Genomic DNA, 106877 nt, shown 5'->3' with positions numbered 1-106877 from the left:
AGAGATTATTTTTCTTTTGAAACAATCTTTGACTTACAAAATTATTAAGTATACCATTGATTCTGCAGTTTCCCCTTCATTTAACATCTTTCAAAAACATGACACAAGTTTCTAAACCAGGAAATTAATATTAATGTACTGCTGTTAATTCACATACCTTATTGACATTTCCAGTATTAATGTCTTTTCTTTGGGCCCAGTAGTCATTTGAGGATATCACATTGCATATAGCTGTCATGTTGTCCTTAGTCTCCTTTTTTGGGAAAGTTATCAGGTCTTTTCTTCATTTCACGATTTTGACAAATATTGACGAGCCTATAGAATACCCTTCAGTGTTGGTTTTTCTGTTTATTTTGTTGTTGTTCTTATTAGATTGAGGGTTTAAACATTTAGAAAGCATACTATAGGGTGGGCCACAGTGGCTCAGCAGGTAAGAGTGCTTGCCTGCCATGCCCGAGGATCTGGGTTCATTTCCCAGTGCCTGCCCATGTAAAAAAAAAAAAAAAAAAATCATACTATAGATATGATGCTGTATCCTCATTTAATTATCAGGGAGCACATTGATAGATCAAATTACTAATACCTTGAGACTACATGTTTCAGTGTCATTGTTTCTTACCTGCAGTAATTGTCCATTCTCCCTTATTAATAGAAGTAAGACTTAGGGATATTTACTTGGGTTATGGGTTAAAATTCATTCCTGTATCCTTTTGTTTTTGCTCAGGTTGTCCCACATTTGGCCTTGCAGTATTCCTTTATTCCTTTATCTGCATCCTTTAAACAATTTGATAAGCATAAGTGCATTCAGGCTGTGATTATTCAGTTTTATTTAGGTCATTTTTATCTTTTAATCTAGGAGATATTTCCCCACATTTGTATTTGGATAATTTTTTTCTTTTTAATTTTATCATTGTATTAGTTAGGGTTCTCTAGAGAAACAGAATCAACAGGGAACACTTGCAAATACAAAATTTATAAAAGTGTCTCACGTGACCACAGGAACGCAGAGTCCAAAATCCACAGGGCAGGCTGTGAAGTTGATGACTCTGATGGATGGTCTGGTTGAACTCCACAGGAGAGGCTCACCAGCCGAAGCAGGAATGGGACCTTTCTCCTCTGAGTCCTCCTTAAAAGGCTCCCCGTGGGCAGGCCACGGTGGCTCAGCAGGTAAGAGTGCTTGCCTGCCATGCCCGAGGACCCGGGTTCAATTCCCGGTGCCTGCCCATGTAAAAAAAAAAAAAGGCTTCCCGCGATTAGATTTAGCACCACTAATTGTAGAAGACACTCCCCTTTGGCTGATTACAAATGGAATCAGCTGTGGATGCAGCTGACGTGATTATGACCTAATCCTATGAAATCTCCTCATTGTAACAGACAGGCCAGCGCTTGCCCAATCAGATAAGCAGGTTCCACGACTTGGCCAAGTTGACATATGTCCCTAGCCATGACAATCATTATAATTATTTCGTATTAGTGAGACCATATAGTATTTGTCTTGTGTCTGGTTTATTTCACTCAACATCATGCCATCAAGATTGATCCACATTGTTGCATGCCTCAGGACTTCAATCCTTCTTACAGCTCATAATATTTCACTGTATGTGTGTACCACAGTTGATCTGTTCTTCAGTTGATGGACACTTTGGGTGTTTCCATCTGTTGGCAGTTGTGGATAGAAATCTTTTTTGTATTCCAGAAAAGAAATACAAGTGAAAAAGAAAGCCCAAGACATTCCATACTCTTTATGCCCCTTTCTTATTGACTTAGCATTGGGGTGCTGCATTTGTTGCGGTTGATGAAAAAATGCTAACATGTTACTGTTAACTTCTAGTCCTTTCTTTGCATAGGTCTTTTTTTTCCCCCCATGTACCACTCTATTATTAACTCCTTGTAATAGTGTCATTTGTTCTAGTTCATGAAATAGCTTTTATGTATTCATACAGGGGTTGGTTTGTTATTCTGCTGATAAGGTATAGAAGTTCTTTATATATTCTAGAGCCCATTCTATAGCACTCTGTTCACTTTCTTGCTAATGTCCTTTGATGCACAAAAGTTTTTAATTTTGATGAAGTCCCATTTATCTATTTTTTCTCTTGTTGTTTGTGCTTTCAGTGTAAAATCTAAAAATCCATTGCCAACTACAAGGTTCTGAAGATATTTCCATGTGTTTTCTCATACAAGTTTTATAGTATTAGCTCTTAAGTCATTGACCCATTTTTTTAAAATTAATTTTTGTATATGGTGAGAAGTAGGAGTTCACATTCAATCTTTAGCATGTGGATTTCCAGTTGTCCCAGCACCATTTGTTGATGAGACTGTTCTTTCCCCTTGTATGGACTTGGCACCATTATTGAAAACCCACTGGCTGTAGATGTATGGATTTATCTCCAGTCTCTCAATTCTATTCCATTGGTCTGTATGTCTGCCGTTATGCCAGGACCACACTATTTTCATTACTGTAGCTTTGTAGTAAATTTGATATCAGGAAGCGTGAGTCCTCCAACTTTATTCTTTTTCAAGATTGTTTCAGTCATTAAGGGCCCCTTGAAATTCCATATGAATTTGAGGATGAACCTTTCCATTTCTGCAAAAAAGGCTGCTGTATTTTGATAGGGATTGCACTGAACTTGTATATCCCTTTAGGCAGAATTGACATCTGAACAATAGTAAGTCTTCCAGTCCTTGAACACAGGATGTCTTTCCATTTATTTTTGTCTTCTTTAATTTTTTTTCAGCAGTGTTTTGTAGTTTTCAGTGTGAAAGTCTTTTACCTCCTTGGTTAAGTTTATTCTTGGTTATTTTATTCTTTTTGATGCTATTGTTAAAGGAGCTGTGTTCTTAATTTCCTTTTCGGATTGTTCATAAATGTTCATGTTGAGAAAGTTCCCTTCTATTACTGGTTTTCTGACCGTTTTTACCGTGAAGGGTGTTAGATTTTGCCAAACACCTTTTCTGCATCAATTGGGATGATCGTGTGTGTTGTTTTTTCACTCATTCTATTAGTATGGTGAACCACCCTTGTATCCCTGGAATAAATCCCCCTTGGCTAAGGTGTATAATCCTTTCACCATCCTGTTGGACCTGATTTTCCAGTATCATGTGGAGGATTTTTGCATATATATTCATAAGGGATCTTGGCCTGACATTTTCTTTTCTTGTGCTTTATCTGCCTTTAGGGTCAGGGTAATGCTGGCCTCACAGAACGAGTTAAAAATGAACCCCTCTTCTTCTATTTTTTGGAAGAGTTTGAAAAGGATGAGAAGGATGGAGTTAGTTCTTCTTTAAATGTTTGGTAGAATTTACCAATGAAATCAGCTGTGATGGTTAGGTTCTAGTGTCAACTTGGCAAAGTGGTGATGCAAGGATATTTCGTGGCTGGTTGCAAACTGGAAGGCTGGTGTATTAAATCAGTCAATTGATTGCATCTGTGGTTGATCACACCTGCAATTGATTAAGGCATGTTTCCCATGGATGAGATAATCCAATCACTTGAAGACTTTTTAAGGAAGGAGAGAGGTTCACTGCTTCATCAGCCTGCAAGCCTCTCCTGTAGAGTTCCTCCAGACACTTCATTGGAGCTGCCAGCTTCATAACCTACCCTGCTGATTTTGGACTCTTCCATTCCCACAGCTGCATGAGACACCTTTAAAATCTCGTATTTACAGATCTCTCCTGTTGGTTCTATTTCTCTAGAGAACACTAATACACCATGTGACCCTGGAATTTTTTTGTTGAGATGCTTTTCATCACTGATTCAATTTCTTTACTTGTTATAAGTCTGTTGAGATTTTCTATTTTTTTTCTTGCATCGTATTGGGTAATTTGTTTGTTACTAAGAACGAATCTAGGTTTTCTAATTTATTGGCATGTAATTTTTTTCACAATACTGTCAAAGGACAAATGGGAGTCAAGTTGGAGACTACAGCATTTTATTCAGGACACCAAAGGTTTGTTGCAGCAGTGGAAGCCAGATCACTTACAAGAACAGAAGTAACTTTGGGGGTCTATGGAGGGCAAATGTTTTTTATAGTCATAAAAAGGACGTTAGCTTGATTCCTACTGATCGCATAAAGGTTTGTCTATCTTTTAGGGGCAGGTTTAGGACAGGTCGGCTTGTTTTGTATTGGGTCAAGTGTAATGAACTAGGGGTTTGATTGGTTGTCTGGGTCAGCCGCCTTGGTAGGGATTTCAAATTTCAAAAGATATCAAAAGGAAACGCAAGAGAAAGCTCAAAGAAGAAGTAGGGTACAGGTTTTATTGTTTGTTTGTTTTCATTTTTTGTCTCTGAGGGGTTCCCAGGGCTTTCTCTATATAAATTTATCAGTGTCCTCTTATTAATCCTTCCCTATCATAAAAGCCCTCACTTCATGGGTCAAGGAAGCAAGTGGGGAACCTCCCATTTTCCAAATGTCCGTCCCAATTATGTATTCCAGAACTGAGGGGGATATGCAGAAGCCGGGCGCTGGGGTCCACTGGGCTGCACGTGAGATGAGCCTGAACCAAATCGGCTATCTGACCTCCATTAGCCGCTCTTCTCCCTGGTGGACCATGGTGGTGTTTGGGTCTCCAGGGGAGAATGTGCATTCAGAGGCAGGATCTGGGAGTCCCTGGAAAGTCTAGTTATCTCACCTTCCCACTGCACAGATTCCCTGACAAGTGGCTGAAGGTCATTAGGGAAAGGCTGGTAGGAAGATTAACAGCATCAATTTTTGGGAGCATAACAAGGTCCCTTCTTTCAAGGGGCTCTGGGTCTGTGAAGTGATCCAGGACTGACACTTGAGCCCATAACTCTGCTTTGGTGATTGCAGTCAGACTTCTCTTTACTAGACCTAGAGCTTTTCCGCTTACATGGATCAACTAGGGTTTCAGTCGGCTGCCCATGTGTTTCAGTTCTAGGGATACCATGATTAAATAGCCAAGGCCAGAGATGGCTGCAGGTCAGTCTTCAGATTGCATCTTTGGTTTTGCTGTCCATCATGGGAACCACAAGCACCTTGTCTTTTGTGATTAGGGACCACTCCTTGGCTCCTATTTCCCCAGAGGCCTATCAGCCCCAGTGAATTTAGGAATCCCTGTTCAATAGCAGCAGTTCCCACTGTCATTCCTGGCCTACAGGAAAAAGCAACACAGAGCTCTTCAAGGATGCTGGGATGCCCCGCATTAATTTATTTCTTGCAATCTTGATGCAGTGATCCTCTGACCTCCCAGTGTATGTGAGCAGTTCTTATGTGATAAATCCACTCCCAGTCTCACTAAGGCTTTGGATCCCTTGCTCTACAGGATACCAAGAAAGTTCTGGGTTTAACCTCAGTTGGTGCAGGTTACCTATGAATCCATAGTGCAGTCAACCCACCAAGAAAACTGTCAGATCCATTCCCAGCCACTCAAGCAAACCCACTGACCCTGCATCTTTTACTGAGCCCCCTAGCTTAGTGATTCAATATTATATTCCTTCCACCCTGGTCCTACATTAATTTAATATAATTTAATATAAGTAAATAACTGAGGGATATAGCCTCACACAATGCTGGGAACTGAAGAAAACCTCTCTGTGCAAGACAGTTGTCTTCATGTCTGGTGCTGAGGCTGGAGCCCATGAGGAGGAAAGTTCGTAGGGATCTAAAGCATGACCTGAACCCATGGTGGTTCTCACTGCTTCCAACTTGATGATGTGGTGGGGGCCCTGCAGGAGAAGCTGGCGCCCTTCCTCTTGGAGCTAAAAAAGAAGTAACTGGCTCAGTCTCAGAGAAGATGAAGGCAGATCAGGTGTGAGGTGGGGCAGCTGCAGGCTGGTTGCTGCCCCAGCCAACAAGGTGAGTCAGCAGATAAGTGACTGTTTTGGTTTACTAAAGCTGCTGGAAGGCAATACGCCAGAAATGGAATGGCTTTAGAAAGGGGAATTTATTATGTTACAAATTTACAGTTTTAAGGCCATAACAATATCCAAAATAAGGCATCCAGGAAAAGATACCTTGACTCAAAATAGGGCTGATGACATCAGGGTTTCTCTGTCAGCTGGGAAGGCACATGGCAACATCTTCTGGCTTTCTCTCCCCACTTCTCAGTTCAAAAGGCTTCCCCAGGGGCTTTTTCTTTCTGCACCTCCAAAGGTCTCTTGTCTGTGTCTGAAGGATTTTTCCAAAATGGTTCCCTCTTAAAGGACTCCACTAAGCAGATTAAGACACATCTTGAATGGGCAGAGATGGATCTCCATGGAAACCACCTGTTCTAGTTTGCTAGCTGTCAGAATGCAATATACCAGAAATGGAATGGCTTTTAAAAAGGGGGAATTTAATGAGTTGCTAGTTTACAGTTCTAAGTTTGAGAAAATGTCCCAATTAGAAATGTCAAATCAAAGGCATCCAGGGAAAGATACCTTGGTTCAAGAAGGCTGATGGAGTTCAGGGTTTCTCTCTCAAGTGAGAAGGCACATGGCGAACACAGTCAGGGCTTCTCTCTCTCGGCTGGAAGGGCACATGGTGAATACGGCGTCATCTGCTAGCTTACTCTCCTGGCTCTGGTTTCATGAAGCTCCCCGGGAGGCGTTTTCCTTCTTCATGTTGCAGCATTCTCTGCCTTTGGGGCAAACTCACCCTCTCCACGTGCTTGGGTGGGTCCACTCTCCTGGCCCGAGGCTTCCTGACTTCAGAGCTCAGTCTCCATGGCTTTGCCTCTGAAGTTATTTTTCCTCCAATGTGTCCCTTCTCTGAACCCCTCAGTCCAGACTGGCAGTGGCTCTGTTTATACAGGTCCCATAGCACTCTCGTTGGCTTTCTATGCAGTAGCGTTGGATCATGCCCATCAGACATAAGGAGTTTCCACAAATCCTTCCTGGATAACTCCATGTCCAATCCTGGCTTTCTCTGAGATGGCTGACTGGTTCCACATCTGGTCAGATCCTCACGTGGAGCACTATTCTCTGGGGTTTCCATTTCTGGAGGCCCAGAATTTTCCAGAACTTCAATTTCTGGTTTCTTTGTACCCAAGAGTTCAGTTTTCAGCTTATCTCTTTCCTGTCGCATTTCACTATAAGCTGTGAGGAGAAACCAGGCTGCACTTTCCACATTTAACTTGGAGATCTCTTCTGCTAAGTATCCAAGTTCATGGCTTTTAAAATCAGCCTTCCAGCCAAAGCCACTAGTCAATTTTGCCAGATTATCTGCCATTTTAAAACAAGGATCGCCTTCCTTCCAGTTTGCAATAACACGTGCTCATTTCTGTCTAGGGCCTCATCAGAGGTATCTTTAGAGTCCACATTCCTACCAACAGTCTCTCCAAAGCAGTCTAGGCCTTCTCTATCAAGCTTTTCACAACTCTTCCAGAATCTTCCCCTTATCCATTTAAAAAGCCATTCCAATATGTTTGGTATCTGCAAACCACAGCAGCAGCACCCCACTCTCCTGTACCAAAATCTGTTCTAGTCTGCTAGCTGCCAGAATGCAATATACCAGAAATGGAATGGCTTTTAAAAGGAAGAATTTAATGAGTTGCTAGTTTACAGTTCTAAGGCCGAGAAAATGTCCCAATTAAAACAAGTCTAAAGAAATGTCCAATCAAAGGCATCTAGGGAAAGACACCTTGGTTCAAGAAGGCCGATGAAGTTCAGGGTTTCTCTCTCAAGTGAGAAGGCACATGGCGAACACAGTCAGGGCTTCTCTCTCAGCTGGAAGGGCACATGGCGAACACGGCCTCATCTGCTAGCTTTCTCTCCTGGCTTCCTATTTCATGAAGCTCCCCGGGAGGTGTCTTCCTTCTTCATCTCCAAAGGTCGCTGGCTGGTGGACTCTCTGCTTTGTAGTGTTGCTCTCTCTGAATCTCTCCTTCTCCAAAATATTTCCTTTTTTATAGGACTTCAGAAACTAATCAAGACCCACTCAAATAGGTGGAGACATGTCATCCCCGAATCCAGTTTAATAACCATTCTTGACTAAATCACATCAACCAGGGAGATGATCCAATCACAGTTTCAAACATACGGTGTTGAAAAGAGATTATTCTACCTTATGAAATGGGACTTATATTAAAACATGGCTTTTCTTAGGGGGCACACTTCCTTTCAAACCAGCACACCACCTAATCAAAAGGTCCCACCACAACTGGGTGAGACACACAAGTGTCTCATGCAACTGTGGGAATAGAAGAGTCCAAAAGCAGCAGGGTAGGTTATGAAGCTGGCAGCTCCAATGAAGTGTCTGGAGGAACTCCACAGGAGAGGCTTGCTGGCTGATGAAGCAGTGAAAACGTCTCTCTCCTTCCTTAAAAATAATTGGATTAAAAAAATAATAATTGGATTATCTCATTGGTGGGAAAAATGCCATCTCCATGGAAACAATAAAAAAAATCCCACCCAACAATATTGAATTAGGGTTAAAGAACATGGCTTTTCTGGGGTATATAACAGTTTCAAACCAGCACAGTGACCATATGTATAATCTACAAAACTACCTTATCGTGACCTTCCAAACATTAAAAAAAAAAAAAAAACGCTTGCTGGGATTTTATTGGGATTGCATTGAATCTATGGGGAAGAAGTGACATCACTTTTGAGCCTTCAAACCAGGAGCTCAGCATATCTCTACACTTACAACTTCCTAGCTTCTCTGAACAGTATTTCATTGTTTTCAGCATAAATGTCTGTTCTAGTTTGCTAGCTGCCAGAATGCAGTACACCAGAGATGGACTGGCTTTTAATAAAAGAGGACTTATTTCATTTAAAATATGTAGTTCTTCAGAGGAAAGGCAGCTAACTTTCAACTGAGGTTCTTTCTTATATGGGAAGGCAAAGGGTGATCTCTGCTGGCCTTCTCCCCAGGCCTCTGGGTTCCAAAAACTTTCCCCAGGATGATTCCTTTCTGCATCTCCAAAGGCCTGGGCTGAGCTGTGAGTGCTGAGATGAGGTATGCTGAGCTTCTAGGGCTGTACTACGTTGACCTCTCTCATTTAAGCACCAGCCAAAAAAATCAAACATCATTCATTGCAGCAGGCACACCTCCTAGCCAACTGCAGATGCAATCAGCAACAGATGAGGTTCTCATGCCTTTGGCTCATGTTAATAGAACTAGGCACCTTCACCTGGCCAAGTTGATACCTGAATCTAACTACCACAAGGTCTTTCACACCTTTTGTCAAATTTATCCCTAAGCAGGTCATATGTTTGTACTATTGTAAATAGTATTCTTTTTTATTTTAATTTCTGATTGTTCACTGCTTATATACAGAAATACAACTCATTTTTTAATTACTAATTTTGACATAATTATATATTCATAAGAATTTGCAAAAATAGCACAGTCCCATGTATCCTTCACCCAATTTTCCCAAGTAGCTACATTTTTAAAAAAATTTATTTTGTATTATCAAACCAAAACAACATACGTTCATACAACATGAACATTCTTAATATACAAACATTCCGTGTATGGTGTACAATCAGTAGCTCACAACACCATCACAGAGTAGTATATTCATCACCATGAACATATGTATTACTCCAGAAAAAGAAATGAAAAGAAAAAAGAAAAAACTCTCACATACCATACCCCTTACCCCTTCTTCTCATTGACCACTAGTATTTTCATCTACTCAATAGATTTTAACCTTTGTTTCCCCTATTTTTTTACTATATCCCTTACCACTCCCTTTCATTGTTCACTAGTATTTCAATCTACTCAATTTATTTTAACATTTGTTCCCCCTACTATTTATTTATTTATAATTAATATTCTTTATTCATCTGTCAATATCATAGATAAAAGGAGCATCAAACACAAGGTTTTCACAATCACGTAGTCACATGGCGAACGCTATATCATTATACATTCATCTTCAAGAAACATGGCTAATAGAACACAGCTCTACAGTTTCCGGCTCTTTCCTCTAAACTCTCTAAGTAGCTACATTTTATATAACTATAGCACTAAGGTGAAACCAGGAGATTGTCCCTGGTTCTGACCATCTCACCACTTGGGTCAATTCCTGTGGCCACCACTGCAGCAAAGTCCAGGAAATTGCCTCCCCCCACCCAAGATTGAGTTCCCTCTGACTCACAGCACACCACCCTCTATGCCCCTTCCATTGCCAACCCTAGAAACCATCTCTACGAGTCTGTCATTTCAAGTAATAGAATCACACAGTTTGTGACATTTTGAGACTGACTTATTTCAGTCAGTATAACTCCCTTGAGATCCATCCAAGTTCTCGCAGATATCAAAAGTTGACTTCTTTTTATTGCTAAGTAGTACTCCGTGGTACGGATGGACCACAGTTTGTTGAACCATTCCTCTGGATGCGGGTATTTGGATTGTTTCAAATTTCTGACTATTACAGATAAAGTAAGGTGTAAGTATATTTGTGTATAGGTTTTATGTGAATGTAAATGTTCATTTCTCCAGCATGTGCAATTTCTGGGTCATATGCTAAGTGTATGTTTAGGTGTAGTGTTTGTTTATTTAACTAAAACCTCCATTTTGTTCATATTTTCTTAACTTTTATCTAATGTCCTTTTTTGACCCAGGACCCTATCCTGGAACATGACATTTAGCTGTTATGTCTCCTTTGGCTCCTCTTGGTTGGGGCAGTGTCATGGTTAGGGACAGGTGTCAACTTGGCTAAGTTGTGGTACCTCTTTATCTGATTGGGCAAGCGCTGGCCTGTCTGTTGCAATGAGGACACTTCATAGGATTAGGTCATGATCACGTCAGCTACATCCACAGCTGATTCCATTTGTAATCAGCCAAAGGGGAGTGTCTTCTGCAATTAGTGATGCTAAATGCAATCATGGGAAGCCTTTTAAGGAAGACTCAGAGGAGATAGGTTCCATTCTTGCTTTGGCTGGTGAGCCTCTCCTGTGGAGTTCATCCAGGCCATCCATCGGAGTCATCGGCTTCACAGCCTGCCCTGTGGATTTTGGACTCTGCGTTCCTGTGGTAACGTGAGACACTTTTATAAATTTTATATTTGCAAGTGTTCCCTCTTGATTCTGTTTCTCTAGAGAACCCTAACTAATACATCTTGGTACCAGGAGTGGTTCTTAAGAAACAGGATCTTAAAAATGGGTTTTTATGAATGGTTTTCTACTCTGACTGGACTCAGAGACACTAAGGACTCTGATTCCCATAATCAGAATGACACTCCCAATCCATGGAGTGACTTGGCAAAGGAGATAGTCAAAATATCATCATTCGATTCTCCTAATGCTTCGCTTGTACGAAGCCAGACTCTGGGGGATAATGTTTTTGACACCTTTACAGAGTTTTGTAGAAATAAGAGTTATAGAGATGTTGGTTGGTTGTTGTTAGATACACTGTCTACATTAAGGGGTGAAAGGGATGGGCTTAAGGCTTCAAACGAGAAGCTTAAGTGCCGTCTGAAAGATGTAGACATTTCTATGAGAATCCTGAAGGAAAATCTTATTTCCTGTAGCCGTAGACTTGAGATCTCTGAAAATCAGACTCAGAATCTTATTGTAAGAGTAGCAACTTTACAAGTAAACTGAAATCTCAGTCTTGCATGGTGTCTGCCGTTAAAGTGAGGGCATTGATTGGAAAGGAGTGGGACCCTGAAAAATGGGATGGTGACATATGGATTGATAATGATGTTTGGGGTGAGGTTGAAACCCTAGGCCATGCTGAGCCTTCTCTAGATAACCCTGTAATAGTCTGCCCTGAGGACATAGCTGCCCCACCTCCAGCCTGCCTTGAGGAATTGGCCACCCAACCTCCTCCTGAAGGGATTAGCCCTAGAGTTATTAATCCTGTTTCACCAGATGAAACTGCAAATGAAGGCCCTGAAGTAAATGGCTTGGAAGATATTTCTAATTCTTTTCATGACCCACCCCCACCACCCCTCATTTCTTCTAGACCTATAACTAGACTAAAGTCCCAACAGGCCCCTAAAGGTGAGGTATAAAGTATCACACATGAGGAGGTACGTTATACTCCAAAAGAACTGTGTGAATTTTCCAATTTATATAGACAGAAATCAGGGGAATATGTGTGGCAATGGATTTTAAGAGTGTGGGATAATGGTGGGAGGAATATAAAGCTGGATCAGGCAGAATTTATTGATATGGGCCCACTAAGCAGAGATTCTGCATTCAATGTTATAGCTCAAGTGGGTAGAAAAGGTGTTAACAGCTTGTTTGGGTGGTTGGTTGAAACATGGATCAAAAGGTGGCCAACATTACCTGAGGTTGAAATGCCAGAACTGCCCTGATATAATGCAGATGAGGGGATCCAGAGGCTTAGAGAGATTGGAATGTTAGAGTGGATTTATTATGCAAAGCCTGCTCCTACACCCCAGGAATGTCCAGAGGATGCACCTTTTACCAGAACAGTGAGAAATAAGTTTGTGAGACTAGCACCATCATCCCTCAAGAGCTCTGTGGTTGCACTTCTCTGTAGGTCAGATATTACTGTAGGAACTGCTGTCACTGAGATGGAATCCTTAAACACAATGGGGATGACAGGATCCAGAGTTGGCAGAAGCCAGGTGGCAGCACTTAATCACCAAAGACAGGGTAGACGTGGGTATTATAATAGACAACAAACTCAAAGGAGGCATCAAAATTATATGACACGCAGAGATTTGTGGCATTGGCTAGTAAATCATGGGGTGCCTAGAAATACAATAGAAGGGCAGCCTACTAAATTCTTGTTGGAGCTGTATAAACAAAAGAGTTCTAGGTCAAGGGAACAGAAGTCTAACCTGAATTACAAAAACACAGAGTCACGGCCCCTTAACCAATTTCCAGACTTGAAACAGTTTACAGACCCTGAGCCCCTTGGATGAAGGGGAGGCCAGGTCCCTATGGGGGAGAAACCTGTTACACTGCCACAAATTTATACTGTTAATCTTCATCTTAGTCTTCCCCAAGGAGACAAACAGCCTTTTACCAGGGTAACTGTGCACTGGGGAAAAGGAAATGATCAGATATTTTGCGGATTATTAGACAGTGGTTCAGAAGTGACATTAATTTCAGGGGACCCAAAACGTCACTCTGGACCACCAGTCAGAGTAGAGGCTTATGGAGGCCAGGTGATCAATGGAGTTTTAGCTCAGGTCCGTCTGACAGTGGATCCAGTGGGCCCCCGGACCCATCCTGTAGTTATTTCCCCAGTTCCGGAATGTATAATTGGCATAGACATACTGAGCAACTGGCAGAATCCCTACGTTGGTTCTCTAACTCGTGCAGTGTGGGCTATTATGGTGGGAAAGGCCAAGTGGAAGCCAGTAGAACTGCCCCTACCAAGAAAAATAGTAAATCAGAAGCAATATTGTGTTCCTGGAGGGATTGCAGAGATAACTGCCACTCTTAAGGACTTGAAAGATGCAGGGGTGGTGATTCCCACCACATCCCCATTCAACTCTCCTATTTGGCCTGTGCAGAAAACAGTTGAGTCTTGGAGAATGACAGCGGATTATCGTAAACTCAACCAGGTGGTAACTCCAATTGCAGCTGCTGTTCCAGATGTAGTATCATTGCTTGAGCAAATCAATACATCCCCTGGTACCTGGTATGCAGCTATTGATCTGGCAAATGCTTTTTTCTCAATAGCTATTAGTAAGGACCACCAGAAACAGTTTGCTTTCAGCTGGGAAGGTCAGCAATATACTTTCACTGTCCTACCTCAGGGGTATATCAACTCTCCAGCCCTATGTCATAATCTTGTTCACAGAGAACTTGATCGTTTCTGCCTCCCACAAGACATCACACTGGTCCGTTATATTGATGATATCATGTTGATTGGACCTAGTGAGCAAGAAGTAGCAACTACTCTAGATTTACTGGTAAGGCATTTGCGTGTCAGAGGATGGGAGATAAATCCAACAAAAATACAGGGGCTTTCCACCTCAGTAAAATTTCTAGGTGTCCAGTGGTGTGGGGCATGTCGAGATATACCTTCTAAGATGAAGGATAAATTGCTGCATCTGGCCACTCCCACAACCAAAAAAGAGGCACAACGCCTAGTTGGTCTTTTTGGATTTTGGCGACAACATATTCCTCATTTGGGTGTGCTACTCCAGCCCATTTATCGAGTGACCAGAAAAGCTGCTAATTTTGAGTGGAGACCTGAACAAGAGGAGGCTCTGCGACAGGTCCAGGCTGCTGTGCAAGCTGCTCTGCCACTTGGACCGTATGATCCAGCAGATCCAATGGTGCTGGAAGTGTCAGTGGCAAATAGAGATGCTGTCTGGAGCCTTTGGCAGACATATATATGCGTATAGGAGAATCCCAACGCAGACCCTTAGGATTTTGGAGCAAAGCCTTACCATCTGCTGCAGATAACTACTCTCCTTTTGAGAAACAGCTTTTGGCCTGCTACTGGGCCTTAGTAGAGACTGAACGCTTAACCATGGGCCACCAAGTTACCATGAGACCTGAGTTGCCTATCATGAGTTGGGTGTTGTCTAACCCACCAAGCCATAAAGTTGGGCGTGCACAGCAGCACTCTATTGTAAAATGGAAATGGTATATACGAGATAGAGCCAGAGCAGGTCCTGAAGGCACAAGTAAGTTACATGAAGAAGTGGCCCAAATGCCCATGGTTTCCACTCCTGCTGCCACATTACCTTCTCTTTCCCAGACCAGAGCTATGGCCTCTTGGGGAGTTCCTTACAGTGAATTGACTGAGGAAGGGAAAACTCGGGCCTGGTTTACAGATGGTTCAGCACAATATGCAGGTACCACCTGAAAGTGGACAGCTGCAGCATTACAACCCCTTTCTGGGGTGTCCTTGAAGGACAGTGGTGAGGGGAAATCCTCTCAGTGGGCAGAACTTCGAGCAGTGCACCTGGTTGTTCATTTTGCTTGGAAGGAAAACTGGCCAGAGGTGCGTTTGTATACTGACTCATGGGCTGTTGCTAATGGTCTGGCTGGATGGTCAGGGACTTGGAAAGACCATAATTGGAAAATTGGTGACAAAGAGGTCTGGGGAAGAAGTATGTGGATAGACCTTTCTGAGTGGGCTAAAAACATGAAGATATTTGTGTCCCATGTGAATGCACACCAGAGGGTGACTTCAGCAGAGGAAGGTTTTAATAATCAAGTGGATAAGATGACCCGTTCTTTGGATACCAGTCAGCCTCTTTCCCCAGCAACTCCTGTTATTGCCCAATGGGCTCATGAACAAAGTGGTCATGGTTGTAGGGATGGAGGTTATGCATGGGCTCAGCAACATGGACTTCCACTCACCAAGGCTGACCTGGCTACAGCCACTGCTGAGTGCCCAATCTGCCAGCAGCAGATACCCACACTCAGCCCCCGATATGGCACCATTCCCCGAGGTGACCAGCCAGCTACATGGTGGCAGGTTGATTACATTGGACCACTCCCTTCATGGAAGGGGCAGCGATTTGTTGTAACTGGAATAGACACATACTCTGGATATGGGTTTGCTTTCCCTGCATGCAATGCTTCTGCCAAAACTACCATCCGTGGGCTTACAGAATGCCTTATCCATCGTCATGGTATTCCACATAGCATTGCTTCGGATCAAGGAACACACTTCACAGCAAATGAAGTGCGGGAATGGGCACATGCTCATGGAATTCTCTGGTCTTACCATGTTCCCCATCATCCAGAAGCTGCTGGATTGATAGAACAGTGGAATGGCCTTTTGAAAACTCAATTACGGTGCCAACTAGGTGGCAAAAACTTGAAAGGCTGGGGTAATGTTCTCCAGGAAGCTGTGTATGCTCTGAATCAGCGTCCACTGTATGGTGCTGTTTCTCCCATAGCCAGGATCCATGGGTCCAGGAACCAAGGGGTGGAAATGGGTGTGGTGCCACTCACTATTACCCCTAGTGATCCACTAGGAAAATTTTTGCTTCCTGTCCCTGCTACCCTGAGTTCTGCTGGTCTACAGGTTTTAGTTCAAAAATGGGGTGTGCTTCCTCCAGGAGAAACAACAGTGATACCACTGAACTGGAAGTTAAGATTGCCACCTGGTCACTTTGGGCTACTTATGCCTCTGGATCAACAAGCCAAGAAGGGAATTACATTATTGTCTGGTGTAATTGACCCTGACTATCAGAAGGAAGTAGGACTGCAACTACATAATGGAGGTAAAGAAGAGTTTTCTTGGAATATAGGAGATCCCCTGGGGCGTCTATTAGTACTACCATGCCCTCTGATTAAAATCAATGGAAAACTGCAACAACACAATCCAGGCAGGACTACTAATGGCTCTGAAACTTCAGGAATGAAGGTTTGGGTCACCCCACCAGGCAAAGAACCACGGCCAGCTGAAGTGCTTGCTGAGGGGAAAGGGAACATGGAATGGGTAGTGGAAGAAGGTAGTGATAAATACGAACTTCGACCACGTGATCAGTTACAGAAACGAGGATTGTAATGCTGTTTTGTTCATGTTATACTATTTAAGTTGTAAGATATCAAGTTTAAGAATGAATGCTGCCCAAGGATTTGCACCCTATTCTGGAGAGATTTAATGTGTTTCCAGTTACATGCAGGACAGTTGAGTATTGTCAGGTAAAAGAAAAAAATATGTGTGCTTATTTGTTTTCATTTGGAAATTAAGTATGGTCTAAGGTGATATATATATAGGTGCCAAGTTGACAAGGGGTTGACTGTCATGGTTAGGGACAGGTGTCAACTTGGCCAAGTTGTGGTACCTGTTCATCTGATTGGGCAAGCGCTGGCCTGTCTGTTGCAATGAGGACACTTCATAGGAATAGGTCATGATCATGTCAGCTGCATCCACAGCTGATTCCATTTGTAATCAGCCAAAGGGGAGTGTCTTCTGCAATTAGTGATGCTAAATCTAATCATGGGAAGCCTTTTAAGGAGGACTCAGAGGAGACAGGTTCCATTCCTGCTTCAGCTGGCGAGCCTCTCCTATGGAGTTCATCCAGACCCTCCATTGGAGTCATCAGCTTCACAGCCTGCCCTGTGGATTTTGGACTCTGCGTTCCTGTGGTCACGTGAGACACTTTTATAAATGTTGTATTTGCAAGTGTTCCCTCTTGATTCTGTTTCTCTAGAGAACCCTAACTAATACAGGCAGTTTCTCAGACTTTCCTTGTTTTTGATAACTTGACTGTTCGGGAGAGAACTGGTCAGATATTTTGTTTAATGTCTATGGAACTTATATGATGTTTTTCTCATGGTTATGGGTTTGGGAAGGGAGACTGCAGAGCTAACATGCCATTTTTACCACATCATGCCCAAAGTCCTGCTGACACCAGGACCTGTCCCAGGTGTTTATATCTGCAAGGAGTCATAGATATTTATTTTATATTTAGGGCTGTAACCCACACTACTTTGTTCTGTGGTTCAAATTGTCTCCTCCGTGGCCACTGGATGCACGTTCAGTTGGCTCCTGTGTCCCTTCCACAAATGCCATCAATGTGGGGCTTTTGTTTTGCTTTTAGTACTTCCTTACTTTTACGATATTTTCTGGGTTATCTTGTGTATTTCCTTCCCCAGTTCTATAATCTGCCCTGGTTCCTCTTAGAGGAGAATAGTCGTAGAACTGTTCTCCTATAAGAGGAACCTTGTAACTGCAGGGGAGAAGGGGGGTGTTGCTTCTAGGCCCTCTCAGTCAGACAGAGCAAGGAAAATGGGCGTGTTGTAGTGGGGGTGTACACAGACCATAAGTATTTCTATAAGGAGCCATCTGTATCTATGTTAGCTAAACATTGATGTCTCCCACTCTGACCCCTCACCACAGAGATCAGTCTAGCCCTCTCCCCTTGCTTATCTGTAAACCCCACTCCACTCTTTTCTACCTGCCTCCCCACATCCACCAATCACTTACCTACTTGTTCAGTTCCAATGCACACGTACAGCAGGGCCAACATTGTTAGCCTCTGCAGGAAACAACCTTATCAACCAGAATACAGTTCCTTTCGCCTTCAACCATGTGGTCTCCATGCCTTTCCAAGGTTACTTAGGCCAGCACCTTTTGCCATTTTCCATTCAGTGAGGTGGTTTCATGCATTTGTTACAGTGAGATTCTTTTGTCACAGTTTCCATTCCATCTTGGGATTCCACAACTTCCTAAATGAATTTTTCTTTTATTTATTTATTTATTTATTTTTTACATGGGCAGGCACCAGGAATCGAACCCCGGTCCTCTGGCATGGCAGGCAAGCGTTCTTGCCTACTGAGCCACTGTGGCCTGCCCTGAATTTTTCTTTTAGATTTGCTTATTTTAAAGATCACCCATAAAGTTCTGTTGGTTTTGGCAAATGCATAATGTATATTCACCATTAAAGTATCATATAGAATAGTTTCCCCACCCTAAAAAAATTCCCTATGCTTCATCTTGTAAATTGTCCTCCTCCCAAACCCCTGACAATCACTGATTTTTTGGGTGTCTATATAGAATGTCTTCTCCAGAACATCATATAATTGGAACCATACCCATGATAAGAATGAAGCCTTTTTAATCCATCTTCTTTTATTTAGCAATATGCATGTAAGATTCTTCATGTCTGTTAATGCCTCAATAGGTAATTTATCTTTATCACTGAGTAATATTCCATTGTACAGATGTACTCCAGTACACTACACCTATTGAAGGACATCTTGTTTCCTTCCAGTTATTGGCAACCATGAATAAAATTGCTAGAAAAAACTCACATTCAGGTTTCTGTGTGGACTCAACTTCTCAAGTCAGTTGAGTAAATACCTAGGAGTCTGATTGCTGGATTGTATGGTAAAACTAAGTTTAGCTTTGTGAAAACTACTAAATTATTTTCCAAAGTGTCTGTACCATTTGCAGGTCCAATAGCAATTGAATAAGAATTCCTTTTTCTTTGCATTCTTGCCAGCATTTGGCATTTCCACTTTTCTTTTTTTTTTTTTTATGGAACGCTTCATGAATTTGTGTGTCATCCTTGTGCAGGGGCCATGCTAATCTTCTCTGTATCGTCCCATTTTTTTTTTTTTTTTTTTTTTTTAGTATATGTGCTGCCGAAGCGAGCACTGGCATTTCAACTTTTTTAAACCTGTTCTAATAGGGATATCTCATTGAGGTCTTAGTTTTCATTTCCCTAATGCCTAGTGACGTTTAACGTCTTTTCTTAGGCTTGTTAGCCATATAACCTCAGGGAAATGTCTCCACGTCCTTTGCCCATTTTGTAATGTAACTGTTTGTCTTTTTAGTGTTGTGTTTTGAAAGTTATTCATATATTCTAGAAACAAGTCCTTTGTCAGATATGTGGTTTGCAAATATGTTCTCCCAATCTGAGTTTGTCTTCTAAGCTTCTTAACAGGGTTATTCACAGGGAAAAGGTTTTTAATTTTAATGAAGCCCAATTTATCAATTTTTTTTTATGGACCTTGCTTTTGGTGGCTAAGAACTCATCATCAAGCTGTAGATCCTAAATATCTTCTCCTGTTTTCTTATGAATGTTTTATATTCCATATTTAAGTTTACAATCCATTTTGAATAAATTTTTGCATGAGGTTTAGGTTTTTTCGTTTTGTTTTCTTTTGCCTATGGATGCCCAATTGCTTCAGCATCATTTGTTGAAAAGACTATTCTTCTTCCATTAAATTGCTTTTGCCCCTTTACCAAAAATCTGTTGATGTATTTGTCTCAGTCTATTCTCTTGTATTGACCTCTGTGTCAGCCCTTCAACCAATACCGCACCATCTTATTTACTGCAGCTATATAAGAAGTCTTAAAATCAGGTAAAGGGATTCATTCTATTTTATTCTTCTTTTTCAAATTGTTCTAACAACTCTGGTTTTTTTTCCCTTTTCAAATTAATTTTAGAATAAGCTTATCTGTATCCTACAAAATTTTTTGCTAGGCTTCATTAAACCTACATATCATTTTGGGGAGACTTGATGTCTTTACTCTGTTGAAAATTTCAAGTCATGAACATGGGTACAGTATGTCTTTACAGGTCTTCTTTATTCTTGTCAGCATTTTGTAGTTTTCAGCATGTGTGTTCTCAATAATGCTTTGTTAGATGAATACCTAAGTATATTTTTGAATGACTTATTTCTGCATCCATGTGTTCATTGTTAGCATATAAATACATGATTGATATTTGCATGTTGATCTTCTATCCTGCAACCTTGCTGAAATCACTTATTAGTTCTAGAAGCTTTAATATAGATCCCATAGGATTTTGTACAAGGATAATTGTCTTGTTTGCAACTAAAGACAGTTGAACTTACTTCTTTCCAATCTGAATGCCTCTTTCTTTTTCTTGCCTTGTTACACAATATAGCAACACCACAATGTTGAATAGAAATGGTTATAGTGGACATCATTGCTTTGTTCCTGATCTCAGGGAGAAAAATGTAGTTATTTATTATTAACTGTGTGGCCAACTGTAAGTTTTTTGTATATATCCCCTATCAGGTTGAGGAAGTTCCTTTCTATCCCAAAGATACCTTCTATTCCTAGATTGCTGAGAGGTTTTTTTTAAAATCAAGAATGAATGTTGGGCCTTCCAGGCCAAGATGGCGGCTTAGCAATGTGCACGTTTTAGTTCGTCCTCCAGAACAACTACTAAATAACCAGAAACAGTACAGAACAGCTCCTGGGGCCACATCAGTGACCAGAAACACAGCGTACCCCAGTCTGGACTAGTTGGACCAGCTGTAAGCCCCCCCAGAACTGTGAGTTCCCCAAGCCAGGGTGGCTGGCATCCTCTTCCCCACAGACTGCTTCCCAAAGGGGAAAGGAAAGAGACTTTACTAGCAGCAGGGGCTGAGCCCAACCAAATGCCAATTGTGGAATTAATTAACAAATTCTGACTACTATAAATAGGCCGCCAGCTCAGGTGAACCTGGTCAAAGTAGAGGTCATTCATTTTTGCCCCGGCGCCAAGGGGGCAGGACCGACGGAAAAAGAAGAAAAAAAAAGGAAACAGAGGTTTTTGTGGCTGTGTTTCTACAAAGGCTTGACTGCCTTTGGATACAGTGGCAGGGCTTCTCAGGCTGCAACTGCCTCAGGCATAGGCAGAAACAAGCTCATTTGAGGGCCTGTCTGGAACCTGTGCCTTCCCCAGCGGAGGGGTGAAGCCCATTAAAACCAGCCTACAACCTCTCCTCTGTCTCCACCACACCCCCAGCAGGGAGAGTCTGCCAAAGTTAAAGGTACCGCATCATCTTACGCTGGTGGGACCTGCAGGCAGACAAGTGCCACATACTGATCAGGATAAGAAAAACAGAGTCCAGAGACTTCACAGGAAAGTCTTTCAACCTGCTGGGTTTCACCCTCAGGAAAAATTGACGCAGGTGACTCTTTCCTCCTGATAGGAGGCCAGTGTGGTCTGGGAAAATCCGGCTGGGATCTATAATACCTAAGTAGACCCTCCTAAGGGTGGGGGGAAAAAAGGCGCCATACAAACAGGGCAAGAAACAAGAAAGCAAGAACTGAAAAATTCTCCTCTGTTAAACAAAGCCTAAGCTAAATGTCCAGATAAAGCTGAACTGAATGTCAAAGAACAGATAGACAACAAATTCATCCAGCAAGAAAACCCTAGGTGAAAGCAATCTCCAGAATAAACTAATTAAGGTAATTAAATGCCTAGACACCAGCAAAAAATAACAAATCACACTAGGAAAATTGAAGATATGGCCCAGTCAAAGGAACAAACCAACAATTCAAATGAGATACAGGAGCTGAAACAATTAATTCGAATACACGAACAGACATGGAAAACCTCATCAAAAACCAAATCAATGAATTGAGGAAGGATATAAAGGAGGCAAAGAATGAACAAAAAGAAGAAATCAAAAGTCTGAAAAAAAATCACAGAACTTATGGGAATGAAAGGCATGATAGAAGAGAGATGAAAAAAAAAAAACAATGGAAACCTACAATGGTAGATTTTGAGAGGCAGAACATAGGATCAGTGAACCTGAGGATGGAACATCTGAAATCTGACAAGAAAAAGAAAATATAGGGAAAAAATGGAAAAATATGAGCAGGGACTCAGGGAATTGAATGACAATATGAAGCACAGGAATATACATGTTGTGGGTATCCCAGAAGGAGAAGAAAAGGGAAAAGGAGGAGAAAAACTAACGGAGGAAATTATCACTGAAAATTTCCCAACTATTTTGGAAGACTTAAAATTACAGCTCCAAGAAGTGCAGAATACCCCAAAGAGAATAGATCCAAATAGACGTACTTCAAGACATTTACTAATCAGAATGTCAGAGGTCAAAGAGAAAGAGAGAATCTTGAAAGCAGCAAGAGAAAAGCAATCCATCACATACAAGGGAAGCCCAATAAGACTATGCATAGATTTCTCAGCAGAAACCATGGAGGTGAGAAGACAGTGGGATGATATGTTTAAATTATTAAAAGAGAAAAACTGCCAACCAAGAATTCTATATCCAGCAAAATTGTCCTTCAAAAATGAGGGAGAAATTAAAACATTTTCAGACAAAAAATCACTGAGAGAATTTATGACCAAGAGACGAACTCTGCAAGAAATACTAAAGGGAGCACTAGAGACAGATACGAAAAGACAGACAAGAGAGGTGTGGAGAAGAGTGTAGAAAGGAAGACTATGAGTAAAGGTAAAAAGAAGGAAAATTAGATATGACATATAAAGTCCAAAAGGCAAAATGTTAGAAGAAAGTACTACCCATGCAGTAATAACACTAAATATTAATGGATTAAACTCCCAATCAAAAGACATAGACTGGCAAAATGGATTAAAAACAGAACCCATCTATATGCTGTCTCTACTAAAAGGACATGAGGGCAAGGACACAAACGGACATTTGCCCATGAATGTTTATAGCAGCATTATTTATAATTACCAAGAGATGGAAACAGCCAAAATGTCCATCAACAGGAGGCTAAACAAACTGTGGCATATACATATGATGGAATATTATGCAGCCGTAAGACAGAATAAAGTTATGAAGTATGTAACAACATGGATGGACTTAAGGACATTATTCTGAGTGAGATTAGCCAAAAACAAAAGGACAAATACTGTATGGTCTCACTGATACAAACTGACATTAGTGAATAAACTTGGATTATTTCGTTGGTGACAGAGACCATCAGGAGATAGAAATAGGGTAATATATTGGGTAATTGGAGCTGAAGGAATACAGATTGTACAACAGGACTGAATATAAAAACTCAGAAATGGACAGCACAATACTACCTAACTGTAATACAATTATGTTAAAACACTGAATGAAGCTGAATGTGAGAATGATAGAGGGAGGAGGGCTGGGGGCATAAATGAAATCACAAAGAAAGATAGATGATAAAGATTGAGATGGTATAATCTAGGAATGCCTAGAGTGTATAATGACAGTGACTAAATGTACAAATTTTAAAAATGTTTTCGCATGAGGAAGAACAAAGGAATGTCAGTACTGCAGGGTGCTGAAAATAGATGGTAATTAATATTTTAAAATTTCAACTTATTTGTGAGACTAATGCAAAAAATGTTTATTTGGTACAAAATTTATATTCTGACTAGTGCATCTCCCAATATAACTTATGTAGATAGTTGGTTGAACAACATAAATACATGGAACCTTGGGTAGGACATGAGATTTGGTTGGTTTGTCCAGAGTGATGCCCCAATGAATCCCAGAATGATTTGATCAGTGGGTGGAAAAGTATTTGCAAAGTCCCTTTTGGGGAATGGTGAGAATGGGGGAAAATTCAACCTCCCCAAGTTGAATTCTTGATATTCTCACAAGCAGTGTGGACAACCAAGCTACAGGCTGAATCCCCAGTCTTGGGGTTTGTTCATATGAAACTTAACCCTACAAAGGATAGGTCAAGCCTACTTAAAATTAGGCCTAAGAGTCACCCCCAGGAGAACCTCTTTTGTTGCTCAGATGTGGCCTCTGTCTCCAGCCAACACAACAAGCAAACTCACCACTCTCCCCCTGTCTACGTGGGACATGACTCCCAGGGGTGTGGACCTTCCTGACAACGTGGGACAGAAATCCCAGAATGAGCTCAGACTCAGCATCAAGGGATTGAGAAAAACTCTAGAATGAGCTGAGAATTAACATCAAGCGATTGAGAAAACCTTCTCGACCAAAAGGGGGAAGAGTGAAATGAGATAAAGTGTCAATGGCTGAGAGATTCCAAACAGAGTCGAGAGGTTATCCTGGAGGTTATTCTTACGCATTAAATAGATATCATCTTGTTATCCAAGATGTAATGGAGAGGCTGGGGGGATCTGCCTGAAAATGTAGAGCTGTGTTCCAGTAGCCATGTTTCTAGATGATGATTGTATAATGATATAGCTTTCGCAATGTGACTCTGTGAATGTGAAAACCTTGTGTCTGATGCTCCTTTTATCTACCTTGTAACAGATGAATAGAACATATGGAATAAAAATAAATAATAGGGGGAACAAATGTTAAAGTAAATTTAGTTTGAAATGCTAGTGATAAATGAAAGCGAGGGGTTAGGGGTATGGTATGTATAATTTCTTTTTCTGTTGTCTTTTTATTTCTTCTTCTGAATTGATGCAAATGTTCTAAGAAATGATCACGATGATGAATATGCAACTATGTGATGATATTGTGAATTACTGATTATATATGTAGAACGGAATGAGCATATGTTGGGAATGTTTGTGTTTCTTTCTTGTAATATATTTTTAAAAATTAATTAAAAAATTTTAAAAAGAATGAATGTTGGAATTTATCAAATGCCTTTTCCTGTTGTATCTATAGGGACAATCACGTGGTTTTTTTTGGTATGTTAATGTGGTAAGTGACACTGATTGATTCTCAAATGTTAAGCAAAGCTTCAATTACTGTAATAAACTCTACTAGGTCATGGTGTATTATCTTTTTAAAAAATCTTGTTGTAATCAGTTTGCTAGGACTTAGTTAGGAATGTGTGTGTGTGTATCTATGTTACATGTTGGTCTGTAGTATTCTTTTCCTGTGATGCCTTTGCTTTTGGTATCAGAGACATGCTGGTTGCACGGGATGCATTGGCATATCCTTCTCTCCAAGTTCCTGGATGAGCTCGTGCAGGCTTGGTATTATTTATTCCTTAAATGTTTTGGTATCATTTACTAGTGAAGATAACTGGGTCAGGAGTTTTCCCTGTGGGAAGATTTCTAACTATACATTCAATTTTATTAATAGATACATGAAAATATTGAGGTGATCTATTTTTTCATGAATAAGCTTTTGTAATCTTTCATTATGAAATGACCTTCTTTATCAGGAATGTGCCCAGTTGTCTAAGTTGTCAAATGTATTCACATGAAGTTTTTCATAATGTCACCAATACAGGCAGTGGATTCTTAGCCCATGAATTCAAATAACCAATTCCGGAGACCCCCAGATTTCAAAAAGAGAAAAAGTTTATTACAAGGCACATAGCAGAAGATCAGATGTCCTATCAGCCCAAAAATCTGTCTTCTGGAACTGCAGTAATTCTAATAGTTTTATAACATCAAAAGATGGCGGGTTTAGGGTAATGAGCACAGTGGCCCAGCTGACGTGATTAGAGGTGTCTGGTGACCAAGCATGCGCAGACTGATGACATGCTTAGTCACAGGTAAGGAAGCCGTGACCTTCATATGAGGATGGGTGGAATTTTTAATACGATAATGGTATAGGTAACTTGTAGGTTAAGGTCTAAGCTACTGCACGTGTCAGGCCCATTTGGTTAGGTCCAGTCTCGGTTATCAAAGTAACTTTGACTTGGGATGGGTTAGTTTTGGCTGACCCAGGGCCCTTCATGAATAAACTTTAGGGGCTGTCTTTAGTGACCACAGGACTCCAGAGTTGGAAAACTGGATAAATGGGTATAAGGGAGGATCAGTCACCAGGGTTTTGCAATCCCAGGGGCAGAAGATAAAGGCTGTACAATCATTATCAGAGATCAAGGCAGTTGGGTTACAGTTAAAAGATGTCAGGTATTTCCCTCTGTCTACTCTAATATATCAGGAAGTAAAAGGGATCATCTGTACAATAATTCAGTAATCAAAATCATCTCATAAATCCCAATTTCTGGGTTACAATAATATTCACATAAACTTTCACTGTCTATAGAATCTGTAGTGATGTCAACCCATTCATTCCTGATATTGGTAATTTGTATCTTCTCTATTTTTCTGAACAGTTTGACTCGAGGTTTATTCATTTTATTGATTTTTCTCAAAGAACCAGCTTTTGGTTTCACTGATTTTTCTCTATTGTTTTTCTATTTTCTATTTCATTCATTTCTGATCTGATAGTATTGCTTTTCTTCTGCTTCTGTTTACTTTGTTCTTCTTTTTCTAGTTTCATAAGGCAAAAGCTAGTCATTGATTTGACACTTTTCTTCTTTTGCAACAGAGGTGCTTAGTGCTATACATTTCCCCGGAAGTATTTTAATGCAGCATTCCACAATTTTCTAAATGTTTTCATTTTCATTCATTTCAAGAAACTTTTCTCGCGTCCCTTTTGATTTCTTCTTTTACCTATGGGATATATAGAAGTGCTTTATTTAGTTTGCAAATGTTTGGGGATTCTTTCAAAATATCTTCACATTAATGATTTGTAATTTAGCTAAATTGTGGTCAGGAACATACTTTGTAGGACTTGAATCCTGTTAAATTTATTGAGACTTATTTTATGACCCAGATTATGGTTTACCTTGGTGAATGTTGAGTGTGTACTCAAAAAGATTATGCATTCCGATGTTGCTGAGTAGAGTTTTCTACAAATGTCAGTTAGGTCAAACTGATTGATAATGTTGTTGAGATCTTTTTTATCCTGATCTTCTGTCTACTTATTCTACTGATGATTGTGAGAAGAGTGTTGAAATCTCCAACTGTACTTATGGATTTGTCTATTTCTCCTTACAGTTCTATCAGTTTTTGCCCCAATGTATCTTGAAGTTCTCTAATTAGGTGCATTCTAATTAGGTATGTTATGTCCTTTTTTTTAAAATTTTACTTAAAAAAATTATTTATTAATTTAAAAAATTAAGAACAAAAAGATTAACATATCATTCCGTTCTACATATATAATCAGTAATTCTCAATATCATCACATAACTGCATATTCATCATTTTTTAGAACATTTGCATCAGTTCAGAAAAAGAAATAAAAAGACAACAGAAAAAGAAGTAAAACGATAACAGAGAAAAAAAAAGATTATACATACCAACCCCTTACCCCTCGCTTTCATTTATCACTAGCATTTCAAACTAAATTTATTTTAACATTTGTTCCCCCTATTATTTATTTTTATTCCATATGTTCCTCTCATCTGTTGATAAGGTAGATAAAAGGAGCATCAGACACAAGGTTTTCACAATCACACAGTCACATTGTGAAAGCTATATCATTATAAAATCATCATCAAGAAACATGGCTACTGGAACACAGCTCTACACTTTCAGGCAGTTCCCTCCAGCCCCTCCATTACATCTTGGATAACAAGGTGATATCTACTTAATGCATAAGAATAACCTCCAGGATAACCTCTCGACTCTGTTTGGAATCTCTCAGCCATTGACACTTTGTCTCATTTCACTCTTCCCCTTTTTGGTCGAGAAGGTTTTCTCAATCCCTTGTCTCATTTCACTCTTCCCCTTTTTGGTCGAGAAGGTTTTCTCAATCCCTTGATGCTAGGTCTCAGCTCATTCTGGGATTTCTGTCCCACACTGCCAGAAAGATCCACACCCCTGGTAGTCATGTCCCACGTAGACAGGGGGAGGGTGGTGAGTCTGCTTGCTGTGTTGGCTGGAGAGAGAGGCCACATCTGAGCAACAAAAGTGGTTCTCTTGGGGGTGACTCTTAGGCTTAATTTTAAGTAGGCTTGACCTATCCCCTGTGGGGTTAAGTTTCATATGAACAAATCCCAAGACTGGGGGCTCAGCCTATAACTTTGGTTGTCCACAACTGCTTGTGAGAATATCAAGAATTCAACTTGGGGAAGTTGAGTTTTACCCCATTCTCACCATTCCCTGAAGGGGACTTTGCAAATACTTTTTCACTCACTGATCAAATCACTTTGGGATTCATCAGGGCATTACCTGGACAAACTAACAAAATCTCATGTCCTATACAAAGTTCCATATACTTAAGGTGTTCAATCAACTATCTACATAAGTTATATTAGGAGATGCACTAGTCAAAGTATAGATTTGTACCAAATAAACATTTTTTTCCTTTAGTCTCTCACATTAGTTGAAATTTTTAAATATTATGTACCATCTATTTTCAGCACACTGCAGTAATGACATTCTTTTGTTCTTCCTCATGCAAAAACATTTTTAAAATTTGTACATTGTACATTTCACTGTTATTATACACTCTAGGCATTCCTAGATTATACCATCTCGATCTTTACCATCTATCTTTCTTTCTGATTTCATTTATGCCCCAGCCCTCCTCCCTCTATCGTTCTCATATGTAGCTTCATTCAGTGTTTTAACATAACTGTATTACAGTTAGGTAATATTGTGCTGTCCATTTCTGAGTTTTTATGTTCAGTTCTGTTGCACAGTCTGTATCCCTTCAGCTCCAATTACCCAATATCTTACCCTATTTCTATCTCCTGATGGTCTCTGTCACCAACGAAATATTCCAAGTTTATTCACATGTCAGTTCATATCAGTGAGACCATACAGTATTTGTCCTTTTGTTTCTGGCTAATCACACTCAGCATAATGTCCTTAAGGTCCATTCATGTTGTTACATACTTCATAACTTTATTCTGTCTTACAGCTGCATAATATTCCATCTTATGTAAATGTCACAGTTTGTTTAGCCAACTGTCTGTTGATGGACCTTTTGGCTGTTTCCATCTCTTGGTAATTGTGAATAATGCTGCTATAAACATTGGTGTGTAAATGTCCATTTGTGTCCTTGGCTTCGTGTCCTTTGAGTAGAGACAGCATATAGATGGGTCCTGTTTTTTAATCCATTCTGCCAGACTATGCCTTTTGATTGGAGAGTTTAATCCATTAACATTCAGTGTTATTACTGCATGGGTAGTACTTTCTTCTACTGTTTTGCCTTCTGGATTTTATATGTCATATATAATTTTCCTTCTTTTTACCTTTACTCATAGTCTTCCTTTCTACACCCTTCTCCACACCTCTGTCTTCTCTCTTCGTATCTGTCTCTAGTGTTCCCTTTAGTATTTCTTGCAGAGCTGGTCTCTTGGTCACAAATTCTCTCAGTGATTTTTTGTCTGAAAATGTTTTAATTTCTCCCTCATTTTTGAAGGACAGTTTTGTTGGATATAGAATTCTTGGTTGGCAGTTTTTCTCTTTTAATAATTTAAATATATTATCCCACTGTCTTCTCGCTTCCATGGTTTCTGCTGAGAGATCTGCACATAGTCTTATTGGGCTTCCCTTGTATGTGACGGATTGCTTTTCTCTTGCTGCTTTCAAGATCCTCTCTTTCTCTTTGACCTCTGACATTCTGATTATTAAATGTCTTGGAGTATGCCTATTTGGATCTATTCTCTTTGGGGTACGCTGCACTTCTTGGATCTGTAATTTTAAGTCTTTCATAAAAGTTGGGAAATTTTCAGTGATAATTTCCTCCATTAGTTTTTCTCCTCCTTTTCCCTTCTCTTCTCCTTCTGGGACACCCACAATACGTATATTCATGCGCTTCATATTGTCTTTCAATTCCCTGAGTCCCTGCTCATATTTTTCCATTTTTTTCCCTATAGTTTCTGTTTCTTGTCAGATTTCAGATGTTCTGTCCTCCAGTTCAGAAATCCTATGTTCTGCCTCTTGAAATCTACCATTATAGGTTTCCATTGTTTTTTTCATCTCTTCTACTGTGTCTTTCATTTCCATAAGTTCTGTGATTTGTTTTTTCAGACTTTCAGTTTCTTCTTTTTGTTCTTTCCTTGCCTTCTTTATATCCTCCCTCAATTCATTGATTTGGTTTTTGATGAGATTTTCCATGTCTATTCGTACATTCTGAATTAATTGTTTCAGCTCCTGTATCTCATTTGAATTGTTGTTTTGTACCTTTTACTGGGCCATATCTTCATTTTCCTAGTGTGATTTGTTATTTTTTGCTGGTGTCTAGGCATTTAATTACCTTAATTCGTTTATTCTGGAGATTGCTTTCACTTCTTTTATCTAGGGTTTTCTTGCTGGATGAATTTGTTATCTATCTGTTCTTTGACATTCTGTTCAGCTTTGTCTGGACATTTATCTTAAGTTTTGTTTAATAGAGCAGAATTTTTCAGTTCTTGTATTCCTGTTTCTTGCCCTGCTTGTGTGATGCCCTCCCCCCCCACACACACACACACTTAGGAGGGTCTACTTAGATATTATAGACCCCAGCCAGATTTTCCCAGACCAAACTGGCCTCCTATCAGGAGGAAGGAGTCACCAGCATCGGTTTTCCATGAGGGTGAGACCCAGCAGGTTGAAATACTTTCCTGTGAAGTCTCTGGACTCTGTTTTTCTTATCTTGCCCAGTATGTGACGCTTGTCTGACTGCAGGTCCCACCAGCATAAGATGATGCGGTACCTTTAACTTTGGCAGACTCTCCCTGCTGGGGGTGTGGTGGAGACAGAGGAGAGCTTGTAGGCTGGTTTTAATGGCTTCAAATTACCAAGCCCTGGTGTCTGAATTCCTTGATGGAGGGATTCTACCTGGGTAGGGCTTCACCCCTCCCCTGGGGAAGGCATAGTCTCCAGATAAGCCCCCAAAAGAGCTCACTTCTGCCTCTGCCTGGGGCAGCTGCAGCCTGAAAAGTCCTGCCGCTGTATCCAGAGGCAGTCAAGCCTTTGTAATACACAGCCACAAAAACCTCTGTTTCCTTCTTTTTTTTCCCCCCCTTTTTCTGTCAGTCCTGCCCCCTTGGCACCGGGGCAAAAATGAGCAATCTCCACTTTGATCAGGTTCACCTAAGCTGGGGGCCTATTTTTAGTAGTTAGAATTTGTTAATTAATTCCACAATTGGCTTGATTGTGCCCAGTCCCTGCTGCTGGTAAAGTCCTTTCTTTTCCCTTCTGGGAAGCAACCTGTGGGGGAAGGGCGCTGGCCGCTGCAGCTTTGGGAACTCACGGTTCTGGGGGGTGGTCACAGCCCGTCCAGCTGGTTCAGACTGGGATATGTTGTGTGTCTGGTCACTGACGTGGCCCCAGAAGCTGTTCTGTACTGTTTCTGGTTATTTAGTAGTTGTTCTCTAGAAATCATTTTGTGCCTGCCAAAATAATTCTTTGAAAGACCATGTGTCCTATGATTCCATGTACAGGAAAGGTACAGAAGAGACAAACCCACAGGGCCATAGAGTAGACTAGTGGTTGCTGGGAGGGAGGGAATTAGGGTTCCTTTTGGGGGTGCAAAATGTTCTAAAACTAATTGTGCTGACGGTTGTGCAATTCTGTTAAGATCCGATCCCCAATGAATTGTATACTTTGGGTAAACTGCCCGTGTCACCTGGGGAATAGGGGGACCAGAATTTTTAGGATGCGGTTGTTTCATTTGAACCTTCCTCACAGATATGGGCTGGGACAGGTCCGCATATGCAGGGCCTGGGTGAACCAGCGGCGAGGGAAGCAGGAGCACGGGGGTGCACCCCGTTCACCTTTGGGAGACCCTATAGCAGCCCCTGGAGAACCTGCCCTCTCCCCATGGAGGTGGGGCCTGTGGGGCGGGGCCGGAAGGGGGAGGGGCTACCGTTGGAAGGGCGGGGCCGAGCGCGCGGGGGGCGGGACGGCGCAGGCGCGTTACGCGGCGCTCAGCGGTTTCCCACCCCCAACGGCGCGCCCGCGGTGGCCGGCGCGGCGTCCTACTCAGCGGCCGGGGCTCTAGCCTCCAGCCTCCCACTGCGTCCTTGCCGAGTCCCCGCCGCCGCCCCCGCCCCGGCCCGCCCGCCGCCCCCGGCCCGCCGCCCCGCGCGCCCCTGACCCGGCGGGAGCGCGCCCGCCGTCCCCCAGCCGCCGTTTCGGCGCGGGGCGCGCGCCTGACAGGGCCCCCGCGGAGACCGCTGCCGCCGCCGCCGCCGCCGCCGCCGCCGCTGCCGCTCCGGGCCCGGCCGCGCCGCCGTCATGTCGGGCTCGGCCTCCCGGGAGCCGTCGGCGGCCCAGGTGGCCCAGGCGGCTGGGGCTCAGGCGGCGGCGGCGGCGGCGGCGGGGCCCGGCGCAGAGGGCTCGGGGCCCGAGGGCGGTGCGGGCGGCGGGGACTCGGCGCTGGGCGAGCCGGGTCTGAGCTTCACCACCACCGACCTGAACCTGGTGGAGATGACAGAGATCGAGTACACACAGCTGCAGCACATCCTTTACTCGCACATGGAGGCGCAGGCAGCCGACGGCGAACTTGAGACGCGCCTCAACTCGGCCTTCTTCGCGGCGGCGGGCGGCGCGGCACCGGCCCCCGGCGGATCGGGCGCGGCGGGGCTGGCGGCGGCCGGGGGGCCGCCCGTCTACCCGGTGTTGTGCCCGCCAGCGCTGGCCGCGGACGGCGGCTTCGCGGGCTCCAACCCGTGCCTGGGCCACATCGACTTCCAGGAGTTGCGCATGATGTTGCTGAGCGAGGCCAACCTGCCCGTGGCGGTAGCCGGCGCTGCGGAGAAGACGCCAGTAGGCGGAGGCGCGGAGGCGGCGGCGGGCGCGGCCCGGCCCAAGGCGGCCGAAGGCACTAACAAGGAGAACGCTGTGGGCGACGGCGCGCCCGAGGCCCGGGCCAAGTCGGCTGTGCGCGTCCGCCTGGAGGACCGCTTCAACAGCATGCCCGCCGAGCTGCCGCGCGGCCCCGAAACCCCCGAGGCGGGCGTGGCGCTCAACAAGTGCGTGGCGGGGCCCTGCGGGGCGGGGGAGCGTGGCCCGCGGCGCAGGACCCCTAGTAGGGCCCGAGCCCGAGCGGCTTTTGCTCTGTGCGGGCACCTGGGCGCCGCAGGAGGTTGAGCCCTTCGGGTCTGCGCGCGCGACGCCCCGGGTGCCTCGTTTAGGTTGTGCGCTCCCAGGGGCCAAGCAAGGGGGAGCGCCCGCCCTGTAGTTGCCCCATTTCCTCCATCCTCAAGCGATCTTGAAGGATGGTGAAAAGAAGCGCGATATCAGATGTGTGAGGACAGGGCGGTGTCCCAGGGGGCGCGCAGCCCCTTCCGTTCCGGAGGGAGGGATGGACGGACATGTCAGCGGGCGCGGATGGGAATTGCTCTGCAAACCGTGGCGAGGTGGAGCGCCCTTCTAGAGAGATGGCCATTGGCGAGGATAGCTAGGGAGTGAGGTGCTTCTGGTAACTGCCTGCCACGTGTCCCTTATGTGCCTCCGGGTTTTCTTTTCCTCGGCAGTTTGGTGACCCTTATCCGCCATCCATCTGAATTAATGAATGTTCCTCTTCACCAGCAACAAAACAAATGTACAACATTAGTGAAAAATAAAACTGCTGCTGCGACGACTGCTTTGCAGTTTACCTATCCACTATTTACTACAAATGCTTGCTCTACCAGTGGAAATTCTAATCTTTCACATACACAGGTAGGGAAAAAGCCTTGAGAAGCTCCCTCTTCTGTTTGAACTACAGGGTGACTGTCATTTTAGTTAGGTCCTCAGAATTTTATTTCCTCCATTGAGCTTAATGACTTTAAATGTGAGAGTACCTACGTGTTTGTGGATTCCTTTACAGTTGTGGGGCACCCACGGTCCTTAACTTGCCTAGTAATAGCTTTGCTGGTGGTTCTGCAGAAGTGAATTTTATTTGTATACCATGGAGGAGATTATGCCACGCACTGATAGAATTGATGTTGCTTCATGTTTTCCAGAGTTCTAGTAACTCATCTTCTGTTCTTGAAGCCTCCAAGCACCAGGAGATTGGATTACCTAGAGCATTTTCTTTCTGTTATCAGCAAGAAATTGAATCCACCAAACAGACTTTAGGTAGTAGAAACAAAGCCCTACCAGAGCAGGTTTGGATTAAAGTAGGAGGTAAGATATAACCCAGAAGGTTTTTCTTCTCTTGATGGAACACTATATTTGCTGTCTTACAGGCCTATGGGGAGGGGGCGGGGGAAGGAGGCAGCTTGGAAACGTGAGCAGTTTTCTTTGGGTGTGTTTATAGCTCACTGATCCTTCTTCTATCTACTTCCCCCCCGTCATCTCACTTGGTATATTCTCCTGGGTGTTAGTGGGGCCATGTTGAATCGGGGCTGCTTTTTCTTAATCATAAACTCAGTAAGCAGAAGCATGGTAGACTTAGATAAACTTTCTGGGATATATGAGTTAACAGAGCCCTTAATAGTTTTTTGTTTTTGTTTTATTCCCCCTTTTTATATTTCATGAGTGAGGCAGGAATCTGAAGTCTACTAAAAGCTTTAGGAGAGGTGAATAATCAATCATAGACAGTATGCAGCAGGGCAGAGGATTGAGTTGGGAGCAAGAGGCCATAAAGTGATTCAGAAAATTTTAGAAATAAAGAAATTGCTGAACGCAAACTCTGCTGACCTTGAAAGTTGACTCTCTGTTCCTCCCCAGAAACAAAGTTTGTCTTTTAAGTTATCCAACAAAATAGCACTGCTTCCCTCACTCTGCAAGAGCTCATTCAGCACCAAGTGCTGGGTCATCTCCCCTGTCGATCTTTCTTCCTTGTTATTATGGCATTTTATGCACAAGTGTATATTAACATTTATAAAGTGTGAAGAATATTAAAAGAGGCCCTGTTCGATACTCAGTTTAAGGAATAAAACATTAGTAGTGTTTTGATTTCCCTTCTGTGCCCCCCTTGAAAGGTTATTACCATTTTGAAATTTGTTTTGAGTCCTTTCCTTAGATAATTTGGCTTTGCCTGGAGTGTTGAAGTGCACGTGACGACACATACATGTGGTTCTTTGATGGAAATTTGATGTATTTTTGCAGCATGAATAAAAGCTGCGATACCATTACTTTCTTGGTGGCATGAGGGCTTATTTAATCTTTTTTTTAATTAAAAATTTTTTTTAAACATAACAACATACAAGAAAGAGCATCAGCTTATTTAGTCTTAAGCCACTTTGGTTTAATCCCTTTTTGGGGCATTTCAGTTAGAATATCAGGTGTCATATTAGAATAATTATACAGAAAATCTTTTGGAGGAAATATTTCTGGGTTTTGTTTCTTTTCTGGTCATCATAACAGTTGAACAGTGTGGTTTCTATATTCACAGATACCAGGACACCTGTTGATCAAGAAAAATATAAATGGGGGAATTTTGGCAAGATTGTATTGATTATGTGGGGAGGGTTTAAATGTACTTATACAGTCAAGTCTCAACCCATCACACGTGCTGGGCTTGGAGCCTTGTGCTGTCTGCACACAGCCCTTCTGGCTAACTAAGTAGAACAGCTCTTACTAGTTCTGTTCTCTGTGTTACTCACCCAGTAATCTTTGTATCTCGGATTGAAAATGCCAAAAAATATATTCAACATTAATGGGGATAAGTTAAGAAGGATAAAAAATTAAAATACCGCTTTTTTCTTCTTTTGCAAAGAAGAAGCGCTATGTAAACAAGCAATGAATAAGAGGAATCGGAGTAGAATACGTCAGTTGGACACAAGTGTAGAACGAAGAGCCCTTGGAGAAATTCAGAATGTGGGCGAGGGCTCCACAGCTGCCCAGGCTGCATGGCAGTCAGCGGAGCCCTCGCAGTCGAACCTGGGGGAGCAGACCCAGAGCGGGCCACAGGGAGGAAGGTCTCAGCGCAGGGAGAGGCATAACCGCATGGAGAGAGATAGAAGGTAATAAGTGTCATTGATTTAGTCAGGTCAGTTCATGAACAGTTAAATACAAGTTCATTACAGATAAAACAATTGTTAGCAATTTCTGTGCTCACAGTGAGAAAGAGGAGGCAAGAGTTAATATTAACTTAGTTTTTCTAGGGGCTTGGGGACCCGGAGAAGCACCCTATGCTCAGTAACTGGCTTGGAGGACTCACAGGACTCAGCAGATTGTGATACAGACAGCTATGATTTATTGCAGCAAAATGAGCTAAAGAAAAAGGCACAGGGGTGAAAGCCTGGGGCGACTAGGTGCACCTTCTAAGAAGGACGTCCTCTCTCAGGGGAGTCACCTAACTCCTCCAGCCACGCGTTTGCTGTGATGACACGTGATAAATGTGCCAACCAGAGCAACTCGTGAGAGACTCGAGACCAGGGTTTTGATTGGGAACTAATGATTAGGAACCCTGTCTGGTGTCAGCTAAATTCCAGACTCCCTGGAAGAGAGGTGTGTAGCCTAAGCCACATTTTCACACGGACAGCGTGGGCACAATGAGCCCCTCTTAGCAGTTGGTATGAATACTCCGAAAGCTGAGTTTGCACCTCATTCTTGGGCCCTCCCGAGTATGGCAGACAGTCCAGGGAGATTGGCTCTTTTCTACCCACCAGGTAGCTTGCTTTTGCCAAATTTACTTGGCTCTTTTAAGGATGTTGGGGCAAGATTAAAACTGTTATTTGATTTGTTTTATCTGTGGATTTTATTTGTACTGGTATCCCATGTAGGATCAAAAGGTGATTAACCTTTCTCTATCACAATTGGTTTTATTATGTTTCCTTAATGTTTAATTAATATATAATTAATTAATATAGTCGTTTTGGAATGCTTACTGTGTGTCAGTTTTCTGTTTTAAGCTCAGGATATATACTGAGCTGGACAGTCAACATTTAAGCTCCAATGTTGTGCTAAGGCAGTTTTTATTTTTAAATGGATGTGTTAAAGAAGACAGCTATCTTATGTATGTGAACAAATACATACTCTTAACTGAAGGAATTTCTTGTACTCAACTGTGAGTTATAAAGGGCATTTTTCCTCCTCTGAAACTCATTTAATAAACGTTTACTGAATACCTACCATGTGAAAGGCTCTATATTGTTTGTGATAGTAAGTGTTTGAACTCTAACTCTGCCATTTCCCACCTTAGCAACCTCTTAGGCAAATTCTTGACCTCCCTGAGCCTGGTTCCTCCCCTGTGCCACGCGAGGGGGGGTGGTTGCCTCCCAGGCTCAGGATTTGAACTAAATGAGATGATATACAAAAAGCAGTGAGCTCAGTGCTGCAAGTTAGAAGGCGTCTTGGGAGTGCTCGCTGTCAGTGTTTTTGCCTTAGCAAATCTAAAATTCATAGTGTACAGTCGTGAAGAGCGAGGGCCATGGTATATAAACTTGCTCAGTCTGCTTACTTAGGACTTTGCATGTTATTAAGTATAATATGTAAAATTTAAAGTGTCTAATAATAAAGCTCAAGTTATGATCTTAATTGTCTCTAAGAAGATGGGGTTTCAGGATTTTGATGGACTGGTGTCTTTGATGTGCTTTGAATCAGGCCCCTTGGAGAAGCTGCACCCTGAGACTGAGCTTGGTTTCCAGTCTAGGGCTTGACCCAGAGGGGCAGGTGCCTATAGGCTGTCGAATGCAATAACAGTATGCTCAGAAAAGTGACATGCACAGAATTTTGCTTCCAGTATCAGGGGCTTGGTGGACCCATACTTGACGTAAAGACTTAAATTTGGTCCTTACTCCTGCTCCATGAGAAACAAGTAGGGGGGGGGTCCCTTTAGTAGGGCCCGGCCTCGGGGCCTGCGGTGGCCCGCAGCTCTTCCCAGCCTTTGGCCACTCAGGCACCCAGGGCATCAGAAAGGCCTAGGAGAGGAGTACGGCCAGGGCTGATGGGCTCCACTTTAGGGTTAGACCAGAGCACTTAATGCCAGGCTTTGGAAACATCAGTCCTCTGGAGTATAAAATGGAACGTATTCTTCTACCTGTTTTGCTGCAGTTTCTTCTGTTGGTTTTGCTGCAGTTTCTCTCTGTGATTACTTTGGATTTTGACTGTAGGCGCAGAATCCGTATTTGCTGTGATGAGTTGAATCTTTTAGTCCCGTTCTGCAATGCTGAGACGGATAAGGCCACAACTCTCCAGTGGACGACAGCATTCCTGAAATACATTCAGGAGAGACATGGAGATTCTCTTAAAAAGGTTAGTATTTAATTAGGCTGAGCAGATTTTCAGGATTTTATCAGTGTTCTTCATCACTATTTCCCTAAGACATCTGCAACTACCCTTTGTTTCCTGAACTCTAATATCAAATACTTTGAATGAATGCATACTACTCATTAATAATGTGACTTGTCATTTATTGAAGAATCGCAGCCAGAATTGCTTACTGGACTGTGGTATATAAAATGACGCTGAGCTGTCAGTTGATGGATAGCAAATTGAGCCCTCACCATGTGCAGCAGTTGCATCAGGGCGTGAGGGTTTTCAGAGGCACGCAGGCTCTGGTTCTCATCTTCAGAAAATGTGAATTTGTGAAAGGAATAGGAGCAAGAATAGCCAAACAAGGCAGGTCAGCATCACTTAGTTTGATGTGGGGCTGAAATGCGCTAAGGAGGCAGAAGGGGCCGGGTAGGGGCCGGGGCTGCCGGGAGCTGAAGAGCCCTGGGCGCTTGAGGCTCCTTCAGATGCTTGGGCACTGCTGCCTCTGCCCCTCCAGGAGTCACGTTAGAGAACCTGCTTCCTCACTGAGCTGGATACTTGCTTTAAATTAGTGTGTTCATTTGAAGGAACAGTGGTCTTTCCGGGGCTGGCCCCCTGTGTGCTGCCTGGCTCCAGGTACTCTGGATGCTGTGGTCAGGCTGGGCAGTTTAGATTCTGGTGGATTTTCACACAGGATGGCCCCTTTGTCCTGGCTGCTGAGTGCCACTCACAGCTCTTAACTCCAGCAGGGGTCTGAGAGAGGGGGGTGAGCTGAGGTGGGTAGAGTAAAGGTGGGACCTTGTTTTAGGAGCACGGCCTCTGGCCTGAAGCAGTCCTGGCCACCTCTGCCTGGGCCTTACCCTCGAGCTCACCGTGACCATCTCCCTTGCCACTGTTCACCCTGGCATTAGCATTTTGTACATTACATTACTCAGTGCTTGCCTTATTTTCATTATACATTTAATTGCATTTTAAACTGGTACTTATTTTATGCTACATGTACCATTTATGGTTATAACACAGTTACTCCTTAATATTATTTATTAGAGGTAAATATTGGTTTGTTTTAATAAAATGAAGTTTTTATGTTTTAAGAAATGCTTTGATGATTGTATATATGTTAATTGCAGTTAATGTAATTTATTAAAAAATGACTAAGACATTTATAGTTTTTAAAATAAAAAAGCTTTTGTTACCTCTGGAGGCTCAAAGATGAAATAGAATAAAAATATTTACATATATATTATGCTTCTTGGTTATTTCTGAAATTTAATTATGTTGAACTTGCAGATTGTTTCTGATCAGATTATTAGACTCCTCAAGACACAGACTGAAGTGAAGTCAATTAGCAGTTTGTTTCAGGGACTGAGACAGAATCCGAACACATGCATGTTTGGCTATTTCCTTTGTAATCATTGCTGCCTTACTTGCGTAATCATTTTGTTCTTTAGATGAAATGCACGAGGGTTTCTAAGGGGTTTTCCTGAATTATTTTAGCTCCCATATTATTCAACAGATCTTTTCTAGTCTAGGCAGGCACTGTTGGAGACACTGGGAGTATTCTGAATAAGAGAGTCCCTGCCTGCAGGCAGGCAACAGGTGGATAGATGGAAAAGAGCGGGATGTCCTGTGATGAGGTGGGGACACAGAGGGGACTTCTTTAGGTGGTGCTGGGGGAGGGGCATCTGAGCTGAGACCCACATAGGCAGCAGCTGGCCAGCGCTGTGCTGAGGAGGCGTTCTAGCAGGCCTTTGGGTCAGGGTGCACCATCACTTTTGGGGTGCAACAGTGACGCCAGCTTTGCTGGGATCTGGTGCCAAGGGGGAAGGTGACATGAGGTGCAATGGGAGAGTGTGATGGGCCTTGGATGGTGTGCCAGTTTGAAAGGATTTGTATACCCTAGAAAAGCCATGTTTTAAATCCTGATCCATCATGTGGAGTCAGCCGTTTCTTTTAAATTCTATTCAGTACTGTATGGTGGAAACTTGATTAGATTATCTCCAAGGAGATGTAGCTGCCCATTCCATGTGGGTCTTAAGTAGTTTACTGGAATTCTTTAAGAGAGGAAACATTTTGGAGAGAGCACAAGAGAGCCATGAGAACCACAAGAACCCACACAGCCAGAGACCCTTGGAGATGAAGAAGAGCGCCCCCAGGGGAGCACCGTGAAACAAGAAGCCTGGAGTGAAAGCTAGCAGACAGTGCTATGTTCACCTTGTGCCTTTCCAGTTGAGAGAGAAACCCTGAACTTCATCGGCCTTCCTTGAGTGAAAGTAACGTCTTGTTGGTGCCTTAATTTGGATATTAAAAACTTCCTTTAATTTGGATATTTTCACGGCCTTAGAACTGTAAACTAGCAACTTAATAAATTCCCCCTTTTAAAAGCTGTTCCATTTCTGATATATATTGCATTCCAGCAGCTAGCAAACTAGAGCAGGTGGCATCCAAAGGGTGGAGGGGGGGCCAGAAGGCTTTAAACAAGGAGATCCACAAGCTACATGGTGGAAAGGGACTGTAGGAAGCTGAGGCAGGGCAGGCGGCAGGTGTGAACACCAGAGGACTACTTCGAAGGCAGCCACAGCAGCTCAGGTGGGGGTTGGGCACGCAGCTGGCAGCTTTGGGATGCATTTGCTGGTGGTACCAGATGTGGGCTTTGGTGGGAGGTGGGGGGGTGGCTCGAGCTTCTGGTGAATGGTGCTGGTGCTGTTGATTGAAATGGGAAGATGGGGAGAAGCAGATGATGGCAGGTGTGGAATCAGGTCTTCTGCTTCAGGTGCTCAATTTTCAGTGCCTGGGTAACCCCAAGTGTTAGAAAGTGGCCCAGAGCCCGCAGTGGCCAGGGACACGTGGGAGCCCAGTAAATAAGTGGATACTTGTACACCAGTCACGAAATTTCAACATTTACCACATTTACTTCACCAACACATATATCTGCTGTACAGTTTTTGAAAAAAATTAGAGATATGGACCTTTGCCACTTAAGTATTTCTGTAAGCATTTCCGAAAAGCAGGCATTCTCCCGTGTAACTCCATCACAATTGTCGTGCCTCACAAAGCTCCTCTACTATCCAGTCCCTATTCAGATTTCCCCAAATGTTTTAAAATGAGTGTTATGGCTGTTTTTTCACAAAACCTGGATCCAAGTATGGATTATGCATTACCTTTGGTTGCGTTGCTTAAGTCTCTTTAACTTGGGTGAGACACATGCTTTAATCCCACCTCACAGTCCCTCCCAGCTATTTTTTTTCTGATACTAATATTTTGAAGAGATTGGCCAAAAATCTGTTGAATGTCCTGGCAATTAAAAAATATATATGTAATTTCAAACTTATGGAAAAACTGCAACATTTTGTCCCCCTTTGCTCTGTTGGTCTCGGTCTCTAATTTTTTGGAACCATTTGAGAGTAAATTACAGACATCCTGCCCCTTTATGCCTAAGTACTGCAGAGTGTTCTCAAGAATAAGGACATTATCATACATAAGCAGAATGCAGTTCTCAAAATCAGGAAGTTTAACATCGATATAATTTTTCTATCCAATTCATAGTTACTCTTCAGATTTTGCCTATAATCCCAAGAATATCCTGCAGGGCTCTTTTTTCCCAGTCACACTCCAGTCTAGGCTCACCCATTGCATCTGGTTGTCAGGCACTGACCCTTTAGGTTCGTGGCTGGGAACCTCAGAAAGGCTCTTCAAGCTGGAGAGCAGCCACAGCCCATCTGTACCTCCTGTACCCTCACCCATTGGGCGATCACCCGTCCCACCCTGCCTCTTGTCCTCATGCTGTGTTGAGCCAGCCCTGTCACCGACTTGAGCACTGCTGTGTCAACTAGCATGCTGCTTTCTCGCGTCCCTTTATCCCATTGCCCTTGCCAGCAGCCACCCATTTCTTTGTTCTCCTTTGCTGCAAAACCCGAATCGTCTGTCCCCTTGTCTCCTTTCCTTTCTCTACCTTACCTCAGTCCACTCTCAGCAGGCCACAGGGATGGTCCAGGCTGACCACCTTCCACCTTGAGTAGCAGGGGACACACTCCATTGTGATTGCCACCTACTCCTAGGCTGCACCTCCTCAGTCTCCCTCCCTCACTGGCTTACCTCCTCGTCTCCCGACTTCTAAGCAGGGAGAAAGCAGGAGAGTCTCACAAGTTGAGGTGGTGCCTCTCCAGCTGCCTAATGCACAGGAGCCCCAAGTCTAGGTGTGAGCCCCCCTCTGGCAGCTGGGTGTAGGATTGGCTTGGAGTGGGGCAGGGAATCTGCAACAGCTCTTGCCTAGGCCTGTCTCTCCTGCAGGGTCTTCTGGGGTCCACCCTGAGCCAGGGCCTTGGGGGGATCCTGTTGCTGGCCTGGCCACCCCGCTGCTGGTCTGGCCACCCCCTGGTTCTCACGATGCGCACTTGGCTGTGCTGAGTCACCTACCACTCATTGTCACCCTCGGTAGCTTCCAGAATGGGCTTGTCTTCTCTTCGGCCCAGTGAATTGATACTGCGCTACTCAGGTGGTTATTTTAGTGGGGTTTATGGAGGGAGCAGGATTAAAACAGGTTTCTGTTTTTGCTCTTCTGCATCTGTGACTGTGGTCCCTCCTTTCCTCAGCTTTGTGCCATGTTCTTTATTCTGGAGCCTTCCTGCCATACCATAGTCTCTCCAAAGAACCAGCTTTTGCTTTGTTGATCAACTCTATTGGTCTGGGGTGAGGGTGGGGATGTTTTCTATAATATTTTGTTTTTGTTCTTTATTATTTAAAAACTTTTGTATATATATATACACAAATGCATGTATATATATATATTATATGATTATATATGGACTCAAAAGTTTTACATAATATTTGTTCTTCAATATTATAGTCTTGTTTCAGTTTTTTAAAAAATATGACCACAAAGTTGATTTCTCATTAATCCCACTAATAGATGGAAATCCAGTTTGAAAAACATTGCCCTAAATGACCTGACAGCAAGGTGCAAATTATATTTAAAACTATAAAGCTTGAGAGCTCAAAACTATGTGAGGCTGATCTAATTCTTGTAGGAAAATAGGTCAGAAAGTTTCAGACCATCAGTGGAAATATGTGGTGTAAACAATGCTTTTTCTTATTTCTTCATTGGCATTTCCCAAAATAATATCGACTAGAAGTACTACCAGTTCTATATAGAAATTAAAACCAAAGGGGTCTATGGATAGATGAGTATATGCCCTGTCTCCTTTCCTCCTAGGGATACATATCAAATATTCTAACTTTTCCACTAATGACGTCTGTCAACCTAGCGTTTCTCAAAATTTGCACATGAACCTTTTTCTGTGCAATATCTGTTAACATCCTGTGAAACTGAAGGAATACGCTTTGGAAAGTGCCTGGAGAAGCAATACATACCGAGAAGCCTTGTCCACACTCCCCACCTCTGCCCTTCCTTAAGGGTATATGGTGATCATAAACTCTTTAGTCCCACAAGTACCCTTCCTCCCCATTCCCCTTTACAGTTGTCTTTAATTATATCAGTAATATGTGGCATAGTAGAAAAATAAGAAATTACTGATAAAAGTTAAGGAATAAGAACTCTGCAATTACCACCGAGAGTTAAAATTAACATTTGCTATATATTCTTGCCATCTGCACTCCTTCATGTGTGTGTATATATCTACAGGCATACCTTGTTTTAATGTGCTTTGCAGATTAACACTTGTTTTTTACAAATTGAAGGTTTGTGGCAAGCTTCACTAGCGCATGTCTAACAGCATCATTTTTCCAACAGCATGTGCTCACTTCATGTCTCTTTGTCATATTTTGGTAATTCTTACAATATTTCAAGTGTTTTCTTTATTATATCTGTTGTGATTTTTGATGTTACTGTTGTAATTGTTTGAGGGCACCACAAACTGCACCCATATAAAACAGCAAACTTATTTGATAAAAGAAACAAACAAAAAAAACTTCACTTTTATTTCTGTTATTTTCTTCTTTTTTAAAAAGTTTTTATCCTTCTGGCATCTTGAGTTGAAAGTTTATTTCATTTATTTCAAATCTTTTTCATTTTCTAATCAATGCATTTAAACTAGATTTTTGCCTTAATGCTCCTGTTTTGAAAACATCCCACAGATTAGGATGTAATGCTTTCATTGTCTTCTCAGTTTTAAATATCTTGTAATTTTCATTTTGTTTGCTTTTCAAAACAGAAATGATCTGGAAGTAAGTTTTTAAATTTCCAGGTATGTAGGAGTTTCTTTGCCTTTTTAAAAACAGCTTTTTGTATTTTTCTGTTTTATCACATTGGGTCAATGAAGATGGTCTTTATAAAAAAAAGATGATTTTGTAAAAGTTTGTTGGGATTTCCATTGTGACCTCTTATGTGGCTAATTAAAAATGGTTTCATGTTTATTTGGAAGAATGTCCAGTCTCCATTTGGAGACTTATATATGTTTATTAATGAGATTAAGCTGATTAACTGTGATTTACCTGTGTAGGTCTCTCCCACTAGGATTAGATTTGCCAGATATCCTTGGAGTGCCCTTGGCGTTTACTTTATATAGTTCATCGTTTGTTTAGGTACCTACAAATTTGTCTGTTTTGTCTTCTTGCCTGGTTTGTTTTCTCAGTTTGATGTATCCCTCTTTGTTTCTCTCAACTCTTTTGCCATGACTTTTCTCTTACCTGATATATTACTAAACCTGCTTTCCTCCTCTAACTTCCTGGTATATTTTCTTTGCATACTATTGGAACCGGCTCTCTTTTTCCTACTAAGAAATACGTTTTTACTAGTGGCATTATGTTCATATTTACAAATCTAATGTGAATATCAGCTTTGGCCAGATCATATCTCAAGGTGTTTTGGTTGTAAACATCCCTTGAAACCCAGTTATTTCACCTCAGTTTTGTAGAGAATAGATACTGATTGAGACATGTGATGATTTGGAGCTTTATGTACCACAGAAAAGCATGCTCTAAAACATAACCCATTCCGCTGGGTGTCACCACTGTAGGTAGGCCCTTTGAAGAAGCTGCTTCAGTTGAGGTATGGCCCAGCTGAATCAGGATTGGTCCTAATCCTATCAATGGAGTCTTATGGGGAAATTCAGAGTATAAAAAGGCCACAGAGGGAGCAGCCAGAGACTTGGAAGTCAGTGGAACCTGAAAGAGAAGGGAGAGGTGCCATGTACGGTGCCCTGAGACAGGAGCCCGGACCAAGGATGGCTGCAGTCAGCCCCAGAAGGCCAGTCTTCTGGGAGAAAGCATGGCCCATTGTTAAGTTAGCCCCATTGCATGGCATTTGCTTTAGCAACAAGGAAACTAAAATAAGAGAGTGTGACAGCAATTAATAAATAGCTCTACATTTCTCTTATCTCTGGCTTGGCTTAATGGGGAAAAACTTAAGAGGTCTGGTGGCCTCCCTCTCAGCCACCCCCAGCTCCCTGTACATTGTCACATCCCTTGATTTCAAGGGAACCCTGCAAGAATCTAGATAGAACTACAACTTATTGCCACCCTGACAGAATATCCAAAATAGAGATGAATGCCAAGGAGTTAGCCTCATCATCGTGTAAAAATTGTTTAAAAAGTCTAAGTTTTTCTTATGTCTGAGAAGTGATTGTTTCCTTGTTTTTGGCTTGCATGTAATTATCCTAAAAGGTAAATTCTAAAAGACCAAATATAGGCAAATATTTTATATTTGGGCTTTGCGTATCAAGATTTGGTTGGTGTGATTGTGTCCAAACCATTCTGGACCATTCAGAAAGTAGATCAGTGGCAGCAGGTGCTTATACTTCCTCTTCTGGATGTGAATTAAATATAAACCTTCTGCAGCCCAACAATGAAAAGACAACCCAGTTAAAAAATGGGCAAAGGAATTGAATAGACATTTCTCCAAAGAGGATATACAAATGACCAAAAGCACATAAAAAGATGTTCAGCGTCGCTAGTTATTAGGGAAACGCAAATCAAAACTATACCATTTCATGCCCATGTGGATGGCTGTCATCAAAAACAGACAGTGACAAGTATTGACCAGGATGTGGAGAAACTGGAACCACTGTGCACTGCAAGTGGGACTGTCAGATGGTGCAGTTACTGTGGAAAATAGTGTGGTGGGTTCCTCAGCCATAACTGACTGGGCCTGCCCTGCTTTCCGCCTGCATGGCCTTGTTTTAAAGCAGTTCCAGGCACCCCATTGTTTACCCCCTAAACACACCTCTAAAAAGAGGAGGGGCTGCCTAACAACATAACCTCAATATCATTCTCATTCCTTAGTCTTAAAAATGGAACTCTTCCTCAATATCTGTTTTATGTCCAGATTTTTCCATTTGGCTCACAATGTCTCTACAGTTGATTTATTTGAATCAGGATCCAAAACTAGCATTTGGTTGATAAACTCTTACATATCTTTTTATGGGGGGAGGGGTACATGGTTTGGTAATCAAACCCAGGTCTCCTGCATGGAAGGTGAGCATTCTACCACTGAACCACCCATTTTTCCTCTTACCTATCTCTTATTCTGTACAAGTTCTCCCCCTTTTTTTCTGCATTTACTTATTGAGGAAATTAAATTACTTGTCCTGTAGGATTTCCCACATTCTGTGTTCTGGATTTGCGTCTCCATGGTAGTGTTTGGCTTGATCTTCTGTTCCCTAAAGGCTGGTGGCCTGGAGCTGTGATGAGACTGATACTGACTTTTTGGCAAGACCACGGGTTGGGCAGGGCTTTCCGTGTGCACTTGGCCCTTGTTGGGACACAGGATATTAGGGGATCTTACTTCTTGGTCTGGCTCAGGGGTGGCCTGCCTGGCCTGGCTGTGGCATTTGAGGCCTTTTTAAGACACGAACATGGCGACTTTACTTCTTTCTTCTTTTTTATTTTTAATATAAGAAGGCTTTACCATGTTGACGGCAATTTTGAGAATTTACTGGAAAAGGTAAATGAAAATGTATTTGCCAGTTGAGACTACTGGAACCTCTGTTTGTCACATGTGCCCCTCCACAACGTGGCCCATAGTTTTGTGACCTGGCAAGACCCTGGATTTGGGAGCGTTTTCACGGCTCATAATTTCAGACTTTGTCACGTTGCAGAGAGCAGCTTTCTTAGACTTGTCGTGTCTGTGAATTCGGTGTGTTAACAACTGTTTTTTGACTTTAGGAATTTGAGAGTGTATTCTGTGGTAAAACTGGCCGAAGGCTAAAGCTGACCAGACCCGACTCGTTGGTGGCATGTCCTGCCCAGGAAAGCCTCCAGAGTAGCCCAGCCATGGAGATCAAGTGAGTGAACTGGACACTGGCTCCTGTGACGCAAACCGCCTCTGTTGAGACCTGTGGACTCTGTCTGCTGCCTGGGACCCGGGCTGGTGGCTGCCCCTCAGCTGACATGAGTCAAGTGAAGGGGCTCCAGCAGGGACTCTGAGAGCACATTTTGTAAAAGTATCTGTCTAGAGCAGAGTCTGTGTCCATTAGCGTCCTCTTAGAGCAGGGGGATGAACACATCTTGACAACAATTAGTAAGTAACTTTTCAATTATCTGTCTGATTCCATCATGTTTCCTTAACATGATAACTTTAAAAATTAACATCCTGTGTAATTTGTTTAGTCTTAAAAGGTACATAACTTTTTACTTATTTTATTTACATTTAAAATATGCCCACTTAGCAATTGGAACAGGTTAAATTGTTAACTAGAAGTAGTTTGGAAATTTTATTTAATTACAGTTCTGTCACTCCCCCTTGTAACTATTTCCAGTCATATGGTACTGTTTTGCAAAATGCAGTACTATTTTAAACTTTTCTGCTAGAAATTTTCCAAAAACTTCCTTTAAAGCTACTTTTGTCCATAAATGAAATATTGTCACAGTAGATTGCTTAAATGCCCACATTTTCATATTAAGAGTCATTACTTTATGTATAATAAACAGTAGTGTTTGGAACTGAGGTTTTCAAATGAGTGGCTTTATTTATTAAAATAGATGATACTGGTAGACTTTAGTGCAATGCCAAGTCACCCTCAATAAATACTGTCAGGCAGATACAGCGGTGAATTTGTACACAGAAAGGAGAAGGCAAATCAGACTCAACCCTGGGATAGAAGGGGTATCTACAGTCAATTACTTTTGTTTACATTGTTAGCCAATCATTAATCTGAAGATTTATTCTGTTTTATTGGGATTACAGTATAGTCTTGACGCAAATATTATATAAACAAGTCGCTGAATATTTTCTCTCATGGAATTGTATGCTTTTTTTATACACACACCCAGTCTCCCTCTCGAATGCTGGGTTTACAGTTTTATCCAGAGGGCCTGTGTTGAAGTGCACGATTACAGGCAAATGGGCATTACAAATGTGTGGAGCCACACGGGAGACTTCAGGCAAACAGCTTGACCCAGCACCCTCCAGGACCAAGCGTCAGGGGCTCTCCTGGCCCCCCGTGGTGGAAGGGTGGGCTCTCCAGGCTCCTTGCTTAAACAGTCGTCACTTCTCATTTCCTTGAGTTGTATCTTAGGCACTTCTAGGACCCGATTTCTCCCCGCTGCCTCCCAGCACGGCCCCCTGGCAGGCCGAGGTGTCACAGACCCCGGAAGTCCCCTGGGCACCTGGAGCACCGGGCAGGCCGGAGTCACCAGGGAGTCCGGGCTCGCCATGGGCACCATCGTGGCCGTCCTTGCCGATGCCGGGCACACCTTGTGGGCCTGGAAGCAGAGTGGGGAGGTAAGTAGATGCATGGTGAGGGTCTCCTCATCCTCATGCCAGCTCCTCTTCCTTCCTGAGAAGAGGCCCTGGAGAGAGGGGAGAGGGCGAGGCACCCGGGGTCCTGGGCAACTTTGTATGGCTTCAGGGGTTGGGCAGATGGGAGGCTGTGGGAGTGGCTGTAGTGGCCGGGGGACTCAGAGGTGGTTGAGTGTGCGGAAGGATGGAGCAGGTATCTGGAAACTCATCCCAGAGATGGCAGTGCAAGCCAGGCCTGGGGAGATGAGCCCCCAAGGCTGAGCCTAGGGGCTTGGGTGTGGCCACCAGGGCCAGCAGAGGGACACTATGGACGGGGTGGGGTGGGGGGCCGAGGTCTCTGTCCACACTGTGCCAGGGAAGTGGGGGGGGGGGGGGGGGCAGGAACCTGTAGGTCTCCTTGACAAAAGCTTTTATAGTTGGTATTTAAAAACCTTAAATAACCAGGGTATGCATGGGGTTGGTAAACTAAGTGAAAATTCAGTTAGAATTGAACTGAAATGGGTACTAGTAGCTTTAGTTAAATAGAATTTAAAAACTAAACTAATCTGTGTATTGATTCAACTTTTTACCTATTAAAGTGGTTATTGAAACAATTCCTGTTCTTGCCTCTAAGAATGCTTTGCCAGGAGAAAAAATATTACCCCTGTAGGAAATGAGACATATCAGTAGCCAAACACTCTCCTATATATATGAAGTTAAACAATCCTGGAAAAGACGCCAAGAAAATAAAAACTTACGAACCATAGTGGCCACAAACCTTGGAGTCCCTGGTCTCCATCGGGCCCGTCCAGCCCCACACCGGCAGCTCCTTTGTCCCCTCTGTCACCCTGGTTTCCTGCCACGAGGTGAAAACATAGGCTCAGTGCATCCATGACCAGGTTAAGCCACAATTCCACTTTTGACACCAGGAATCCTTTTTAGAAGCCTCTGACTGGAGCCTGGCACAGCTCAGGCAGTTCACACCCAGGTGGCAGTGGCTCCACAGCCAGCACTTATCTGGCCCTGTTCCTCACCGCTGGCTTAGGGCACCCATTGTGATGGGATTTTAGTTGAGGGTTTATTTTGTTTCCTATTTTCAATGTTTTTTGACCCAGCAATTACTGAAGGGTGTTTTAAAATGTCCCTCTAATAGTGTTTTTCAAGCCCTCAATCTCGTTTTCATCTGCCGGATCCTAATTACTGAGAGATGTGTTAAAGTGAGGGCAGATTTGTCATCTCTTGCTTTGTGTGTTCGGAAGCTATGATGTTAGATGCATACAAGTCACTCCAGAATTACAGTCCTGGTCCACTGAAACTTCAGTCGACCTAGTGACACCTGAAGGTGGTCTGTTTTGCCTGATGTTAAAGTGACAAGACCAGATTAAACTATTGCACATGGCTGCTGAGCAGTGGGTGGTCCCATACGACTGGTGATCAGTGAATGGTGAGGTACCCTCTGGCCACCCAGCATGAGGTCACCCGCGTGTGCCCCACATGGGCCTCTGTCTAGTTAATGTGGTCAGGCAGTAGTTTCTGAGGGAAACTTTCAAGGTGATTAATGCTGATTCTGAATATTAGTTTGGAGGAACTCAGGTCCCTCTTTGAAGAAAATCTTATCTTCTGTTGGAAGACAGCAGTCCCTCACGTGACATTGTAGCTTAGTGGGCCTGGGGCAGGCCAGAATGTAAAGAAATTAGAAAATGTCAAGCTTTAATTGAGGCATTCTGTGTATGTAATGAAGATGAATTTGACATGTTTGCCCTCTAGTGTTGAAATTGATATCTTAAAAATAAGTGAAAGGATACTGCTGATTTGGAATATTTTGACCTGCTAAACTATAAATTTAATCTCAGAAATGAAGAAAGGCAATCACAGAATTATGTTTTCCTTAGAAGCTTTCTCTTGTTATTTTTCAAGAGCAGAAAAACTCTTTGGTGGATAACTGCGACTCATCCTGCCTGGAGCAGGCCTGAAATCCTCACGTTGGGGCCCTGAGGTCCCTGGCCAGGTGCAGGTGTATGGCCCCTGCTTCCTGGTGCCAGGCCACATCACGTGGCCTCATAAGGCATAGGTGGAGATTGGGGATGCAGTTTGGAGTCAGTAAGTCAACAGCTAATGGCAGGGATTTCCTACCCTTCTAGGTTGAGGTTTTCCTAGTTCTTTATAGTCCTTAAAATAGAAAGATTTTTGAATGTCGTATTTTTGCCTCTTACAAAAGAAATGATCATATACTGCCAGTTTTCCTTAAGGACTGAGCTATTAAGTGGGGCTCCTATTTGTTTACTCATCCCTTGCATTTCTTTTTACCAGTGCCTCCTCCCCAAAATGTTGTTCTGATGATATTCGAGAAAAATATCGTATTATTTGAAAATGTTCTACTATCTGCCAGTTTACTAGGAGCTGACTGCTCAGCCCTGAGAGCACAAAGGGCCCCCGGGAGTTCCCGTCCAGAACCTCACCTGCATCGAGGCTGCTTCTCCGAGTAGCTCGGGTTTTTCTTTATAGCATTTCTTATAAAAGTGCTAGGTGAGCCAGGTAGGGGTGGGGTGGGGGCCCCTGGCACGATCATGAGTCTGGTCAGAGTCAGGACTCTCACGTTCTGTCTGCTGAGGAGCCTGACTCCCCTTGGCTTTTCTTCCCATTCCCTCCAGAGGACACCAGCCTCCTCACCTCTGGGCCCAGGGTCTCCCAGCTCTCCGGGGGGGCCACGGTACCCAGGGGGCCCTCGTGCACCAGGATGGCCAATAGCGCCAGGGGGGCCCGGGGGGCCGGGGGGCCCGGCTGGACCAGGCCTGCCTGCAGAGCCCGGGGCAAGAGGCTTCCTCAGGTGGGCCGCCAGCTGTGCCATTTGTTCTTTTGGAAAACAAGGATACACATATTTACTTCAAAAAGAAACAGCATAAATATTTTTGTGTAAAGCATAAAAATATACTGCCTTACAGAAGGAGATTTTTGTTGTTTTGACTGAAAATAATTTTAACTGCTTTGAAGTATGTAGTGTTTTTAGATTTCCTCAGGTAGTAAAGAACATATCACATGACCAGAAGGAGGTTCTCATTCTCTGGAAGCTACTTACAATCCTGAGAATCATCTCAGGGAGTGGAACAGCAAAGCCAAACAGGCTCAATTACAGTATCTCTCAGCAAGCATTTGGAATGTCCACTGTGTGCCCAGCACGTGCTAAACCTAAGCTTGAGAGCCTCATCTGGTGTGGGCACGTGGACTGGCCGCAGGGGGCCGAGGAGTGGGTGGTCCTACGTGGGACGCTGGGGCTGTCCAGCAGGGATGTGGGGAGCAGCCGGGATGGAGAAGGCCAGTGGGTGGCCTGGGGACCAGGGAGGCTCCAAGCGCAACACTCACCGCTCACCAGACCCCCACACAGCTCTCTAATGCGCTGCTCGCTGGCTTCCTCGCCCTGAAATTCACCCAACAAAATTCATTAGCAGCCTGGGTATGAGCCGGCCACCTCTGCAAGGCCCATTTTTGCTTGCTGAGACATAACTGATCACTTAGGAACAAAAGTGATCTCAACCCAGCGAAAGCCCAGATGACAGCAAGCATCCAGAAAGGGCAAAAGAAGCACTTTTACCGGAACTCCTGGCTTCCCAGTGATCCCGGGGAGCCCTGGCACTCCTTGGAAGCCGATGGGGCCAGGTGGGCCTGGGACGCCTTGAACACCGCTGGTACCATTGGGGCCCTGGATGCCTTTTGGGCCCAGCTCCCCTCGGCCGCCGGACTAGAGGGCAGGGCAGGGCCAGGCAGGGCAGAGCAGGGCGGTTTAGAGCAGTTCCAGCACACGGCAGCCCCTGGCCAGCTTCCAAACACACTGAGTCTGTCACCACCCAGGGGTGATAGGGACATCCAGGGGGAATTTGACTTTGTAGGTAGAACATGCCATGGCACTCACCTCTCCCTTTGGTCCCACAGGCCCACTCGGACCCTGCAGAAAGAATACCTTGTTGTTAGAGGGGTGGGGATTGGTTACCAGGACACCAAGCTAGCATACTACTAGTTGGGGGCGAATTTAAAATGATGTCGTCCACAAAACTGCATTTAGATGACCCAGCCTAGTGACAGTTGCTCTTCCCGCCCCCCACCCCCCCACCTTTCACTGAGGCTGCATTGTCCATCCAGGCTTGTTTTTACTTCACTTGTTACTTGCCCTAAAGTGTGTTTTTATTTAGTAGCTGCAGCATATTTTCTCTTAAACACATCTGCTTTGTTCCCTTTCCTTTCCAACTGTAAGTGATGCCTAACTGTCTGTGTCTGTCCTCAGGAAACACTGTCACTCTGCCCAACAGCCCAGCACAGGCAAAGCCGGTAACAGCTGGGGAGAATCCAGGGTGACGTGCCCCACACGTGGCTGACTGTGGGTACCAGCAAGAGCAGAGGATAAGGTTTCAGGGCAGACACGGCCTCCTGTGGCCCCATCAGATTAACTGGTGGCAGGGTGGGTTTTTTCTTGAATTTCCAGGGTCCCCTTTGTCCAGGTTGTCTAAAAACTCACCTCTAATTTATTTTCTTTTTAAAATAACAGAGATCATCTTGGCTGGAGATATAAAAAGGAATAATTGGCTGTGACAGTTTGCCAGAGACTTGGGTACTTGGGATTAGATGTTCTGTTTCACCCAGACACAAAGGAAAGGATTAATCATAGGATTAAAAACCTGCCCACTCAGAGGCCCAAAAGACTTTTCCACCAAACCCTGTGCCTCCATTTTAGTCACCTCCAGGCTGCAGGTAAAGTCAAGCCAAAATCAAGGATCCTGGTTCTGCTTTACTCAACCTGATCATTTTCTTTAGTGAAAACTGAACTGAGGAACCCTGGCCGAAAAGCCACTGGCGAGCAACCTGTACGAGTGTTAGCCCTGCAGGGCCCTACAGGGTGGTCCATCCGGATACTCGGTCCCTGGCACTCACCAGCTCTCCTTTCGCCCCTGGAAGGCCATCGGTGCCTGCAGGCCCCTGGAATGACACGGTGCCGTTGTGAGCTGGCTGTTCTCAAGCCTTGGGGCCTCAGACCCTGCCCAGGAGTGGGGAAACTTCATCCCCTGAGGTGAGGGGGCCCGGAGTCTGCCTTTGAACAAGCTCTCGAGACTGGCAGGCTGGGGGGCCCAAGCAGAACCTCCAGGTGGGTTCAGACTGTTCTGGTCCTTCTACCAGTGTAAAAAGGCCCTGTGCCCCCTGAAGTCAGGAGCAGCAGAAGCCGAGGGATTGGCAGGGTGGCAGCTCCCTACACCCCCCACACCCCAACTTTGTCAAGGGAAACCCACATGTTTCTAAGTAAGGAGCCCAGATCCCTGATTATAAAGCTGGTTTCCCAGCTAGTGATAGTTGCTCTTCCCTCCCCGCAGAGGACGCTGAGGGACGCTGATGAAGCCCCCCAGGTGCCCGCACAGAGAACAAGAAGAGGACCGAGGAAGGACAGTGCTGTCAGTGAGTGCTGGAAACAGACCCAAAGCCGAACTCCAGAGCAGGCAGCAGTCCTGGGGGAGGCCAGACTGCTCCACACATGATGGGAACCTTGCCTTTGGGGCCTGCCCACCTACCTGGTCTCCCTTTGGACCTGCAGCTCCGCCTGGGCCCTGTGGGGCAGAGGGACAGCCTGTGAGGAGAGGAGTTGCAAGCCCGCCTGGGCCCCCCACTCCCTACCGCCAGACGTCTGGACAGCACAAGGGGCCGCCCCAAGTCCATCCTCCCGGGTCACACCCGGACGTGGCCCTTCCTGCATCTCAGCTGTTCCTGCAGGATGACCTCGTTCCTGTTCGTGGCCCCTTGTGCCCACCAGCTGGGTTCTCCCCAACTGTTTGGCCAGGCCCCTGGGACTGGACCTGCAGGCCTCCTTAAATGTGCTGTTTGTAGCAGTAGCAAACTTGTGTTCCTTCCATAAGGCCTTTGGATGGGATTCTAGGGTAATCTGAGAATGTGACTCGAGTCAAAGATCCAGCAGCTTGTAAAATCTTCCTGGCAGGTTGAGATTTAAGAACAAGTCTGGGATTACCTCAAAGAAAAACTGTCCATTTGCTCAAATAAACAGCATAAAGGAGAACTCCCAAAGGGAGGAGAACCCCCAAAGGGAAGAACGCCTGCCTGTCTGAGGTGTGAGCCAGGGCCAGCCCAGGGCTGCTGCTCCTCCAGCCCCAGCCCCTGGGATTTCCAGCCTGTAGGCAAAGAAAGGGCCACTGTCTGGCCGCCTGGCTTCCGGAGCCTGGGGCTGCATGAAGGGAGGCTTTGTTCTTGCTCTGCGGTGGCCGGCGGGCGGCCAAGGCACTCACGGGTGCCCCTGAGGACCTGGCTGCCCTTTGGGGTGCTGGGCTGGAGCTGACAGGCAGGACATGTTCTCCAGGTAGCCAGGGGCAGCCTCAGCTGCAGGGCCCTGAAGAAGCCAGTCTGTCTCCCACCCTGGGCACCCCCCTCCCACTGGCTGCAGTGCTCTAGGACGGCGGCCTTCAGAGGTTCCTTAGAGACCCCCCCAACCCCTGACACATGCGGCCTCAGCTGAACCCCTGCCCCCATGCAGGGCAGCTGGGTCAGTGGGACACAGCAGCAAAGGGTATGGCCTCTTTCCAGTTGGGGTGGGCAGCACCTCAGCACCATTCCCTGGGACTCCACTTACCCGATCGCCTGTGTCGCCTCGGAGGCCCTGGGGTCCTGGCAAGCCCGGTTCTCCAATGCCACCCCTCCGGCCCTGTGGACAGAGGCTCGACCCTGAGCCCCGAAGATGAGCCCCCAGGGCCTCCCTTCCCGGGATCACCCAGGCCCAAACCCTTGCCCCTGAACCCCACCCACCTGGAAGCCGCGGATACCAGGGGCCCCAGGAGGGCCTTGTGGGCCAAGAGCACCCTGAAAACAGAAGGGGGCTATGAGGGAGTTGGGGGCACTGTCCGGGCAGCCCAGCGGCACAGTGAGAAGTCGTCATGCCCTCTGCCTCCAGGTTTCGAGCCAGACTCAGTCCCCACCTGTACCTGCTGCCTCCTTGGGGGCTACACCTGGGGTCTGGGAGTAAACCCCTGCAGCTCCGACCTGGGTCTCCACCACTTCCCAAGGCGAGGCTGATGGCATACATATGGCACCTTCAGCTTTGGGGCTTGGCCCTCATTGTTCAAAACTATACCCTTCTCCCACCCATGCAGAAACACTGGCTGGGCCCCCCCCACCTCGGGCTGGGCCCCTACTCACCGCCGAGCCCCTATGGCCAGCCTCACCACGCTCCCCGGGCATGCCAGCATCTCCCTACACATGGAGGGGGGGTTGAGGAGTAGTCAGGGGGGCCTGCCTAATACATGGGTGGAGGTGGGGATATGGGGGAACAGAGGAGGCAGGGGTACATACAGGGACGCCTGGCTCTCCCGAGGGACCAGCCTCACCCAGCTCTCCGACTTTACCCTGTAGGAGGGAGGAAGGAAATAAGGGCTCTGAGTACCCACTGCATCCTTTCCGCACCCACTTCACCCAACCCCCAGCACCAGCACCTGGGCACCTCCCCCCAGAGAAAGAAGCCCCGTACCGGTTCTCCCTTCTCGCCTTTGGATCCTGGTCGTCCAGGTAGTCCCTGCAGGGGCAGAGGGCAGAGGGCAGGGCTGCCACGGGCAGGGGAAAAAGCCATCACCCAGGTGGGATGTGGGCATTGGCGACGTGGGCAGGGGCCAGGGCCAGAACATGGGCGAGAGTGAGGGCAAGAGAGAGGAGGCCCTTCCCCTCCTAACCATACAGCCACGGGTTTGGAGCCCCCTGCAGTGTGCCCTCAGGCTCCCTCAGGGTCCCTCAGGGCGATGACCCTGCCAGGGAGGTAGGAACAGGCATGTCCACCATCACATGTGCCCACATGTGGACACAGGCACACAGCAGCCACGTCCCAGCATACCCAGTGGGTGCCTGTGGCTGGGCCCAGCTCTGCGTGGTCTCAGTGCCTGGAACCACCCTAGGAAGCAGTCTCATCTAGGTACCCCCATGCCACAGTCTGGCTAACTCCAGACTGCAGGACCCCAGGACCTGGCTGGGGAGGCAGCCACTAAGCACCCGGCTTTCTGCCCCAGGCCCTGCTCGTACTCCCACCGCACCCCCACTGCATGGCACTCACTGGCAGCCCGTTGGGACCTTTCTCTCCTGGGGCACCGTGGCGACCAGCGTCTCCCTGCGAGGACAAGTGGTGTTGGGGGGAGATGGGGTTGGTGGGGGAGAGGGCGGTAGAGAAGGGGCTGTAGGGGGGAAGGAGGGGGAAATGGGAGGTGGGATACAGGAGGGGTGAGAGGGAGCAGCCTGAGGCCTCCGGAGCAGGATTCCTCCCAGACCCCCTCCTCCCTGCATCTCTGCAGGACCTGCCCGCCAGACACCTACCTTCTCGCCATCGAGTCCTGGCACACCGTTCCGGCCATCCTTGCCTGGCATGCCCTGGTGACAAGGGAGTATGAGGCCCTGCAGCAGCAGCAACAGCTGGGAGCCCACCCACCTGCCCCTCCTACTGCAGCCATTCTTGAGGCTACCCCCTCCCCAAGACCTTGCCCTGGCTGCCTGCCACACTGACTACCCTCCTCAGCCCACCAGACCTGACTCCCAGGGACTTGTCTGGGGTGTCACCCAGGCAGTAGTGGCATTTCCAGAGACCAGCAGGCATGGGTGTGGCCACGTGGGAGGGGAGGGCAGGTAAGGGGAGGGACACACACTGGTGCTCACGGCGTGCCTGCTGTCCGTCAGCACCCACATGCAGGTATGCCCAAGTGTGCCCTAGCGTTTGCCACATGTGCCCCGAGTGGGCTATACTTACTGGCTCCCCACCAGGCCCGGCTACTCCCAAGATTCCTTTGGGACCTGCCCTGCCCTAGAAGACACAAGCAGCGGAAGCAGCCCATGTCAGCAGGGGCTGTCGTCTTCCCAGGGGGCCGGTGCAGCCAGCTGGGTGGCCAGTCCCCGCCACCCAGGGGAAGAGCTGCCTGCGGACAGTGCAACACCCCTCACTGCTCCACGGACGGCCCTCACAGCCAACAGGGCCTGAAAGAGGGCATGGGGTTTGTGGGAGGCGGCCGCAGGCAGGTGCTATCAGGGCAGACAGCTCAGTGTCTGTCGCTGGCTTCACAAGAGCCTCCTGCTTAACTCGGGTCGTTTCCTTCTTGGATACCCCTTCCCTAGGTGCTGCCCTCGACACAGATGACCAGGCTCTGCCCGGGGCCACATGACAGTGGTGTCAGCAGCCACCCAGGAGTCCCATCCTACAGCCAGGCCTCCGGCCTGCTACGGCAGCTCTGGGGAGGGGCTCATTAGAGTGCCCACTGTGCCAAGGGGCTCCCAGTGGGCCTGGGAAGGGCGTCCTGGGGCAAGGGGAGTTCTGGGGCTTTAGGGCGAGCCCTGTGCTGTCCAGGGGCTTGCCCTACCCCCACTCCCAGGGGAGGGCCGGGTGCAAGACAGTCCACCCCCTCCCTGACCCCTCCCCCAAGGGGAGGAACGAGGCCAGCTCCTCTGTCACGTACCAGGTCTCCCTTGGGGCCACGGACCCCCTCTGGGCCTCTCTCGCCTCGGTCACCCTGGAGGTACCAAGGGGGACAGGACAGAGTTAACGCAGAGAAGCTGAGATGGCAGGTCTAAGGGCAGGGGACAGCAAGACCGAGGGCAGGGAATAGCGCCCATTACAGGCTGGGGCAGGGAGGAAGAGACACCAGCTTTACTCCAGGCTGAGAAGTGATGCTGGTCTCCCAGAGGCTCCTTCAGAATTGCCTGGACTTGTCCAAGCTTCAGGAGCAGCCACCTGCCCACGAGTGCCCACTCAACTTGGGTGAGGGCCTGTCCAGCCTAGTGGGGCTGGGGCAGGCACCCAGAGGACAAGGGAATGGCACGGGGGGAAGGGGAAAGGGTCAGAGAGCTGAGCTAGTCCAGCAGCCAAGGGACCACTGTCCACCCCCAGATACACACAGGATACATACCGCTTTCCCGGGTGCTCCTGGGGTGCCTGGGTGTCCTCGGAACCCAATGGGACCCTGCAGAAGGGAGGGGAGATTCAGGGGGCCTTGGGGAGATTCAAGGGGCCTTGGGGAGATTCAGGGGGCCTTGGGGATCCTGGTCTGCTGTCCAGCCCAGCTGGGGCTCCCATGGCCCTCAGCAGCCCCCGACTCCCCCCAAACAGCTGCTTCTTTCCCCTCCCGAACTGCAGTGGTCCCCAAGCACCTTGCCCCACTGGCATTCTCCAAGGGCCCCATTATAGCCCACCCTTTGACCCTTGTTTCTTCTTGGCCAAAGTTGCAAAAGCCCTTGGAAAACCCTAGCTTTTGGAACCGTGTGTGTGTGTATGTATACGTGTGTGTGTGTGTGTGTGTGTGTGTGTGTGTGTGTGTGTGTGTGTGTTTGGGGGGTGTTCTTGAAGACACTTAGTCCAACCTTCCCCCATTTACACGTGGCAAATGGAGGCCTAGAGGGGCGGGCACTTCCCAGGCCACCCAGCCCCCTGCCCCCTCACCGGCTCAGACCAGCAGTTGGCAGAGCCTGGGCGGGGGGGGGGGGGGGTGGGGGTCACGGCTGAGGCTGGAGGTGGGGAGCCCCAGGCCCCCAGCTGCCAGGCTGACTTGGGGAGCGGCCCCCAAACACTGGGGTTGGATGGCCACATAACTGTCTGTGTGCTGGGCAGTGCCAGCCCTTGGGCTGGCCACAGCCCCTGCGAGGGATGGGGGACAGTTGACAGAGGCAGGGGGTGGGGGGCTGGTAGGACTTACCCGGTCCCCAGGGGAGCCCAATGGCCCTGGCAGTCCTCGTAACCCCCTAGGGCCCTGTGGGGAAAGAGCTGAGATGCAGGGCTGGGACCTGGGGATGCCCAGGACCCCCGCCCCATGGAGCCACATATGGGGCCCACTTGGGGGGTCCACCCAGGGGTCCTCACATTTGAGACCTCAGCTCAGTCATGGGTGGGTTTCCCATCCCCCACCATGCTCACCCCTGCCTGGTCTCACCTGTAGCCCCACAGTGCCCGGGATGCCAGCAGGCCCAGGGGGGCCGGGGTTGCCCTGCCAAACAAGGGGAAAGAGTGGTGTACCAAGATGGAGGCGGCAACCCCTTCACAGTGGAGCCCAAGGTTCATGGCCCCCAGTTGCTATGCAGCCAACACTGTGACTCGGCCGATGGCGGGGGGGTTACGTACACAGGTCCAGAGGCCCTGCCCCAACCCCCAGCTCTGAGCAGCTGAGCCCCCTCGCTGACCTCATGCAGGTTGGACCCACTGCCCAAGTGACCGGTCATGACCCCTTTCCCTGCTGCTGAGGCCAGGCCAGCAGCCCAATCTCAGTGGGCTTTACCTTCTCGCCATCTTTGCCAACTTCTCCTTGCTCCCCTTTGTAGCCAGTGGGTCCCTGAAAGCCAACACAGGTGGGCAATGCATCACCAGCACCCCCACTTAGCTGCCCCCCACCTCAAGCAGTATTGAACTGGGACCGGTATGCCCAACCCACCCAGACCTAGCCCTGAAGCTTCCTGGCCCAGGAGTGAAACTGAGGCCCAAGGGACCTCCAGCTGGCCAGGAGTGGGCAAGGGAGGAGGGGAGGGTAGTCAGGAAGGAAGAGGAGGGCAGGGGGATCAGGGGCTGAGGTGAGCTGGAGGCTGAAGTGGGGCTGGGGTTGGGGACTTGGCAGGACCAGGCTGGTGGGGAGGGTGCTAGCCGCCCCCCATGATACCTTTCTGACCCTCGTGGCCAAGTCCCGGCCCAGCCATACTTGTACCCAGCATATCATGGGGAGAGGGGGAAAAAGCATAGAACACAGACCCCCAAGCGGATTGGGGGAACACTGAGCAGGATGAGAGAGCCCCTTCTTGTGAAAACACTGAGTCTCCCCTCACCTTGAAACCTGGCATGCCTGGGGGGCCCGGGGGGCCTGGTGGGCAGATGGCTGGGCACTGTTGGAAAACAAGAGTGGTTAGACACCCCAGGACACAGGATCCCTCCAAGCCAAGGTCATCACAGTGCCCAGAGGGCACCTGCAGAGGGTGTCTGCAGAGGGCCATTTCACACGTGAGTCCACATCTCTGGGAGCTGCACTGTGCACACCAGACTCAAAGCAGCTCTTGGATGCAGCAGCTTCGCTTAACAAAGGAGCCTCTGTCTCGGGGTGGGGGGATGGGGGGTGGGAGAGCCTCTGTCTCAGGGGTGCAGGGCGGGGGGAAGGGCCTCTGTCTTGGGGGTGCAGATTGGGGGTGAGATGGGGGTGAGAGCCTCTGGTGGGCAGGATGGGGGGAGTCAGGCACCTGCTGAGCGCCAGGACTACGAAACCCACAAACTGGGGCTCATGTGGCCAAGGGGCCAGGGTCTCATGGGGCCAGGCACCCTCAGCCTTGCAGAGCCCCTACCAGCTTCTCCTGGGGCTCAGCTGCACCTGCACGGAGCTGCCTTCCTGGGGGTTCAGAAAAGCCCCATATCCAGGCAGGAGGGTCCCTGAGGCATCAGGCTAGGCTCTCCCGACCCAAGCGGGCTCCTCCCACCCAAGGGGGCTCCCCCTGCAGATGGTTGCAAGTGCCCACCTGCACATCAGTAGCACCTTCAGGAAGGACCCCTGGGTGTCCCTGGAATGCAGAGAGAAAGCTGCCTGACACAGCCATCCCTCCAGACCACCCACTCGCCTACCCCCCAGGGACATCAGGACCCTTCAATCCTGCACTGTTTGCGCTGCACTGTGCCTCCTCCCCTAGCAGCCAGCACTGTCCTGGGGATGGGGTGGCCTCTGTGGCCCAAGTCCTGATGGTCCCTGGTTGCTGCTTCAGCCAAGGGGCTCAGCACCCCTTCTCTGCAGTGGCTGGGCATCCCACACAGGGCACAGGGCCCTGAGGACAGAGCACCCTGCCCAGCACCCCGTTACACATGCTCACTCATGCCCGGCAACCCTGAGAAGCTCTGGAGTCCCTTTACCCGGTACTTACAGGGGGTCCGGGAGGTCCTGGGGGGCCTGGGAGGCCTGGAAGTCCAGAGGGTCCCTGGGCAGGGGGAGTTATGGCTTAGAGCAGGGCCAGCCCCCACCTGAGGTGAGGTGACCACTTAGTCCGGAAGAGAAGCACCCACCCCCCAAACTGGGCTCCTGATGGGGGTCTCCTCCCTCAGCCCCCTGACCTGTCACAGCCCCCTGACCTGTCAGACCTGTCAGTCTGAATCAGTGGGGGGTGGAAGGGGGATGGAGGAAAGGGGAAGGGGGGGACTCCCGTGGTTGCTGTGTGTTGCTTGAGGGTGGATCACCTGGTGGGGGGATCATGGGGCACAGGGCAGCCACTCACCGGGGGGCCCCGGAGTCCAAGGCCACCTGGGGGGCCACTCACTCCTGCTTCTCCCTGGTGGGAGGTAAAGATGTGAGAGATTAGGGGGAGGCATCTGCACCCAAAGAGCTGCTGGGGGCCCCGGGTGGACTTCTGACCCCATTTGTGGATCTACCCCACGGGCCAGGCCGCTGCCCTGCAGAAGTCTACCCCAGCCATGGCTAGAGCAGCCCAGGCCAGCTCTGGGACTAGGGGAGGCTCTGGGTCGCTCTGCAGGCTTGGGTAAGGGGTCACAGGGGTTAAAGTTACTCACGGGGGGTCCAGGGAGCCCCTTGCCCTGCAAAGTCAAGCAAGAGAGGTCAGATCTTGCTGGAAACTTGATGCAGTTTGCCCCACCCCTCCCTTCCCCAATGAGGTAGTTTGGGTGGACCCAAGGGGGAAAGTGCCTCAGGGGCATCTTGTCAGAGGAACCCCCTTCCCCAGGGGAGAGATGAGACCAGCCCAGATGGAGCCCCAGGACCCCCAAGGAGAGCTGCAAAGGGAGCAGAGCGAAGGCACCCCGCCCTGCCAGGCTCTGCAGCTCCCAAACTCGCCTTACTCACCCCAAGCCCCGGCGGCCCTGGGGGTCCCAGACTTCCCTGTAAAAGGAAACCAGGTGTCAGGAGGGGAGGGGGCTCAGCTGGGACCCCTTGCCTCTGTTTGCAAACCCTCTCCCATCCCCCCTGAAGTCCTGTCAGACCCCAGGCTCCTCCAGGAGGGGTGAGGGGCAAGGGGGGGTGGGGGGAGGGGGAGGGGCAAGAGGCTCTGTCTCATATTCAGGGAGGACATGGGCCCATTGAGAAATGAGGAGGGAAGGGGCCTCAGAGGAAGGGCATCCGGCAACCACATCTGCCCTCCCTCCTCAGCACCATGGTCTGTGCCCAGCCAGCCCCGGGGCCCACAGCATACGTGTTCTGAGCCCACCTGCCCCCTCACCCAGACTCAGTCATGGCAGCCACTCACAGGGCTGCCAGCACGGGAGCCTCAGGGTGGGAGGGGACCTCCAGCCAGAGCCCCAGGCTGGTAGGGGGCACTCACCCGTTCTCCAGGGGCACCCTTGGGTCCAGGGGGTCCGTCCCGCCCTGTCAGACCCTGAGAAGGGGGCAGAGGGGGGTTCATGCCATCCATGGGGAAGGCAGTCCAGGGGCTCTCCCTTAGCTACCCCCTGGTCCCTCCCCTTCTTCTAGACCCCACCATATCTCCCTGGGGTACCCAGAGACTGGGGGGCAGGGCCAGGGGAAGGGGGAGCCTGGGGGCCAGGGGGGACCTTGGGGACAGATGGGGGCAGTTGGGAAATAGATGAGAGGGGGGAGCTGGCCATAGGGCTTCTACTGGCCCTGTGGAATGAACCTGCTCCCCAGTCCTAGTATGGTCCTGGGACAGGATAGGGAGCGGGCGGGGAGCTGGGGGGGTACCGGGACTGGTGCAGGGGCAGGAGCTGGGGGCCGATGGCTCCTGGAGAAACAGGAGCCAGTGGGACTCGGACCCCGGCTGTGGAGCTGGCACTGGCGCTGACCCCTGCAGGCCCCCTCAGCTGGGTCGGGGCTCATGGCCAGGGGATGGCTGCCAGGACTGGTTTTCCGCCTGAGCGGGCCCAGCCAGGGGCAGCCAACAGGGCTTGGCTGCTGTGAGCGGGGACTGCCCGGGAGGCCCGAGGGCCGCATACTCACGTCCACCCCAGGCAGGCCTGGCAGCCCGGCCTCTCCCAGCTTCCCCGGCTTCCCCGGGGCCCCTTTCAGCCCCTGGGCACAAGGTGAGGGCAGAGGGCAGAAAGCATGAGCAAGAGGGCCGGCTGTGGACCCTCCAGAGGCCCACCCACCCTTGAAGCTGCCCTCCTCCCTTTCCCGGCTGAGCTCCTACGTGTCCCCCCAGTTCAGGGCATGAGCAGGTCCCTCTGAGGGACTCCCAGGGCCTTCAATTCCTGGGTCTGAACCAGATATGGGGTCCAGGGCTCAGCAGGGGTCATGGCCCCACTCCTGGCAGGGCCCCACTGCCCCTCCCCTTCCCAGGCACTGGTTCAAAGAAAGCTTCAAAGTCAGAGCCATGCTGAATCCCACAGGGCACCCCGCCTATCTCCTTCTTGGTCCTGGGCCGCTTCCAGCCCCAAGGCCCCCCACGGGCACCCAGGGCCAGCGGGACAGGGCGTCAGTGACCCTCCCTGGGCTCTGTGACTAGGGGTCTGGGCCCTCTCTCCTCAGCTGTAGGGGATACTCACTGGGGCTCCAGGCAGGCCCGGCGGCCCAGCTTCTCCCTGCAGAGGGGAAGATACCCCGAGTGCTGAGTGCACCCCAGCCTCTCACTCTTCTAGTACCTGGAGCCCCCGCGGCCTGGGCGCTGGGGCTGGGTGGGGACGCAGCAGTAACCCAGGCATGGCAGGCTCACACAACACTTGGGGACTGCTCTGCTGGACCCCAAGTCAGGCCTGAGTGCGGAGCCCCAGTCCCGCTGGCCTTGAGGGCAGGAGAACGTGGGCTTGGGTGGCTGTCCATCCAGATCCCAGGGACAGGAAGGCCCCTCAGTGTTCTCCACCCCCATGTCGCTGAAACCCTGCAGGGGAGGCTCCGAGGCCAGGGTTAAAAGGGAAGCCCTGGGCGGGCCACAGGGGCTCAGTGGCAGACTTCTCGCCTGCCATGCCGGAGACCCAGTTTGATTTCCGGTGCCTGCCCATAAGAAAAAAAAAGGAAGCTCTCTGCAACAGGAGTGGAGGGTGGGGGTAGGGGCGAGGGGCAGTCTGGTGGGAGTGACACCCCCCTGGGCAGGGGTACCCCAGGAGGCAAGAGTGGGGTACAGAAGCCCTCGGCCTGGGTCAGATCCCATATGGCCACCCAGAGCAGTGGGGGCATGGGTGAGGGGCATCTTGGGGCGCCGGGGGCTGGGGGGGGGTCTCACACACCCCTGGGCTGAGTCCATCTGGGAACAAGACCATCAGGGAAGCCCCTGCCTTTCACTGAGATGGGGGGTGGGGATCTCTCACCCCAAAAGGGGTGCCACATACCCAGGGGGCACCCTCTATACACAACCAAGTACCCCAAATGTGGAACCTCAGCTTCCCGCATTTCCAGTCCCGGGGCCCTGCCACCCGTGCAGTGGGGATATGCCCCCACCCTCCAGGAACAATTACCCACTTCCTCCCTTCACATCACAAGGGGGCTCGGCCAGCCCCCACCCCCACCCCCACTGCACCTACGGCTTCACTTTCCATCGCGTGTGAGGACTCAGAAAGGTGGGGGACACAGCCAGGCCCTGGGAGCCCCCCCCCCCCCGCCAAACTCACGTCAATGCCATCCTTGCCCGGCACACCAGGTGGCCCCTGGGGGCCGGGGGGTCCCCGCGGACCCATTTTCTGAAACGGAGAAACGCGTCATGAGGGCCCCCCAGCTCCCCAAGCGGCTCCCTGCTCGGCCCGACGGAACAGGTCCCCTGCTCGGGCCGCGCCCCCACCCCCCAATCCCGCAGCGTCGCTGGGCACGTTCGTCTCGGGCACAGGATGGGAACAAAGGCAACTCTGAGTGTCTCCAGCCGTACGGCCTCAGCCAGAGCCCGGCCCCACGAAGACGGGGCGGCCGCCTGGGAGCCCCAGGGCGCCTTGGGCTGTGCCCCTCGACGTCCACCCCCAGCTCCCCAGCCCGGCTGCGGGCCGAGCCCCGACTCACCTGCGCCGCAGCGCGGCCCAGGAGCAGGGCCAGGAGCAGGGCCAGGGGCGCCGCGGCCATGGCTGTCGGGCTCTACGCTCGCTCTGCGCCGGGCGGCGGCGCGCGGGCTCCAGGGGCGCGGGGGGCGGGCGGGACGGCCTGGTCCCGCCCTGCCCGCGCACAGGCCCCCCATTCAGCCGGGCCCACCTGGGGCCGCCCAGGCGCCTCTTGGGCGGCCGCCGAGTTAAAATTATCTCGGGGCTGGCGGGCTGCACACACAGGCCTTTTAGCAGAGAAGAAAAGCGCTCTCTTCTCCAGCCCCTCAGCCCAGTGTGGTGCAGGGAGAGCCGAGCAGCCACCCCCGCCTCAGCACTGCAGCGTGGAAGTCAAACACCACCTGCTGCCGACCCCAGAAGACCCCCAGAGAAGGTGGGACTACCGGGGCTGGAGCCCCCACGTCCCCATCCCCGGTTCTACCAGGGTCCCTGACCCAGGAGGCTGGGCTACACCAAGCAAAGAGGGGCAGGTGGCCTGGTGGGGTCTGTGACACTAGCAAAGGCCAGACTCTTGCCCGGGATCCCACTCCCACCCTGGGAAGGTAGATATGGAGACCCCAGCAGGGGGGAAGCCGAGCCTAGAGATGCCCTCCTGCTCCTCACTAGCCTCGCTTCATTTAACCTGGGGGTAGGCAGGCAGTGCAACCAGGCAAGGGGCAGCACCTGGGGGCCAGGAGGCCAGCACCGGCACACTCAAGAGCTCCAAACACCCCGACACCTGGTGGGTGGCTTGAGCAGCACATGGAGAAACACTGCCTCAGGGTTCACGGGTGGGACCTGGGCTTCTGTGGGGGAGAGGGTGAAAGAGTCATTCCAAGGAGAGGCTGCCGGCCTACGACAAGAGGAAAGTCCAGACTTCTGCTCCCTCATAGCCACATTAGAAAACAAGCAGTAGTGATTAGAATCAACTGTCTTGGAACGCTGGCAAACAGTCATACAGCCATGAAACGAATGCTGAATCAAGAGAAAGGCATCTTCAACGCAGCAGGAAAGCCTCCTGATGTTCTCGCTATAACCCCCACCTCACCCATCCACCCGAGCAGTGTGTGTGGCCCCAGAGGCAGAGCACGCCTTATCTGCAGATTGGCGTGTAAGCATGCCCACCCCAATGTGCCAGCAGCCAACTGCCCAGAGGATGCACCCAAAGCGCTGGTCTCTGATTCATCCATCCCAGCCAGAACTCTCTCAGGGAGCAGCAGCTCTGCCCCAAAAGCACAGCAGTAAACGGTCAATCCACAGCCATCCGGGGCTAGAGAGAATGGCCGATTCGGACACCCAAGCACCGGGGCACAGAGGGCTGCGGGGAGCTGCCATGAGAACCCGGTTACAGGAGTCCCGGTCCTCTAGAGGAATTCAGGAAGCCACGCGTGCACGGGGGGGGGGGGGGGGGGGGCAGCACACTGCTCAGGAGAAACCTGAGAGGCACCGAGGCTTCCACGTGGGCTCAGCTCCCGTGTGAGGCTGGCTGAGGACCGAGCGGAGCCCCAGCACAGGCTCAGTTCACAGCTGCTGGGACAGTGTTTGTTTTTAAGCTCCTGGCATTCAGCACTAGCTGGCTACAGGCTGGGGGCACCAAGACTTTGGGCATCACACGTGACAAGGGTTACGGTCTTTGCAAAAATAGTTTGGAAACATCGCTAAACAAACAGACTACTGTAGCATTCAACAATAAACTAACCACAAACAGCAAACCTCAGGGGAAGAGAGAATCTGATCTCCAGAGTGAACACATAATAATATTCAAATGTCCGGATTTTAACAAAAGATCACAAGGCATAGAAAGACACAGGAAAGGATGGCCTATCCAAAGGATTTTTGGATGGCCTATCCAAAAGAAAGGGACTGAAAGCATCCCAGAGGAAGTCCAGATGCTGGAATTACTACTTAAAATGTTAAGTCAACTCTCCCAAATATGCTCAACGAGCTAAAAGAAAACATGGATAAGGAAATAGAGAAAATCAGAAAAATGATATATGAACAAAAAGAATTAATTATAAAAAGGAACCAAACAGAAATGCTGGTGTTGACAAGTAGAATAACTGAGATATATAAAAAACAATCACAAAAGGATTCAGCAGCAGACGTGAGCGTGCAGAAGAAAGAATTGGCAAACTGAAAGATAGGACAGTTGAAACTGCCAGTATGAGGAGCAGAGAGAATAAAGAGGGCGCACAGGTAGTTCAGTGGTAGAACGTTCACCTGCCATGCGGGAGAGCCGGGTCCGAGTCCTGGCCATGCACCATAAAGTCACTGCACAGCGCCTAAGGGACCTGGTCATGCCACCACATGCGCCAACACAGGCATTACGGGAGTCCCAGAGAGAGGGAGAGAAAGGGCAGAAGGAACATCTGAGAGAATAATGGCTAAAAACCTCCTACATTTGATGAAAACCATGAACATTCAAGAACTCAACAAACGCCAAAGAAATCCACATTGAGACATTACAATCAAAATGCCAAATGGCAAAGTCAAAGAGAGAAACCTGGATGCATTGAGAGAAGCGGCTCGCCATGAACAAGGAGCCTCGATGAGTGTAACAGCCAATTTCGCAGCTGGTGCTGGAAAGCAGTGGGATGGCACCTTTAGAGTGTGCAAAGGAAAACATAGTCAACCAAGAATTCTACATCCAGTGAAATGAAGGAGAAATTAAGACGTCCCCAGAGAAACAAAAGCTGAGAGAGTTGTTGTCATCTGAACTGTCCTACAAGAAATGCTAAAGGGGGTGGGCCGCGGTGGCTCAGCGGGCAAAGTGCTTGCCTGCTATGCCGGAGGACCTCGGTTCGATTCCCGGCCCCAGCCCATGTAACAAAAACGGAGAAACAGAATACAAGAAAATGTTTCCCTTTCTTCCTTCCTTCCTTCCTTCTATCCTTCCTACCTTCTCTCTGTCTTTCCTTTAAAAAAAAAAAAAAAAAAAAAAAAAAAGAAATGCTAAAGGGAAGTGTCAGATTGAAAGGAAAGGACACTGCTCAGCAACTTGAATTCATCAGAAGAAATAAAGATCTCAGGTAAAGGTGTGAATGCCAGGACTGTTGTACTGTTACCTGAAATTGCACGTTTGATCTCTCACATGTTTAAAAATACAAATATGAAAGATAAATATAAATCTATATTTATGGGGCACACAACGTATAAAGATGCAATTTGTGGAAGAAGGAAGTCCTGCTTTGTTAGCTACTACTTCAGTACAAATGGATCAGACTTTCCAATCAAAAGGTAGACTTGGCAGAATGGACTAAAAAGCATGATCAAACTACATGGTGTTTACAGGATATTCACCTTAAACCAAAGACATTAATGGGTTGGAAGTGGAAAGAAAGAAGAAATATTCCATGCAAATACTAACCAAGAGAGCTGGGATGGTTTTACTAATAGCAGACAAAACAGACTTTAAGTAAAAAGCTTTACAAGAGACAAAGAAGGACATTATATATTGATAAAGGGTCAACTGATCAAGAAGCTATAACAATTTACACACATCTAACAGCGGAGCTCCAAATTTATGGTGTGGACTTTACCGACTGGAGAAATGCAGCTCTACCACCACAGTCGGAGCCCTCGGGACACCACTCCCAGTGATGAAGAGAACACTGAGACCGAAGCTCAGAAAGGGAAGACAGGACACACAAATATGCCTGCCAGCTAAGTCTACAGCACTCCGCCCAACAACAGCAGAACACATTCTTCTCTAGTGCACATGGGCCATTCTCCAGGATAGATTACGTTAGGTGACAAAACAAGCATCACTGAATTTACAAAGATTGAAATCATGCAGTCTCTCCTCTGATCACAATAGAATGAATCTAGAAATCACTAATGGATGGTGAGGGGAAAACTGGATTTTCATGTGCACAAGAATGAAGTTGGACCCCTGTCTCACACCATGTACAAAATTTAACTCAACATGGATCAACTCCCTAAATAGAAGAGCTAAAACCACAAAAGTCTTAGAAGATCACAAAGGGGCAAACCTTCATGACCTGAGATTTGGCAATGGATTTTTAGATACGATGCAATTCACCTATGATAAATATGTTTGTGTATCAAAGGATGTTACGAAGAAAGTGAAAAAAAAAATCTACAGATTGGGAAAAAATAGTTGCAAATCATATATTTGATAAGGGTTTAATATCAGGATATATAAATAATTCCTACAACTCAACAATAACAACAACAAAAACAATTTATGGGCAAAGGAGTGGAATAGGTATCTCTCCAAAAAAGATGTACAAATGACCAGTAAGCACAGGAAAAGATACTCAACATCATTAGTTATTAGGGAAATGCAAATAAAAACTACAACGGTGGTATACGGGTGGCTCAGTGTTAGAATTCTTGTCTGGCATGCCGGAGACCCAGGTTCAATTCCCAGAGCCTGCACATGCTGGAAAAACAAAACAAAACAAATCTACAATGAGATACCACTTCAACAACCCCCCCCCACCCAGGAGGGCTATTATTAAAAACAAGGCAAACAAGTATTGGCAAAGATGTGGAGAAACTGAAGCCCTCATTCGTTGCTGGGAGGAATTTCAATGGTGAAACTGGTGTGGAAAATAGGTGACTCCTCAAAAAGTTAAATCTATGTTTCATGTGAACTGGCCATTCCACTTCTAGCTATATACCCCAAATAATTGAAAACAGGGATTCAGACTGTTATTTGTATGTGAGTGTGCATAATGGCATTATCTGCAATTGCCAAAAGGTTAGAAACAACCCAAGTGTTTATCAACGGATGAATGGATACAATTGTGGTCTGTCTATACAATGGAATATCATTTGACCATAAAATGGAATGGAGTTCTGATACATATGACAGAGCGGATGAACCTTGAAACATGTTAAGTGAAACAAGCCAGACCCTAAAAAACCTATCTTATGTGACTGCACTTCTGTGAAATGGCTAGAATAAGCACATTCCTAATGACAGGAAATAGCGGGCCCAGGGGGCCAGGGGAGGACGATGGGGAATTAGTGCTTAAGGGGTTAGGATTTCTGTTTGGGGTGATGGAAAGATTGTGATAACGGATGGTGGCAAGGGCAGCACAACACTGTAAATGCAATTAACGTCATGAATTGTACACTAAAATGTGGTTAAAATGGTAAGTTGTATGTATGTTCTCACTATATATTTTTTAAAGAGTAAAGAAACGGGACGTGTTCCTCTAATCTCTCAAGATGGGGTGGCAGAGGCTACTTGTCTTCCCCCTGGTAGAGGTTGGGGGCAGCTCCCTCAGGCACAGCCATGCCCTCCCAAGGATGGAGGAGCACCCCTCACCCCCAGCCTAAACACACCTGAGGAGATGGGCTTAGGAGGCGGCAGAGGGCAGGGCAGGGGCAGGCCACGTGCTGGCCAGAGTGCTTTTGCTGGCCAAGGGCACACCTGGTACCCGGACCCAGCTCGGCCTTCCGGTCAGAAAGTGGGCTCTTGGGAGGCCCTTGGAAAATACTCTCCCTGAGAAGAGCTGTCCCCTGCGCCCCACCCCCCCAGGGAGGACCAACAATGCCCAACTGGGTCACGCAGGCTGCACAGCCCATGTGTCCCAGGGCCATGGGGGTAGGGGACTGCTGCAGGACCCCCCCAGAGCCCCACTTCACTGGCACTTGCCTCCAAGACAGAACCAAAGTGTCGTCCACCTGCTCAGAAACTCCCTGGGTGAATGGGAGGGTGGGCCTCCGAGGGCTCATGCTTGAAAGACCCTCCCTCAGAGGCCCTACAGAAGCTCACCCAGCCACGTGGGAAGACATCAGGGAGGGAGTGGGGCTAGAGGGTGGGGGGCAGCACTTCGGTGAGCAGGAGGGGCCAGCGCAAGGGTTGGTGTGCTTGCGGGTGAGGGGCAGGACCCAGGGCTGTAGAGAGCCCTGCCAGAGGCACCCCCAAACCCCTCCCCCCATACACTGGGCATCTGTGGTGACAGCACACCCATCCCCAGACCCTTCCTGAACTGCGACAAAAGCAGCCCAGAGCACAACTGCCCGGTCTCCTGGGGCACGGGATGAGGTAGCAGTGTTGATGTAAACCATGTGCTGGGAGGGGGCCATGTGCCTGGGCACTGACCACAGGAGGGGCACCACCGGGAGGCGCCCCGGGGTGCTTTCCCAGGCTAGTCTGAACCCAGAGGGTGAGTGTACCACCCGAGGAACACCCACTTCCAAAACCAGCCACGGGCCACTGAGCAAGGTCCCCTTTCACACCCCCAGAGTCAAAGCCAAAGAAGTTTATTCAGAAAAGGCCTTCGCCCCAGACTAAGAAAACGAGCCCCTCCCTCCCCTCCCCACCCCCACCTCCGACCAATTTACAAAGATGGAAAAGCCCGAGAGCGCCAGGTTCAGGTGAGGGTCTCAGGATCATCCTTGACCGTCAGAGGGGAGCGGCATCCGGCCCTGGCAGAGGTGACACCGCGGGGCGGCCTCACCGCCAACCCACTCACCAGGCAGGAGACCCGAGTCGCGGTGCCGACCCCCCGCCCCGCGCCCCCCCTTCAAGACTCTCTGGTTCCGGTGGGAGAGGCCGTCCGGCTCCCCTCCATCCCGGGTCCTGCGGAGGCCGGGACCTCCTCGCGGGCCCCGCTCCCCTCTATCCCGGGTCCTGCGGACGCCGGAGCCTCCTCGAGGGTCCCGCTCCCCTCCATCCCGGGTCCTACGGACGCCGGGCCCTCCTCGCGGGCCCCGCTCTCGCTCTCCCCAGCCTCAGGGCGCCCCGACGGGGCAGGAAGCCAGGCAGGGATCGGCTCTGGAGCGTCCATCTTCCTTCGCTTCCTCACGTCGTCGGCCGCTTTGGCGCCCCCGGGCTCGGGGCCGGGCAGCTCATCCTCCTCCGTGCCCGCCCGGAGGCTGCCTTGGCCGAGGGCACACTCCTCCAGGTTTAGGGCGATCTTCTCCACTTCCGAGGCGCTCGGGGCACGCGGCTCCCCCGGGCCCTGCTCCCGCCGGTTCACCTCGAGCTTCCGCTTCTTGCTCTCCTTAGGGCTCGAGGGCTCCTGGACCTGTTCCCCGGCGAACCCCGCCTCCTGGGGCCTCCCACTCGGCGGCTGGGACTCCGTGGCCACACCGTCCCCACCTCCGTCCCTCCCCGGCCCGCAGGTCCGACCCTGAGGACCACCAGTCTCTTCGAGGGGGGCCTTGGGGCCCTCCTTCACCTCCGCCGACCCCGGGGCCACAGGCGCGCGCAGAGGGGGGCGCGGCCGGAACGCGCGCAGCTTATCGTGGGGTCCCCAGACGAAGTGGCGGCGGGGCCGGAAGTGCTCCCAGGCGAAGTGCACGAGCTCGCGGCGCTGGCGCCGGCAGCGCACGGCGAACACGAAGTAGTCCAGGGCGCTCTGGCGCACGCCGGGCAGCTGCCGCCGCACCAGCGCCTCCTCCAAGAAGAAGCGCGCCAGCGGCGCCTGGAAGCGCTCGCAGCCCAGCTCACCCAGCGACTTAAGAATGCGCGTGATGCGGAGGTTGTTGTGGCTGTGCCTGGGAGGCGCAGAGTGGGAGGAGCCAGTCAGAGCCACCCCTCTGGGTCCGCCCCTCCAGGAGCCCGCTGTCCACAGGCAAGCCACACTGGCCCTGCACCCACACTCCTACCCCCTCTGCCCCCCACGCCGAGGACACTTACTAGGGCCTGCCCCAGCCCTGGTCCAGGACAGGACAGCACATGGGGAATCCTGAGGCTCACCCAGAAGGGGGCCTCTAGGCCCTGGGGCGCTGGGTTTCTTGGCCACCTCCCCACTCCCAGCTGTGGGGAGAAGCCTGGCTACAGGAGGGGGAGGGGTCTTGAGAGCACAGGCCCCACGGTAGGATTTCCCAGTTCCCAAGTCAGGGGGTGGTCATGCTCCCTCCCTCACCCAGTGTTTCTCAGCTGGGGGCTAAAGCTTCCGGGCCAGGGGACTTGTTTAACAAGCCCCCAGATGCTGTGGTTATTAGGCCAGGGATGGGGCACGGGCCATGCAGAGGGGCCACAGCCCAGGAGCAAACCTGCTGCTGCGGCTCTCTGAAGCTTACTGTGCCCACCCGCTCCCCAGCACCCCTGGAGACCCTCCCTCCTGGGAGGGCCCCACCCCCGCCTCTGCTTTCACCTCTGCCCTGACGAACACTGGGGTCTGCCCTGGGCTGGGGCTCACCAGTTCAGGTTCTGGAAGCGCCTCTGGTAGTTCGGTGCTCGGCGCACTTTGCCTGTGTCCCTGTCCTCAAGCTCGATCCCGTAGAAGCCTAGCATCAGCTCGTAGGCCTGGATAAACCGCTCCATCACTTCCCGGGAGCTTTTAAATGCCTGGAAAATAGCCCAGGGGACTCAGGTGGCCACTGCTGGGAGTGTCTGTCCCCAGCAAGCAGCAGCCAGGGCTGGACACCAGCCCTGGTCCCCAATTTATGCAGAGAAGCCACTCTGGGAAGGGCCAGGCCTGGCCTCACTGACTGTAGGGCAAAGGGCAAAGGGCAAGGGAAAGCGCTCCCAGCCTGCAGGGCCTGAGGCTTCTGCTTTATCCACCCCGGGCCCCCCAGGAAGAGCTGTAGGGACCAGACCAGTGAAAGAGGCCCTCCAGCCACTCCCTCCCTCAAGAGGCAGCCTCTAGACCCCTGCTCTGGCCAAACCAGAGGTGACAGGGCATGGGTCCCCTGCATTCTAATTCTGCTCATGGCCTCGGACCCAGACTCCCCAACTTGGGGCAAATGGCCTCAACAAGTCAGATGATTCTAGAAGCCCATGGGACCAGGAGGCAAAGGCCACTTGGTGGGGTGAGGGATTAAGCTGGGGCTCTTTCTGCTCCTTTTACAACTGGGAGTACACAGGAAGCTTCCAAAGAGAAATGGCCCTCCCCACCACTCACCTCGACCTCCCTGAGTGTGAGAGGCTTGGCGTGCCAGTTCACCCCTGGCTCCCGTAGAGGAAACAGCCTGTCAGAGAGAGCCAGGCCAGTGAGTCCATAGACCCAGTCAGCTCAGCCCCTCACTCACTGTGTGACCTCAGCCAAACCACTGCCCTCTCTGGACTCAGGTCTCAATTCCAGAAGAGAGGGCTGCTGGGACAAACACTTATCATGGCCTCTTACATTTCACGTGATTTCAAGGGTAAGGGAGGGGAGAGCAATGGGTGGGCGAGCTGGGCCTTTAGCTTAAAGGATGAACTGCCTGGGCGGCTGGGCAGGAAGGGTCTGCTAGCCCCAGGTAGTTTTCTTGACGCTTCATTCCTCCCTCCCTCATATCATCACTACAGGACGTCAGAACCTGCTCCTGGAGTGCTGTGCACTCCGCCTGCGGAATGGGGGACATGGCATTTCTGGGGTGGTATGGAAGCTCTGAGAGGTAGTTCTGCCCATGAGTCCCACCCCATGTGATGCTAGGCCCCTGTCACCACAGGCTTGGCTGCATACGCTCAGCCCTCAGCTGCATCTCTGGGGCTGCAGACCCTGACAGCGTCCCCCTTGCTCTCTCCTCCATCAGCCCCGAGAGCTGCATACCCGCCTCCAGGAGGCCAGGGGCCACCTGGTCCAGCAGGGAAGAACGTCTGCAGCTTCCACTGCCCCCAAGTCCAATTTCCAGTCCCACTCACAGCAGCCATGTACAACTAAACAGGCCACAGACTGCAGCACATGGCCTCACGGCCACCAGCCCTGCAGAGCCAGTGACAAGGACACAGGCCCTCTGGTGATTTAGACATTGGTTTCTGGAAAAGAGCGGGTGTACAACATAAGAACCAGCACAGCCCTGGGCCATGCTCCTGCCTGGTGCCCCCACCTGCCCGGGCCCAAAGCTCACCACTGGATGTAGGAGTGGTTGTCCTCCAGGAGGTCATAGTCGTCCTTCCAGTTCTGGAGAATATCCTCAATGAAAGAGCCTGGAAGTCCATGGACAAGTCAGGCCTGGAGGTGCCCCCGGGTGCTCAGGGCAATGAGGTGTTCCCGAAAACTGCCCTTTCCTTGCCCCTTTCCATCCCCTCCCCCAGGGTTTCTTGTGGACCTTCAGGGTTCCTGACACCCAGCAGCCTCCAAAGCATTGCAGCTCTCGTTATTTTAATCCACCAGCTGGACAGCCGGCCCCCCAGCCCCTCCTGGCTGTCGAGGGCAGACCCGGAAGAGAGGGCAATGGTGATAGGCGAGCTGGGGAGTCCCTCTGGAGAAGGGCCCCTGGCCCCTAAGTTGTCTGGTGCTGCTGACAGGCCTCAGGGCACCCCCCAAGTCACAGGCGTTTGCTGTGGGACTCCATCCTCAAGCATAACCTCCAGCGCACAAAACCGTGGGCTTGGCGCGCTGTGTCTGCAAAGGGCCAAGAGAAAAGAGTTTCGACTTTCCGGCCGCTTGGTGCCAGATGTAGTCATGCAGCAGCTCTGCCCTCACAATGTAAAGATTTTTGGTTTTTGTCCAGCCACTTAAAAATGCATGAACCCTTCTTAGCTTGCTGGTTCACATGCAGCTGCTTCCTGCCACGCTGCCTCGAGCCTAAATACCCTCTGGCCCTTTGAGGGAAAAGCTTGCTGGCCACTGGTCTAGTGCTCGAGACACTGGGCTGGGAACCCAGAGTCCCCCAGGTGGCCTCAAGAGGGCACCGCAGAGCTAGTTGAAGGCCACCGTCCCAACGTGGGGTGCAACCCAAACCAGGGTGCCCAGTGCACCCAGCCTGGCAGGGGAAGGGGGCGCACAGCGTCCAGGCACAGAGAGGATGCCACAAGGCAGGAGCATACCATTGGGCAGGAACCGGATCTCGTTCTTGTAGAAGCTCAGGTTGGGCATGTCCCCGTTGCAGTCTCGTTCCACCAGGTCCTGCAGAGAAACACCATGGGGCGCACGCAGTGCTCCAGACAGCCGGAAGGCTCCTCACTGCGTGGGCAAGGACTGTCTTCCCCAAGGACAGTGGCGCCTCTGAGCACCAGCACCCCCACCACCCTCCAGCCAGCTTGCCTGGGACACATTGGACCGGCAGGCAGGGCAGATGTTTGGGCCCCTGCACTGGAGAGGTCAGCCACCTGGGGACTGCTGTGGGACCCTACCCCTGCAGCTGGTGCTGCCCCCAACCATGGCAGATGAGCGGGGACCTGAGCCCCCCAGGCCTGTGCTCATGACAACCCCTCTGGCCTCCTGCAAGGGTACCACAGAAACTCCTATCTGGCCCTAGGGACTAATGCTATGGTTCCAGAACCCAGGGACATTCATGTCTGAGAACTGGAGGTTTGGGACATATTTTCCAGCTGGCCTTATCTAGGTGGAGGGTGAGAAGGCTTTGTGTCTCCAGGTAGGCTGCAGGGAAGGAGGTGTCGAGGGGGGAGCGCTGAAGAGGGGGAAGCTGAGGAGGAGGGATGGAGAGGGAGTATGCCAAGGAGGCGTAGCCAAGGTCGGGGTTCCCAAGGAGGGAGATGAGGCAGTGGGGAGCTGAAGAAGGGGTGTACTGAGGAGAGGGATGAAGCGAGAGTGTGCAAAAGAGGGGGAGTAAGGAGGGGGGAGCCGAAGTGGGGGGAGCTGAGGAAGGGACACATACCGGGTAGTGGTGCCGGTAGCGACACATGTCCCGCATGGCCCTCCAGTTTCGGAAGCCCATTACCCTGTACTGGGAAGAGGTGAGAGATGGAGTCAGCCCCCACAGAACACCCTTCCTACGCCTCCCCCAACCCCCTGTAAGCCTCATCGAGGTGAGGGCAGCCAGGACCTGGGCCCCCCACCAATAATTTGTCTGTCACTGGACACCCTCCGCTTCTTCTTCCCTTGGCAATATTTTTGGGGGTCCCCAGCAGGCATATTTAGACTCTTAGAGTGTACCCCAACACCCTGCACAGAAGCAGAGGGTGCTGCAGCAAAGGCCCAGCCATCCTTCCATGCCTGGTTCCACCCTGCCACCCTAGCCCCTGAGCACCGCAGAGCTACTGTCCCGTCAAGCAGCCAGACCCTCAGGAGTCAGGGGTGGCCTGGGCCAGGTGGATGAGCAAACTCCTAATGGGGTCCCAACCCCAGCCCCATCCCCCCGCCAACTGAGGTCCCACCCAAGTTCCAGCTGCCTGGGTTCTGGCAGGAGAGGTCCTGCTCCGCCTGGTTTCACTTCTGCCCTCTTATATTTAGCCAACCCTCCCTTCCATTTCCCCTACAGGCATCCCCCCACTGTCCTATGCTTCCCCACTGCTCCATGCTATAACTCAGCCCCAGACTGTGTGTCCCCAAGGGCAGTGACTTCACTGTATGTACCCAGGAGGGGACCCAGATGACTCTAGACAGATGAATGAATGAATTAATAATTGAATGAATGAATGAATGAATGAGCGAGATCTGGGAGCCAACATTCCTAACCCCACCCTCACTGACAGATGATGGCAGAGAGACTGTGGCTTCTTCAGGATCCCCAAGGCTGACCCAGGTTTCACCTGAGCAGGTGCCAGAGGCTCCTCACTACCCCCCATCCCCTCCAGCCCCCAAACCTGCAGGCCAGGCATCCCAAGCCCAGGAAAGGATTAGAGGTAACTGGTGGAGTGGGTGCTGGGGCAAATGCAGCTCGTCCCACCTTGCTCCGAGGCTGGGCATGGTGGGCATGGGATACCACTGAGACTGCAGAGGGGACCGGGAGGGCCCCAGCAGATCCGCCCAGCTCCTCAGCAGCAGCTCGTGGTGATGGCAGACCCCAGAAGGAGCACTGGGGGGAGCAGGGGCCAGGCCTGCTCCCAGGGCCCCTTGGCCATGGTCCCAGCTGCTCTCACTACCTCCAAACTCCTCCCCAGCCCAAGGCCAGTGGATGACATGGGAACTGGGCAGAAGCAGGCTGTACCTTCCCCCCCGCAGCATTAGCTTCCGTTTCTTCTCCTGCCAGGGCCAGCCCAGGGTCCCCTCACTGGGCCAGTTCATGAGGGTCAACAGCCCAGGTCAGAACAGGGTCGGGTGCACCTCCCCACCCCCATGGCAAATGCCCAGGATAGCAATGAGTAGCTTTGTGGGCCCAGGGTGGGGCAGCTCAGGAGGATAACATGTAGCATAGGAGTGTAGCTCATGGGCACCGTCCAAGGGACAGAGCTGGGATCCATGCCCCACAGCTTTCAGCCCTGCAGAGAGGGCAGCAGGAACCACCAAGGTCTGGGGTCATTCTCACCAAACCCCCCAAGACCAACCCAGGAACCTGAGACCCAGCAGGAGAGTTCACCCCAAACGTAACACGATCTGGAACTCGTCAATCCAGTCCCAGTTCCAGGACACCTGTCACCCAAAAGCAGCTTGGGAACACAGTGGAGGCTGCCACTCCAGCCTCCACGACACATGACACCTGGGCCAGGCATACACAGCACCAAACTGCAGCACCCAGGGAGTGCTACCAAACAGCCAGTGGTAACAAGTAACCGCTGGTGGCAACAAATAACTTCTGGTAACAAAATAACCAGCCCTGCCAGCCCTGCCAGCCCTGCTACCCCACATGTCACTTCAGTGTGGTCTCCAGCTCTGACTTCCAAAATGGCAGGGAACTGAGCCCAGCTCCAGGGGCCCGTGCTGGCACCCAGTGGGGTGCAGCAGGGGTGGGGGTGGGGGTACATGGTGGAGGCGAGCAGGAGCAGGCTAGGGTGGTGGCCCAGGCCGGAGTGGGAGACAGAGCCAACAGGCCTGGAGGTGGCACCGGGTGGAAGGTCAGCGTCCAGGCGGTTCCTGAGGACCTGTTATTCCGGGAGGGTGGGCCTCAGGGTGGCCCCGGATCGCCGCACAAGGGCCTTTCGGGCTAACTGCCGGGGGGAACCGTGGGCTCAGGGGCTGAGCTCCGGCCCAAGGCGCTCCCGGGGGACCACAGGGGAAAGGAAAAGGTCGGCCCCAAAGCCTGGTGTCCTGAGGGGGCGCTGCCTCGGACAGGGGGCGGCGCTTCTCCCAGGGCAGGGCCAGCGCCGAGGCCGCGGCTGGCTCCCCCGCGGGCTGCGCTCGGGGGCCGGGGACACGCGGCGACCTGGAGCCAGTCCCTGAGGTCGAGGCGGCCCGGGTGCAGGACGAGGGCCCCGGGCCGGAGGGGCGCAGGGAGCCGCTGAGGAGGGGTGGGCGCCCGGGGCTGCACCTGGAGGGCGCGGGGCCTCGCGGGCTCCTCCTCGTCCTCGCCTTCGTCGTCGTCGTCGTCCTCCTCCTCCTCCTCGTCCTCGCCGGCGTCCGCGTCCCCCGGGGCGGCGGCGTCCCCGTCCTCGTCCTCCCCTCTCGGGGCCTCGGCGTCCTCCTCGTCCTCCTCCCAAGTGGAGTCGCAGTCCAGGTCGTCCATGCTCGAGCGGCCGGGCCGGGGAAGGAGCCTCAGCGCCGGGCGGCGGAAGCGAAAGTGAAAGAGGAGGAAGCGCGGGGGTGGGGCGGGGGAGCGGCGGGGGAGGGCCGGGCGGGGCGGAGTGGAGGGGATGGGAGGAGGGGGAGGGCGGGACTAGGCGGCTGATCCTTGTGTCCAGAGGACGCCCCCGGAGGCGCCCCTGGAGGATGCCCCCCTCACGTGATGCCCCCCGCCCCCCGCCCCGTGAGGGTGCGCTGGAGGACTGTCGCCATGGCGACCCGACTCCACGCTGCGGTACGCCCTTGGCGCAGAACTGACCCTTGGGAAGGGAGGTCGTGGGGCTCCAGCGGCTTCCTGTGCTCTCTCTCCACTCCAGCAGCCCGGGAAGCACCTTCCTCCGCTCAGGCTTGGGGGCCCAGGCTTCGGAGAGGAAGGCGCTTGCGGGGTTTTAGTGGCAGGAAGGGCCCGCGATTGACGGAGGTGTGGATGTGCCCCTGGGCCCTGGGAGTCCCAGGGGCTATGGAGTGGGGTGGGCTTCCGGAAGCCTGCACAGCCCTCTGGGAGAGTCGATTCCCCCCTCCCCAGAACACCCCTCCTGGGTGGCTCCCCAAGTGCCAGGGCAACAGACACCTGTCAGCGGTGAGTCTTGGCAGGAAGGTTCTCTCCAGGCCAGGCCAGGCACTGTAACCCTCTGCAGATGCTCCCGGCTCCTGAGCAGGGATTCCACTCACCTTTCCACACCGGCCTGTGGCAGGTGTCAGCACCTGGCTGGGCGTGTCACCTCAGTGGCCAGTGTGTGATGGTGTCCTGTGGCTGCAGTACCTGGCACCCTTCACCCACAGTCCCAGGACAGAGAGCAGGACCCAGGGCCATTCAGTCATAGGGCACCTTTGCCCACTGAGCACAAACTTAAGGAGCTAAGAGAATGCCTTTCTCTATCTCATGGTTTTTGTCAGGTAGGAGTCTGGGCACGGCCAGCTGGGTCACCTGCTCAGGGTTTCCCCAGCTGCAGTGCAGGTGTCGGCTGGGCTGTAGGCTTAGCAGGGCATTATTTAGGGAGCGACTGGCTTCCGAGCCCCCTCAGCTTGTTGGCAAAGTTTATCTCCTAATGGGTGCAAGACCCCTTTCCCGCTAGCGGGAGGCTGGGGCCCACTGCCAGCTCCATGGCCTCCTGCAGTCCACCTGGCCCCCACCCCAGACAGCTCACAGAGTTTCTTCCTCAAGAACAGCAGGAGAGTCTCCTAGGATATGTCATAATCTGGGAGCGACACCTCATCACCTTTGTCACTGGAGAAGCCGATCACAGGGGAGGGAACTCTACAGTTCCCAACATGAGGCAGGGATTATTGGGGTCATGCTCTGAGCTGTCTGCCACCTGACCCCAGTTAAATGCCTTCTCAAGGCAGCCAGATGTGGCTGTTCTCTTCCCAATGCTGGCAGATTCCAGGCAACTGAAAACCACTCTCTGCTCACTCCCCATCACTGTGGGTCCCTCACTATCACCTGCACATCAGGATGTGCATTGGGGGGCCACAGGGACTCCAGCAGAGGGGTGACCAAGCCCTTGAAAATAATGCCAGGAGTGGCTCCTTCAGGTACCTGCCTCAAACATCAGATAGACGCACAGCTAACTGGCCAGGAGGCCAGGCTGGGCTCCAGGAGAATTAACTCAGGGAGAGAGCTGTTTCCACGCCCCCAGGGAGGCATCCCTGAGGAATGCTCCCTGGAATGCTCCCTGCTGCTTAAGGGCCCTCTGGGTTCTTGCAGCTTCTAAAATGCAAATGCATAAAAAGTAATGATAAACCTATGATTTTAGGCATACAATGCACAATGATATAATTTGTAAGAAGTATAACAAAAGGTGGGAGGACAGAAGGAACAGTTTAAGTGTATGCTACTGCAGTTTAGGATGTTAAATGTAAGCCTCATGGTAACCACAAAGACAATCTTTGAAAAATATATAGAGGAAGAAATGAGAAGGGACTCAAAATGGTACAAGAAACCAAATAAATATGAAGGTAGGCATGGATGAGACAAAAAAGGTATAAGACAAAGACCAAATAGCAGAAGCAAGCAGGTATTACCAGTAGTTCTTGAGATGTAAATGGATTAAACTTTCCATTCAAAATGCAGAGATTGGCAGAATAAACAAAGAAGCAAGACTCAACCATATGCTAAATTACAAGAGACTCACCTTAAATTAAAAAACATAAGTAGATTGAAAGTGAAAGGATGAAAAATATACACCATGCAAATACCAAAAGAAAGCTGGGGTAGCTATACTAGTATCAGTTAAAGTAGACTTTAAATTAAAAAAAACTGTTATAGGGATGTGCTGGTTTGAATCTGTTGTGTATCCCAGAAAAGCCAAGTTCTATAATCCTCATTAAGTATTGCTAGGTGGAATCTTTTTTATTGTTTCCTTGGAGATGTGACACACCCAATTCTGGATGGTAACTTTTGATTACATGGTTTCCATGGAGATCGCTACTCATGCAAGGTGGGGTTGCTTACTGGAGCCCTTTAAGAGGTGGAACTGTTTTGGAAAGAGCCATGGGAGCCCATGCAGCCAGAGACCTTTGGAGATGAAGAATGCCCCCAGAGGAGCTTCATGAAACACGAAGCCTGGAGAGAAAGCTAGCAGATGTCGCCATGTTCGCCATGTGCCTTTCCAGTTGAGAGAGAAACCCTAAACGTCAGTGGCCTTCTTGAATCATGGTATCTTTCTCTGGATACATTAAATTGGACTTTTCTATAATCTTGTTTTAATTTGGACATTTTCACAGCCTTAAAACATGCAAACTTGCAATTAATAAATTTTCCCTTTGAAGCCATTCTGTTTCTGCTCTATTGCATTATGGCAGCTAGCAAACTAGAACAAGGGACAGAGGCCACTAAATACTGATAAAGAGGTCAATTCAATGAGAAGACATAATCATAAATATACATGCACCTAACAAAAGAGCCCCAAAATATCTGAAGCTAATATTGACAGATTCGAAGGGAGAAATAGTTCTACATCTGAATGTGGTTAAAACAGGAAATTTTAGGTTATGTACACTATAAGAATAAAAATTGAAAAACACAGAACTGCACAAACCGTGAACCCTAATGTAAAACTATGGAAAATAGTTAATAGTACAATTATAATATTTTTTCATCAATTATAACAAAGGTACTGCACTAAAGTGAAGTGTTAATAATATGGAAAACTGTGTAAGGGGTAGATGGGAAATCTGTTTTCTACATGATTTTTCTGTAAATTTGCAACTTCTCTAATAAAAAAGCTATCAAGCAAGCAAATGAAGCACTGAGCACTACCTACACTAAGTCACAGGAGCTAGAGAACCGCCACAGCTCTGAGTCAGTCAAGAAAGGGTATATGAATGTATCATGGGGTTTGTGCTTTAATAACGATCAACATTTTATATAATTGTACTGGACTAGAGCTCTGTACCCCAGAAAACACGTTCTTAAACAATCATCCCTGCGGGTGTGAAACCCTGTGAAAGGGTCAGCTGGTGATCAGGTCCCTGCTGCAGAAACTGGGTGGCCTTGAGCCTATTTCTGAAGGACTAACGCCATGGGGGCAGCTGGATCTGGAAGTCAACAGGACCCGGAGGAGACTGGAAAAGGCACTGCCATGTGCGTCCCATACTGAGGACCAGGTGGCCGACAGATGGCCCCAGTGGCCACAGTTCTCAGGAACAAGCATCGCCTTGATGATGCCTTGACTCTGGGCTTCTCTGAACCTCAAAACAGAGCCTGCGGATTCCCATTGTTTGAACTGAGCCATGGCAGGATGTTGTCTGAGCAGCTGGGAAACTAAAACAAGAACAAACTCAGAAAATTCACATGCAATTTCAGTACCAAAGACACCTGTGCCTGCAGGAAGGCACTCAACCTTTCCACCATCCATACCCGAGCATCCCCAAATAGAGATGCAGACACAGTCTGAGGGGGGGGGACGGGGGGTATTGAAGAGGGGGGAATCTCTTTTCTCTCCTGCATACATTCTGTTTCCATGTAATTCAATTGGATTCTATCTTTTAAAATGTATAATATCGAACAAATGTGGATTTGGAATAACGGATACTGAATTTATTAAGCCAAAAAACAGGATTTAAAAGAAATCTAAGAATGTCAAAATAATTTTTGAAACATTGTGTGAAGAAGTCATTACATTTACTAAAAAAAAATAACCAAGGAAAAAACTCCAAAACCCAAACAACCTTGTTGGGTATGTGGAGGGCATGTGCCGTTTCCCGCTCTACGGCCAGAAGCACGGGGCTGCCACCCTGGGATCCTGAACTCAGGCCCAGCTCCCTTTTCCGGCTCAGCTACACTTCTGACTGGCACCTCCCCCATTGGGGTGCCTCCTGGGCAATTTCTTCCTGGGTACCTGAGCCCCAGATTCTGCTGCACCCCCTGGTCAGGCCAGGAGGGGGTCAGTAGCATGTCTCACACTGGCTAGCAGCACCGGCCACAGGGGGAGCTTGGCCTGAGGGTCTCGTCCCAGGTCCCCTGGCTCCTTCAGTGCAGCATTTTTGAAATAAGTCAAATTTATTTAGCAGACTTCTGTAGCACCACTGGGGTCACTTCCGGGACACTCAGAGGTGCCGGGGGCAAGACAGAGGGTGAGTGGCCCTTGTGTCCTGTCCCTGGTTGGCACACTGGCCTCATACCTTCCTGGTCACTGCCCATCATCTGCCCCATTTCCTCCAGCACCCAACTCTTCCTGCATATGGTTCATGACCCAAGTAGCAGGACCTGGTGGAAAACAGGTCATCAGGCAGGGAGAGGACACCCTGGGGAGATCCTCCTCTGGGAGGGGCAGGAGCCCCGGCATGGCTGCCTCTTGCAGAGCGTGTCACCCACCTGCCTCCTTCTGCCCCCCGGGGTGCTGACTGACCACAGAACCACACAGTGCTTGCGGTTTCACGGGACTTCACTGCGAGAATGGAAATGAACTTCAAGCATCGATGAAGTCCTCCCACCACACCCATCTCCAATTCTCACTCAGGGTTGTGGGGATGTTCTTGTTGATGAGGTGTATGTGTCCAAGGGCTACACAAAGGGGACGGTCCTTTGGCTGGAGACCCACGGGAACTTGCTAATCAGCAGGTCTCACCAGAGTGAAAGCTCTTGCCCCAGGTCCCAGCACACAGGGATGCAGTCCGTGCTTGGGGAGCACCAGAGGGGGCCAGCTGCTTCTCAGGTGGACTGGGCAACAGTGCTCCTGCAGGGGAAGCTTGCGGCCATTAATGTGGACAAGGCCCCTGAACTTTCCTGCATTAGTGGGGGTGGATTTGGATGCAACCAGCTCCCGACCCCAGGCAGGCGGAGGGTCCATTGCTCAGGACCTCTGGCTCTGCCTTGCCTGCTGCAGCAGGTCCATCTGGTGCCTTTGGGTGGACTCGACAGATGGCCAGAGAAGTTTCCAGATGGTGAGAAGAGGCGCCCTGAGTCGATGGGAACTGCAGTTTCACTGTATGTAGTTTGTTGAGGTCAAGAGACGGGAGGCGTGGTGGCTGGCCAGGGGAGAGGGCATCCTTCTCTCCACTTGGCCTGGATGGACTTTCACACTTGGAAGAACAAAGAGCGCGAAGGAGTGAACCTGTCACCCAGGCCACAGCAGCAAGTGTGCACGCTCCGCTCCCCTCCCCTCCTCGACCGGGTGGGAGGTGCTCATCCCAGTCCTCAAGGACCGCTGTGAGTTGGCTCCGACTTTGCATAAACAGTGCATCAAAGGAGCATTAGAAAATCACCTGGATGTACTCTAAATAAATATCGGAAAATGAAAAGTAAAAACTCCTACAGGAGAAATAAAACCAACCTATTTTGGTATCAAACTCACCCGACGCCAGGTTCATTTTTTGTGCTTTAATGTTTCCAGCAGCCAGGTGGAAGCCCCTTCCTACAGGCACAGTGGCCAGGCTGAGTGGCCTCCTCATGCGCTCAGTCTCTTTGACAGCTATGTGATAATACAAAAATAACTGCTACAAATTCTCAAGGTCTGGCATATAAAAACAGAGCAAAAAGTATCTCAGTATTCATTACCTTAAAACAAAACATTTCAGAAAAAAATACAACACAGGTTGAACTTCCGCATATAAAATGCTAATAAAATAGTCTTCTTAAAGATTAAATAGTGAAGTACCAACCAAGTCACAGACACTGTTACAGTACAAGTGGACAAGGCCGTGTCCCGCACTCATTTTGGAAGGCAGGGGCGACCGGGGCAGGCCAGGAATGGCATTTGAGGCCCCATTCCCAGGGTGCTTTTGGCTTAGAAAGAGAGGCTGCCAGGTGAGCCGGAGAAGACCAGCTGGTCCCTTCTGAGAACAGTGTAAAGTAGGGTCCTCACAGCTGGCTCCAGACCCTGGCCACGGACGGCCCATTGAGGGCACAGCCCCACTGGTGGCTCACCCCAGCAGGAGCACCCGGTGGCCTGCGGGACTTGCACCCACAGCCCTCTTTGGCTCCATGTCCGCGGTCAGCGGCAACCTAGGTGGGCAGGGCCGCAGCGGACTGGTTGCCCCTGAAGTGACGGTGCCCTGGTCTAGGTGCGGCGCCGCTTGGCGGCACTGGGGCTGGAGGGGTTGCTGTTGGCCGTCAGGACTTTGTCAGTGACACGGCTGCGCTTGCGTTTGTCGGCGCCCTCTTTGGACCCCAGGTCGGCACAGCTCCTGTCCTTCTCTTTGCTGGATTTCTCAGCTGCTTTCCCCAAGCTTCCTGAAGACGAGAAAACTGAGAGACAAATCACTTGGCTGTAACTCACACAGTGCTGAAACAAGAGGGCTGGGACCACCGCCTTTTCCCGCCTGGTGGGTCTGTCTAAGATGCCCCTGGGAAACCTAGGAACACTAACTGCCCCGGGCACCCTACACGCGGGCCTCAAGCTGGGCCTGGAGTGCCCACCCCTCAGGGTCGCCCTGTTCAGGCTGTGAGGACATCCTGCCGCCGTACACTGGCACCTCGCTTCACAAGCGGGAGTGTCACGGGGCCGGCCGTCCCTTTGGCTGGGCCGGGAAGGGCCCTGGGCAGGCTCCCTTGTACCGAGGTGATCCCTGCCACGAGGCTGCCCCGCTGCTCTGCTCACCGCACCAGCCGTCAAGGCGACCCTGGCGAGCCCTGCACTCACTGTCGTCAGCTCCGCCGTGGGGGTCCACGTCCTCCTTCACCTCCTCCTTCACCTCCTCTTCGATGGTCACTTTTCCTACAGAGGAGACGCTGACAGTCATCAGGAGCCCATATGCGGGAGGTGTGGGAGGCCTGGGGGGGGCAGGTCACAGAGCAGAACCCCCACCCTGCCCGGGGCAGGGGGAGCTCAGGGTCGGGAGCGCTCCTGGTGGAAGCCCCTCCAATTCCAGAGCCCCCCTCTGCTCCACGGCCCCAGTCCAGGTCCAGGCAGGTTCTGCAGTAGCAGGCACCCCTGTTTCTTCAGGACCCTGAGTGCGACGCCTCTGCCCTCATTCCTCTACTCGGGCTGGCGCCTGCCTTTTTTTTTTTTTTTTTAGATATCATTCCATTCTACATATACAATCAGTAATTCTTAATATCATCACATAGTTGCATATTCATCATTTCTTAGTACATTTGCATCGATTTAGAAAAAGAAATAAAATGATAATAGAGAAAAAAAAGACTATACATACCATACCCCTTACCCCTCGCTTTCATTTACCACTAGCATTTCAAACTGTATTTTAACATTTGCTCCCCAAGAGGGATCTGGAGTTTTTTTTTTTTTTTTTTACATGGGCAGGCATCAGGCACCGGGGATCAAACCCGGGTCCTCTGGCATGGCAGGCAAGCATTCTTGCCTGCTGAGCCACCGTGGCCCACCCGCACCTGCCTTTTCTAATCCCAGACCCGAGCTCGCCGACTCTTACCTTCTCGGACCTCTTGAATGATCTCTTCAGGAAGGACGAAGTTCCTCTCTGGATTTGGGAATGGAAGAATCTCAGACTCATGCTGATGTCAAATGCGATGTTTTATTTTATTAAAAAACAAAGAAAAAATGTGATTTCAGCCAATGATTAAAAACTCAGGAGCAGTGATGATGCTCAATCATCTTAAATAAATGTGGTGCAAGGCTGAGGAAGGGATGAGGTGCAGGGGTGAGGGAGGAGAGTGGGTTGAGGTGCAGGGGTGGGTGTGGGATACAGAGGTGAAGGGTGTAGGGGTGAGGGAAGAGGGAGGGCTGGGGCGCAGGACTGAGGGAAGAGGGTGGGTTGGGGCACAAGGGTGAGGGATAATGGTGGCTGGGGTGTAGGGGTAAGGGAGGAGGGTGGGCTGAGGCACAGGGGTGAGGGGCACAGGGGTAAGGGAGGAGGACGGCCTGGGGTACAGAGCTGAGGGCCCTGTTCTTCCCACCATCACAGCCTACGATGGCCTGGGCTGGGCAGACAGACCCACAGAAGGCAAGAATGACATGAAAGCCTCAGCAGTCCTCAGAGGGGAGACTCGGGTCTGTGACAACTGAGAGGGCAGGCTGAAGCCCACCCGCCCACAAACACCCCCAGGGTGGCTCAGGGGAGGGCATGGGCCCAGCCCACATGAGATGAGCCTCAGCACGAGTGTATATTCTGAGAGCACAAGCTGGGCAAAACCTGCAGCACACACAGGGCAGTTGAGGGTCCAGGCCGGAGGCCCTCCAGCTTCCGCCCATGCCCACCGGGAACCAGGGTGGACAACCGAGCAAGTGGGTCAGGGTCAGCCGGGGACACCTACTGGGCTCTAGTCACAAGTACCAGGATGGCTGGATAGAAGGGAAAGCATCCCTGACTGGTGGGGAGGTGGAGGCAGGATACAGGGTCTCCACTCAGCAGTCCCCCTGAAATCTGTCTCCCTTTGGTGGTGGTGGGGGCTGGCCAGGGCTCCGCGTTTTATATGATCTTGAGTGATTCTGGAATCAGTCATATTGGGGTGCCATGGCCTAAAAAAGTGATGACCCAAAGTCTTGCCCAGCCCCTGAATGTAATAAGCTGCCCCAGGAACAGGAAGTAGCCATGGAGCGGGCATTGACAGCTTTCTGAGTGCCCCAGAGACTAGACTTCTCAGTGTGAGGCCCCACCAAGCCAGAAGTCTGTCCCTCATACTGGTGGGCCTGGCAGCCTCAGATCCATGTCACTGTGGCAGGAGCATCCCAACGACGGGGAGTCAGTGCCGCACCTACATCTCTGCACCCTGGCCTCCAGCCTAATACAGGGCTGGAGTTGGGGCTCGGTTGGATCCAGTTGGCCTGGACAAATGCCCCCCTGCCACGAGTGCCTCACTATGACAGGGGCTGGTGCAGAGGGTGCCCACTGTCCTGACTCACAGTGGGGAGAGGGGACACCTCCGCCAGAGGGCAGAACCAGACCTCAGGGCTAGGTCGGGTCCTGTACCCACTCCAGACCCCAGCAGACCATGCACCTGGCCGACCGGCCCATCACTTGGGGTCTGGCTCTGCCCAGGCTCAGAATAGCCTCATCATGGACTGCTCACAGGGACAGCAGCACAGGTCTCAGGGTGCTTGCCACGGGCCCCCTGCCTCCCTGTGTGACTGTGCTCAGCTCCCATGTACAGCTAGGGAAGGCCGGGAAAGGGGGTACAACAGACCCCAGGCAGAAGCCTTGAAGATGTCCCAGTCAGGAGGCGGCTATGGCCCCAGGTTCTGCCTGGAGGGCGCAGGTCTTCCTACCCCTCCTGGCCCCCATCCCCCTTGCACCCCCAGGTCGCTGGCCACATGCTGTTCTTCATTAGCATCCTGACCCACTAATCCTCCCCATCCCTTCCAGCAGGCAACTCTGTGAGGGCAGGAACCCTGCCCACCTGGTTCCCCAGAAGCTCCTGTGACCACCTTTACCAGATGGGACCCTGCCTCCTTCTTGCCCACGTCTTCCCTGGGACCTCCCGTGGCTGAGTAGGACCCAAACACCCGGGAATGTGCTGGCAGGCTCCCCTGATGCTGCTGGGACGCCCTCCCCCAGGCCTCAGGCTCAGCCCCAGCTCTCAGACAAGCAATCCCCCATTTCCCAGCCACGAGGGCTTGGCTTTTTCACAAGCGCAGGCCCCCTCCCTGGCGCTACGCTGTGCAGCGGCCCCGTCCCTCCCAGGCGGAAGCTATATCCCCGGCAGGGCCGCGGGACCCGGCGGGGCAGAAAAGATGGGACTGCCGGCCTCCCCCGGGGCGGGCCCCTGGGGCCTCACCAGCGCCTGCATGTCATACATGGTGCTCAGGTGGTCCCAGATGACCTTGGAAGGGACCTGCCGCCCGATGTTCTGGCTGAACTTGTCCCGGATGCAGATCATGTGGAAGTGCCGGTTCACACCTGCGAGGAGGGGGCGGTGGGCAAAGTCGGCGGGGAGGGTTGGCCCCATGCCCCGCCCCCACCCCGACGGTTACGGAACCGCCCCGCCCCCACGCGAGTGCGCGGCCTCAGGCGCGCTCACCGACGGGCTTGTGGCCCAGCATGGCGTGGAAAAGGCACACTTCCACCTCGGGACTCCACACCACCGTCTCCTCCGCGGGGCTCGTTGCCGCCTCCCCCGGCCCCTTGTCGCCCGCGGCGCCGCCGCCGCCCACCTCCGCTTCCCCCATGGCCGCGGCTGGCCACCAGCCCCGCGCGAGGAGGCGCGGCCACGGGCCCGCGCAGGCGCAGGCGCAGGCGCGCGCTCGGGCAGGCGCGCGCTGGGGATCGCGCTCCAGCGCAGGCGCAGTTAATGGCCCGGGCTCCGGCACGCGTTCATGGCGCCCCCTGGCGGCCGCATCGCGCCGCGTAGTGCTGTCCAGCGGCTGTGGATGGGCCACCGTTTCCAGCCGCCCTGCTCTGGCCCTAGGGTAGTGGGGGTTCCTCGGGATAGAACGGAAGAAAATATTTGCAAGGTCTAGTATCCACACTATATAAAGAACTTTTTTTTGTTTTGTTTTGTTTTTTCTTTAAAATTTTTTTATTGTGAATAATAACATAAAAAAGCAATAAATTTCAAAGCACAACACAATTACTTGTAGAACAAATTTCAGAATTTGATGTGGATTACAATTCCACAATTTTAGGCTTTTACTTCTAGCTGCTCCGAGACACTGGAAACTAAGAGAAATATCAGTGTAATGATTCAGCAATCGTGCTCATTTGTTAAATCCTATTAACTGTTACAACTCCACCTTCTCCTTTGATCTTTATAGCTTTCTCTTAAACAATGAAGGTGAGCATTTAGATGCAAAAAGTATAGAATACGGGAGACTGAACTGACTGGGAAGTGTTTGATTGGAAACTCATGCTCACTGTAAGTTCATTGAGGGCAGGAAGTATGTCTTATTTTTATATTCCCCGCACCTAGCATACATCTTGAGACATCACAGGAATTCAAGAAATGTTACTTGAAGAAGGCATTATCAGCAATTCTGAGTCGTCAGTTTGATGCAGTTGCTAAAAAGATCAGTGCCACGTTAATACTGAATAGAAATGCACTGTCCAGATCCAGAAAATTGTCTCATGCTATTTAGAAGACACTTAGGACACAGTGTGGGACTCCATACTGGGCATCTTATTTTAAAAGGGACGTGGCCAACAGAAGAGGATGGCCACAGACCACCCAGTCAGAGGTCTGGAAACTATCTCAGAACAGCTGAAGGAGCTGGGAAGGCTCAGCCCCGAGAGCAGGTGGAGTGGAGAATTTGATAGCTGACCTCACATACCTGAAATACTACAAAGTGAAGAGTTGGCTTACTCTCCTGCTTATATAAAGAACTTTTGAAGCTAAAAATATAAAGACAAATAACCCAATTAAAGAATGGGCAAAGGACTTGAAGAGACATTTCTCTAAAGATCTACCAATGGCCAAAAAAGCATGAAAAGACGCTGAATATCATTAGCCATTAGGGAAAAGCAAAGCAGAACCACCATGAGATACAACCTGCACCCATCAGGATGGCTACAGTAAAAAAGAGACAATCACAAGTGTTGGTGAGGATGCGGAGAAGTAGAAACTCTCGTGCATTGCTAGTAAGAAGGTAAAATGGTGCAGCTGCTGTGGAAAATAGGCCCTTTCTCAGAATGTTGAACACAGAGTTGCCACATGACCCAGCAAGTCCCCTGAAAGCAAATGTCCACTCAAAAAATCACAGCAGCATAATTCACAATAGCTGAGAGGAACAAACCACCCACGTGGACATTGACAAAATGGATAATCAGAATGTGTTCTATCTATCCAACAAAAAATTATTCAGCCATGTAAAGAAAAGAAGTTCTGATACATGACATTACATTGATAGATTTCGAAGATTGCATACTGAAAGAAGCAAAAGACACCATCACAAAAGGTTACATTTTGTATGATTCCATTTATCTCAAATTTACAGAATAGGAGAATCCATAGGACAGAAGGCAGATTAGAGGTTACCTCGGCGGGAGGGGCTGGGGAGCTTGGGAGAAATGGGAAGTGACTGCTAATGAGCACGGAGTTTCTTTTCAGGTGATTAAAATGTTCTAAAGTTGCTTGTGGTGTTAAATGCACGTATCTATGACAATATTAAAAATATTTGAAGTGTGCACTTTGAACAGGTGAATTGTATGATATGTGAATTGTATCTTAATAAAACTGTTAAGGAAAAAAAAGGACAATTCCAGTGGGGAGGGGAGGTTCCAACAGGCTTTACTTGTCGCTGGGCTAGCACCATCCTGCTGGGCCGGAGCTGGACCAAGGGGCCCACGACCACCTGTGCACCGGAGGGAAGGGGCGCCCGGACCCTGCTGCACTCGACAGCTGCCCCCCGCCGGTGTTGACCGATCAACCCCGGGCAACGCAGTCTGGAACTCTGGGTGGGAGTCAACCGCGAGTCCGGAAAAGAAACCACGGCGGGGCGGGGTCTGGATGAGGTCGAAGCTTGGAGCTTGGACCGGTGGGGACCCGCCGGGCGATCTGCGAGCAGGGCCGGGGGCGGGGCCTGGTGCACTGGGGGGGAGGCCAGGCCCAGTGGGGTCTGGGTGGGCAGGGGGCGGGGTATGGGCGGGGACGGGGGGGGTGCGTTGGGAGTGGGGCGGGGCCTGGTTGAACTGGGGGCCTGAAAGTGGGGGATGAGTTTGCATGGGGTCGGAGGCAAGGATGGAGGATGCGGATGGGTACGGGGGGTGGGGGGAGTGAACTGGAGAAGGGTCGGGGCGAGGGTGAACCCGGGGCGGACCTGGGCAGGGCGGTCGGGGGCGGGGCCTCCGGCCGGTCTTCAAGCCTGAGGAAGCCCTAGCGGCCCCGCCCTCTCCCCGCCCCCTCTCCTCGCCCCGCCCCGCCCCTCCTGCCCTGGACCTCTTGGCAGCTGTCGCCCCTCCCGCGCCAAGCTGACCCGCCTCCGGCCTCCGCTCCTGCTCTCAGCCCCGCCTTCCAACTGAGGCCGCCCCCCAGGAGCTCCGTGCCCCGTGTGCTGCTGGCCTCGCCGCCTCTGGCCTCGCTTCTCGGGGCGCTCCGTGGCTCTCGGTTTCTGCCGCAGAGGGTTCTTGGCGAGCCGGCTCGGCCCCACTCCACTGCCCCCGCGTCTTCCCAGAGGTCCTGGGCTCACTCTCACAGGCCCACAGGAAGCAGCCCCCCGCCCTGGGGCTCTCCTGACTTCTGCCTTTGGTTTTGTGGGGCACGGGGCGCATCGGGCCAGCTCAGCAGCTTGGGGGCCACAGGGAGATGTGGGAAAATGCGCCTGGTTTTTAAATTTCCATAAGAACCTACCTCCCAGACTCCAGGCCTCAGTTTCCCTCTGAAATGGGCCCAGCAACAGTGCATTCTCCTCTGGTGTGTGGATGGGGGTTTGGCTGCCCGGGGCTAGAGTGGGTGGTGCTGAGTACTGCCTCTTGGCTGAGGCCGCCTCTGGGTCAGCCCCACCTGCCCAGTAAGCCCAGTGACCGCCTAAGCCTCAGCGTCCCCATCTGCTGGCAATCTGCAATGAGGCAGATGTGGCCCAGAGAGGGGGCATAAGTGGCCCAGGGCATTCAGCTGTCATGGGGGAGCCCTGGTGTGGCTGGAGGTGGTGACTGGGCTGGGCCTGGGCTCCTTGCCTCTGCCCTGACCCCCTGGGTCAGCCTCCCGGGTGTTCCCCTCCACCTCCCTCCACTCCTGTGCTTTACCATGGCTCCATGGCGGACAGATGATGCGTCGGTGTGGTTCAAAATCCACTACACACGAAAGGGGCTCCCATGCCTTCCCCAGCTGCCTCCTCAACCCAGTCTCTCTCTTGCCTTCCATTCTGGGGGTTCTCAAATGAAAGAAAGGTTTAATTGTTATGTTTATATCTCATTTCAAAGTTTCTTTTTTATACAAAGCACATTTTTCTTGACCCACAATCTTTTATTCTTTCTCATCCTTTCTCCCAGGCTGCCTCTCTGAGGCTCCCCCTTCGGCATGAGCAGCCCCCTCCCCCATCCCCCACCCCTGTCCTTAAGGTCACCTTCCCAGGCCCTCACCCCCCACCCCCTGTTCCCCATCCTCCTGCTTCCGCTCTGCCCCGTGTGGCCCTGCGAGGTTTGGACATCATCTTATAATGTGAGGATAAGTGACTGGTGACAAGAAAAGCAACAAGGAGGGGGTTCCTCCAGGCACAAGGAGGTGTGGGAGCGCCCGAGAGCAGAGCGTGCTGAGGGGTCGGGGCTCCCAGCCCCCATCTGGCCCACGGCCCCCCGTGGCTGCGCTGATGTTGGAGAGCCGGGGCCATGGCAGCTCTGGGTGTTGGGACATCGAGGGCAGCTCCCGGGCTCCTTCCCAGGCTGAGGGGCCAGAGTCTCTGACCCTAACCATGACCATCCCTGCCCTGTCATGGGCAAGCATGGTGGCCAGGGGAGGGGTTGGTCTCCCTGTCCTACTGTGGCCCTTCTGTTCCATTCCAAGTGGACATTTCTCTTCTCAAAGAAATCAGAGGTTGGGCTGCGTGGGGTCGCAGGAGCAGGGGCCCAGGCCAGCTGCTGCGGCCCTCAGTGGATGTATCAAATCTTCAGGGGTGTCCCCATCTGCTATGGGGACCCAAAGTGGCAGTTTGGCCCAGAAACCTGCTGGCGGTTCTGTTCCTTGGAGCCGTTCCCAGCATTTTGAAGACACTCAGTTCCTTGCATAGGGCAGGCATCTGCGTTGATGGCCTGCAGGACTGTCCCACCTCCAGGGGCTCTGGAGTCACCTGTGGGACCCCCACAGCACCCCTGGTAGGACCTCCACCTTGCCCACCACTCCACCTGCCCAGGGCAAGTGGAAAGCTTTGGGGCTCTGGACTCACCTGCACTCATTCCAGACAGGCGGTGGGAATTATAGGCTCCTTTTTTGGATTTCCAGACTTAACAAATCAAAATACAAAAAGTGCATTTAAACTGGAGTTTCAACAGGTGACAAATAATGTTGTATATCCCTTGCAATGTTTGAAACAAAGTTTTACTCCAAAATTGTTTGCTATTTACCTGGAATTCAAGTTTATCTGGGTAGGTGGTCTTTTTGCATGGATTGTCTCCTGGCCAGCTACTTGATATGCTGGAAAGAGGGGCCCTGCCAGCTGCATCCTGTCCTGTCTTCTTGGCTGCCTCCTGCCAAGTCAGAGCCTCGTGAGCAGGGGCAGGGTGGCCTTGTCCCACTGGGGGTTCCTAGGGATTTGGGGGTGGGGGCCTGGCGGAGGCCCAGGACGGCTGTGCCCATGCAAGGGCCCTAGGGGCAGCACATAGGATCTGATTTCATTGCCTCCTGCCTTACTGGACAGGATCCTTGGTTCATGTCTCAGGCCTGAATTCCTCGTCCACGGGCACCCTGGGCCTGGGGGCCTGCAGTGGGTGCATCATGAGGAAGAGAGCATGTTCTCAAGGTGTGGCCCCAGCGCCAGAAGCTCCAGCCTCACCTGGGAGCATCCTTCCTACAGCCTCAACTCACGTGCAGGGCAGGGCATGTCCAGGCCCAGCCTTCGGTCAAGGCCGGTCACACAGATTGTTACCCGGCTGGATGGGTCTCAGCACTGGCGGGAAGGGGAGAGGGCTGCTGGATCACCACACTGTTGACAAGGGACGTGTCCCCAATCTGTCTTGGTAAGGCACAGAAGATGCCATCCTGGGGAACTGTCTGTAGAGGCAAATGCTGGGATAAGCCCCAGCTCCCAGAGGTCGCTGAGGCCTGTGTTACTGCGGTGGGCGCGTTCCCTGCTGGCCAGGACTGGGCCAACGGGCAGTACCGCCCCCCCCCCCCCAGACAGACCCCTCCACCTGCTCCCAGGCAGTTTCCACAGCAGCTCCTTGTCCCGTATCTGTCTGAGCCTGTCCAGCCCTCTAACGACCCTGCGTCCCCACAAGTGCCATAGTGGCCGCTGTAAAGCGGGTGGAGGCTGGACACCCACACACTCGGAGCCTCTTCCCGGCCTGGCGACCCTGTCCAAGGTGACAGCCCCGGCCTGGCGAGCTCCACGGTGGCTGGGTCTGCCCATTGCTCTGGGAACCTTCAGGGAAAGGCCCGGCCCTTGCCAGACATGCCAGGAGTTTCCTCCAACAAGTATCGGGTGACGGAGCCCCTGGAACATGATTTCTATCAGGTCTCAGTAAAGCTGCAGGAGCATGGCAGACAATAGAGACAGCACCTAAGCCCCTTCCTTCAGGACCCATGGCTGCTCACTCTTGGTGGGGACCCACGGGCTGAGGTGGACAGAAGCTTCTGCCTGTGCTGTCTCCCCATGACGGCTGACCTTTATTTATCCATTTATTTATTTATTAAACATAACAACATACAAACACTAACATTCTTACCATATGATCATTCCATTCTTGATACATAATCAATAACTCACAATTTCATCACATAGTTGAATATTCATCGGCATGATCATTTCTTAGGACATTTGCATCAATTCAGAAAAAGAAATAAAAAGAAAAAAATATTCACACATACTGTGGTAGTTAGATTCAGGTGTCAACTTGGCCAGGTGACAGTGCCTAGTTCTGTTGCTGTGGACATGAGCCACTGTCGTGTGAACCTCATCTGCTGCTGATTACGTCCGCAGTCGGCTAGGAGGCGTGCCTGCTGCAATGAATGATGCTTGATTTAATTTCCTGGTGCTTAAATGAGAGAGTGAAAAGTAGCACAGCCCAAGCAGCTCAGCATACCTCATCTCAGCACTCGCAGCTCAGCCCAGGCCTTTGGAGATGCAGAAAGGAATCACCCCGGGGAAAGTTGTTGGACCCAGAGGCCTGGAGAGAAGGCCAGCAGAGATAACCCTGTGCCTTCCCATGTAAGAAAGAACCTCAGTTGAAAGTTAGCTGCCTTTCCTCTGAAGAACTATATGTCAACTAAGTAAATCCCCTTTTACTGAAAGCCAATCTATCTCTGGTGTGTTGCATTCCTGCAGTTAGTAAACTAGGACACATACCATACTCCTTACCCCTCCCTTTCATTGATCACTAGCATTTCAATCTACTAAGTTTATTTAAACATTTGTTCCCACTATTATTTGTGTATTTTTAAACTATATGTTTTACTCATCTGTCCATGAGGTAGATAAAAGGAGCATCAGACACAAGGTTTTCACAATCACACAGTCACATTGCGAAAGCTATATCATTTTATTATTATTATTTCTTCAAGAAACATGGCTACTGGAACACAGCTGTACATTTTCAAGCACTTCCCTTCAGCCTTTCCATTAAACCTTACCTAAAAAGGTGATATCTATATAATGTGTAAGAATAACCTCCAGGATAACCTCTTGGCTCTGTTTGCAATCTCTCAGCCATTGACGTTTTATTTTGTCTCATTTCTCTCTTCCCCCTTTTGGTCGAGAAGGTTTTCTCAATCCCTTGAGGCTGAGTCCCAGCTCATTCTAGGATTTCTATCCCACATTGCCAGGAAGTTTACACACCTGGGACATGTCCCACATAGAGAGGGGGAAGGCAGTGAGTTTGCTTGTTTTGTTGACTGAGAGAGAGAGGGAGGGGCCTCTTTTTGCTGCCCCAGGATTTGAACATGGGAGCTAGGCCATGGGGGCAGAGGGATGGACACTGGGCATGGGAAAGAGGCAGCCAGGGCAGAGGCTGCATTGGCAGGTGGACCAGATGGCCTCGGTTTGTCAGTACCATCCAGGGGCAGGGCAGCAGGGAGGGGGGCGGGGGACCTGGAGGGTGGAGCCCCTGGGGGCTGGGGGCTTTGGGGTGGGTTCCTGGTGGTGGGGCCCTGGGGGGCAGGGCCCTGGAGGTTGGGGGGCCTGGAAGAGGGGGCCACTGGCTGGGGATTCCCTCTGGGCTCCCAACTCAGGTGAGGAGCGGGCCAGTGCCCCATGCTATCCCTTCCCACAACAGGTCTGCAGCTCATATTGGACCCTATTCTGTCTTTAGAGGGTAAGGGGGGCTCTGGCCAGGGCTCAGGATGCTGCCACGACAGGGGAGGGGTGCAGAAAGCTGTGGTGGATGCTGCACTCCCGGCTATGCCTTCTGGAGTCTGGACCTCGCAGGCCCACCCTCTTCTCTGTCTCTTTCACTTCCCTTCTCTCTCCCTGTCTCTGTCTTCCTGTTTCTGTTTACATCTGTCTGTCTGCCTCTGCCTCTGCCTCTGCCTCTGCCTCCGGCTGGGGCTGCCCCTGATGTGTCAGGGCCGGGGGCAAGAGGCGCTTCCTGTCCCTCCCTCCCCTGTGTCCAGGCAGCTGCTTTCTCTCTGCTGCAACCTCTGCAGTGAAAAGAAAATGACAAGGACTTATCATATTTTTACAACATATCAACATATCACAACTGACTCATGAAGTCAATTCAACAGACACACAATTTCTCCTGGAGACAAAGCTGCTTTCATTTCCTTGCACATGCAGAGAACTGGCGGCAGGGGGACACCTCCAGGGTATGGCCCCCCACGCCCACGCCCCCACGCCCTCCAACCCCCCATGCCCTGCACACCCACCATGGCATGTCTCTCTGCCGGCCTGCCCACACGATCAGGATGCATGCCCTGTGGGCGCAGACCCTGTGGCACTTTCCCATGGCCCCAGCGCAGGTCCAGGGCACCGTATGCTCGGCACTAGGCCGGGGATGGCTGCAGACTCTGGGACCCGCGGGGCACCTCCACAGAGCGGCCATCCCTGTGCTGCCAGGCCAGCTCCCTTCCGGGTTGTGGAAGGTCCAGATATGGACAGACACGGCATCAGCAAAGGTGCCTGTTGTGGATACTTCGCCCCCCAGCCTGGGAGGGAGTTTTAACTCAGGCTCAAGGATGGACTTTTCCTCCGCTACAGGTGCACCCGACCTCACGGCCAGCAGCCTGCGGCCTTTCCCGTGGATTCGTCTACAACAGGGACCTGAAATAAACCCCCACCAGGGCACTGGCTGAATGAGCTGCAGCGGCACAGTGGGATACTGTGCTACTTCCCTGTTGCTGCTAACAAGTCCCAGCTTAAACCCACATCTTGTCATCCTCTCCCGGTTCTTTTGGCCGGACGTCTAGGGGCTCGGTAGCGTCTCGGCTCTGGGGGTGCAGGCTGGACGCCAGGTGTCGGCCCCTGGGCCCCTCCCCGGAGGCACTGGATGAGGCTGCCTCCAGAACACTGATCGAAATCCACCCCTGTGGCTGCAGACTTGGGGTCCCTGTTCCCGGCCAGGTGCTGGCCAGGGGTGGTCCCCAGCTCCTCCTCACAGCCCTTAGCTCTTGGCCCCTCTGCCCTGGAAGCCAGCAGCGGTAGGCTGAGTCCTTCTCGTGCCTCCAGTCCTCGGCCTCCCACTACCCCTTGGTCCTTGCACCCTGTCTCTCTCCACCTGGCCGCAGCACCTCCTTGGGTCCAGGCCTCATGCATGACATGGACCCACCTGGCAATCTCGTCAAGGTCTGCTAAGTCCCTTTCGCCACACCGGGCTGTGTTCCACTCCCACAGCCCAGGAGCAGGCCCGCAACTGACTGGGGCGTGCCAGGTGCAGTTAACAAGAAGGGCTCTAGCTGGGCCAGGAGCAAGTGGGCGCGGCCAGGGCACTCAGATCCTTGGGTTCCTCCTTGTGCCTCCACGATGTGGGTGCACCCTCGTGGAGGGAGATGTCTCCAGGAGGAGGCCATCACGGGGGCCATGACGGGCAGAAGGGGTCATGGCCAGGAGGTGGGGTCGGTGGGGAATGGGAGTGGGGAGACATTGGGAGGCTGGTGGGGGGTGAGGGAGGGGATGTGGACTTTTCCCTGTGGCAGCTTTGGCATCTTTTTAATGTTGTGCCATGTGCATAAATAGTCTATTCAAAAATATATTTAAAAAACCGGATAGATGAAAAGGCAAAATTTAGAAGCAAACCTGAGCCAGAGCACACAGAGGCTGAGATTTGGAAGCTATTTTGGGGTTCCTGGCAAGTAATGGATGGAAAGTCATTTCAGATCACCCAGGGACACTGGCCTGGAGAGTGCGACTGAGCCTTGAGTATGCAGGTCTGCAGGCAGCAGCGTGGCTGCACCCACAGATGGGAGGGTACTTAGCCCCAGGCTTCTGGGCGCACTTCCACGCAGGTGAGGCCAGGCAGGTGCCGGCGACCGAGTGTGGAGGTGGGTGGCTGCCAGCAGCTTCCTTTTCCTTCCGAGCATGCCCTGTGTCAGGTTATAGCATGTTCCCCTCTTCTCAGGGACATCTGGTCTCTTTTCTCAGAAGATGCCAAGTCTCAGGGAGTGTGCAAAAGTTAAGAAGATACTTAGTGGGCGGACCACGGTGGCTCAGCAGGTAAGAATGCTTGCCTGCCAAGCCCGAGGACCCAGGTTCGATTCCCGGTGCACTGCCCATGTAAAAAAAAAAAAAAAAGAAAATACTTAGCAGCTCAAACTGGAAAGTAAGCATGACAATATGAGGGGGGGACACGGTGCTGGGTATACAGTGGTGCTCTGTGAGGGATGTATGCTCATCCCTTCCAGTCACACAGATTTGGGGTGACTCATGGGCCCCAGCGTCTTTTCCACCTGGCCCTGCAACCTCTGCAGACCTTCCACCAGCTCCTGCAGTACAATGGAGGGCCGTGGGGGGTGGGGCAGGTGGGCCCTGTGAGTGGGGCAAGGGGGTGGGCTGCATGGGGTGGGGCAGGGCAGGGTGGGCCCAGTGAGTGGGGTGAGGCCAGAAGGTCCTGGTGGGCAGGCGGGCATCTGCCGGAGCGTGGATGCCCACAGCAAATGGTGGCGCCGGCACCAAGCCCCAGGTTGCCACCTCTGCGGCTGGGCTGTACCGTCCAGCCTGCTAATGCCCTTAAGCCTCAGTTTTTCCACCTGTGATATAGGTTGTTGCCAAAAGGAACGACTGTGGAGGTTGTGTGCATGCCGGGGGTGCTTGTGAACACTGCTATTAATCTCTATCACCCTGGCCTTATCGGGTCCCAGGGCTAAAACCAGTGACCCAAGGGGGAAGTGGAGTGGGCTGCACATGGGGCTGCTCATAGACAGGGTGTGTGTGGCAGACTTAGGACACAGTGGAGTCATGGGAACAGGACATCACAGGCAGGTCTGGGACCCCCGAAGGTGGCCAGGGATGAGACAGGGGAGGCCTCTGGGGAGCGGGATCCCTGCCATCAGACAGGAGGCCCCGATAGGGAGCTCAGTGCCTGCAGGCTGTGGGGTGGGGATGCCTCCCCTCTCTCTCTCTAGACTAATGACCCGGCTTGGCCCAGGAGCCCAGCTGCCAGGAGCGCAGCGTGATTAGGGGCGAGTTCAGCCTGATTGATGGGCGTGTGCAGAGCCAGCAGACGTGGCCTCCTGACCAACTGTCTCCCCGCTGGATGCAGGGTCCCATTGCTGGGCTGGGTGGCCTCTGGGATGGAGGCAGCTCTTGGGGGACCCTTGAGTCTGTTGTGTTGCCTCCACCCCCACCTACACCCCTCCAGGGCAGCCCAAGGAGCTGGGCCTTGCTCACCCACTGGCCTTGGGGCTCCTCTGGTCACACGGGCATCCTGTGAGTCCTCAAATGTCCCTGAAGCATCGAGGCCTCCGCCTCGGCCCCTGTTGGAAGTGTGCCCTGCCCAGCCCCTCTGTCCCTTCCGGTGTCCCCAGCCACCATGGCCTGCACATCAACACCTGTTTTCCTGTCTCCTGTCTTTACCCCTCACCCAAGGGGACACGGGGGCAGCCCCAGCCCCACTCAACACTGGGCCAGCTCTCGGGCAGGTCTGGCTCATGAGGGGTAGGGTCTTAGCCCCCTGGGGCCACTATCACAAATCAGCACACACGGGTTTAAGCAACAGATGTACCCTCACTCCCAGTTCCGGAGGCCCCAACTCCGGGGTGGCTCCCTCCTGGCTTCTCTCTGCTTGGGCCGGCTGTGGCTTCTCCTCTCTGCCTTGGGACCCATGTTCTGCCGGGTGCAAGGCCCTTGCAAACCACTGCAGTGAGTGGACTGCTGGCCCTGCCCTGTCCATGCTGGCCTGCAGCTCCATCACTGAGAGAAACCTTCTCAAGTTCAGTCCACACCTGGGAGTAGAGCTCTGGCAAAGAGGACCTTCTGGTGAGGCTCCCTTGGTTAGGGGGGCCCCATTCACTCCAGATGGGCCTGAATCCTATTACTGCAGCTGCATAGGGACGGCCACGGAGAGAATCAGCCGGAGGAGGCAGGAGAGGCCAAGAGAGGTGCCGGGGCTGAGGCCTGTGATTGGGGAGTCCAGGACCAAGGGTGCTGCAGCCAGCCCCATGGCCAGTCCTCAGGAAGTGCATGCCTCGGTGACCCCGTGGTTTTGAACTCCTCCTAGCCTCAAATCCGTGAGCCATAAATTCCCCCTTGTTTAAGCCAAGGCTTTGCTCCAGCAGCCAGGAAATGAGCACATCGTCTTAGCTCGTAGCATATCTCCTTGCTCCCAGGTATTCTTGGCTCTAATGACCCCCAAAGGTGCTGGGTGCCATGGCCAAGGGACTGGACAGGTGTGATGAAGGCCCTTGCAATGGGAGATTAGCCTGGATGGTCTGAGGGTGGGGGGCATCGCCAGCACAGGGGCCCTTAGAGGAGAGGCAGGAGCCAGAGGAGGGGAGTGTGGTGACGGAGGCAGAGGAGCGAGACTGGTAGGTGCCGTGTGGCTGGCATTGAGGATGGGGGAAGGCGCCATGAGCCAAGGCCTGCTGGCAGTTGCCAGAAGCTGGAAGAGGCAAGCCACAGAGTGTCCTCTCAGGCCTCCGGTGGACACAGCCTTGCCCATCTTGACCTCCAGAATTGAGAACAAATGTGTGTTGTTTCAAGCCACTCAGTTGGTGGCAATTTGGTTTTTTTTTTTTTTTTTTAACTTTTTTGTTATATAGTATAACATATATATAAAGCAAAGAAACAAAAAAGCAGTAGTTTTCAAAGCACTCTTCAATAAGTGGTTACAGGACAGATCTCAGAGTTTGTCATGGGCAACCATACAATCCTCTCAGATTTTTCCTTCTAGCTGCTCCAGAATATAGGAGGCTAGAGGGCTTAAATATATATTTTTTATCATCACACTCGACTTTTTTTCCTTCTCTTTTTGTGGAAAATAACATATATACAAAAAAGCTATAACTTTCAAAGCTCAGCACCACGATTTTTCATATTTCAGACTCGAGATGGGGTACAATTTCACAATTTTAGGTTTTTACTTCTAGCTGCCCTAAAATACTGGAGACTAAAAGAGATATCAATTTAATGATTCAGCATTCATATTCATTTGTTAAATCCTATCTTCTCTATATAACTCTACATTTACCTTTGATCTTTCCATACCTCTCTAGGGTTGTTTGGGCTATGGCAATTTTAAAGATTTGACATTGGAAGGGTCTGTCACTAATATGGGGTAGGGAGATGGAACTATCTGATATTCTGGAAAGGCTGGGCTAGGTTTCAGGACTTGTCTGGACCAAGAACACATCTGGAAGTTGTAGGTTTTTGGAAACTTACTCTAGTGCCTGGAACCCTTGTGGAATCTTATATATTGTCCTAGGTGTTCTTTAGGATTGGCTGGAATGGTCCTGGTTGGGGGTTGGCAGGTTATGACAGGTAGCAAGGTCAACCCGAAGCTTGCGTAAGAGCAACCTCCAGAGTAGGCTCTCGACTCTATTTGAACTCTCTCTACCACTGATACTTTATGAATTACACTTTCTTCCCCCTGACAATTTGTTTTGACAGGAATAGGAAATGGACACATCCAGGCCTGGGTTTTGCCGACTCACAGCCCAGTTTCTGACCCGTCCTGGCTTTCTGCAGTCACCTTTCTGAAGGCGGAAAGGGGCACGTCCAGGCCATACCCACTCCGGCTGCCTGGGCCAGGCAGGGTCTCAGGGCACAAGGAAACACAGGGAGAGAAGCTGCAGTCAGAAAGTTCATGTTAGAAAGTTTTCCTCCAGTTAGAAAGTTCATGTTAGGCTGCACTGAAATCCCCCCCACCCCTTGTAACTCTCTGCTCACATTTAGTTCTCTGGGAAGAGACCATTAAACCAGGAGCCCACATCTGCCCACATTCCTGCCCTCTTGCACTAACGGAGCTCCGCAGACGTGGGCGTCTTTCTTCTCCTTTCAGGTCCCTGACATGGGGCTCTGCACCTGTGCAGGTCCACAGCCTGTGCCTGCCCAACCCCCGGGAGCACCGTGTGCAGGGACAGCGCGACAGCCTCGTGGCAGCCCTGGGGGCACCAGCCTCTGCCTCCATCCCAGTTGAAAAAGCCATCATGGAGTTTCTTTGAGAGTCTTTGACTCTAAACAGTGGAACCCGGGGCGGTGGCCTGAGGCTGCCTGGGGGCCTGAGTTAAATCACAAATGGTTCAGGAACTTGAGAGAAATCAGGTCACGAGGCCCCGCCGAGCCTGTGGCATGAAGACAGGTAAGGGAAACACCCAGAGGAGAGCCCCCGTGTGCCTCGGGGTCCCCTGCGGGGATCCAGTGTGTAGTGGGTGGGCCACAAGCTCCGGTTGAGCCTGGGCCTGTGTGACTGACACGGCTCCGGGTTGTCAGGCATGGGAAACTGAATCCCTCTCCTGGCGTTGCGGTTTTGGTTTAAATGTTGTCTACCTGCTTGTCGTGGGTGGGGGCTGCTTGGCTCTGCCCCCCGCAGACACTCCAGCCACAGCAGGGGGAGCGGGGCTGACAGCAGCTGCTGGACGGGGGCTGCAGCTGTGTCCACCTACCTCACCTGTCCCCCACGCTCTGCAGCGACCTCGGCTGCACCACTGACTGCAGTGGCCCACCCTTCCCGGGGCTCCTGGCCACTCTCGCCTGCCCAGGGCAGCGGCGCAGAGCAGTCGGCCTCAAGGACGAGCCTGAAAAGCAGATTAGCATCCCAAAAGTGCCCGCTAGCACCTTCCACTCTGCACAGCAAGTGGAGGTAAAGGAAGTCAGTAGGGAAAGGAGCCTGGAGCTCGACATTCCAGGACACAGCCTGACGCCCTGGCTCCTGCAGCCCACCCGGAAAGCGTGTGAGCCGCCCGGGGTCCTTCCTGGTGCACGAGTTATGCCTTAATTTTGATTTGCATAAACTAGTTTGAATTGGGTTTCTTATTTAAACCTCAGAGGGTTCCGACTAATAGAGCTGACAAAACAGGGAACACTTGTTAGAGAAAGAAACCATTTAAGCACACACATGCGAGCACACACACACGTGTCCTCTGGTCATTTGGTCAGGGACATAGTAGGAACTTCACTCCTGCAACCGCGCTTGCCCTATAGAGGCTCCTCAGACTGGTCCAGATCAGGAGGGACGTTTGCCTGACAACATAACAGGCACCCTGGGGCTCTGTCCACATGGTCAGTTTGAGAAGGCCCCATGGAGGAGGAGGAATTCGATTCCAGGGTCAGGACTGACCTTCCAGAGGACACAGAATTGAAGGGAGTGGAAAGAAGGAGATGGGATCCCCGGAGGGCTGGTTGCCGTGGCAAACACCCCAGTGCCCTCCCGCAGAGGCCCCGGCAGCTCTGCGCCTCCGGCCTCCCGCTGCCGCTAAGAAACAGGTCCTGGCTGTTCTCGGAGAATGGCCCTGGCTGCTCGGCCCACAGGTCCCCCCACCCCGGCACTCCTTCCTGCGACTGGCAGGGGACGAAGGCCCTTGGAGGACACGTTGTGCCTTGTCAGCTCCCTGCAGGCCTGGCTGCGGTCCCCTCCCCCCGGGCCCTGCGCGGCCTCCCTCCCGTTCTGCATACCCAGCACCGCACTGGTCTCCCTGGGCTGCCGCCCTTCACCCTCCAGCAGGAAGCCTCCTCTTGCCTCAGGGACCGACCTCAGGCCCCATCCAGGGCTCCAAATACCTGCTCCCCGCACAGCCTCCTGGCTAGGGGACGGCAGCCAGGTGGGGGCTCTGAGCCTCTCGGGGCGCAGGCAGCCCACGAGGCTGCTTCCTTTTCGGTGAGCAGGGGCTGAAGGATGTGGGTCAGGCTCACTCCTGCTTTCACGTCAGCCTAGGCCCATCCCCGCACCAGAGCACAGCCGCCCTCCTGCCCATGCGCCCGGACGCTGAGACCTTGGCTGGGTGTGGGGCCTGGGTTCACGTGGGGCTGGCGAGCATGCACCTGGCCGGGCTGCGCTCGTCCCGACCATCGAAGGGTATGGGCTTCCATGGCCCAGCCTCTCCCAGCACCGTATCCGGCAGGCTGTGCCTGGACGGGCAGGAGGGCCCAGGGCAGGGCTGCGCTGCCCGAGGCCACCTGCAGGGGCTGTCCAGGCAAGCACACAGGCACCGGGGGTCTGGGCAATGGGCAGCAGGGACTCCTTGGAGCAGCAGGTCTGGATGGGTCAGCGTTGGAGTCTGAGCCTGCTCCTCCCAGGGCCTCATGCCCGCAGACCTCTATTGAGAGTTCCTTCTCCTTTACACCATCCAAATTTACATTTTCCACCAATTCACGGGGTCCTTCCATCTTCAGTCCAGCACTGGCTGGCATTTGTGTACAATGTGGAGCCTCTGTGGAGCACCGGGGATGTGGGTTCCAGCCCGGGAGGCCGAATTTAGGTTTTCAACCATCAAGTCCATGAAGTGTAAACACAGCCCCGTGGTCCGAAGGCCGCCCAGCGCCCAGGGCAGTCTGCGCTGCGCGCGGGAGGGGCTCTGACTTCTCAGATGAGCAGAGAGAAAGGAAAGTGAAACAGCCCATGAATAACTTCTTATAGATTACAGGTTGAAATGCTAATATTTTGGATATAGTGTGGAGGGCCAGGAGCAATCAATCAGGCCCAAGGAGGGAAAGTCTCCACAGCATTGGGGCGGAATGTCCCCAAGAGTTAAACAATAACCAATGTTAAGAAACTGAGGGAACGGGATGTGTTTTGGCCACAGCTAACGGCATTCTTCCTCTTCTATGATCACGCTTGCTTGCTAGCAACTGCCAAACCA

General features: G+C 50.5%; 4 protein-coding genes, 1 long non-coding RNA gene and 1 pseudogene across 9 annotated transcripts; 2 read left to right on the top strand and 4 right to left on the bottom strand.

Annotated features, from left to right (window-relative positions):
- Window positions 1–18824: 18824 nt before the first annotated feature.
- On the bottom strand, window positions 18825–18910 carry LOC143653493 (U6 spliceosomal RNA; annotated as a pseudogene).
- A 13152-nt stretch (window positions 18911–32062) lies between these two features.
- TCFL5 (transcription factor like 5) lies at window positions 32063–48308 on the top strand. Its single transcript, XM_077117318.1, has 6 exons — window positions 32063–32708; window positions 33213–33399; window positions 33684–33846; window positions 35384–35630; window positions 37722–37863; window positions 46984–48308. Exons 1-6 carry the CDS (start codon window positions 32164–32166, stop codon window positions 47104–47106), a joined length of 1407 nt encoding a protein of 468 aa, XP_076973433.1. The 5' UTR covers window positions 32063–32163; the 3' UTR covers window positions 47107–48308.
- On the bottom strand, window positions 47769–65505 carry COL9A3 (collagen type IX alpha 3 chain). Its single transcript, XM_077117305.1, has 32 exons — window positions 65443–65505; window positions 65064–65132; window positions 64005–64040; window positions 63460–63531; window positions 62828–62881; window positions 62353–62388; window positions 62064–62087; window positions 61772–61825; window positions 61424–61477; window positions 61028–61069; window positions 60350–60406; window positions 59812–59865; window positions 59470–59523; window positions 59236–59289; window positions 58453–58506; window positions 58003–58056; window positions 57303–57356; window positions 56876–56929; window positions 56619–56672; window positions 56046–56090; window positions 55871–55924; window positions 55718–55771; window positions 55328–55381; window positions 55155–55226; window positions 54088–54123; window positions 53459–53503; window positions 52446–52478; window positions 52128–52274; window positions 51899–51953; window positions 51209–51391; window positions 49317–49394; window positions 47769–48522 (listed from the first exon to the last, which is right to left on the bottom strand). The coding sequence occupies exons 1-32, from the start codon at window positions 65500–65502 to the stop codon at window positions 48332–48334; spliced, it is 2037 nt and encodes a 678-aa protein (XP_076973420.1). The 5' UTR covers window positions 65503–65505; the 3' UTR covers window positions 47769–48331.
- Window positions 49997–54773, top strand: LOC143647382 (uncharacterized). 2 transcript variants are annotated; one of them, XR_013158019.1, is made up of 5 exons: window positions 49997–51064; window positions 52815–52988; window positions 53076–53594; window positions 53893–53974; window positions 54111–54772. It is a non-coding gene; the product is annotated as an uncharacterized LOC143647382 (long non-coding RNA). The 2 variants fall into 2 exon arrangements; XR_013158020.1 differs by lacking the exon at window positions 49997–51064 and adding an exon at window positions 51074–52192 and having other exon boundaries at window positions 54111–54773.
- A 6256-nt stretch (window positions 65506–71761) lies between the features above and the next one.
- On the bottom strand, window positions 71762–80870 carry OGFR (opioid growth factor receptor). 3 transcript variants are annotated; one of them, XM_077117256.1, is made up of 8 exons: window positions 80381–80870; window positions 79458–79680; window positions 76929–76997; window positions 76138–76216; window positions 75216–75294; window positions 74288–74354; window positions 73583–73731; window positions 71762–72935 (listed from the first exon to the last, which is right to left on the bottom strand). In XM_077117256.1, exons 2-8 carry the CDS (start codon window positions 79650–79652, stop codon window positions 71960–71962), a joined length of 1614 nt encoding a protein of 537 aa, XP_076973371.1. In that variant the 5' UTR covers window positions 79653–79680; window positions 80381–80870; the 3' UTR covers window positions 71762–71959. The 3 variants fall into 3 exon arrangements, with proteins under 3 accessions (XP_076973371.1, XP_076973365.1, XP_076973382.1); XM_077117250.1 differs by lacking the exon at window positions 80381–80870 and having other exon boundaries at window positions 79458–79743; XM_077117267.1 differs by lacking the exons at window positions 75216–75294; window positions 76138–76216; window positions 76929–76997; window positions 79458–79680; window positions 80381–80870 and adding an exon at window positions 74918–75119.
- Window positions 80871–85517: 4647 nt separating this feature from the next.
- On the bottom strand, window positions 85518–90265 carry MRGBP (MRG domain binding protein). Of its 2 annotated transcripts, none has more exons than XM_077117282.1 (5): window positions 90090–90265; window positions 89847–89968; window positions 87545–87626; window positions 86752–86868; window positions 85518–86399 (listed from the first exon to the last, which is right to left on the bottom strand). In XM_077117282.1, the coding sequence occupies exons 1-5, from the start codon at window positions 90235–90237 to the stop codon at window positions 86212–86214; spliced, it is 657 nt and encodes a 218-aa protein (XP_076973397.1). In that variant the 5' UTR covers window positions 90238–90265; the 3' UTR covers window positions 85518–86211. The 2 variants fall into 2 exon arrangements, with proteins under 2 accessions (XP_076973397.1, XP_076973407.1); XM_077117292.1 differs by having other exon boundaries at window positions 86794–86868.
- Between the last annotated feature and the right edge of the window lie 16612 nt (window positions 90266–106877).

Source organism: Tamandua tetradactyla, chromosome 1 (assembly GCF_023851605.1).
Source record: "Tamandua tetradactyla isolate mTamTet1 chromosome 1, mTamTet1.pri, whole genome shotgun sequence".
NCBI classification, from domain to species: domain Eukaryota; kingdom Metazoa; phylum Chordata; class Mammalia; order Pilosa; family Myrmecophagidae; genus Tamandua; species Tamandua tetradactyla.
The sequence above is the reverse complement of the archived record's forward strand: the minus strand, read 5'-3'. Positions and strand labels throughout refer to the sequence as shown.

What these genes read in the sequence shown, in the direction of transcription:
- TCFL5 (XM_077117318.1), top strand. Translation starts at nt 32,164, where the DNA reads ATGACAGAGATCGAGTACACACAGCTGCAGCACATCCTTTACTCGCAC. An exon ending in GCGGGCGTGGCGCTCAACAA is followed by an intron (nt 32,709 to 33,212) that starts GTGCGTGGCGGG and finishes TTTCCTCGGCAG; the next exon opens with TTTGGTGACCCTTATCCGCC. An exon ending in GGTTTGGATTAAAGTAGGAG is followed by an intron (nt 33,847 to 35,383) that starts GTAAGATATAAC and finishes TCTTTTGCAAAG; the next exon opens with AAGAAGCGCTATGTAAACAA.
- COL9A3 (XM_077117305.1), bottom strand. Translation starts at nt 65,502, where the DNA reads ATGGCCGCGGCGCCCCTGGCCCTGCTCCTGGCCCTGCTCCTGGGCCGC. An exon ending in AGGGTGCCCCTGGAGAACGG is followed by an intron (nt 62,389 to 62,827) that starts GTGAGTGCCCCC and finishes TTCCTTTTACAG; the next exon opens with GGAAGTCTGGGACCCCCAGG. An exon ending in AAGGTCCCAACGGGCTGCCA is followed by an intron (nt 56,091 to 56,618) that starts GTGAGTGCCATG and finishes CTGCCCCTGCAG; the next exon opens with GGACTACCTGGACGACCAGG.
- OGFR (XM_077117256.1), bottom strand. Translation starts at nt 79,652, where the DNA reads ATGGACGACCTGGACTGCGACTCCACTTGGGAGGAGGACGAGGAGGAC. An exon ending in CGAGGCCCCGCGCCCTCCAG is followed by an intron (nt 76,998 to 79,457) that starts GTGCAGCCCCGG and finishes ACCTCTTCCCAG; the next exon opens with TACAGGGTAATGGGCTTCCG. An exon ending in TCACACTCAGGGAGGTCGAG is followed by an intron (nt 73,732 to 74,287) that starts GTGAGTGGTGGG and finishes GCTATTTTCCAG; the next exon opens with GCATTTAAAAGCTCCCGGGA.
- MRGBP (XM_077117282.1), bottom strand. Translation starts at nt 90,237, where the DNA reads ATGGGGGAAGCGGAGGTGGGCGGCGGCGGCGCCGCGGGCGACAAGGGG. An exon ending in GCTGGGCCACAAGCCCGTCG is followed by an intron (nt 89,969 to 90,089) that starts GTGAGCGCGCCT and finishes CCCTCCTCGCAG; the next exon opens with GTGTGAACCGGCACTTCCAC. An exon ending in CATTCAAGAGGTCCGAGAAG is followed by an intron (nt 86,869 to 87,544) that starts GTAAGAGTCGGC and finishes TCTCCTCTGTAG; the next exon opens with GAAAAGTGACCATCGAAGAG.